Source organism: Molossus molossus, unplaced genomic scaffold, assembly GCF_014108415.1.
Source record: "Molossus molossus isolate mMolMol1 unplaced genomic scaffold, mMolMol1.p scaffold_m16_p_6, whole genome shotgun sequence".
NCBI lineage: Eukaryota > Metazoa > Chordata > Mammalia > Chiroptera > Molossidae > Molossus > Molossus molossus.
This window is the reverse complement of record NW_023425399.1, coordinates 23,483,808-23,626,817: the sequence shown is the minus strand read 5'-3', so window position 1 is coordinate 23,626,817 and position 143,010 is coordinate 23,483,808. Positions and strand designations below refer to the sequence as shown.

Genomic DNA, 143,010 nt, shown 5'->3' with positions numbered 1-143,010 from the left:
ACACATCAAAATTACAACTAAACTTCAGAACAACCGTCATTCAAAACCACCTGAAATCGAGCTGAATGGAAGTCCTATAACTATAAAATTAAAGAAGAAGCCACATGTAGGTGGGGCAGAGGCATGGACAGGCTGGTCCCACACCCATGTATGGCAGATCAAAATCCGGAGGATACCCCAGCTGGGAAGGTCCTCCCTGAGGAGCAAGGGATTCCTATTCCACACCAGGTTCCCAGCTCAGGGTTTCAGTACTAGGAAAAGAAGTCCCCATCACTTCTGGTTGTAAAAACCAGCAGGAACTGAGGCTGAGGGAAGCTGAGTCCTCTGGAGTCCCAGGCAGTCCATCTTAAAGGGCCGGAACATAGACTTACTTGGACTTTCTCCCTCTGAGCTATGAGGGGCAGCAGCTGGAAAGGCACCAGAGACATACATGGAAGAACTGAGCTGTTTGGCCTCGGGGCAACAGCTGGAGAGGCAGCTTTCTCTCGGACAGATGTGCTGGCGGAGACCTTTGTTCCTTTGGTGAGCCCTTTCCTGGGGTGGCAGATGGCTGCCATATCTGGGACTCCAGCAACCTGGATCACACTGTTTGCCCCACCCTGGTGATTCTCTGAGGCCCTGTCCCACCCAACCTTCTGGCCTACCCAAGCTGTTTCCAATGGCTGTACCATAGAATTGACCTGTCTTAATCCTTCTTCAGAGTTTCCTAAAATCTCTCAAACAAGCAGCATCTGGTCTCAGCAAGCCCCATACCTCTCATTAAGTGACCCCAGGCCTGGCACTAGAAGCAGCCAACTGTGGTTCACAGCTTGGCTTTGCCTAGGTACCTCCAAGCCCAGCACAAGAAGCAGCCATTGGCAGATCACTTTGTAGCTTATGCTGGGTGGACCCAGATAGAATACAGGCAGTGGATGACCTTGCCCCAGAGCCAGCACACCCAGTGGACACCTTCAGACCACATCAAAGCACCACCACCCAACCACCTCCACAAGTGACACACTCAATGAGTGGACTCAGTGGGTACCAGAACCCAGCTGAAGTAAGTCTTGCTCAGTGTGGTGGGCCCCTACACAGCTGATCCTCCAAGATAGTTAGAGGCCAGTGGTCAGTGGGCACAGCCAGTCCTTGCAGCTGATCAGCCTGAGTAAATCCCCATTGATATGCCAACAGCAATCAAGACTCAATTACAACAGAAAGGTGTACAATGCACGCTAGGGATGCATCTCGAGGGCCCAGCTGGGGTGATCAGAGAGGCTGTGCCACTGGACCCTGCAGAACACCTACTACAACAGGCCACCCTACGAAGCCTAGGAGACATAGCAACTCTACCTAACACATAGAAACAAACACAGGGAAGCAGCCAAAATGAGGAGACAAAGACATATGTCCCAAATGAAAGAAAAGAATAAAACTCCAGAAAAAGTACTACATGAAATGGAGATAAGCAATCAATCAGATGCAGAATTCAAAACACTGGTTATAAGGAAGCTCGAGGAACCTAGTGAGAACTTCAAGGAACTTAAGGAGAACTCCAAAAAACTTAGTGAGAACATCAACAACATAAAAAAGGAACAGTCAGAAATGAAGGATGCACTAACTGAAATAAAGAATAATTTACAGGGTAGGTGAAACCAAGAAACAAACCATTGATTTGGAATATAAAGAAGCAAAAAACACCCAATCAGAACAGCAAAACAAAAACAAAAAATTCCAAAAAATTGAGGATAGTGTAAGGAGCCTCTGGGACAACTTCAAACATACCAGCATTTGCATCATGGGGGTGCCTGAAGGAGAGGAGAGAGAACAAAAAATTGAAAACCTATTTGAAAAAATAATGACAGAAAAGTGTCCTAACTTGGTGAAGGAAACAGACATACAAGCCCAAGAAGCATATAGAGTCCCAAATAAAATGAACCCAAATAGGTCCACACCAAGACACATCATCCTCAAAATGCAAAAGGTTAAACACAAAGAGAGAATCTTAAAAGCAGTACGAGAAAAGCAGTTAACTACAACAGAGCTTCCATAAGCTGATTTCTCAAAAGCAGGCCAGAAGGAAGTGACAAGAAAAATTTCAAAGTGATGAAAAGCAAGGACCTATAACCAAGATTACTCTAACCTACAAACCTATCATTTAGAATCGATGAACATATAGAGTTCCCAGGCAAGAAAAAGCTAAAGGAGTTCATCACCACCAAACCAGTATTATATGAAATGTTAACGGGTCTTCTTGAAGAAGAAAAAGAATAAAAATATGAACAATAAAATGGCAATAAATACACTTCTATCAACAATTGAATCTACAAACAAAATGAATAAGTGAAATAGAAACACTCATAGATACAGAGAATTTTTTGTTGGTTGCCAGATGGGAGGGGGGTTAGGGAAATAGGTGTAAAAGGTGAAGAGATCAAGAAGTATCAATTGGTTGTCACAGGGAAGGGGGAGGAAGAGATAAACCAAACAATTATATGCATATATGTATAACCAATGGACACAAGCAATAGTGTGGGAAAGGTAGAAGGGGGGTGGGATTGGGGAGGAGGAGGTCAATGGGGAAAAAAAGGAGGGACATCTATAATACATTCAACAATAAAGATAAGTTAAATAAATAAAAACAGTAAAAAAAAAAAAAAAAGTGATGACTGTTTTTACTTGCCCTTTTGCAGCTCTGCCATCACCATGAGAAGAACATGCCCCAGTGGTCCAAAGACAATGAGACACATGTGGAGCTGAGCCATCCCAGATCTACAATGAGAACTGGAGTTGCCCCTGACACCCCAGCTTCAAACAGCAATCCAGCCAGACTCCAGTTTACCTGCTGACACATGAACAACAATAAAGGATTACTATTTTAAGCCACTGAGTTTTGGAGTGAAATGATGCATAATGGATTACTAATTGATAAAACCAGAGGGTAGATCAGGAAAAAGCCAAATGCTTTTTAGCACAATAATGGCAAAGCCTTTTATTCCAAAATGGGCCAAAACAAAAGCATACTAACAGGAGGAATATCTTCTTTCTGATATGGGAAAGGACCATTGTCTCCAAGAAAAATTAATGCTCTAGACCAGGATTCAGCTGGCTTTTTCTATAAACACCCAGAGAGTAAGCATTTTAGGGTTTGTAGGCCACACAGGTTCTGTCACAACTACTCAACTCTGCACCTGTAGTGTGAAAGCCCTGTAGACAGTAGGTAATTAAATAGATGTGGCTATGTTCCAATCAAACTTTCATAGACACTGAAATTTGAACTTCATATGTACACATGTCACTTTTGATTTTCTCCAACTATTTAAAAATATAAAAGTCATCTTTAGCTCCTGGGACATACAAAATCAGGCAGCAGGCTGAATCTAGACTGGCAAGCATTAGAAAGCTGAACAATACTAAATAATGTCAGGAAAATGGGAATAGAGAAATATTCATGTACTGCCGGTGGGGTGTGGATTAAAGGCAGAATGACTGTGATTCTCATAAAGGTTCAAGGTTCCTCACTTACTTGGAACCTACAAAGTGCTGAGAATTCTAGAATGTTCTTGGTAAGGAAGGAAACCATATTGCAATTAGGAAACAAACAATAAGAAAACATTTTCCCTGGCCGATTTGGTTCAGTAGTTAGAGCATTGGCCTGCAGACCAATGAGTCGCAGGTTTGATTCTGGTCAAGGACACATACCTCAGTTGCGGTTTGTCCCCAGTATGCAGGAGGCGACCAGTCATTGTATCTCTCTCACATTGATGTTTCTGTCTTTCTCCCTTTCCTCTTCCTCCCACTCTATCTGAAGAAAAATGGGAAGATATCCTCAGGTGAGAATGAAAGAAAGAAAGAAAGAAAGAAAGAAAGAAAGAAAGAAAGAAAGGAAGGAAGGAAGGAAGGAAGGAAGGAAGGAAGGAAGGAAGGAAGGAAGGAAGGAAGGAAGGAAGGAAGGAAGGAAGGGAGAGAGAGAGAGAGAGAGAGAGAGAGAGAGAGAGAGAGAGAGAGAGAGGGAGGGAGGGAGGGAGGAAAGAAGGAAAGAAGGAAAGAAGGAAAGAAGGAAAGAAGGAAAGAAAGAATTTCAGGTAAATTACCTCAAGAGATCCTAGCAATCTATTGTTATTTCTTAGCTTGTTTTAAATAAATATTCACTTTTGGACCTAATTTTGAACTTGTAATTTTGTGTTCTTCTTTAAAAGAATCTTTCCACTTCTAGGAATATATCCTAAGAATCCTGAAACACCAATCAGAAAGAATATATGTACCCCTATGTTCATAGCAGCACTATTTACAACTGCTAAAATCTAGAAACAGCCCAAGTGTCCATCAATAGATGAGTGGATAAAAAAGCTATGGTACATATATACAATAAAATACTATGCAGCTGTAAAAAGAAAGATCTCTTATCCTTTGAGACAACATGGAGAGGCCTCAAGAGTATTATGCTAAGTAAAATAAGCTAATCAGAGAAAGATGAATAGCACATGATCTCACTTATTTGTGGAATATAATGATCAGGGAGAGCTGATGAACAAAATAGACCTAGAGACATAGAAAGGAGTATAGTTCAGACTGACAAACCTCAAAGTAAGGGGACAGGGGGGATGGATGAGATGAATCAAAGAACTTAGATGCATGTATGCATAACCAATGGACAGACAACAACGCTGGAGGGTTAAGGGGAGTCAGATGGGGGGAAGGGTGTCTGAGGGGGGAAGGAGAAACATCTGTAACAAAAATAAATTAATAAAAATTTAAATAAATAAATATTGTAAATGTGTCAGGCCCCACAGTACCTGGGTCTTCCTTTGAAATAGAGGCAGCCATTCTAGAGAGGGATCTAATAACATTTAATTCAATTAAGGGTAAGCATTTGTTCTGACCCAGAGATTCCACTCCTGGGTACCATGTTCTAAAGAACTCCCCACACTTGTCCATATGGGAATATGCGCAAGGATATCTATTAAATTAAGGTTTGTAGTAGCAGGGAATTGAAGACAACCTGAATTTTATCACTGGGAGAGTTGAAAGGTAAAATGTGGTGGACACACACTGTGGAGTATTATGAAGCTATCATAAGCTAAAGAATTAGGTATATAAAAACAAATATGGATGGGTGTTTAAAACCAGTGCTGATTATAATGGTATCACCATCTTGGGAAACAGTTTGACAGTTTCTTAAAGTTAAGCATTCATCTACCATACAACCCAGCAATTCCATTCTTGGGTATTTATCCAAGATAAGTGAAGACATACATCCACACCAAAAAAAATGGTACATAAATTTTCATAGCAGCTTTATTCATCATAAGTGGAAACAACCTAGATGTCCGACAACTAGTAAACAAAAATATTGAAGGATATCCATACAAATAGAATATTACCAAGCAATAAAGAAGAATTAACTGCTGTTACACATAGTAGGGAAGAATCTAAAAGGCATTTGACGGGGTGAAAGAAGCCAGACCAAAAGAGAGTCCACTGAATAAGTTCATTTGTATGAAACTCTAGAACAGACAAATCCAATCTACAGTGACAAAAGACATATCAGCAGTTGCCTGGGGTTGGTGTTGATAGAATTATTCACCTTACTAACTATAGAGAAGAAGTTTCCCTGCAGACCCTGGAAAACTGTGAAGGACAGTGCTGTAAGAAAATCAGAGTCATAAAGATAAGCAGCCTCAGAGCCCCCAAAGGGTCCATTACTCAGAAAGAAGATAAAGACAAGTGGCCTTGAAGACCATCTGAAGACCAAACGGGCCCATCACTCAGAAAAAAAGATAAATCTTCAGAGCAGATCAAAGGCAGGACCTGTTTGAAAGGAGACAGGTCTTGGGGCTAATCTTTACAGCTGTCTCTGGTTTATGGGAACAATGATAGAAAGCATACCCTGGAAACACACATAATTGTTACACATAGTTGTTAAATTTTTTTCTTTTTTTCCTCTACCCTTTCACCTTATATAATAGCTGGCTTGAGAGAGGTGTTCAGGGCGATTTTTTCAAGGTATTATGTCTGTCACCCTATCTGATTGTTGGCCATCTGAATAATAAAATGCACCAGAGCGATTCAACCTCGTGTCTACTTATTTGACTCTGATAGTGATGGGCAGCAGGATGCTTTTGTGTCCGGTTTCAGTGGGAAGAGATGGGTACTGACTGAGATGGGGCACAACAGAACTTTTAGGATGATAAAAATGTTCTATAAATGGATGTCAAAACTTCTCAAAAGTCACACTTTAAAATGGGTGCATTTTATTTTATATAAATTATATCTCAATGAAGTTGACATCTTTAAAAACTAGTGCTGATTTTAAAAAGTAAGCAACAGAATGAAGTATAAAACATAAAACTTACATAAAATAAAAATATATACACATTAAAATATACAAGTTAAAACATTGAAAGAGTTGTCTATGTGGAACATGAATGGGAGTTGATTATAGAGATGAAAATGAATAAATTGGCAAAATAAAACAAGAAAAAGGCTTTGCATAAGACCAGTAAAGACTAATTTGCCATTTGGGTTTACAAAGTCCAGATGTCATTCACTTCTGAGGAAGAAAATTATTTCTAATTATAAGAGTGGGATAGTCCTGGCCAGTTTGGCTCAGCGGTTAGAGCATCAACCGGCAGACCAAAGAGTCACAGGTTCCATTCCAGTCAAGGGCATGTACCTCGGTTGCAGTTCAATCCCCAGCCCTGGTCAAGATCGTGCAGGAGACAACCAATCTATGTGTCTCTCTCACATCAATGTTTCTCTTTCTCTCTCTCCTCCCCTCTCTTCTACTCTATTTGAAAATCTGGTGAGCATTTTTTTAAAAAGAGCGGGGTACTGGTCTGAGAGTCTTGAAAAGCTGGACAGAGAGAATAGAGCAACTCACAGGGGCGCTATTCTTGCAGAAGCCTTAGTCTAGAAAGGACTCCTTTGCACATCCAAAGAACCCTTAGTGGCACCAAGGTTCTCCTACATTGCACTCCTATTCAGAGTTCTACTTCTCCTCCAGTATAGAACTCCATCATAGCTCTTTTTTTTTAAATTGTTCTAACACCTTTTATTTTGCCATATCTAACAAATGAGGAAAAAATTCACTTCAGTCAATGTTAACCCAGGGTCCACGTAACTGATGGGCACCGCTGTGATCTCCTCATTATAGTACCGCAGACGACTTGGTGAGTGAGTCCATCACACATGTCCTTTCTGCCTTTCCCTCGCCCTGTGTCCCCTTCAACAGGAATTCTGTCCCTCCTTTCTCCAAGTAAATGCTAAGAATATACCATCATATCTCTTTATGTGTGTTCCTGTGGATGCTAATTACCAGAATAAAGTGGCCTAATGAAGGAACAGCCTGATTCCATTATGTGCATTATTTAGCAGAATCCACAATGGTTTTAAATAGTAGAGGAGACTTCTTTCCATCTGGCACAAGCTACTGCAAGATAAAATGCCCCAACTTTTCTACCAGCTAAAATGGGCTTCCTCCACACCTGCATCTTTGGATGAACTTAAGATTTAGCATCTCCACTTCCTCACTTCTGCTTCTACTGATAGTCAATTATTTTGCCATGGCCTTTATTCAAAGATCTCTGAGAAAATAATCTAATTGACTACAAAGAATCTGATTCATTAGTTAATACAAGTAAGCCTTTGTAAAAGATCAGAAAACTATGGAACAATCTCCCTGACAGACACCTGCAAGTTTGAGCTTTTCTTTGTTGCCAACCATTAAATATACACTTGACGAGTGGGTAAATACCTGTCTTTAAGAACAGAAAAAGAGCAAAGGAAGTTATGGAAGCAGAGCAAGAAAAATCAGAAAGGAATCAAGAATTGAGGAAGGAATGTGTGCTTTTCAGACAAGATTACAGAATTGGAAAGGAAGCATCTGCAAGTAGTTCATTAGGAAGATAATCTGAGGATGTGGAAAGGTAGAAGGCGTTTGGTAGAAAGGATTCACAGTGATGAGTGGACTTTGTTGTGAAATGTCCAGGAGGTCAGAGTCCCGAAACTGAAAGTGTACTCAGGTAACCTGGACATGAGGCCAATCAAATGTGCTTAACCCCTTTAAATAGGCTCCTCAAGTGCTGTATCCTTTGCTTAACACCATTTGCCTCTCTTCCTGAGCCTGAAGTGGGTATTACTCCCATCTCTGGCCTAGTGACAGATAGGATGGTATCTGATATTCAGAAAATGCTACGTTCCCTGCCTGGCCATTGCTCTTGCTTTGAGTGAACCTTGTTGGAGTGAACCTTCTTATTGCTTCCAGTGGATTTATCCCATCTTGGCCAGTACTCTTCCAGTCCCTTCTCAGGTTTCTACCACCCACCTTGGTTATTCTCTGCCCTCAGCACTACAGCAGAGGAAAGGAAATACCCTGCATGTCACTTCTCTGTAGTCTTTGGAATTGGGGACATCAGAGCATGGTGGGGAAACTACTGGCCCAAATAAGCTTGAAGATTTTTCTGGCTTCTATTACATTCTAACTCTCTGGCTCCTGGTGCTACATGCAATTAACAATGGTGATAGATATGCTGAGGCTTTTTTCAAGTTATTTGAAATGATGTTTAACATTCTATCACCAAAGAACATAAGCTTTTAAGCCAAACAAGTCTGAATTAAAGTCATCACTTTGCTGCCTGGCCGGTGTGGCTCAATGGTTGAGCGTCGACCCATGCATCAAGAGGTCGCCGGTTCAATTCCCAGTCAGGGCACACGCCCGGGCTGTGGGCCCCATCCCCAGTGGAGGGCATGCAGGAGGTGACCAATCAATGTTCTCTCTCATCGATGTTGCTATCTCTCTCTCCCTCTCCCTTTCTCTCTCTCTAATATCAATAAAGAAAAATAAATAAATAAAATCATCACTTTGCCACTTATTAAACAAGTGACTCTGAACAAGTCAATGTCTCTGGACCTCAGTCTTTTCTTCTCTAATACAGAAACAATACTACTGACCTCGGAGATTTGCTGTGAAGATTAAATGAAGCCATACGTGTAAAGCACATAGACCAGTGCCTGCTTTAGTGGAAAACCCTGATGACTGGTAGCTACTGTTACTTACTATGAACTCTCACCTTCCTTGACTTTGGGGGCATTTGACTATTGACTTTCTTCCTCCCTGACCCTCCTTCCATGTCAACATAGTCAATATTCAATAAAAGAAACAAAGATAGTCAGTGATTCAGAGATGTCTCTGCTCAATGTGCTCCTTCAAATAAAGGTTGAAAATTTCAAAACTTTGGGTCTCTAGTCTGAAGCCCAGAGCACTTACCCAGAATCCAAGCTCAAAGACAGATCTCTTCTCTCAGTCTGGAGTGTGCACAATGTAACTGTTTGAGCTCTGGTGAGAGATGATAAAGAAGGTTCCCATCTTTGTGTTGGAACATGGAGCATGTTTCCAACCTTATCACTGTTCCTAGTTCTCCTTGTGCCTCCCCAGGATGTCTTCACTGGCTTCTTATCTCTACTGTTGCCTAAATTTTCCAGAAGCTGTTCTTTCCCTGAAACCTTCATTTCATGAACAAACCACTTCTCTGTCCTTGTTGATCATGTTTTTGTTTCTCCTGAAATGCCTTTCTCTAACCTCCCCTCCACTTCCAAAACCACCCAGGCCATTTTAAGTTTCCTGTGGACTGAGGAATAAGGTGCTGTTGAGGTGTTAGTAGAAGGACTGTCTAAAGCAGCGGTTCTTAACCTGTGGGTCACAACCCCTTTTGGGGTCAAATGACCCTTTTACTGGGGTCACCTAAGACCATCAGAAAACACATATTTCTGATGGCGATTCATAACAGTAGCAAAATTACAGTTATGAAGTAGCAATAAAAATAATTTTATGGTTGGGGGCACCACAACATGAGGAACTGTATTAAAGGGTCGTAGCATTAAGAAGGTTGAGAACCACTAGTAAAGGGTTTCAGTCCTTGAAATGCTTACAGCTTCCTTAAGGAAAGGAAAAGCAAGCATTTTTAAATAAACTTTATGTCCTTCCAAAAACACTCAAGAAACATTTGCTAAATAAATTCAATCTTGCCCTGGCCAGTTTGGCTCAGCTGTTGGAGCGTCGGCCCACAGACCAAAGAGTCACGGGTTCGATTCCAGTCAAGGGCATGTACCTTGGTTGTGGTTCAGTCCCCAGCCCTGGTCAGGGTCGTGTGGGAAGCAGCCAATTGATGTTTCTCTCTCCTCTCCACTCCTCCCCCCCATCTGAAGATAAATGGAAAAATATCTTCAGGTGAGGATTATAAAATAAATAAATAAATAAAATCTTAATTAAGTATCTACTAAGTGCAGGCACTCTATTGAGCACCAGAAATAAAGAGCATTAAAGGATATAGTCCCCTAATATTCGGTTATATTAGGATAAACCAAGTTATGATACAGTAACAAAGAAAGGAATCTTGGTGGATTATAAGAACAAAAGTTTATTCTTCACCCATGCTGCATAGTCATTGTAGGTTAGCTGGAGACAATGCTCCATATCTTCTCACTCTGGAACCCAGGCTGACTTAACAGCCAGTTGATTGTTGCTCATCACCATGGCAGAGGAAAAGAGAGCTCTGGAGGGTCTTGAACTAGCCGTTACATATGCCCTGAACTTGGAAGTAACGTGTAGCTCATAACTCACTGGCTACAACAGTGACTTGGCCCCATTCCACCAAAAGATGGCCAAGAAATATAATTCTGCCACAGGCCTAGACTGCAGAAAGCCAGAAATATCTGATGAATAGCATTAAGGACCTCCAAATAGATGAACACAGCAGTCGGGCAGAATAGCCAAGAATAAAACAATACAATAGCTTGTGATAAATCAAAATAAAAAACCATATTGCAGTAGAATGAAACATTGGGACAATCACCAAAGCCCAGGGTGGATCAGAGAAGGCTGCATGGAGGGCCTTCTCCGAACCTTCAAGGAAGATAGATTTCAGAGAAATGGTGAGGGGGGAGGGGGAGAGAGCGTATTCTAGTTGAGGGAGCAGTGTGAAAAAAGAAGTGGTGGCAGAAATGTTTGTAAGCCATTTGGAAACAATGAAAATACTGCATGGTTACAGCTGGGTGCCCATGCACCAGATAATGTGGGAGAATTGCATAGTGATGAGGTTTTCAAAGTCCTTTAATGCAAACCTAAGATATTTAAACTTGGTTCTCTGGTCAAAATCAGGAAATTAAGGGAGGTAGCTGTGACCCCTATGGCAATACCCACAGCAGCTGGGGATGGGTGCCCAGGCCCATGTAGGAGTCTGGTCAATGGTGATAATAAAATAATAGGATACATTGCAAAAAAATTATATTATCAGTTACACAAAGTAACAAAGATTGTCTCCTTGACCAAACTCTACTCAGGTTCCCCTGAACTCTTTTTCAACTGTGTCTCAAATGTTGGGCTTCTTTGTTTGTCTCTGAATCCCAATTTTAGCAAGAATTCTGGAAATTGAGTTAATCAATCATGCCTACATGATGAACCCTTCATTAAAATCTCTAACCTACAGAGTTCAGAGAGCTTCCAGGTTGATGAGCCAGAGAGTGGCATACTCCAACTCCATGAAGACAGAAATTCCTGCACTCCAGATCCTTCCATACCTTGCCCTATATATTGCTTACATCTGGCTGTTCATCTGTACCTTTATTGTATCCTTTATCATATAATAAACTGGTAACTGTAAGTAGGTATTTCTGTGAGCCATTCTAGCAAATTATCAAACCCAAATTAGAGATCATGGGAACCTCGATTTATAGCTGGTTGGTTAGAAGTACAGATAGCAACCTGGGATTTGTAATTGGTATCTGAAGTAGGTAGTCTTGTGGGTCTGAGTCCTTACCTTGTGGAGTCTAACTCCAGGTAGATAGCATCAGAACTGAATTGAATGGTAACACATCAACTGGTGTTGGAGACTTGGTCAGTGTGGGAGAAAACCTACACATTTGGTGACCAGAAGTGAAGTGGTATGAGTTATACAAAGAAGAAACAGAGTTTTTCTTTACAGTGTTGTTGTTATTAAGATGAGCATTATTCTCTTCAGCCTTAGCTGCCATTCCAAAGGTTGCCTTTTCTTTTTGTTGATCATTTCTTTTGCTGTGCAGAGGTTTTTTGTTTGAATGTAGTCCCACTTGTTAACTTTAAATTTTGTTGCTTGTGCTTTTGTTGTCATACCCATAAAATCAGTGCCAAGACCAATGTCAAGAACCTTTATTCTTTGGTTTTCTTCTAGAAGTTTCATGGGTTCAGATCTTACATTTAAGTCTTTAATCCATTTTGAGTTAATTTCTTTTATTTACCAGAAGACCCACTAGACAAATCAAAAAGCCATACCATCCTAAATGTGCCTGATCTTGTCCAAGTTTATTTTTGTGAGTGTTGAAAGGTAGTGGTCAGTTTCATTCTTCCGCATCTGAATATCTAGTTTTCCCAACACAGAAAACTTTTTCTCCATTGAGTATTCTTAGCTCCTTTGTCAATTAGTTAACCATTTTTGTGGGGGTTTATTTCTGGGCTATCAATTTTGTTCCACTGGTCTATGTGCCTGTTTTTATACCAGTACCATACTATTTTGATTACTGTAACTTTGTAATACTGTTTGAAATAAGAAAGTGTGATGCTTCCAGCTTTGTTCTTTCTTAGCATATTTGGGATCTTTTGTGGTTCCATATGAATTTTAGAATTATTTTTTCTATTTCTGTAAAAAATGTCACTGGAATCTTGATAGAATTACACTGATTCTATAGATGGCTTTGGATAGTGTGGACATTTTTACAATACTAATTCTCCTGATCCATGAATACAAGATATATTTCCATTTATTTGTGTCTGCTTCAACTTCTTTTATCACAAAGTCTGGTAGTTTTCAGTGTACAGATCTTTCACCTTCTTGGTTAAATTTATTTCTACATATTTTATTGCTTTATATCCTATTGTAAATTGGATTGTTTTTCTTTATTTCCTTTTCAGATCATTCATTCATCTTGCAGATAGCTGAGATTCTTGCTTAGGCTATGTTGCCATCAGAAATATAGTCCACCAAGGTCTGAACATTGATTGCTATAAACCCTGTGTCCCATCTCCATCTCTATCTGATCTCCTGTAGTGAATCCCAGTAGGTTCCCCCCAGTGATTCCTGTGACCATCCATCTCCTATCCCAGCAGATAACTAGACCTTTATTGTCTCAAGAGGCTAATACAAAAAGTCTCTGGATAAGGGGACAAGGGACAGGATGCCAATGAGAGCAGGGGTATTATATTGAATACAGGAGAGTTAAATGGAATTTTATAAACTTATTGTTAAGACCCAGCCTTCTTTCCAATCTCAGGTTTGAGAACAGCGACAAGCAGGATTGTGGAGAATTCTTTCCGGGGAAATCTAACCAATCTCAGAGGAAATACCTGAAGACACAGATACTGTGTGTCTTTGTCTCTTTGGGTTGCTGTAATAAACTACCATGGACTTGGGTGGCTTAAACAATAAACATTTATTTCTCACAGTTCTAGAGCCCAGATCAAGATCAAGGTACCAGCAGATTCAGTGTCTGGTGAGAGCCCACTTCCTGGTTCATCTCACTGTGTCTTCACTTTTTGGATGGGGCAAGAGAGTACTGTGGGGTGTTTCTTTAGAAGGACACTAATCCCCTTCATCAGGGCTCCACCCTCATGACCTAATCACTTCCCAAAAGCCCCACCTCCTAATACCTTGGGAATTGGTATTTCAATATACAAATCTGGGGGACACAAACATTCAGTCTAAAAGGCTTGTAGAGGATACTTCCCAGGAAAATCTGTCTAGTCCAAGAGAAAAAAACCTGAAGACACAGGCACTGTATATTCTCTGATAAAATAAAACAGTTAGTGGTGGCCCACTACAAAATATAAGCATATAACCAAGAACTACTAACCAGATAAGGAAAGCTTCTAACACTGAGAGAGAGAGAAAGAGAGACACAGAGAGAGAGAAATTGATAAAATTCTCAGAAAAATAAGAGAAGCTATTGAAACCATGGAACAAGATCAGGATGCGATTTTCAAAAAAGAAAAGAAGAGCCCTGGCCATTTTTTCTCAGTGGTTAGAGCATTGGCCTGTGGACTGAAGGATCACAGTTTTCATTCTGGTCAAGAGCATGTACCTGGGTTGAGGGTTCAATCCCCGACCCTGGTCAGGGTCATGCGAGAGGCAACCAATCGATGTGTCTCTCACATTGATGTTTTTCTCTGTCTCTCTCTCCCTTCTACTCTCTCTAAAATTCAATGAAATAAATATCCTTGGGTGAGGGGAAAGAAGAAGTAGGAGGAGGAGAAGGAGGAGGAGGAGAGAGGAGAAAGAGAGAAGAGGAAGAAAGGAGGAGGAGGAGAGGAAGAAATGAGAAACAATTTAAAGAATAAAAGTACAAAGATGAAATTTCTAGAAATTAGAATTAAATGACAGAGATAAAAATATAAGAAAAACAGAGGATCTGTCAGGGAACCCAACATTAGAAAAATAAGAATTCTAGAAATAGGGAATAGAAAAAACAAAGAACAGGATATTGTCAAAGAAATAAATCAAGAAAACAATGTCTTAGATTTGAGGACATGAGTTTCCAGATTGACAGGACCCATTAAGTGCTCAGTGAAATTTATTAAAATAATCCTATGAAAATTTAAGCTCAACATCTTATAAGCTTTCATAGAGAAAGAACAGGTCACATACAAAGAGACAAGATTCAGAGTGACTTTAGATTTCTCCACAGTGACAATAGATGTTGAAAGACAGTGAAACAATGACCTCAAAATTCTCAGAGAAAATTATTTACAATATGGAATGAGCAACCAAACTACTAACCTATAGTGAAATCAGTACATTGAGGTCAGACATTTTCAGAAAGCTACCAGGAGGTGCTCTGTAAAAATAAAGGAGTATATCAAGAAAGACCCAGGATTCAGAAAACAGGGCATTTATCCCAGTAGAAAATCAAAGAGAATCTCCCAGGTGATGTGAATGGAGATCCAGGACAGCAGCAAGTCACCAGGTGTAGAGACCAGTTCAGAGTGGAGTAGATCCAACTGTGCAAGAAGAGAGTTCTCCAAGAAGACAATATTGATGAAATACCTAATGGTTCTGAATATATTCAAAGAGATGAAACAACCCAATTCTCATCTTCCATAGTAGGAATGTAATGGGTAATATGTAAAACTAAAAAACAAAAATTAAGAAGTAACAATATGTTAGTATATTGTTTATAGATATGGAAGTAAAATCCAAAGAAATAACCAAAACACATGAAAATAGTTTTCTTTGGAAAGCAAAAAAAAATGGAGAAAGGAAAATGGGTGACTCCTATATTTTATTATACTCTCTTATTGAAAGTTGACTCTTAAAACCATGTGGATGTTTTGATGAAAATTTAAACTAAATATTAAAATAACATATCGAGAGAGAAACAGTGGAGTAAGAATTAGGCCTAGAGATAAACACAGTTTTCTGCTTCACTCTTCAGCTTCTATAACAATCCCAGAAAATAGGACCCCAGTGTAACACTGTCTACCCCTGGCTTTTGAGAGATTCAAATGAATACAATATGCATTTCTATTTATATTAGCAATGTTCCAGGAGACAAGGAGCTAACTGCAAGCTTATATGCAGGCCAACATTTAATCCCAGCACCTCCTCAGGTTAGTTATGTGACATTGGGTAAAATGACTCACCAGGCCAAGCTTCATCCATAAAATAAAAGTGATGACAATATCTACTTTTTAGGTTAGTTGAAAGGAATAGATGAGGTAATATATATATGTAGGTACAGTTTCCTCTCTTATAAATACTTCTTTACTCACACCTCTTCTGCTTGAGTTTAATTAGGTTTACTAAAAGACAAACACAGAAGTCAGCCAAAGGTGTTTTAATAATACTCAGGAACTTTCGAAGTCAGATTCAGGGCAGGGTTATCTTCATTGTTGTGCTCTTGGCCTTCAACCTTTAATGTGAACTATATGATAGGAACTTGGACTTCACACAGCACAGTTTACCTCTCAGGCAGAAAACATAGGCCTTCTCATTCTTCATGCATGCCTCACGGCAGGAGCCAAGATTATTCCAGCACTTTTCAGCGCTGCCTGATACAAAGAGAAAAAAAAAAAGAAGAGAGCCCAAATTAGTCCTCCGGGGAAATAAATCCTGGCTTGAGAAGACTAACAGCCCGGCCAAAAAGGAGACTACATAGGATGGAGGAGTCACCTCTAGATTTATAAGGTGGTGGTAGAGTCTTGCATCCTTTCTGGATATCCCATTTCAATTCCAGCCTTTACTGAATGTTGTCTCTCACAGGTTCTGTGGGTCATAATGGCTGGGAGCATGGACTGTTATGACCCATACAGCTAGATTTAAAATCTGTCTATACCACAAGCTAACTGGAAGACCTTGAGCAGATTATTATCCTTCTCAGAGCATTAGGTTCCTCTTTAAAAAAAAAAAAAAGAAGAAGAAGATATAGCTGATACCATTTTGGACTCAGCCCATTTACTTTACAGATGTCCTAAATAAAATTATGTTCCTGCACAACTTAGGTTTCTTGCATTCCTCCCTCCATGATCTAACATTTGGTGCCGAAACCCAGGAGGATTCAGCAGGTGAGGAGCAGGCAATGACCTGGCCATGGACACCTCGCATGTGCTACTTAAAGAGCAGTCTACCCTCCAAATCCCACCCAGGAGTTCTGGTGGCGGGTCAGCTGTGCCTCTCCCCGGCCCTGTGGGCCTTCCCCCGAGCCAGCCAGGGAGGATGCTGAACCAGGAGTCTCTCCCTTCCTGATCAACACCAGCCAATTCTCTGAGAACCATGTTCGGACCTTCATCAACCAATCCATTGGTGAGATGATGCTCCTTAAAAAAGAAGATATAGCACCTGTCTCAGAGAGTTGTATGGATTAAATGAAATGGTCTATAAAAATTATTAAATAAATTCAGATATGACATAACTGGACCTCAAAAAGAATTATAAAATTTAGAAACCATTCCATAAGTAAAGACTAAACTAGAAGGAACAAATGACCAAATAAATGCCAGAGATCATGGCTTAAAAGAAATAATATATGTACCCCCATGTTCATAGCAGCACTATTTACAATAGCTAAGATCTGGAAACAGCCCAAGTGTCCATCAATAGACGAATGGATAAAAAAAAAAGTTGTGGTACATATATACAATGGAGTACTACGCAGCTGTAAGAAAGAAAGATCTCTTATCCTTTGAGATGACATGGAGGGACCTGGAAAGTATTATCCTAAGCAAAACAAGCCAAGCATAAAAGGACAAATACCACATGATCTCACCTATTAGTGGAATATAATGAACATAACAGTCTGAGGAATAGGGTAGACCCAGAGACATGGAAGTAGGGTACAGACTGACAACCCTCAGAAGAAGGGGTAGTGGGGGGAGGGAAGAGGTAAACCACAGAACTTATATGCATGTGCGCATAACCAATGAACATAGACAACAAAGCCGGGGACTGGGTGGGGGGATGGGGAGGAAGATGTCAATGGGGTAAAAAATGAGAAACATGTGTAACAAAAATAAAATTTAAAAAAAAAGAAATACAAGGTGAAAAAGAGGATACTTTCATCAAAAAGAAAGGAAGAAATAGGTAAAAAGAAAGCAATAGAAAATTATAAATATTGATAATAAGCAAAAGTTTTAAATATTGATGATAAACAAATAACAAGAAGCATTAAAGAAGAGAACAAAATCAAGGCAACAATACTACAAACTGTGTTCACTAAATTTTCCCAAAATAGAAAAAGATTTGAAAACACATACTGAAAATGTATATAGCATACATAAGAATATTGACCCAAAGCAAGATATATTCTAGTAAAATTCCTGGACATAAAAAAAAAGAAAAGAAAAAACATGCTTTAGGCATTTAGGCCAAAAAACACAAAGTGATGTACAAGAAAAAAAAATTAAATTAGACTTTTTGACAACTGCTTTATGCCAGAAAAATAATGATGTCACATATTTAAGATACTCAAGGAAAGAAAAAGTAAGCAACAATGTTATATCTAGCAAAACTGACTTTCAAGTACAAAGAACAAAAACAAACCGTTATCAATGTATTGAAATTCAAGAAATGTTGTTCTCATGAGTCCTTTCTAAGGAATTTGCTGGGGAAAGAGCATTAGACAACCAAAGAGAGGAGCCTGACACAGGACCAGCAATGAATGTGAAATAGAAAGTTGCTTGTAGAACTAGAATTAAATGAAATGAGGGTTAAAAATGAGGGAGCAGAATATGTAATGGTTATATATTCTGACAATATAGAGACAATGCAATATGAAAATGGGAGAATATGGTGAGAGCATATGCATAAAATTTTTATTTTAGTTAGTCTGAGTAATCATGATTTTGTAGAAGTATTGGTATTATTATACTGAAGCTATTGTATATGTAATGAAGGATAAATCAAATGAGTAATTATGGAATATTCTAATTCTATTACGCTCTGTGACCTTGAAAACCAGGAATCTCAGTATGAGTAAAAAAAATACTGATATGATATAGAAAACAATTGATTCTGAATTTGAGTTCTTAATTTGAATTAGAAGTACACACGTATTTTGAGATAGATAGATAGATAGATAGATAGATAGATAGATAGATGACAGATAGATAGATAGATAGATGATACAGAATTTTTTCCAGTTTTGGTTACTGAAAAACACTAGAAACATTGACCAACCAATAGAAATGAATGTCCCTAGCACCCATATTGTAATCTTAAAATACCATTTCCTAGTAAAATAAAAGAAGCCAGGGCCTCTTGGAGATATGGCCCATTTCAGTGCTTGGGCAAGAAATTGCAAGATGAGCCTAAAAACATTCTGACATATCAGGAGCCTAATTGAAGATTCCCATTGGTCAAGAATAGGAAAATGTGTACTTCAGTAGGGGTAATTGCAAGACATTGGGCTCATGGCTTAGAACCATGAGTTTAAAATAATATCTAGAAAAAACTAATTGCTCAACTTCAGAGATTAACAGAAAACAAATTCATTCTCTTGAAAACTGATAAGCAAAAATAGAGTCAAACATTTAGCCTGTCTTTCCTCTCCAAATTCTCTAAACCCCAAGGTAACCAAGTAGAATATGAGAGAAAGCGTTTCTTTTATAAATAGTTCAGCTGATAAATGAATGCTCCTCCCAAAATATCTGCTAGCTAGCTATTTATTTATTTATTTATTTATTTATTTATTTATTTATTTATTTATTATGTTTTTATTGATTTTCAGAGAGAGAGGGAGAAATAGAAACATCAATGAGAGAGAAACATTGATCAGCTGCCTCCTGCACGCCCCCTACCAGGGATCTAGCCCACAACCCAGGCATGTACCCTGACCAGGAATCGAACCAGCGACCTCTCAGTGCATGAGTTGACGCACAAGCAATACCAGCCAGGCAGCTATTTCCTTTTCAAATTGCACCCCCATCTCTCCCTGATACTTGCTCTTCCTTTCCTGTTTACTCTGCTCACTGCACCTCCCCCCACCCCTTGCCTAAAATGTAAGCTCCAAGATGACACACGGTTTTGTTTGTTTGGTTGGTTGGTTGATTCACTGCTCTATCTCCATCACTTACCACAGTGCCGGGCACATGGAGTCCACTCAACAAAATTTATTGAATAAATGAATTATTTAACTAATCAATGACATATCCACTGTCCCCTAAATCCAACTGCCATCAATGGAAAGAGAAGGGAGGAGGTGAAAGGAAAAACACTAAAAAGCAAAATGAATTAATGTAAAAGACTATTTTAAACCAGAAAATATCAATGTAATTATCTCTCTAGTTTAGATACAGCCCCTGTGCCCTTTCCAACCTTTCCCACCGGTGGAATGAAAATTCTTGGAAAAGTCAAATGAGTTATAGAAAATAGAGAAGCATACAACTCAAGAAAAGAATCCAATTTAAAAATGGGCAGAAGACCTAAATAGACACCTCTCCAAATAGGACATAAAAATGGCCAAGAGACATATGAAAAAATGCTCAACATCTCTAATCATCAGAGAGATGCACATTAAAACAACAATGAGGTATCACCTCACACTTGCCAGAATGGCTGCCATCAACAAATCATCAAACAATAATGCTGCTGAAGGTGCGGAGAAAAGGGGACTCTCGTACACTGCTGGTGGGAATGTAGACTGGTGCAGCCACCATGGAAAACACTATGATGTTACCTCAAAAAATTAAAAATTGAACTGTCATTTGACCCAATGATCCCACTTCTAGGAATATACCCTAAGAAGCTTGAAACACCTATCAGAAAGAATATATGTACCCCTATATTCATTGCAGCACTATTTACAATAGCTAAGATCTGGAAACAACCCAAGTGTCCATCAGTAGATGAGTGGATTAAAAAGCTGTGGTACATGTACACAATGGAATACTATGCAGCTATAAGAAAGAATGATCTCTTATCCTTTGAGACCACATGGAGGGACCTGGATAGTATTATCCTAAGAGAAACAAGCCAATCAGAGAAAGACAAATATCACATGATCTCATGTATGGAATACAAGTGAAATATAATGCACAAAACAAGCTGATGAACACAATAGACCCAGAGACATAGAACTAGGGTATAGACTGAGAAACCTTAGAAGTGGGGGGTAGGGAGGAGGAAAGAGATAAACCACAGAACTTATTATATGCATGTACGTGTAACCATGGACATAGACAACAATACTGAGGGGAGGGGGGCAGGATCTGAAGGACAGTGTCGATGAGGGAAAAAGAAGAAACATCTGTAACAAAAATAAATTAATTTTAAAAATCTAAAAATAAAATAAAATCAAGAAAAAGAAAATAGAGAAGCTACATTTGTTGCACACCGAAAACTTCAGGATACTCAATGTTGATTCATCAAATTAACATGTTATTCCAAACTGAGAAATGAGTAAACTGAAACTCAGAGCAGCCAAATGGCTTATTGGGTGTCATAGAGTTAAAAAATAATAGAGCAGGTTCTAACCCAAGATTTGGAGGTCCTTCTCTCCTCTCCAGGTGGATGGTGTTTATGCCTGTGTCTACCATGAGCAGGCACAAGGTATGAGACCAGCGTTTCCCAGCAATCCATTCACATCCTGACCTGTGGAAAGGCTGGAGAGATGCCTGGGGGTGAGGGTGGGGCTTCTGTCTGAGTAGGACTGGTGCTAGCACCTAGGCCTGGGTAAGTTTGATGAGGGGCCTTCTCTACTAAAAACTATTCCATGGCTTTGTTTCAGGGACTGGTACAGACAGGTAACAGTAATTATGAGATTCTGTCTCCTTAAGGCAGCTCAGAAGAATACAAAATCCAAGTGATTCCAGGGACTATTGGCAGAAAGGGTCACTACTGCCTTCCCTCTTGCCTGTTTCCCCTGCCCACCCCCACTCCTTCTCACACACCAGACCTCCTGTCCCTGATTCTTGGCACTGACCAAAGAAATGGTGTCTGAGGGGGTGGCTGAGGGAAGAGGGTGTTGCAGTTGTTTCCTAAGACCTGGCGCCTGCTCCTGGCTAAGATGCTGTCTGGATGCCCAGTCCCTTCTTACGTGGGCTTAGAAAATAAAGAAGCTACATTTGTTACACACTGAAATTCCAGTGTGTGCATGTGGATTCCTCGACCTGATTTATTAATTCAAATTGATAAATGGGTAAATTGAAGCCAATTGAGCCAAGTCATTCTCTGGGGACATCACAAGCTAATAAATGGTGGGACAGGGTCTAACCCAGTACTTGAGGGCTCTTCCCTCTTCCCCAGATGAATGTGTTACACATTGCTGCCCATCACCCTGTCCTCCCAGCCCTGGAGTGCCGTGAGGGAGACACGCTCTCCACTCCCATCCCTGCCCAGGAGAAGTCTGAGTTACCTGGAATGGCCTGGGACAAGAGCACCAGCACAGCCAAAGTTAGCAAAAAAGGCTTCATGACTTCAGGTAGCCCAAGAAGTAGTCTCAGGTCTGGCGAGTAGACAAGCAAGTGGATGAGAATTCTAGACTCTTCTGCTCACTCTAACCAACGGGAACATGATCAACTGGGTCACTTACACGTGCCCTCGGCTGCCCACGGGTACAGTCTGCCCTGAAACAGCCTGCCTCCCCCACACTTCTCAGTCACTATCCCAATGCCCCAACATCCGCCCATCACACCCCTGACATGATCCATCTCCCTTCCTTCATTCTTTTATCCACCTTCATTCTTTTCGGGTCTGGCAGAGAGAAGTCATACCACAGCCAGAGGGATTTAAAACAAAAAAGATTATCAGCACTTGTTATAACTCAAAACCCTCCAAGACTCCATGTCACACATTGAAAAAAATGCACAATCTTTACTATGCCCTACAAAGCCCTACCTTATCTGCTTTTTTTTTAATCTTCACCCAAGGACTTTTTTGCATTTATCTTCAGATAGAGTGAGAGGGAGGGGGGGAGAGAGAGAGAGAGAAACATTGATGTGAGAGAGACACACCAAGTGGTTGCCACCCACATGACTCCAACCAGGGCCAGAGACAAACTGCAACCGAGATACATTCCCTTAGTGGGAACCGAACCCGGGACTCTTCGGTCTGCAGGCCGATGCTCTAACCGCTGAGCCAAACTGGCCAGGGCTGCTTTTAACGTAAGTTAGACAAACTCCTTTTTCAAATATAATTTTCCATTTTGAGAGCAGATGAGTAGGGGAAAAAAATCATTCAGACCTTGGGAAGATTGAGTCTATCTGATTATTTTCTCTCTAGGAGAAAAGTCCCCACTGCCTAAAATGCTTAATTTCAGGAAGGATTTTGTCATTGAGAGTGAAAGAGGGAAGAATTGAAAATATTCAGCTCCTTCTGCTAGCCATGCCACTCATTTGCTGTGTGACCTTCGGAGAGTCACTTTCCCTCTGTGGGCTTTAACCTCACGGATGAACAGATTGGAACAGATGGGCTATAGTATGCTATGGTTCTCTAGATGTTGAAAAGGTACAGAACATGGAGTGCTGAACATTTTTGCCACCAACACAGGCCAGGCTAATTGAGTTTACACCTAAGGATTCTCAAGGTTGCCTTCATCAGGCTCCAACTCTCTTTAGACATTGGGGTCAGGCTCCTCTTACCTTGCTACCAACACCCAATTTGCTATATGGCATTTGCAAACTACAGTCCCACCCCGGGCCTTCTCCTTGTGTAGACAATGTACAAAGATTTGCTCTGGTTATTATAAAGCCTTAATATTCTCTCCAGGATCCTTGAATGGGTCTCACCATACCAGGCTGTTTGGGGGTAGGGTCCTCAGGATACTAATGAGGAATCATAGAAGACCCTGTTCTTACTCCTTAAGATCCTATTTCCAGATAAGTGACATTCACCATTACTTGGGGTAAGGATTTGAATATATCTTTTGGGAGGAGATATAATCCATCCCACAACAGATGGTTGTTTTTTAAATTCCTATTAGGAGTGAAATTGAACATCTTTTCATATGTTTAAATACCTTTATTATTTTGTGTGTGAATCGTTTGTTTATATTTTTTGTCCATTGTTCTACAGGATTTCTTTGGTATTTCTTCTCCTTTGTCATATTTTTTTTGTTTTCTGTTTCTGGAATTCTTATTTTTCAGATGTTGGGCTTTCTGGACTGATTCTCTAATTTTTTTAATATTTTCTCTCCTATTTTCTATTTCTTTGTATTTTTACCTCTAGTTTCTGAGAAATTTTAACAAGTGTATCTTCCAACCCTTCTATGAATCTTTATTTTCTATTTTATACTATCTTTTTTTTAATTTCTAAGAGTTCTTATTTATCTCTTGACTTTCCTTTTTATAGCATCCTATTCTTGTTTCATGATTGTAGTAGCTTCTCTAGTTCCTCTGAGGATTTTAATGATATTCTTCTCCCTACATAATCCATTTCCTATATGTTGTTGGCTGGTCTGTTTTAAATGAGATATTTCTCTCTAATCACAGATTATATGATTAATGATCCTTAGCTATGTACTCCAATATAAGAGTGTACACTGCAAGCTTATTAGAAACTCCATGAGTGCTTTGTTCTATTTGGTTTTGGTCTCTATTTTTTATGAGCAACTTGGATGATAATATGTATTTGTTAATATTTATTTATTTTTATTTTTTTATTATTATTTTATTTTTGTTACAGATGTTTCTCCTTTTTTTTTTTTTTTTATCCTCACCCGAGGACATTTTTCCATTTTTTGTTCAGATAGAGTGGGAGGAGAGAGAGGGAGAGAGAGAGAGAAACATCGATGTGAAGGGACACATCGAGTGGCTGCCACCCACACGACCAACCAGGGCCGGGGACAAACTGCAACCGAGGTACGTGCCCTTAGCGGGAACCGAACCCAGGTCTCTCTGTACCGCAGGCCGACACTCCAACCGCTGAGCCAAACCGGCCAGGGTGATGTTTCTCCTTTTTATGCCCCTCTGACACCCTCCTCCTCATTCCCCCCACCCCGTCCCCGGCTTTGTTTTTCGTGTCCATTGGTTATGCATACATGCATATAAGTTCCGTGGTTTATCTCTTTCCTCTCCCCACCACCCCCTTTTCTGAGGGTTGTCAGTCTGTACCCTACTTCCATGTCTCTGGGTCTACCCTATTCCTCAGACTGTTATGTTCATTATATTCCACAAATAAGTGAGATCATGTGGTATTTGTCTTTTTCTGCTTGGCTTGTTTCTCTTAGGATAATATTTTCCAGGTCCCTCCATGTCGTCTCAAAGGATAAGAGATCTTTCTTTCTTACAGCTGCGTAGTACTCCATTGTATATATGTACCACAGCTTTTTTATCCATTCGTTTACTAATAGACAGACACTTGGGATGTTCCCAGATCTTAGCTATTGTAAATAGTGCTGCTATGAACTTTTGAATTGTATTTTTAGTCTCTATGTCATTTATTTCCACTCTGATCTTTACTCTTTCTTTCCTTCTACTTGGTCTGGGTTTTTCTTTTTGTTTACTTTCTAGTTCTTTATTTTTTTATTTTTTTATTTTTTTATCCTCACTCGAGGACATTTTTCCAATTTTTGTACAGATAGAGTGGGAGGGAGAGAGAGGGAGAGAGAGAGAGAGAGAAACATTGACGTGAAAGGGACACATCGAGTGGCTGCCACCCCCACGACCAACCAGGGCCGGGGACAAACTGCAACCGAAGTACGTGCCCTTAGCGGGAACCGAACCCTGGTCTCTCCGGACCGCAGGCCAACACTCTAACCGCTGAGCCAAACCAGCCAGGGCTACTTTCTAGTTCTTTAAGTTGTAGGGTTAGATAGTCAATTAGAAAGTTTTCCTGTTTCTTGAGGTAGGCCTGTATTGCTATGAACTTCCCTCTCAGGACTGCTTTCACTGGGTCCCATAGATTTTGTGTTGTTGTGTGTTCATTTTCATTGATTTCCGGGAAGTTTTAAATTTCTTCCTTGATCTCATTGGTAACCCATTCATTGTTTAATAACACGCTATTTTGCCTCCAAGTGTTTGAATGTTTTTGAGTGTTTTTATTGTAATTAATTTCTAGTTTCATGTCATTGTGATCTGAGAAGATGCTTGATATGATTTCAATCTTCTTGAACTTGTAGAGACTTAGTTTGTGTTCTAATATGTGGTCTATCTTTGAGAATGTCCTGTGTGCACTTGAGAAGAATGTGTATTCTGTGGTTTGGGGTTGTAATTCTCTGTAAATTTCTATTAAATCCATTTGATGTAGTGCATAATTTAGAGTCTCTGCTTCCTGTTAATTTTTTGTCTAACAGATCTATCCAGTGAAGTCAGCGGGATGTTGAAGTCCCCTGCTATGATTGTATTGCTATCAGTTTCTCCTTTGAAGTCCTCCAGAAGTTTTTTAATATATGCTGTTGCTCCTATATTGGGTGCATATATGTTTACCAAGGTTATAACTTCCTGTTGGATAGATCCTTTCAATATTATGTAGTGGCCTTCTTTGTCTCTTATTGTGGACTTCATTTTGAAATCTATTTTATTGAATATGAGTATAGCTACCCCAGCTCTTTATTCCTTTCTGTTTTCTTGGAAGATTTTTTTCCATTCCTTCACTTTTAAACTATGTGAGTCCCATTGTTTTTGCTTTTTAAAAGGCAACTGTCATCAAAACAACAATGAGGTATCACCCCACACCTGTCAGAATGGCCGCCATCAACACATCATCAAACAACAAGTGTTGGCGAGGGTGTGGAGAAAAGGGGACTCTAGTGCACTGCTGGTGGGAATGCAGACTGGTGCAGCCACTATGGAAAAAAATATGGTGTCACCTCAAAAAATTAAAAATTGATCTTCCATTTGACCCAGTGATCCCACTTCTAGGAATATGCCCTAAGAAGCATAAAACACCAATAAGAAAGAATATATATGTACCCCCATGTTTGTAGCAGCACTATTTACAATCGCTAAGATCTGGAAACAGCCCAAGTGTCCATCAGTAGACGAATGGATCAAAAAGCTGTGGTACATATACACAATGGAGTACTATGTAGCGGTAAGAAAGAAAGATCTCTTATCATTTGAGACTACATGGAGGGACCTGGAAAGTATCGTCCTAAGTGAAACAAGCCAAACAGAGAAAGACAAGTTTCATATGATCTCACTTATTTGTGGAATATAATGAACATAACAGTTTGAGGAATGGGGTAGTCCCAGAGACGCGGAAGCGGGGTACAGACTGACAATCCCCTAAAGAGGGCGGAGGGGGGGAGGGATGAACCACAGAATTTATATGCATGTATGCATGAACAGTGGACATGGACAACAATCTGGGGAAAGGGCAGGAAGGGAGGGGGAGAGGGGAATCAGTGGGGGAAAAAGGAGAAACATCTGTAACAAAAATTAATCAATTAAAAAAAAAAAAAAAAAGGCAACTGTCAGCATAACTGTTGCTTCCTGAGGGTTATCTGTCTTTTCTCTCTGACTGCTTAGTGTGTGTGTGTTTTCTACAATTTTAGTATGACATTTCTAAAGGTTGATTTCCTTTTCTTTAATCTGCTTGAGATTCATTGAGCTTCTTGAATCGGTGAATTTATGTACTTCATCAGTTCTAGAAACTCTTAGCTACTAACTCTCCGAAATAACCTTGGAACCATTCTCTCTCCTCTCCTTCTGGAAGTCTGATTAAATGTTATATTAAACATCACACACACACACACGGATAATTCTAATTGAAGTTTTGTAGATATGGTTCTTGTCAGTGGTGCCTTGTTCCTCTGTGTGCTTCATAATCTTTGAACACATGCTATTAATTGTCCTTGAATTTATTTGAGATTTATTGGAGGTCAAGACAATGTTGCCTTCTTTTAGAGAGCATTTTTATTAGCTTCTGTCAAATGCCTGGAGCATTCCCATTTGGGAACATTTTAAAATAAATTCTAACTCTGAGGCTTGGTATTTTTTTATTTTGCTTTGTTTTGTTTTACAATTCAGTTGATATTGTATTTGAGCTACAAAAACACTTGAAGAGCCCAGCTGGTATGGCTCAGTGGATTGAGCATTGTGCCATGCACCAAAAGGTTACCACTTCGATTCCCAGGCAAGACACATGCCTGGGTTGCAGGCTTGATCTCTAGTGGGGGGTGCGCAGAAGGCAGCTGATCAATGTTTCTATCTCTCTCTCCCACTCCCTTCCTCTATCTTTCTTTAAAAAAAAAAAAATCAATAACAAAAACACTTGAGGTACCTGCCCTTGCTGCCCACTGCATGGATTAAAGGTGCACACTTGCACCCCATTGTCTTGGTCCTTCGGTCTGGGTCTGTGGAGCACAGCAGTCATAATCAGCTACATCATGCTCTCCAATGACATCAAGATGCCCATCATGAGGCTGGGCACTTGGAAGTACCCTCCGGGCAAAGTGACAGGCTGTGAAGGTGGACATTAACCTTGGGTACTGCCACAATGACTGTGCCCACGTGTACTAGATTAAGAACAAGAAGGGGTGGCTATCCAGGAGAAGCTCAAGGAGCAGGTGGTGAAGCGTAAGGACCTCTTCATCATCAGCAAGCTGTGTTCCACGTACCATGAGAAAAATCTGGTTAAAGAAGCCCGCAAGAAGATACTCAGCGACCTGAAGCTGTACTACCTGGACCTCTACCTTATCCACTGGCCAATTAGTTTCAAGCCCGGGAACAAATTTTTCCCATTGGACAGGAAGGGCAACATGATTGCCTCTGGCATGGATATTTCGGACACGTGGAAGGCCCTGGAAGAGCTGGTGGGTGAAGGGCTGGTGAAAGCTTTTGGAATCTCCAACTCCAACCATCTCCAAATCGAGAGGATCTTAAACAAACCTGGCTTAAAACATAAGCTGGCAATTAACCAGATCAAGTGCTACCCATGCCTTAGGAGAAGTTAATCCAGTATTGCCAATCCAAAGGCATTATGGGGATGGCCTACAGCCCCCTCGGCTCTCCCAACAGGCCCTGGGCCAAGCTGAGGACCCTTCCTTACTGGAGGATCCCAGAAGCAAAGCCATAGCTGACAAGTACAAGAAAACCACAGCCTAGATTCTGATCCGGTTCCCCATACAGCGGAATTTGGTCATGATCCCCAAGTCTGTGAGCCCTGAATGCATCACTGAGAACTTCCAGGTCTTTGACTTTGAGCTGAGCAGTGAGGTTGTAACCACCTTACGCAGCTACAACAGGAATGAGAGAGTCTGTGCCTTGGTGAGCTGTTTCACCCACAGCAGTTATCCGTTCAAGGAAGAGTTTTGCAGCTGTGGGTGCCTGCTCTTCCCAGGCGCCCTGCCGCCATCCTTCCTGCCTCATTCCTCCTGTGTGCCGTGTGCGTGGCTGTGTCCCTCAGCAGCAGGGCAGCCACCTGCAGCAAGGCGTGGCCAGCCTGGAGTTGGGTCCGAAGAACAGTCTCAGTAGATTAGAGGTCTCTTCCAGTTTTCTTTGCTCTTGTCCAGTTTTCTTTACTTGTTGTCCAGCTCCTAGGGAAAGTATAACCTCGATACCCTTTTCTAACTAAGTTGAATCTACAAAGTGAAAATTGGTGCCACTAACAATTGGATTTTGGCTGCTCAGAACTGTAATCCTTTCAGCCAGACTTCTCCTTGCCTCAAATAAAAAGTACTTTTGTGAGCTTGAAACACACACACACACTTGAAGATTAGCTTGTAGTTACAACACCCTAATGACTTTTCTGTCTTGCTCTGCTTAACAACAAAACCATCTGAGTAGGGGTAGCCAGGCTTACTTATGGCTCACCCTTTTTCTCAGTGGATAGACTTTGTAGTCCCAGCTTAATGTGAGGACAGATTCTCTTGTTGAACTTTTCCCTGAGTGGGCTCTGGCCTTTGAATTCTCTTTCTCTCACCTCTAGACCATCAAAACACCAAGTCTGAAGATGTCCTCAGGGAAAAACCTAAGAGTTCAAAGATACCCCAGATAGCTGGTTCTTGGACCTCTGAGAAGGGGCACAGCCTGGTGCCCAGAGGCAGGACCCCATGGGTAAGGTCTAGTGCATGGTTAGTACTCAGACAGCAGGGGGCTGTGGCTGCCGGTACTTCTGAGAGGGTACAGCCAGGCTGCTGCTGGGACCTTCATCACTTATTATCATTCTCCTTCCAGTTTTAGCTCCCGTTACATCATATTTCTCATTTCCCACATCATCATGAACCTTTGTACAGATCTTCCTCTGCCTGGAACACCATTTTGGCTCATCTGCCTGGTGCTTTGGTAATTAGTCTTCAAAACACTGCTCAATATCACCTTCTCTGTGAAGTCTAACTCCCACCTCTCCACCCCCGGCTCTGGAGTCCATGCGCGTGGCGCCCCCTTGTGGTCCCTTCATTTAGAGCTGAATGGAAGGATGTGTGCAAGTCTTGAATAGAGGACCTTGTTTGTTGCTGGACCTCTCCTTGCTGACCTAATTGACGAAAGGAGGCGTTCCAGCTGAGGGCACGTGGCTGCACACTGTGGCTCAGGGGGTGCGGGGGCTGTACCTGAGGGCAGCTGAGGGCACGTGTGGGTGGCAGCTGTTCCGATTGGTCAAAGGAAGTGCAAGCCAGAGAGGCCCAGAGCTCTGCCGCATTAGCTTTGCCATCACGTCAGACTTGCAACTTCGCCTTGGGCCACTTCCAGCCATGAAGCTCCTTTGGCTGACTTTGATTGCACTGCTGCTCTTTTCCCAGCTCACTCCAGGTAGGTCACATTTCAGAGCAACGTAGAGAGGGCAGCATCACCAGCAGCAGGAGCCGGATATCAGGTACCAACTAGGACATCCAGAACTTCTGGCCAGCCACCCCATCACTGCTCCCCCAGCAAGCATGCCCAGGTGGCCTAGCGCCAGTGAGAAAGAATAGAGGGAGTGGGCGAGAGAAGCAGGAAGAGAGGATAGTAGTGACCCTTTCACAAAATAGTTCCCAGTGCGATCTAGGCCATGTAAAGGTCACAACCACCGTAACAGGTGGAAAAAAAACTCCTATTTACTATTGCTGTCTCTGTGCCAGACCCTGTGTTGGGAGCCAGGATCACGAAGATAAGTGACATGGCCTAGGGGAGATGATAAATAACATTGACAGCCCAGAGTGGCATGAGCTGTGATAGAGGGAGCCAGGAGGCGGGGGCTGCACATGGGGTGGAAGGGACCAGCCTGAGGGCCAGGGGAGTCCTCCCAGAGGGATACTCCATTGTCCTGAAAAGTGTGTGGAAGTTCAAAGAGGAAGGAAAAGAGGTGGAAATAGGAAGGGTGTCCCAGGCAGAAATCAGCTTATGTGGGGGTCCATGTGGGAGAGACCACGGTGCCTCAGGGAACTGGCACAGGTGGTGGTGTGGGTTAGGGGTGTGGCAAGGTAGAGCTGAAGATGGGCCTGGAATGCCAGTGCGGGAGCCATGGGAAGGCTTAGGCAGAGAAGGACCATCCTCAGACCTGCCCGTTCCACCAACTCCAGCTCGAGCTGGCAGGCCCCTCCTGCTCAACTGCCAGAAGCTTCTGCCCACCCCCAGGTTTTGGTCTAACCTTTCCAGGTGTCAGAATGTGTGAATTTTCCTCAAACGAGCTGACCTCAGCCCTTGCATCTGTCTGTGGAAAAATGCCTGCAAGCGCCCGCCAGGGGTGGAGAGGAAGCCCTGGGATCCGGGTTGGAAGTGCCCCAGCATTTTCCAACTCTGTGACCCCAGCAAGCAGCTTCGCTGCTCAGTTTCAATTTCCTCACTTCTCAAACCGTTGCAACGGGGTGTGCACAGCAATATCAGGTGGAGGGAACAACAATGAACACACTGACATTTTGGTGCGCAAAGAATGCGGCTTCTCTATTTTGTGTAACTCATCTGAATTTTCCCAGGAATTCCAACCTACTGGTGGGCAGTTGGGAGTGGGGGTGGAGCACAGGAGCTGTGCATATATACTCATCTTTTCTGGTTTAAAATGGTTAGCAAGTTCATTCTGTCTCTTTTGAATAAATATTCCGTCTTTCAGCATTTTCCCCTTCTTATGCTCTCCTTCTCCTTTCCAGCATAGCATCTGGGTTTAAGAGAAAGTAACTTGATATATCATAATTTCATTCACTAGTTCATTCAATAAACATGGTTGGATGGATTTCATGTTCCAGGCAATGTGACAGGAGCAGAAAACAGAGGAGTGAACAAATCAGAACCAAACAAGATGAGCAAAATCTCTGTCCTCTTGGAGCTTACATTCTATTGAGGGAGGCAGAAAAAAATTAAAATTAATGACACATATGGAATGATGACTATAGTGAGCAGAATTGACAGGAAAATGGGATAGCAAATACGAGGGAGTGGAGTTGCCATTTTAAAGGTGTGCTCATGGAATGGCTCATTGTGATCTGAGGGAGGATAAGGGGTGAGCCATGTGTATTTGCGAGGAAGAACATTCAAGCTGGGGGAATATCGGGTGTCAAGGTCCTGGGCCAGGAGCATGAGGAATTGAGATAGGGCCCTGTGCTGGACCTTTGTTGGCTTTTGGGATGATGTCCCTCATTGTGTGTGGTCAGTGAGTATCCTGCTGGCACTTGCTACTGGATCCCATGGCTGATGAAATCTCAGTCCTGTCCAGAGCCCCACTGACTCAGCCCTTTATCTCAGCTAAATCTTTCCACCTGGCCCTTAGGTGTAGGCTGCTCACACCCCTTCCCACTGCCTTATGCATAGAGGTCTACTCTTGGCAAGTCGCTGAGGCTCTTAGCTTCTCACTGGTTTTCCTACCTCTACCAGAGAAACAGGGAACTTAGGGACCTTCTGGATCTATTTTATGCCACAGGAGAGCAAAAGGAGATGCTCAGCCATTTCTAATCCTCTCCAGATGGCACCATGATGCACTATGTCCAGCCTATTAGCAGTCACTGGGCCATGTAAGAGACAAGGGGTAAATGCTGGCCCTTTGTCCAGCCCAATCTGTGTGTTTGTAGCCAAAGACTCTCTTGGCCTTGCCTTTCTCACATTAGTTATCTCTGTGTCCTAGAGCCACCAGCAGCCGACAGTGGGGAAGGGGTGGGAAGCCTTGGTTCCTAGCGTGCTGGTAGCCTGCCATCAGCCCGGCTGGCCAAGGTGGGGTGTGAGGTTCCAGAGGAGCTCTCAGGCCTGTACCTGCTGCCTTTGCTGTAAAAAGCGGATTTCAGTGCCCAGTTTCCCCTAGGGAGAGCATTTCCCTCCTACTTTCTGTTGGGTGTGATGGCGGTAACAGAGATTGAATGGAAGTTTCTTTAGCTGGACCCTCGGCCTTTGCCTCCTATGGCTTATGGTGAGGTGGTACTATCTGAATTTATCAGATTCGCCTAATCATATGGAAAGGAGCTCTTTGAGGTTGGAAATCCTGGCTGTTCTACCTACATTTGTTGTCTTAAAATTGTTGTCTTGTTATGAACTAAAACTACGCACCTCATTTAAGCTGACAACAACTTTGTCATTTTAACTGTTCTTTACAGTTTCCTTAAAATAAAGCCCAGAAACAGCCCGAATCTGCTTTTTGGCAACCAAAATTAAAGGGGAATGAAATATATGGTACTTCAATATTTTCAAACTATTAAAGTTAGGTTAATTGTGGGAATTCCAGACATATATGTGAAGCCCAAGAACCCAGAAAATATTAGGTTTGGGTGGGACATGTCACCAACTTCTCCTTATGCCTCCTCATAGCACTCAAGAGTTCATCCTTATACCGTTCATTACAACTCTAGTCAATCAAATAGGCTGAGCAGCTATTTCTTTAACGGCTATTTCTTCCCCACCAGGCTGGAAATTCTCTGAGGGCAGCGTCTATCTCTAACTTGTTTCTAGTTTATCTCCAATACAACTATATTCTCAATTTATACATGTGAATATTTCTGTAGGACAGACATCTAGAAAGAAATGTGCTAGGTAAATTCTGTGCCCAATTTTAAAATGTGTGAGTCATTGCTCAGTAGCCTCCAAAGAGGCCCAAAGTGCATGTTCATCTTGACACTCTTTAATTTAAAATTGGGATTTTATTGTTAAATGGTGGGGGTTTTGTTCTTTATCATTTTGTTGTTGTTGTTGTAAAATAAAACACAGAATTACAGATTATGAAAACCACATAAAACAAATGCACAGCTTAATGAATTGTTATAAAGTGCATAACCTTGTAACCACCATCCAGGTCAATAAATAGAACATTGACAGTCACCCAAAAAACCCCACCACAACTGTCTCCCTCCCCCAAATTAAGCAATGTCATGACTTTTATAGCAATCAGTTCTTTGCATTTCTTTATAGTTTCATTGCTCAGGATGCATCCCTAGACACCCTTTTTTTTGTCGTGTTCACTTTTAAAATCTGACATGCCTTAAAATTTTTTTAATTTAATGGTCACATCTCCATCCCTTTCTTGTCTTTAGAATTTATCTGGTTTTCTGGCATACCAAAATATTCCAGGCTCATCTTGTACAATTCCTGCCACAGATCATGAAAGCCGTTTCTTTAAGAAGCTCTGATATTTTTTAATAGGAAATGGTATTTCAGAACTATGATCTAGTTGCTAGAGATTCTCAATGCTACTAAATTGGCCCTTTCTTCATCTTTTCAGTAGGCAGAGATAGGAGGGAAAATCAACACATTTAAATGTATATAAAGCCTGGCTGGTGTGGCTCAGTGGTTGAGCGTCGACCCATGCACCAAGAGGTCGCTGGTTCTATTCCCAGTCAGGGCACATGCCCAGGTTGTGGGTCAAATCCCCAGTGGGGGGCATGCAGGAGGCAGCCAATAGATATTCTCTCTCATCGATGTTTCTACCTCCCTCTCCCTCTGCCTTCCTCTCTCTCTAAAAGAAATAAAAGAAAAAAAAATTAAAAGTAAATAAATAAAGGTATATAAAATACCTCATAAATTCATATTGATACTTTCTATTCCAAGTGAGGCCTACAGGATTTGCATGTAAAATATTCCATATTTCTTCTGTCTTTTCTTCCTTCCACATCAACATTCTCAGATACGCTGTGCACTTCTTCAGTGTTTTCAAGTCCTCCGTTATTGAAGGGACATCTTGAATTACAGTTTGAGTATTTTTTCTGATATCTTGCTCTACTTTTTTTCTCAAGGTCTCTTCTTGTCTCTATGTTGAATTTCCTTTGCCTATCTTCAGTATTTATCACTTTCTGTAGAATTTTTCTTATTATTTCTTTTTTGGTCAGTTTTACTGAGTTAAAAATTATATAAAATAAAATGCCCATATTTTAAGTATACAATATGAGTTTCAACAAATGTATACATTCATGTAACCACCGCCACAATCAGCATTAACACATTTCCATCACCCCAAAAAAGATCTCTCATGCCCTATTGCAACCAGTCACCTCCCCTGCCCCCAGCCTCCAGAAAACAGTGATCAACATTCTGTCACTTCAGTTTGGCCTTTTCTAGAATTAGGAAAGACAAACAAGGATGGGTTTTTAGCTACAGGAAATGCCGTTGCCTCCTATCAAGGAAAAGCATCAAGTCATTTACAGAAAAGACCGACAATAGTAAGTCCACGTTCCAATTCTTGAGATTAAGGGGGATAATGGTTCCTTTCCATGTCCCACCTTCACTGTTTTTCCAGGGTTATTAAACTGGCTGATGGGACAAATACTGGACCTAACCTCATGATTCCATTAAAACTTCTCCATCAATGTTATCTTGGAAGAGTTTTCAAGTTTTCTTTTCTGTAATGGGTCAGATTTTGCACCACGCTCCATTTCAGACAGTCCAGAAACTGTATCTGATTGAAGTAAACACCCCAATTTCTCTCAAATTTTTTTTTCAGAAACAGGTGTTTATCATTTCAGTTTGCTCAAGGTTCCAAAGACATTTTAAAAGATAATTAAAAAAAAAAAAAGTAAACTCCTGGCTCTCCTAACTATATAAAAATGAACATGTGTTAAAGATTTCATTTAATTCATAATGACAGTATGAGGCAGATTTTATAACTGGGTCAAAGCATAGATATAATATGGAGTAAAGGAGTGCTGGAAGGAATTTATAAAAAGATAAAAACGCATCCACCCCTGCCCCCTATGCTGAAAAGGAGAGTCTATGAACCTCTATGGAACAGAATATATTTGTGTAGGTGTAGAAAACAATTATTTTGCACTACTATCATTTGTCAACAGCTCACAGTTGTAAAATAACTCCCACGTTATCAAAATCAGAAAACTCTGAAGGTTGTGATCTATCTAGACCAGGGAGCATTGGCATTATTGGCAAGTGGTGACATTTGGGGCTGGACAGTGCTGTGTTGTGGCTGTCCTGTGCATGGCAGGATGTTTAGAGGAATCCTCACCCGCCACGCAGTAATTGCCACGGCACCACCACCACCAGTGGTGACAATTAAAAATGTCTCCAAACATTCCATTGCCAAATAGCCCCTGGGGAGCAAAATCACCCAGTCGAAAGCACTGCTCCAGACAACGCATAGTTTTCCATTGAGCACAAATTTTCCCCCATATTGGTCAAAAGATAATCTCAAAGAAAACTGATTCCTGATCACAAAATAAACCTGTTCTAAATCTGCAGCAGAAAGAAGGAAACAACTAAGACTAAATTACAAATTAACGAAATTGAGAGTGGTCATGGCACTGAACTATCTAAAGAAAATAGTTTAACTGAGACAAATAAAGGTTACAGGTTTTATTCAGCTGATGGACATCAGGGAGCACCTGAAAATCCAAGTCCAAGCAAGCTTAGAATTTTTAAAGAATAAAGAAGAGGAGGACAATGTCTTTGTATGGCTTAAGTAGCAGATTTCATCTTTAACTGCTGCAAAATTTGTAGTTAGAACAGTTGGGAAGTGTTCCAGATTTCTGCACCTTTTGGTTGAGCCCACCCCCAGCATCGTCAGAGAAGTTCTTTCTAAAGCTGTTTTGCAGTTTGTCAGTATTCTGGGACAAGAAAAGTATCAAAAACAATATGGATGGATATTGTGGCTGGAAGAAGGGAAAATGGGGAATTATTGTTTAATGGCTATAGAATTTCAGTCTTACAAGATGAGAAGGTAGGGATGGGTGGTGATGGTGGATGCAAAACAATGGGAATGTACTTAATGCCACTAAACTGAATGCTGGAAAGTGGTTAAGACAGTAAATTTTATGTTAAGTGTATTTTACCACAATTTTTTTAACTCTAATCAAAGCCTCTTGATGAGAGGCCTTGGCCAAAACAAAAGAAAAATAAAATTATGAAGAGAGTGATGAAATGTTAACCAAAAAAATAATTAAAAAACAATATAGATGAACCTTAAAAACATTATTCCATGAAGCCAGATACAACAGGCCACGTATTTTATTATATGATTCTATTGGAATAAAATATCCAGAGTAGCCCTGGCCGGTTTGGCTCAGCGGTTGGAGCGTCGGCCTGCCATACAGAGAAACCCGGGTTTGGTTCCCGCTAAGGGCACATACCTCGGTTGCAGTTTGTCCCCGGCCCTGGTTGGTCGTGCGGGTGGCAGCCACTCGATGTGTCCCTTCACATCGATGTTTCTCTCTCTCTCTCTTCCTTTCTCTCCCTCCCACTCTATCTGAACAAAAAAATGGAAAAATGTCCTCAGGTGAGGATAAAAAATATATATATATCCAGAGTAGGCAACTCTATAGAGAGGAGGGCATATTGGTATTTCCCCAGGGGCTGGGGGGAAGGGAAATAAGTATACATTGGTGCAGATTTCTGTTGGAAGTTCTGGAACTAGATGGTGACGATGTTTGTACAACATTGAGAATGTACTTAATGTACTGAACTGTACACTTTAAAATGCTTAAATTGTTGAATTTTATATCATTTGTTTTTTACCACATTTTTTCATTTGTTTGTTTTTGTTTTGTTTTTAATCTTTATTGTTGGATGTAAAATGTATTACAGATGTTCCACATTTTTCCCCCATTGACCCCCTCCTCCCCACTCCCGCCCCCCTTCCACCTTTTCCCACACTATTGTCTGTGTCCATTAGTTATGCATAGAAGTTCTTTGGTTTATTTCTTCCCACCCCCCCCCCAACCCCTTTCCCTTTGAGGTTTGTCAGTCTAGCAATGAATTTGTGCTTCTTAATCCCTTCACCTTTTTCACCCATTCCCCCAACCCCCCTCCCAACTGGCAACCAACAAAATGTTCTCTGTATCTATGAGAATGTTTCTGTTCTACCCGTTCATTTTGTTTGTAGATTCCATTGTTGATAGATATGTATTCATTGCCATTTTGTTTGTTCATACATTTTATCTTTTTCTTCAAAAAGACCCTTCATCATTTCATATAATAATGGTTTGGTAGTGATGAACTCCTTTAACTTTTTCTTGTCTGGGAAAGTTTTTATATGTCCATCGATTCTAAATGACAGCTTTGCAGGATAGAGTAATTTTGGTTGTAGGTTCTTGCTTTGCATCACTCTGAATATTTCTTGCCACTCCCTTCTGGCCTGCAAAGTTTCTTTTGAGAAATCAGCTGACAGCCTAATGGGAACTCCCTTGTAGGTAACTAGCTGCCTTTCTCTTGCTGCTTTTAAGATTCTCTCTTTGTCTTGAACCTTTTGCATTTTGATGATGATGTGTCTTGGTGTGGGCCTCTTGGGGTTCATCTTGTTTGGGACTCTCTGTGCTTCCTGGACTTGTATGTCTGTTTCCTTCACCAAGTTAGGAAAGTTTTCTGCCATTATTGTTTCAAACAGGTTTTCGATTTCTTGTTCTCTCTCTTCTCCTTCTGGCACCCCCAAGATGCGAATGTTGGCATGCTTGAAGTTGTCCCAGAGGCTCCTTACACTATCCTCATTTTTTTGGATTCTTTTTTCTTTTTGCTGTTCTGATTGGGCATTTTTTGCTTCCTTATATTCCAAATCGATGGTTTGCTCCTTGGATTTACGTACTCTATTATTGAAGCTGTGTAAATTATTCTTTATTTCAGTTAATGCCTCCTTCAATTCTAACTGTGTATCCATGATTTCTAACTGGTTCTTTTTTATGCTCTTGAGGCCCTCCCTAAGTTCACTGAGATTCTCACTAAGTTCATCGAGCATCCTTATAAGCAGTATTTTGAACTCAGTATCTGTTAGGTTGCTTCTCTCCATTTCGCTTAGTTCTTTTATTGGGGTTTTGTTCTGTTCTTTCATTTGGGACCTGTTTCTTTGTCTCCTCATTTTGGCTGCCTCCCTGTGTTTGTTTCAGTGTATTACTTAATGAGAGGTATGGGGCTTGCTGAGACCAGATGCTGCTCGTTTGAAAGAATTTAGGAAAAACCTGAAGCAGGATCCAAGACCGGCCAATCCTATGGTTAAGCAAGTGGCAACAGCTTGGGTGGGCTTGAAAGTTGGGTGGGGTGGGGCGGGGCCTCAGGGAGTCAATAGGGTGGGGCTACCAGTGTGAGCCAGGTTGCTGGAGTCCCAGATATGGCGGCTGTCTGCTGCCCCAGGGAAGGGCTCACCAAAGGAACAAAGGCCTCTTACAGCACGTTTGTCCCCAAGAAAGCCCCCTCTCCAGCCCTCGCTCCAGTGCCAAAAAGCTCAGTTCTTCCCTGTATGTCTCTGGCACCCGTGGAGCTGCCTCTCCTCCAAGTTAGAGGGAGAGAGTTCGATAAGTCCGTGCGCGGGGCCCTTTAGGGAGCTGCCTGGGGCTCCAGCCGCTTCAGCCTCCCTGAGCCTCAGTTCCCGCTGGTTTTTCCAGCCAGAAGTTATGGGGATTCTCTTCCTGGCACTGGAACCCTGAACGCCCTGCGGCTGCCACCCCACCCTTCGTGCCTCCGCCCCTCCTACCAGTCTGGATGTGGCTGCTGCTTTAATTTCGTAGTTGTAGGACTTCCATTCAGCTAGATTTCAGGAGGTTTTGAATGATGGTTGTTCTGTAGTTTAGTTGTAACTTTGATGTGGTTGTGGGAGGACGCGATACCGCATTTACCTACGCCGCCATCTTGACTGGAAGTCTTTACCCCATTTTTTTAAACGGAAGGAAAGAATACAAGAGAAAGGAGGCCAGGGTCAAAAGCAAGGGAAACTGAGGATCCTCTCTCACATCTGTTTTTTAGTCCTTTTTGTAAACCTTTCAAATCCAGAACCTACCTCTTCTTAGGACTAACATTATTTCCATTCTTCTTTCATTTTGTGTCAGGTGACACCCAAAAATGCTGGAATCTTCTTGGCAAATGCCGCCGCAAATGCTCCAAGAGGGAAAGGATCTACGTTTACTGCACAAATAATAAACTGTGCTGTGTGAAGCCCCAGTTCCAGCCACAACAAAACACATGGTCATTTTGAGTTCTCCGAAGCCTAAAGCCATAAAAATGAAGACGAGCTATTCTGAGTCGGACCCCCGAGGAGTCCTGAGTTCTGTCAATAAACACCTCTGGCTGATTCCTGCCTTCGCCTGTCTGTCTACACCCCCCCCACCCCCCCACCCCCTGCACAGTTCTCCAGAGGTCCCCTTTCACGTAGTCGGTGAAGTAAAAACTATTTTCATAATAACAAAAAACATTATTCATTTTTTTCAATCTCAACCATTCACAAGTGTGCAGTGGAATTTTCCGGACTCTACATGATATCATTGTTCTGACAGCTAATGAAAGGTGTGCTTATGTATTCTTATGTTTCTAGAATTTATTAAGGTAGAAGCCTTAAAATATGAGTGTGTTCACTTTTAGAGATTAATTCAGGTTGTTCTCAGTAATTCTACTGTGCTCTTACTAGCTATCTTTAGTTATATTATTAATCTCTGTAACCTCATTATTATCTAATAAATTATTACTTTGAAATTTTAAACTTTTCCTTATACCTATCTGACACACTATAAGAATTAAAAACATTTTGTTGTCTTGGTTTGCAGAGGTATATTAACAACCAGTACCAACTAACAGAAGGAAGGATATGTTCTCCCTGAGTGAAAAGAATTATTCTAGTCTCTACAGTTCTTCAAATACAATTTCTAGTACCCAATAAATTAAAAGACATGCACAGAAAAGGTAAATATTGTTAAACTAAAAATCAGTTACAGACTGAAGAAGCTTAGTGAACTCCAAGAATGATAGACACAAAGAAAATCAAATAGAAGCATAGCTTAATCAGGCTGCTAACAAAGAAAAGAAAAGGTATATCCCAATATCTGTGAATATTTCAAACAAAACATGTTCAAAAATTTTATGAAGAAAATTAGAAGCCCTTATTGAACGATAATATAGAAAGCCAAAATTAGTAGAGAGATATACCATGTTCGTGAATTAGATGACTCAAAATCTTAGAGATATCAATTCTATACCAATTGTTTCCTAGATTCACTGAAATTACAACAAAAATCTTTTTTTTTAATTTTCCCAGAATTTGATCAAAGTTGTGCACATATAAGCAAAAAAATTTTTTTTTTTTTTTGGTTTTTAGTATGTGCCCCTAGCAGGAACCGAACCCGGAACTCTCTGGTCCGCAGGTCAATGCTCCAACTGCTGAGCCAAACCAGCCAGGGCTAAGCAAATATTTTACACAGACATAGATGACAAAACTATTAATAAAGCACAAATTTAAGTTAATGGCTAACTCTAAGAATATAGAAATTAAAAGAAGTAATGCTGATGTATATTTTTTTATATGGATGATAGAAATAGAGATATTTTCTGTCGTATTGTTTTTATACTTTTATATTTTTTTTAATATTTTTGCCTTCTCAGTATACAAAACGTTTTTTTAAAAAGAGATAAAAGCTATGAACATTAAGTGCCTTAAGAACTGTGAGACCAGAAAAAATGAAAAAGCTCAATCAGTCAAAAAAGGCCTAGTAAAGAAGATACTTTAAAATCAATAAAATTATATGTCTTATACAGGATTTTTTTTTTCAAAATATGTAAATAACTCTCAAAACTCAATTAAAAAAAAAAAAAGCAAACAGCCCAGTAACAAAATGAGCAAAGAGTTACTTCATCAAAAAAGTTACATATATGGCAAATAAAAATTTATAAATATTAGAGAAATGCAGATTAAAATTACAATAAAATATTACTGCACACATATTAGAATGTCTAAAGTTAAAACAATTGACCATAACAATTGTTGACAAGGAACAAGTGTTGGCAACTGAAACTCTCATACACTGCTGGTGGGAATGTGAAATAGTACAACCATGTGGAAACAATTGTGCAGCTTCCTAAAGAGTTCAGTGTACCATATGTTCTAATTATAACTGCACTCTACAATATTTGCACGAGGATGAAAACATCTAACAATGCATTTCTCAGAATGTAGCTCCATCCTTAAGCAATGCTAAGCAACCTTATTGTGAAGTTAAGGGTTTGGGGTTTTTTTTTTTACCATGTCCTAGATCTACTGAACCATAATTCCTGTAAAACATATATCCATTTGTTCATTTAGTCAAATACAAATATTTATTGATCATCTGCTATTTGCCAGGCACCATGTTAGTCTCTAGTTAGACAATGTTAAATAGAACAAACATGGGCTTTGCCATTGCAGAGTCTACAAACTATGGAGGAAAAAGCATTAAACAATGAATAATTTTATAATCACATATGATGGAAAGGCTATGAAGAGTATAGTAATTGAGAACAAGGGTGGGAAGATTATGAGAGAGGTAGGCGTCCATGAGCTATCAGGGTAACCCTCTCTGAGGAGGTGGCATTTGACCTGGGATCTGCAGGATGAGAACTCATGTTTGCAAAGAGTTGAGGAGTTTGCAGAATATTCCAGGTAGAAGCACATGTATAGGTCTTTTTGAAGGAGGGTAGCTTGTTCCAGAGACAGAAAGAATGGCATGTGACTAATGCCTGGTGTGCAAAAGAAGAGAAATCCAAGATGAGATTTGCAAGGCAGACAGTGTAGCAGACCCCACAAAACTTTGATGTTTGGATTTAAACATTTAATACTTTATGTATTACAGTAGAGGACTGTCTGCCTTACCTCTAATTGCTTCTATTTACTCATAGCTTCTGCTTCCTCAAATTAAGCTCTTCTCTACCCTTCCTCCTACCACCCACTCTTCAACTTTGACTTTTACGAAGGCAATGTTTCAGCTTCAACTCCAATTATGAACTACTTTACTCTCTGTATTTCCCAATTCAAATCCTTGGAACAGAGAATCTGATTAATCCAGTTCAACATTTTGTACTAACCTGTCTCATGTGTAGGTTGCTGCCCAGCCTATGGAATTAGGTTGGTTTGGGGAAGTGCCCAACTCTTGTCCAATCAACTCTGTCTGAGGCATAGAGGAGAAGGGCTTCCTGGTCTGCATATACCTTTCATTTCAGCGAAAGCTATTCACAGGGCTAGAAGAGTATAAATTGAAGAGACATGTACAGTGTCCCATGTATTCACTTTTCTATGTATACTTGTAACGGACTTCTATAGGATAGAATATGTCTGCTCCTTGCCTCATGAAACCCTGAAACCTTATACTTAGAGGGAAATGAACATTAATAAAAATAAACTTTCTTGGTGGAATTCTGAGGATGGGGACAGCCCCTGTCTCCATCTCCTCATGAGGCCCCACCAATCTGTTGACATTCACTGGGTCCTACTGAACCCAATGCTTCCTTTCAATAATAAATATTTCACAATGCCCCCTTAATGTCCTAAAATACAATTCATAAATATAACCTATCTACTCACATAATTTAAAGAAAAATCTAAATAAGAGCTAACTATAATATAAAGGAGGAGAAAAGAAACTTTTATAATAATATGTATTTTGACATGTAAGTACACTTAAAGACCAAATGAAATCGTCAGATCTTGTACTTATACACAGCGTGAGTGTAACAGCTACAAACCCAGGCTTAAAAGGGTGCGCTGTGTGCTCACTTCAAATACTACCCAAAGTGTTTGTTGTCTGCATCCTGACTTTCCAAAATGGTGAACATCTTGGGCAAAATCCTAACCAGAACAAAGTATAATCATCTCTCGATTTACAGTTTCATTTCAGGAAAATTCAATGTGCAGCCAATACTTGCAAAACAGCCTTAGATTCTAGGCTCAGGATTATAAGTGGGTTTCTCACCTATAAATGTCTAGCAGGACATTTGAATTTTGTTTGGGAGACAGATCAATACTTCATTTTCCAGGGCATTCTCACACTTTGCATTGCCACCTAACATCCTAGTTCCCCAACCTACTAAATTCCAGTAGGGGCCCCATTAATTTTGACAATCAAAATATGACACCAGCAAATTTCCTAAACAAGCCCTAGAGGGCAGTATCTCTCCTCTGATGTAGCCATTAGCAGAGTCCTCTTCCCCCATTCTTTCTCTGAGACAAGGAAAGCTGCATCACAAGCGCAAGTAACTTACCCAAATTCAACTACATGTGCTCAGAAAAAGAGACAAATAAGGTTTTTAGATATTTTTTAAAACGTTTTTTCTCACTTTTTAAATCAACTTAGTTTTGCCTTTCTTAAACTTCGTATAAATGGAGTTGTTCAGTATGTACACCTTGTATTTGGCTTCTTTGGCTTAATACAATTTTTTTTTCAGTTTAGCAGTTCAAAAATGTCCCCCCTTTTTCCCCATTGACCTCTTCCTCTCCACTCCCACCCCCCTTCTGCTTTCCCCCAACTATTGTCTGTGTCATTTAGTTGTGCATATAGGCGTATAAGTTCTTTGGTTTATCTCTTCCCACCCTCCCCCCCCCCCCTTCCCTTTGAGGTTTGTTAGTCTGTTCCCTACTTCCATGTCTCTGGATCTATTTTGATCAACAGCTTATTTTTTTCATGATGCTCCATAAATAAGTGAGATCATGTGGTACTTGTCTTTCTCTGACTGGCTTCTTTCACTTAGCATAATTCTCTCTGGGACCCTCCATGTCATCTCAAAGGAAAGAGATCTTTCTTTCTTACAGCTGCATAGTATTCCATTGTGTAAATGTACCACAGCTTTTTTATCCATTCATCTACTGATGGAAACTTGGGTGGTTTCCATATCTTAACTATTATAAATAACACTGCTGTGAACATAGGGGTGCATATATTCTTTCTGATTGGTGTTTCAGGCTTCTTAGGATATATTCCTAGAAGTGGAATCACTGGGCCAAATGGCAATTCCATTTTTAATTTTTTGAGGAAACACCATATTAACATAATGTTTTTGAGATTGATTCATGTTGTGTGCATCTGTAAATTGTTAGTTACTGTTGTTTATTAAATAGGATTGTACCATATGCATGTAACTCAATTTATCCATTTACTTGTTGGACCTTTGAGTTGTGTCCAGTTATGAGATAATATATGTATAATATAAAGCTACTCTAAGCATTAATAGAGAAGTGTGTGTGTGTGTGTGTGTGTGTGTGTGTGTGTGTGTGTTTCTATTTAATTTTATAAATAACTCTGCAAATGTTTTTCCAAAGTGGTTGTCCACATTACATTCCCATCACAATGTATGTGCACTCCGGTTGCTCCATATCCTCACTGAGACTTGCTAAGGTCAGCCTTTTTTTGTTTTAATCATTCTGGTAGGTATGTGATTGTATCCCATTGTGGTTTTAATTTGCACTTCCCTGAAGACTAATGATTTTGAGAATCTTTTCATAGGCTTATTTGCTACTAATATACCTTATTTTGCAAAAAAAAATCTGTTTAAATATCTGTCCACTCTATTATTAAATTGACCTTTTCTTGCTTATTATAAGAGCTCTCTATACAGTCTGGAAATGAGTCCTTTGTCAGATATATAGATATATCTCCTTTGTCAGATATATATATATCTCCTTTGTCAGATATATATATATATATCTCCTTTGTCAGATATATAGATATATATATATATATAGATATATAGATATTGCAAATATGAGCAATAACAGTCCAAATAAGCCAAAGGAATCCCTCCTTGAGCCAGTGCCTGAGTGAGTGGAGATGAGAATTGTATCAGTTCCTGTTGCAGCAAAAGCACCTGGCAATGAAGGCATCACACTGTATCATGTGATTCCACTGTGGAGAGATATTTACTTTTCATAAAAATGGCCCCTAAATATAACCAATCAGTTCCTTTGCTTTAATGTGTTCCATTGACGGAAGAAGCTTGCATGTCAGTCTCCATAAAGGCACATTCCTGAGCAATTTTCAAGGGTAATTTGAGCCATATGTGATTATTGCCTGGCTCTCAAACATAAATATAGCCCTAGTACAATAAACGGTTCCTTTCAACACTCTCCCATCGAAAACCCAGGGGGGAAGGGAGTGAGGAGTCACCATATCTTACCCTGAACCTCCTACAACAGCCATTGTTGTAACCCCCTTGTTCTTTTCTTGTAAACCCAAAGGGATCCACCTGATCAGCAGAATGAGAAACTCTGCTAATCTCTACTCTAACAGAAGAATCTCAATGCATGTGAAAAATACATACATACGTATATAGATTTTATATATATATAATGTCTATAGAGATATATAATCTATCTATATAGATAGATACCTATATCCATATAGATATATTATACATACACACTAGTTTGTAAGTTTACAATATATAAATATACCTGAAATATATATACCTAAAAATATATATATACCTGAAATATATATATTTCAATTAAAAACTCATGTATAACTTTTGACTCCCCCCAAAATTAACTACTAACCTATTGTTGACCAGAATTCCTAACAACATAAACTGTTGATTAACACATTTTGAGTATGTTATATTATTATATACTGTATTCCTACAGTAAACTATAAAAAAAATGCTATTAATGAAATCATAAGGAAGAAAAAATACATTTACATATTTTTTTTTTTTATCCTCACCCGAGGATATTTTTCCATTTTTTGTACAGATAGAGTGGGAGGGAGAGAGAGAGAGAGAGAGAGAGAGAGAGAGAGAGAGAAACATCGACGTGAAGGGACACATCGAGTGGCTGCCACCCGCACGACCAACCAGGGCCGGGGACAAACTGCAACCGAAGTACGTGCCCTTAGCGGGAACCGAACCCGGGTCTCTCTGGACCGCAGGCCGACGCTCTAACCGCTGAGCCAAACTGGCCAGGGCTACATATTTTTTAATGTGCTCACCACCCCAAGTCAAGTCTCCTTCCATCACCACTCCTCCCACCAAAAATGCATAAACCGAATCCAATAACAAGGAAACATCAGACAAACTCAAACTGGGGGACAGTCCACAAATCACTGAACTGGACTCCTCACAAATGTTGATGTCACGAAAGACTGAAGAACGCTTTAAGAGTAAAAGAGATCAAAGAAATGTGACCACTGAATGTGAAGCTTGACCCAGAGGTTTTGTTTTGCTGTAGAGGACTTCTTTGGAACAGCTGGTAAAATCTGAAAAAGGTCTGAAGATTAGACAATATAATTTTATCATTGTTAATGTCCTAATTTTTATAATTACACTGTGGTTATATAAGAAAATGCCTTTGTTTTTTAGGAAAAACCTACTGAAGTATTTAGGTATGAAGGGATCATGTCTGTAATATATGTTACTATCATGTCAACATTTGAAAACACTGGGTGAAGGGTCTATGGGAATTCTTGTGTACTATTCTTACAGACTTTCTGAAAGTCTGAAATTACGTGAAGAAGGCTAGTGGCATGCCTCTTGCTCAGCAGAAGTGGTAGCAGTTGAAGCATTTCGTTTACTGAGCACTTACAAAGTGCCAGATGATCTCATCTGACCCCACAGCTACCCCATTGAGAGCTGTCATCGTGCCCATTTTGCAGAGAAGAATCCTGACAGACACGGGAAGTGACTTGCCCCATCACACGTCTTATGGCCTGTAAGTGGCAGAGCTGGAATCTGAACTTGAGTCCATCTAAATCCTCACTCCCAGAAATCATCATCATCTTCCCTGCAACAAGGTCACAAATTCCCTCAAACTACATCTGAAACTGTGTGAAGAAAACCTAAGAGAGGGGAGAGGTCAGAGTGCAGAGCTAAATTTAGTTCAATCCAGTTGAAAACTTGGACTAATTCAACAATTTAGATATTCTCTTGAGATTTCTTCAGAGAGACGTGGTCTCTGGTGTAATTGTTCTCTTTCAGATTCCTCCTCTAGTCCCCCTGCTCCTCTCAATATGAAGGCTGGGATCAGTGTGGGAAGATTCAATGTTGAGGAGCAGCTGGCATCTGCTGGGATCTGGGTGGCTTGGGCCTGTCACTGGCTTTCAGCTATGGCTGGTTGTTAGTGAACTGGTGTAGCCTCCTTTGGACTCATTGAGGCTTAGTGGAGGTGGCAGGCTAACGTCACTTCATGTCAGCTCTCTGTGGTTCTGTGGTCATCTTTGGGGTTCTTATCTTGTCCTGTTTCTAGGCTCCGGATGCCTTGACCACCCTGGCCCCACCAGGTTGGGTCCTAAAGCAGGCTCCCTGGCTTACAGTTCAACATCTACACCCCTGTTCAGGATCTAACGGAGGTTCAAAAGCAAGACTGATATGCAGGCGACAACTTTGTTGTTAAACTAATTGAGTGCTTTCCTCTGGGCTGGGAAAGAGCTGTGGCTCAAGCCCCTCGGGTCTCCCGTCCTCCACTCCAGCTGCTGCTGGCATATCCCCAGGTCATTCTCATAACAGAAACTAAAGGGTTAACTTGTAGGTCACCTTCAAGACTGCTCCAGCCTCAGGCTCAGCATCCTTTCTGAAGTATTTTGAACCTCACCACCCCTTACTAAGCCTGGTCATGCAGGGTCCATTCTCTTACTCCACATCTACCCCAGACTTTTCTGAAAAGTCTCAAAGGACAGTAGACAAGAGCCCCTCTGCCCTTGGAGTTCCTCTCAGTTCATCCCTCACACCTGCCTCTTTCTGGGCTCAATCCCAGGAGAACACTGAGGGTCTCTCAACTCCCTTCCTCCCAAGCTCAAGTCTATGATAGAGGCTAGAACAGCTCAATGCTTTCTTTCCCAGCCTTCCCTACATCAGGAGCAGCCATGTGACACGGTCTGGCCCTTGAAAAGTAAGCTGAGGGAGCTTCCAGGGCAAGTTTTTGCTTTCCTGATAAAAGTGAAGAACGAGCCCGTGCCAGCCAACCCTCCCCTCCCCCCTTCTTGCTTTAAACAATGACATGAGCCCTGGCCGGTTTGGCTCAGCAGTTAGAGCGTCAGCCTGCGGTCCTGAGAGACCTGGGTTCGGTTCCCGCTAAGGGCACGTACCTCGGTTGCAGTTTGTCCCCGGCACTGGTCGGTCATGAGGGTGGCAGCCACTCGATGTGAAAAGAACACATCGATGTTTCTCTCTCTCTCTCTCTGTTCCTCTCTCTCCCTCCCACTCTACCTGAACAAAAAAAAAAAATGGAAAAATGTCCTCGGGTGAGGATAAAAAAAAAAAAAACAATGACATGAGGCCTGAAGTTATGTAACGCAAGAGGACCCCAGAGATGCTTGTCCTGACATGGTTGCTACTTACCTCCAGATTCTTTTTTTTAAATCCCCACCCAAGGATTTGTTTTAGAGAGAGAGAAGAGCGAGAAACATCGATAGGTTGCCTCCCTACACACCCCAACTGGGGATCAAACCAGCAACCTAGGTATGTGCCCTGACTGGGAATGGAACCTGCAACCTTTTGGTGCATGGGATGATGCTCCAACCAACTGAGCCATCCTACCATGGCACCTCCTCCAGATTTTTTTACCTGAAAAAAATAAGTTCCTGAAAATTGAGTTTCCTGTTTTTTCAGCCAAATGTAATCCTGACACAGGGCAATTAGAACACATGTGTCTACCTACCTCATGGTTTCTCCCTGACTTGCTGTCCCCACAGTTCCTTGGGTCTAGAAGAAGCAGAGTTTTCCTCTATTTCTCCTCCCTGTTTATATGAAAACTTCTCTTTCATAAAATCCTTTTTTCCACTTGGGCAGGCTCTTAAAATGCTAAAACAGGAGATAAAGGAACATGGGAAAATCCTTCCACTCTCAGGAGTCTGCCTTTGAAGCCCAATGCACCATCTCATTGTGAACGCCAGAGATGTGGCTTTAACTCTATTGCTATTAGTTCTTATTATAGTTAATTCATTAGTATTATTAATTCTCATGATTATAATTAACTCCTATTATTAACTCTACCTTCTGTTTTGCATTCTTTCCATAATATCCTAATCTCCTGATATTATGATTATCCCCATTTTACGGATGAGGAGACAGGGGAGGCTGGCAGAAATTGAGCAATTTTTCTAGAGTTGGACAAAGCAAAAGTGATCAGGCAGGACTGGGATCATTTCCAATGGTCATTAATGCCCACTCTCCTCAGTCACTTCACTCCCTCCTCCAACCATCCCTCCATCTCCCCCACACCATGGACCTCCCCCTTCTCCCCTCCCCAGCCCTGGGAGAGGCAGGGATGGAGGGGTGGTGAGCAAACAGCAAGTGGTGACAACTAACAGCATGTATTTTATTGAAGAGCAAGTGTGCCAGTCCCAGAACCAGCTACACCTGCTCTGGCTTAAAGGGCACTGCAGGCTTGAATCCATAGGGGAGACAGCACAGAGAGGCATCTGGGCACAGTTGCATGTAGGTTTCTTGCCTTGTGCAGTAAGTCCGGCAGGCTCCTTGGCCATTCCAGCACCGTTTGAATTCACTTCTCCCTATGCAGAGGAACACCACAGGTCACAGAATAGTCAGGGGTCACAGGTCAATCCACTGTTAACAGGTTTAATCACAGATCAAGGGTGAGGCTGCAGGTCACAGGTTAAACAACTGACCATAGGTTAATCCTCTGGTCTTTTGTTGGAGCACAAGACACAGAGCAGCCCATGGGTTCCACCTGAGACAACTAGCTACAGATTTAACCACAGACCAAGGGTGAGACCACAGGTCACAGGTTAGACCACTGACCACAAGTTAGTCCACAGGGCCCAGGTTAGATCATAAGTTACTACTTTGCTTTCTGGTCATTTGTTAGATGACTGGTCACAGAGCAGCCCACAGGTCGTAAGTTAGGACACAGGACATGAGCTCTGACCACAGGTCAAGGTTAGACTAGAGGTAACAGGCTACACCACCAGAGACAACCAGCTGCAATTTAGACCACAAATCTCAGTTCAGGTTAGCCCACAGGTCACAAGTTAGACCACTGGTTATAAGTTAGAGACCAATTTCTCGTCCAAGTTAATCCACACCCCAGGTACACTCTAAGCACTTTTCATAACAACACTATATTATTATAGTTGGTGTTATTATAATCCCTGTTATACAGTTAAGGGAACTGAGGCACAGAAAGATTAATGACTTTTCCCAAGGTCACATAGCCATTTAAGGAGCTGAGCTGGGATTCAAACCCAGGCTATCTGGCTCCAGAGTCCACACTCAGAACCTTTATACTAACTGCCTCACACACTTACCTACCTGTTTAATATTAAAATTTAGCGAAGACATTTCCAACTATGAACCACAAAAAATTGTAAGGCTTTGGGGAACTAGGTCCTGTACCCCCTCCAAGAGTCTTTAGTCACAGCATGGGGGGGAGGCTTCTCCATTTATTCATTCAGCAAACATAAGGCACTGACAGCATAGTTGTGGTAAGTGCCTTGAAGGGAATGGTCAGGGTGCTGTGATTACCAATTAGGGCAGTCGTGGGAAAGTGAGGAGAGAAGAGGACCACTTAGGCCTGATTGTTACAGCAATATTTCTAGACATATGGCCCAGCAACTCAGGAGAACTGGGGCTGAAAGGGGGGAGGGGAGTACCTCTCCCTGGACTGTAAGGGATTCCACCGAATCTTTACATGATACCCATGGGTGTTATTCAGCCCTGTCAACCAGCCCATCCTTTCATCTTTCTAAGGTAGAGAATATTACGACACAGAGCTGATCTCAAAACCTCTATGAGGCAGAGTCCACACTCTGAAGAGTGTACGGTGTAATGATTAACGTGGTGTACACCGAGTTAATCTGGGTCTGAATTCCAGCTCTGCCATTTCCCAGCCGAGTGGCCTGGGCCCCGGGTTCCTCGTCTGTACAGCTGTCTTTCAGAGAGCAGTTAGAGGAGATTTAAACACTTTAGCACAGTGGTTGGCAGGTTGTAAATACTCAGTAAATGGCAAGTGAGTTTATCAGACTGACAGCTTAGAGGGTTGAAGCAACCAGGGCTCATTCTAGGCCAACCCTCTCATTTTCTGGATAAAGAAAGGCAGGGACTTGCCCAACTTTTCCGACATCATAAGTGATGAGTCTGGAACCAGAACCCAAGACCCTGACTTCCAAGCAAAGGTAGTTCCTACAATAACTACTCTTAACATATCATCACATTTCAACCTTCCAACAACCCTGAGATACAGAAGGTATTTTCTCCTACTTGATCTGCTATCCCTTCCTCAAATCTTTGAGTTCATCTCCCTCCACTTATTTTCTTGTGCTCCTCACTCCAGCCACATTGGCCTCCTCGCTGCTCCTGAAACATGTCTGTCTGTCTGTCTGTCTATCTATCTATCTATCTATCTATCTATCTATCATCTTTCTATCTATCTAGCACCCTCCTGCCTCCTTCATCTTTGCTGTTTCCTCTGCCTGGAATGATCGTCCTTATATAGTAAGACTTCGCTTAACATGGTCAATACATTCTGTGAGTTTAAACAAAATGTATGAAGAAGCCAATTTTACCACAGGCTAATTGATATATTCAAGACTTAAGTTCCTAGAGCATCTTATCATCCTTATAACCAAACGACATTAATCAGGAACCTGCTGCCTTCTCACTGTAGTCAGATCTTTGCTCAAATCTACCTTGTAAAAAATGATAACATAGCTGAGATTTACTTCAAAATAGTTCACTGGGGACAAGGGGCAAGTGAATAACAAAACAGAATTGGTTCACGTTGACCATTGTTGAGGTTGGGTAATGGATGCAGGGGAGTTTTCTATACCATATTTTTTCTTTAGGTATGAAATTTTTCTCAAATAAAAAGGTTCCTTTTAAAACTTACATCATTACATTATTCTCTATTTTTGCATGTTTACATTTTTCCATAATAAAAAGGTTTTTAAAACTCACCTTGTTCCTTATGTTATTCTACCTACTTTCATGTACATTTGAAATAAAAATTTAAATAAAAAACTTATCAGAGGCCTTTCAGCTCTTCCACCCCCCACCCCACCCCACCGTACCCCACCACACCACACCAACCCCTTGCCCTGCTTTTATTCTCCTTACACTATGACCATCTGAAATATTATACATCTATTTGCTCATTTTCTGTTTCCACTGACTAAAATGTCAACTCCATGAAAGCAAGGACCTCATTTTCTTTCACTACTGGATCCCCAACAATTGTGATCATGCCCCAGCACACAGTAAATATTTTTCAAATGAACATTTTTGGAGTGAATCCCATTTTAAAGAGTAGGAAACTAAGGTTCAGGCTGAGCTAGCAGCTCTCTAAGCTACTCAGAAAGCCAGTGATGGGACCAGAATTTAAACACTGGTCTAGGCCACCTCTGTCCTCCAGGAGCTGAGAGCCTATTCCTTGTTTCTATATACACACACACACACACACAGAGGTGATGTTACCTGGTGGCACATGACCCAGGACTAGGAGAGACACAATGAACAGAAGCAGCTGTGTCATGGCCACAGAGCTCCTGGGAGGCCACTGGGGAGAGAACGCAAGAGGAGAGGAGCCAGGCATGTCAAGCCCTGGGGTCTGGGGCCTAGCATTTATTGAGCTGCAGATCAAGGCAGGAGTGTGGGCAGCAGGAGACTTAAGTGGGAGTCTGGGGCCTTGTGGTCTCAGGGATGTAGCTGGATCTCAGCCAGCTACGTGGGGAACTGGTTGGACACACCCTCCGGACGTTGCTGAGGTCTGAAACTGGGGACAGCATTTCCTGAAACAGTGCCTGGGGTCAGAAACTGGACAGCTTCCCACCTGGGAGGGTGGGGAAAGCCGTGGCTTCAGAGAGAACTGCTTCAAAGCCAGCAACTCCCTCTAATCGCAGTAATACCTTGGACAAGTCACTTAGCCTCTCTGAGCCCCAGGCTGTCATCTAGGAAATGTGACAAGTCCCCCTTGCAAAGCTAAATACATGGAGGATTCCCTTCCTAATATCAAGGAGATGAAACCAAAACCCACTGACCTGTTGTTCAAACAGCATGTATTTAAGATTACAGAGGAAATGAGAAGAGTAATAGTACCCTCCAAACAGAGAGTAATGGTTACCCAGCTCATTTAGAAGATTAAGCAAAGTAATGCAAAGTATGGTCCCCAGACCAGCAAACAGCAGCAATAAATAGCTGGGGCTTATTAAAAATGAAAATTCTCAAGCTCTACCCAACCCTGCTGAATCAAAAGCTCAGGAGTGGGCCCCAGCAAGCTGTGGTTTAAGAAGCCTTCCCGCTGATTCTGACATACCACTAAAGTTTGAGGACCACTAACATCATGTATGTACAGGGATTAGAATAGTGTTTGGCACACAGGCATCTGAGTTGCATCTTGAAAGATGAGTAGAGGAAAGTATTCCAAGCAGAGAAACAGAATGTGCCTGAAAGTGGGGGGCATGGCCAGAGCAGGGACTTTGTTGGGAGGAGATTGGAAATTACCCTGCAGAGACAGTTTCTTTTTAAAACTCCCATCATCACATTATTCTGTATTTTTGCATGTTCACATTTTTCCACAATAAAAAGTTTTTTAAAAGCTCACCTTGTTCCTTATATTATTCTCTCACTTTCATGTACATTTGAAATTTAAAATTTTTTGAAAATTTATCAGCGACCTTTCAGTTCTCCCACCACCCTACATGCACCCACAACCCTGACCTCTTGCTCTGCTTTTATTTATTTATTTTAATTCCTCACTGGAGGATAATTTTCTATTTATCATCAGATAGAGTGGGAGGGGAAGAGAGAGAGAGACAGAGAGAAACATCAATGTGATAGAGCCACATCGACTGACTGATTGCCTCCCATACAACTCGACCAGAGCCAGGGACCAACCACAACCAAGGTACATGCCCTTGACTGGAATCCAACCTGCAACTCATTGGTCCACAGGCCAATGCTCTAACTGCTGAGCCAAATTGGCCAGGGCTTGCTCTGCTTTTATTCACAATGGGCCTTAAATGTTTCAGTCTTTTGTATTGTAGACAGCTGTAAGATTTGTAGAAAGGGTGTAACCTGTTTAGATTTCAGTTTAACTTTTCCCTTTATTTTATTTGTATTACATGTATTGGAGTGACATTGGTTAATACGATCATATAGGCTTCAAATGTACATGTCTATGATACATGACCTGTATATCGCACTGTGTCCACCACCCAAAGTCAAATCATCTTCCATCACCAAGTATTTGCAGATTTCAGCTTTAAATTAAGAAACTAAAATCCAAAGAACAGAAATGACTTGCCTAAAGACATTCAGCAGTTGAGTTCAGAGTTGGGACTTAAACGAACTTGCCTCACTCCCAGGCAATATATGACACTGCACCACTCAGTCCATCTTGTAGGTGGGGAAGGGAAGCTCAGAGGGCCAATCCACAGAGGAAGCCAGGCGTGAAGGGGTTCCGCTAGTCTGAGCTTGACACTTGGACTCCCTCAGCCATGACAATGAGCCCCACCCACAGCTACAACCGGTCTCCATGGGCCTTACAGACTTACCCGCTCCAGTTCCTCATGACCTACACAGAAGAACTCTCCTCAAGAGCTTGGATCCTGGCCCCACGAATGGCCAAACTCACCAGTGCCCTACAGCTGACTTCTCTTCTATAGCCAAGATCACAGTGTCTCTTTCCTCCTCCTACATGCCTGGGAAAATAAAAAAAATTTTTTTTAAAGCCATGGACTGTGACAGAAAGGAACAGTAGGCTGAGAGGCAGAGACCCAGAGCCTCAGGTGACGGTAAACCTTGGTTTGTTCATCCTTGTGTTGTATCGGGATTAAATGAGCTATTAACAACACCTAAGGCAAGAGAAACAAAGGAAAAAATGAACACAGGGGACTACATCAAACTAAAAACGTCTGCACAGCAAAGAAACAACCATCAAAATGGAAAGGGATCCCACTATATGGGAGACCGTAATCGCCAATGATGCATCAGATAAGGGGTTAATTTCCAAAATATGTAGAGTGCTCATACAACTCAACATAAGGAAGACAAAGAACCCAATTAAAAATGGGCAGAGGACCTAAATAGACACCTCTCCAAAAAGGACATACAAATGACCAAGAGACGTATGAAGAAATGCTCAACATCACTAATCATCAGAGAGATGTAAATTAAAACAACTATGAGGTATCACCTCACACTTGTCAGAATGACCGCCATCAACAAATCATCAAACAACATGTATTGGCGAGGGTGTGGAGAAAAGGGGACTCTAGTACACTGCTGGTGGGAATGCAGACTGGTGTAGCCACTGTAGAAAACACTACAATGTTACCTCAAAAAATTAAAAATTGAACTGCCATTTGACCCCGTGGTCCCACTTCTAGGAATATACCCCAAGAAGCCTGAAACACCAATCAGAAAGATTATATGTACCCCTATGTTCATAGCAGCACTATTTACAATAGCTAAGATCTGGAAACAATCCAAGTGTCCATCAGTAGATGAGTGTATAAAAAAATCTGTGGTACATGTACACAATGGAATACTATGCAGCTGTAAGAAAGAAAGATCTCTTATCCTTTGAGATGGCATGGAAGGATCTGGAGAGTATTATGCTAAGCGAAACAAGCCAAGAAGAAAGACAAATATCACATGATCTCACTTATTTGTGGAATATAATGAACTAAACAAACTGCTGAACAAAATTAACCGAGAGATATAGCGGTGAGGTACAGACTGACAAGTCTCAGAGGAGGGGGGTAGGGGGGAGAGATAAACGACAGAACTTACATGCATGTGTGCATGACCAATGAACATAGACAACAAAGCTGGGGATGGGGTGCGGGGGAAGGGGAAGAGGGTGTCAATGGGGGAAAAATGAGAAACATCTGTAACAAAAACAAATTAAATTTTTTTTAAAAAAAGAGTTACTAATCCAGGCAAAGTGTTCTGACCATACCAGACACAGCACAAATGCTCAATAAATATTCATCAAAGAATGGACATCCATTCTTCCAGGCACAGGACAGCTCTAGCAGCGCAATGAATGCTTAACCTAGAATTTGGTGAATGATATCAAAATAAATGTTCAGGCCCTGGCGGGTTTGGCTCAAGGTTAGAGCATTGGCCTGCGGTCCAGAGAGACCCAGGCTCAGTTCCCACTAAGGGCATGGACCTCGGTTGCAGTTTATCCCCGACCCTGGCTGGGTCGTGCGGGAGGCAGCCACTCAATGTGTCCCTTTCATGTCATGTTTTTCTCTCTCTCTCCCTCCCACTCTATCTGAACAAAAAATGAAAATATGTCCTCGGGTGAGGATTAAAGAAATAAATAAATATTCAGAACTCTTTAGTGCAGACTCCCTGGACTCCCCTCCTCCCTTCAAGTCACCTCCCAAAATTAATCCTTCACCCATTCACAGCAGTTTCTGGAAGTGGAGTCCACGAACTCTGCATCAGGATACTTGGACACTTGTTTTAAACAGATCCCCGAACCCTTCACAGGACTGCTGAATCCACCTCTCACGGAGGGTCCGACCTGGGATTCTGAACATTCAGCAAGCTCCCCAGGTGGTTTTGTAAGGACCAAGTTTGTTCGTGGGTGCGCCCCATTGCTAGAGTGGATAGATGTGCATGCACAGGAGATCCAGACCGCGGAATTCAAAGCCCCTTCCTCCCTCTCTCTGCCCCCCACCCCGACACTGCCACTCCCACCCTAGACAAAGGACATCAGGGGGCGGGTCAGCTGACCCCTGCGTGAAGTCATTTAGCAGCCAAGGCCTTGGGGCGGGGACCCCGGGGCAGCCCTGCTGGGGCGGGGCTGGACGGGGCGGGGTCGCGGCTCCTCCTCCGCTGGGGCGGCGGGGCGGGACCGGCCGGAGGGGCTGCGCGCGGTGGCGGTGGTACAGCCTGGAGCACCCGGCGGCTCAGGGCCGGGGACCCTGGACCCTGGACTCCTCCCCACGTCGAGGTAAAGGCCCGCGCAGCCCGCCGCCAACTTAGTCAAGTTGGAGCGGAGTTCGCCTGGCGCATGCATGGGGATTCTGCGACGCAGGCAGGGCGAGGGGGGCCTCGAGCTCGCATCCCAGGGGTGAGGGTCCTTCCAACTGGGGCACGGAGGGTTGCGTAGCCCCGGACAAGAAATCCGCCCGGATCAGGGAACTCACAACCAGGACCCCGGGCTGGGCAAGTTCGGACTCTGACTCCGGGAATGGCACACGCTCCCGGGGCCTCGTAGGTCGCCTCCCCGCCGCCTGCCAGGACCCTGTCCTGTCACCAAACCTAGCCCGGCTGCCTCGAAGCCCCCGCCCCCCAACAGCCACAGGAGGTAGTGCCAGCCGCTGCTGAATTTTTCACGTAGGAGGCGGGCCGGACACGCTGTTCCCATGGCACCAGGGCGCTCGGGTTACCGCGAAGGGAACCCCCAGACCCCGTGCCCTTACAGATTCCAACCCACCCCTTCCTGTTTCTTCATCAGCCCTCTTGAGGGGGCAGAGGAAGTGACCCCCCACCCCAGGGGCCCTTAACTTTCCACCATACCCCCAATCTCCCAACCGTGGGGAAGGGGAGTACGAGGTAATTCAGATGCCTTTTAAAACCGGGTTTCATGTTCTGAATGGGAGAGGCTGGTCTGTGTACACAAGTGTGTGCGTACTTGTGTGGACATCCCACATCGCTGCTGCCTGTCTGTGTGTCTGGGGGGAGTGGGTCATCCTGAAGGCACCGGAACGGGCCTCTGGGTGTGCATGCATGTGTGTGTTCATAGCTTACGCACTCACCCTCCCAGCCTGACCAGGTAGACCCTGGGCCTGAAGCCAGAAAGTCCCCACCCCAAGGAGCTGAGGCACTTCCTCCCCCCATTTGAACAAGAGGCCTCTGGAGCAAGCTATCTCAGCAACTCATCAGGACCCTACAGAAGAAGGGGCTCAAAGCACCTGGCTCACCGCCCATTCCCCCTTCTTGCTCACAGAAAGAAGAAAGGAAGGAAGGAAGGAAGGAGCAAAGTCCCCCTCCCAAGGATGACACTAAACTCCCAGCAAGAAGCAAAAACCCCCCTGCGTCGCCGAGCCAGCACTCCACTGCCCCTGTCCTCCCGGGGCCACCAGCCTGGCCTGTGCACAGCACCTTCCACTTCCACACAGCCCCAGCATCCACGGCTGGGCCAGTCAGCCTCCCTCAACCCTCCCACCCAGCAACCTTCCCCTGCCCCCAACAGTTGGTCCTCTGAATCCAGCGACTCTGAAGGCTCCTGGGAGGCCCTCTACCGCGTGGTACTGCTTGGAGATCCTGGCGTGGGGAAGACCAGCCTGGCCAGCCTCTTTGCAGGGAAGCAAGAGCGGGAGCTTCATGAACAGCTGGGAGGTAGGGACCCTGTGGGCTGGGCTGGAATGTGGCCAAAGGAGTGAAAGCCCTATCATGAGGGGCACAAGACTGCCAAGAACAGTTGTACAACTCAGGCACTGCTCAACTCAAAGAGGCATCATTCTCGTAGACTATGAAGTGAATATGCCCCCCTCCCCCAAGAGTTGTTAAGGGTACAGCCTGCACAACAGTCTGTGGAAAAGAAATTCCTTGAATAGTGGGAATTTTGCCAGTTTTGATGGGTGAGAGGTATGGGATTCAGTCTCAAGTGTAAAGAAATGGTAGGCTTCCACGCAGCTCAGCTTTCCCCCTGACTCGAATCATCCCAGCTCCATAGACAACAGCCCCTGGCTACCACGACCTGAAGCAAAACTAAGATCCTGCCCAAAATGGAGACTCTCAGATTCCAAGTTCTGGGTCCTGGGTTCCTCTATTCCCAAGAGATGCAGTGAGCTGAGAGTTCGTGGGGCCCTAGGATGATGGGGCACAGAGACAGGACAGGGGAAATGATGATGGGTTTTTGCAAGACTGGCTGAGAGGACATTGAGTGAATGGAGTGCGGAGTTGGTTTAAAGCAGAGAGGTGGGTACACTCTAGCCAGGCCCCTTCTCCAGGCTTGGCCTCTCTAAGAGTGAGAACCCATATGAGAGGTGTGCATATGTGCACCTGTAAGTGTGACGTATGGGGAGTCTGAGGCCCAGAGATGGTAACATGACTTGTGTGAAGTACACTAAGCCAGGGACAGAGCAGGACTGTCCCTGCACAACTTTAACTCCACCACTCTGCATTCATTCAATCAACCGAAAAAACAGAAGCTTTCTTAGTACCTATGGTGTGCCACGTACTATGCTGGCAGCTGGGGAGACCTGAGCTTTTACCTTTTACCTATCAGGAGAAACAGACATCACACACATGGGGTGAACACTTCAAGGAAAAGTAGAGGCGATGCACTAACCATAAAGAGGGGCTAGGGAAGCCCACACCTTCCTTAAGCTGACCCTTCCTCCCTGACATCCAGCTCTTCCCTCCATTACAGAAGATGTGTACGAGAGGACCCTCACAGTGGATGGAGAAGACACCACGCTGTTGGTGATGGACACCTGGGAGGCTGAGAAATTGGTATGGCACAGCAAGCAGGGTTTGGGGGCACGGACGCTGAGCCTAGTACAGATCGCTCCAAAACCCATAGCTCCTAAGCAGCCTTTCCAACCAAGACAGAACCTCATGACCTTCACCCCCTTTTCTCACTCCACTGGTCCCCTGTCCACAGCCATCCCAGGATGTGCTTCTTCCCCTGCAAGCCTTCCCATCTTATTTACACCCTCCTCCCACTCCACCCACCTAGTTGTGCAGAGGACGGAACACTGAATTTTACTCCAGTGTTGAACCCTGAGGTTGAACCCCCTTTCTTTTACTTACCAGCTGTGTGGCTTTGTGCAGTTGATTTACCTGGTCTGAGCTTCAGTTTTCTCACCTGATAAATAGGTCGATCATTCCTGCCTTCCTTACCAACTGTTTTTTGGTTTTGTTTTTTAAATTCTTATGCAATTTCAGAGTTGAACACAGTTTGGAGCATGAAAAAATGCTGAACATGGGTGAAGGATTGTAAATAATGACAATTCTTATTCATTGTAACTTGATAGTTAGTAGAAAAGGAAACCAAAGGGTGTCCTTCCCTAGCCCCTTCCTGGGCAGGAAGAGAGCACCAGGCAGGGACATGTCCCTATTATGTTTTTCTTGTCTTGTTTGAGTTTTCTTTTCTTCTTGCTGTACAAGTAATAAATCATCACTATAGAACTTTGAAGAAATATAACTAAGCAAAGAGAAGGATCTTAAAAACACCTGAGATTCCATCTCTCTAAGGAGTAGGTCCCTCCCCTAAAACAAAGGGAGGTCCTGGCCACAGGAGGATTTAGGAGGGCAGTGTTGAGTGATTGACAAAAACGGCTGATAACTCCGGTGACAGACCCAAAAGCTAGGGATGAAGGAGCTGAAGCGAATTCTTTTTAATAAGCATAAAAGAAAATCCAGGTCCAAATGAACATAATGATGATAATGATGCTTCTCTTAGCAGCAGATGACATTTATGAAGCATCTTCTTCCTAAGTGTCAGCCCTTGTGTTAAGCACTGGACATATACTATGACATTCAGTCAAGACAAAAACTATACAGTGATTGTTCTTCTGATTCCTATTCTGTGATGAGGAAACCGAAGCTCAGAGAGGTTAAGTAATGTGTCCAAAGTTTTCTTTCTTAATTTTTTTTTAATGAATTTTTATTTATTTTTTTGTTACAGATATTTTACCTTTTTACCCCATTGTCCAAAGTTTTCAGCAAATGAGATTCAAACCCAGATCTGTAAGAACCCAGATCCTTTACTTTTATACACTAGGATAGCCCCTTCATCCCCACCTGGGAGCATCACCTTCTGAACCTCCAGCTGAGGTTCCACTCCTTCACCCATTTGTTCCTTAACAAACTGGAGACCCAGCAGTTAATAAGGCAGACATGTTTTCTGACCCCATGAAGCTCACAGGCTGGTAAGGGAGGAGCTATTTTTTGGATGCAGTTGAGAAATCAATGGAGCACAGTCCTGGCCAGTTTGGCTTAGCGGTTAGAGTATTGGCCCATGGACCAATGAGTTGCAAGTTCGATTTCAGTCAAGGGCATGTGCCTTGGATGCAGTTAGTCCTGGCTCTGGTCGGGTCGTGCAGGAGGCAACCAGTTGATGTAGCTCCATCACATTGATGTTTCTCTCTGTCTCCTTCTCTCTCCCTCCCTCCCACTCTATCTGATGATAAATAGAAAAGTATCCTCAGGTGAGGAATAAAAACAAAAAAGAGCAATCAGCCTGGGAATCCCATTTGGGAGATGGAGGAGGAAGAGTACTGGACTAGAAGGCAGAAACTGGAATTCTGTGCCCAGGTGACTGTGTAGCCTTAAGAAAGTTTCCTCTTCTCTGGCCCTTGGTTTTCCTACAAGTAAAATAAGGAAACTGAACCAATTTCCCTGTCTGGTGACTGTGAAGGCAGTCCCCAAACAGGGTGCATGTAGTAGCAGCCTTGTTGGAATAAGCTTCCGTCCCTTCCAACCTTGGGCTAAATGGTTAGATGTCAGAGAGGCAGAATCTGACAGAACTGGGTGGACCTTTGGCTCATTCAGTAGTGCCCTAGCTTAGCTGACCATCACGGTCACCTGGAGAGTTTTAAAAATCAAAATCTCAGGTCTCACTCCGACCTAATAAAGAAGAACCTATATAAGTGGAATTCTGGAATCTACATTTTAATCACATCCCCAAGAGATTCTTACCCATCAATCCATGCAGCAACTGGCTTTTGTGATCCTAACCATATAGCAAATCCTCCATAAATATTTGCAATGAATGAATGAATGATAAAGACCCACCATCTCATTCTACAGATGAGGAAACAGACCCAGAGGGAGGGAGAAACTTATCCATAGTCAAAGTTGAGAACTCAGAATGAGCACCTACAACCATCTGACTCAACCCACAGTTATCTGGCCTGAGGATCAATATGGCTATTGAAAATTCACCCTCTTTGACAATGATGTTCACCATGGATCTGATGCTTTCCTAATCACTTATCTTATTTGGTTATCAGATAACTTTTCTGGCTTCTTTCCCCCTCACAAATAGTTCCTCCACCACACTCAGTATTTCCCACCCCTGGCTCACTCCCTTCTCTCCTGCTCCACTTGCTCATCCTCTCAAAACCCACTCACAGGTCCACTGTGAAGCCTCCCACATTCTGCCAGGTTGAAGTCTTCTGCCCCCCAACCCCGTGGTTTCTCCAACCACTTGCATATGGGTACTTATCATAGTGCACTATAATCTCCATTTCCACAGCCTCCCTTCCAGACCATGAGCTTTTGGAAGGCAAGAACCATGTCTTATTAAACACTTACAAAGTTGTTACCCTGGTGGTCCAGTCTTAGTGCTGTCCCTGACAACATATCACCATCCGAAATGGAGTATCAGAATCACTCCAGTTCTTTCCTTTCCCTGGTCAAACAACTTGCAAGGCCTCCAATTTCTAAAATGGCCCATGCCACTCCCACCTTCTTTCCTTACATCCCACAGTTGCTCCTTCATCTCTGTCTTTAAACCATCCTGAAAATGCCTTCCCTTGAAGTCAGCCTCCGTCCTCACTTCTCTCCCTTTTTTCTCTTTTGAGAAGACTGCAGACCAAAAGAACTGTGTAATATGACTGAGCCCATTAAACTGGCAAAGCCAGAACAGCTGAACAGCAAACCCTCTTTGGCAGGAAGAGGAACCAACGATTTTATTTTTCGTCTTGTCTCCAGTGCCCAGCCTACAGAAGGAACCAATGAATGAAAGAATGTAGTGAGGTAGTGTCATTAGCCCAGTTTTTCAAACAGAGAAACAGGCTCAGAGAGGATCAGGGTGTCACTACTTTGAGAGGAGAAGAGGGAATTGTGGTAGAATTTGTCCCTCAAGTCTGTGCAAAGTATAAACTTTAGCCCATCCCACCCATTAGACCATCCAGCCCCTTTCTCAGCCAGGGCTTAGGTATCTTCTCAGACTGGGCCTGGGGTTCCTCCCCTACAGGATGAAAGCTGGAGCCAGGAGTCATGCCTGAAGGTGGGCAGTGCCTACGTCATTGTGTACTCCATCGCAGACAGAGGCAGCTTCGAGAGTGCCTCTGAGCTCCGAATTCAACTGCGGCGCACACATCAGGCGGACCATGTGCCCATCATCCTGGTGGGCAACAAGGCAGATCTGGCACGCTGCCGAGAAGTCTCCGTGGAAGGTGAGCCCTCTGGTCCACCCTCCTTCTCCAATTTCTTTTCAGCCCCATTGTCACTGTTTCTCCTCTAGTGCTCTTCATCTCAGTGACTGCCTGCCCTCCGACCCTTCTGCATCTACTTGCCTATGCCTCAAAGCTAGGAACCATTCCTGTCTTCTCTCTCACGCTCCCAAACCAGTCCCAAATCCTGTCAGGTCCACCTCCCTTAACTCCACATTTTCTTCACCCCTTTCCCATAGCTTCTGCCCCATCCTGCCATCTCCACTTCAGCCTGGGCCAGCCCCTGCCCTACTTCACATCCCCACTCAGTCAGTTCTCCTCAACAGCTGCCAGCGTTTCCCAGAACCAGATCTGACCTTGTCACTTCTTGGCTTCAAAATTCCCCTTTGGTTCCCCCATGCCCTTAGTCAGAGACACTGGCCTGACAGGCCTAGTCCTACAGCCTTTCCAAGGGCTTACATCTGAGACCTGAAAAAGCCGATTATTGGCTGCAAAATAGAGTGAGAAAATTATAAATTCAAAATTCAGAAAGCTTTAATTGTCTACAAAACATGATATTGTTTCATCCAGCAACTGCAAACCAAAACATTTAAAATTATATATAAATTGTATTTAAAGTGGGATGGGGAATATTTTATTTTATTTTATTTTATTTTATTTTATTTTATTTTATTTTTTTTATCCTCACCCGAGGATATTTTTCCATCTTTTGTACAGATAGAGTGGGAGGGAGAGAGAGGAAGGGAGAGAGAGAGAGAAACATCGACGTGAAGGGACACATCGAGCGGCTGCCACCCGCATGACCAACCAGGGCCGGGGACAAACTGCAACCGAAGTACGTGCCCTTAGCGGGAACCAAACCCGGGTCTCTCCGGACCGCAGGCTGACGCTCTAACCACTGAGCCAAACTGGCCAGGGCGGGATGGGGAATATTTTAATACGTTTGACACTTCAAGTGGGACTCATAAAGATCTTAAAATGGCCCTACTTACAGGAAACAATCTAAAAATTCTGGTATCTGAGAACCAGAAAGTGGAACCAATTCCACAGGGTCACCAGCCACTGAGGACTAGAACCCAGATTCCTGCCTCCCAGCCCAGTAGCATCCTGGAGATGGAAGACCATGTGCTTTGTGAGCAGACATCCCCAAATTCTGCAACATAATCCCAGGAGATTCTGTTAAAATGAAGGTTTCCAGACCACACCCCAAACCTACTGAATCAGAATCTGTCCCCAGATAATTCTGATGCACAGATTGGACCATTTACCTGGCATTCAAGCCCTTTTCCTACCTAATCCCAGCCGCCCTGTCTTCTCAGCCTCATTCTGCCACCAGGATCAGTCACTAGCCTGTGAACTAAGTCCTCAAAGCCAGATCTGATTTATTCTGAGTCCCCTGGCACCCCGCACACTGTTTGGGGAATGGAAACATGGCTTCCTGTTGAGACTGAACACGCCCCTTCCTACCTTTATCTCCTCCTCCACCCGCCCTCCTGACCCCGCCCCCCAGAGGGACGCGCCTGCGCTGTAGTGTTCGACTGCAAGTTTATCGAGACTTCCGCCGCGCTGCAGCACAACGTGGCCGAACTCTTCGAGGGTGTGGTGCGACAGCTGCGCTTGCGCCGCCCCGACAGCACCGCCCGGGAATCCCCCGCGCCCCGACGGCGGGCAAGCTTCGGCCAGCGAGCTCGTCGATTCCTGGCACGCCTGACAGCCCGCAGCGCCCGGCGCCGGGCACTCAAGGCCCGCTCCAAGTCCTGCCACAACCTGGCCGTGCTCTGAGGCCGCCCGCCTCCCACGGGTGGTGGGACACTGGGGTGCACTGTGCTCCACCGACACCACCGAGGGGCAAAGGCGCAGTGACCTGGAGTGCGCGTCGTGGTCCTTACAGAGCATCTCCTGGAGCCACAGCTTCAGGGACCCCTCCACCCCTGGGAAGCCATGTACAGACTATGGGGTGGAAGCCCAAGCTGGGCACAAAATAGGTTTTTATACGCGGTTTGTATCTTTTTTGTAAAACTTTTCTTTATTCTTGTGCTCTGGCCAACCCTCAGAAACACCATCCCCTCCCCTTATCCCCACCCCCTCAAAAAAAAAAAAAGACCAGAAGGATGTCCTGTCTGAATGACCAGACTTCTTTGGGTTCATCCGGTGTCTTCACCTCCTACTCTCCCATCTACACTGGCTACAGACTGGGTTAACCTGCTGACCTGTGTCAGGGTCAGTCAATAAAATCATTGGAACAATTGTGTGTTCAGGCCTTCTCCCAACCACTGGGTACGGCCCCTGCCTCTAGTCTTTGAGGGACACCCAGTGGAACACAACCCTTATTTTCTCATTAGCCCATTTTTTAGATGATAGATTCATAAAATATTATCTGGAAAGAATTTTAGTGCTCATCCTGGCAATAAAACAGCTGGTGTTTGGTGGGAGTTGACTGTGTACTAAGCTGTCACAACTATTCATTTCACAACCCCTATTTAATAACTAGAAAACTGAGGCACAGGACAGTGAAGGCTCCTGCTCAAGATCTTATGGCTGCTACAAGTGGAAGTTGCCAGGATTCCCATCCAGACTTGTCAGACTAGTCTGCACCCAACTTATCCACAGTCCTCTTGGAAAATGTGACAAAAAGCTATAGAGTCCTGGGGAAATGGACTTTCAAACACTATTTTGCATACAATTTAAAGAGGGGGAGTAGACTCAATGAAAATCGATTCATTTATCTCCAGGATGGAGATAAATTCATCCAACTCATTCATTTTTCTGAATGTAGGAACTGAAGCCCAGAGAGGGTATGTGGACACCCCAGAGTCACCCAGCCAGTGAGGGTGAGGATTAGACCCCAGGGCCCAGCCTCCTCCTATGTCTGTGCAGAAAGTAGGAGGTAGTGAGGCATCCAGGCTTGCTGGGGATGGGGCCTTCGGGTCAGGTCAGGAGTTTCCAGCCTAAGGTGAAGGGGTGTCACTAATTTGAGAGAAGAACAAGATGTAAACAGTTCAGACCATGGTGTCCCTGATGCCTGACACCACTGCCCCCAAACAGCTGCCTTTCCAGATGCCTCAGCCCCCCATGTGGGCCCTGTCCTTGCCACCAGGAACAGGGTGCCAAGGAAGAGTAAAGCACAGGCAAACCATAGCCTCCAGCTGTGATCATCCCCCTCACCCCAACCGTCTTGCCAGCCAGGCACTGATGGCACTATTTCCCTGTTCCAGCTCCAGCCTGGGGGAGGGCAGGGGAGGAGGGTCTTCCCCCACCCCAAGCTGTCCTCCTCTGTGGTCGGGGGGGAGGGGCTATAGTTGTGGAAAGTTGGCAGAGGCAGCCGGCAGCAGCCGGGAGAGTGGAAAAAATGATATCAAACCCGGAAAAATGCAGGCCGGATGGAGGGCCTGAGTCGGCCCTGGGAGGTGAGAAGGAGGGAGAGAAGAAGGGAGGGAGAGAGGGGGGCCCCACAGGCTGAGAAAGGAAGAGGGGCCAGGGAGAGAGCACAGGAGCTATTTCTGAGAAAAGTTAGGACTATTTTATCATTTCTTTCTTCATCCACAAATATTTATCAAGGGCCTACTAAGTGCAGGGCACAGTGCCAGGCTCTGGGGAGATAGTGGTGAATAGAATGAGGAGGACGCTGCCCTTGGAACTGACAGTCTGGGGGGAAGCAGACTGGAAAACAAGTAAGCGAATAAAATAATTACAAATGTAAAAGGAGCTAAAAATCAGGGTGGTCATGGAGGGCTCTGAAGACAATCCAATCCACTCAATTCACAGATGGGGAAACTGAGGGCCAGAGAGGAAGAGGGCTTACCTGAGGCTCCTCAGAATGTGAAAGAAATCATTGAGACCAGGATTGGGTGGGGGTTGGGGAGTGCAGACCAAGGTTTGGGGGGAAGAGTATGCAGACAAACAGCAGGACAGCACCAGAGTTGAAGTCATGAGCCCTGAACCAGAGGGTCTGTGTTCAAACTCTGCTCCCCTCTACCTCTGTGTGCCTTAGTTTCTCCATTTGTAAAATAGGATTCATGACAATTCCCTCCCTCAAGGTTGATGTGAGAATTTAGTGACTTACAATGTGTAAAGTACTTAAAACCGTTCCTACATCTAGGAAGATTCCATAAATGTTGATTCCTGCTAGTAGCATATAGTAAGGCCTTGGGGAAACCAGGGTTTGTTAAGGGTTAGGTATTCTGAGACTGAAGACTTGCTCGAAGTCTTTGCCCTACTATGACGCTGGAGAACTTGAGGAAAATGTCTTCCCCTCTTGGGCTTCAGTTTCCTGATCTGTAAAATAAAGGGATTGAATCTGGACTTGTATCGTGTATTCATGCACTCAAGTTTACTGTCTGCCTGTCCCATAGGAATGAAAGCTCTCTGAGGGCAGGGCCCTCAGTACTGCTCTCTCCTGAGCACCTACAACAATGCCTGGTTCGTGATAGGTAATCAGTGAATATTTGTTGAATGGGTTAATTAGCCAGTCTGTAATATGGCCCTTCCAATCCTGACCTCTTTATTCTAGGAGTCTATGAATAAGGCATGGCTGGGAAAGCATGTGAGAAAACCACAATATTCCTCCCAGGGACCCACAGCCAATGACAGTTTAGAAAGTTCTTTCTCACCCATAAAAACAAACCAAAAAAAAAAAGCTAACTTTGTTTTAGCTCTTTCTGTGTGCACGGCCCCATGCTAAATGCTTGCTACACATTTTCTCATCTCGTCACCACAACCATCTACTTAATAGGTAACACTTAACCGATGAGCACATTGAGGCTAAAAGAACCCAAAAAATGTGTCCAAGACCACACAGCAGGAAAGGGTAGTCAGGATTCACTCTCAGATCGGGTAGAAACTGCTGTCTTCGTTGTGCAATTGAGGACACTGAGGCCCAGAGAAAGGAGAATTGCCCAAGGTCATGTAATAATAACAGCAAACAGTTACATCACTCTTACTATATATCAGGTGCCATGCTAAGCACTTTTCATATACTTATCCTCAAAACTGGTCAGTATTATCACCGTGCCAGTTTTCAGATGGAGAGACTATACCATAGAGAGGATCAATACCCTGCCAAGATTGCACTTAGCAAATAGCAGAGCCAAGATTTGAACCAGAGAAATCTAGTCCCATGGTGTTTAGGGCTCGTCTCTATTTCGCTGGCGGTACAGCAAGTCTGGAGCAGCCTGGTAAAAAAGGGAGGTGTCCTTTGCCCAGCACCCTGCTGCCTGGACTGGGGGCAGGGTGGAAAACAAAAGCACATTGAGAGTATCCTCAGCTGACAGCTGGGACTTTCCACCTTGAAGGGAGGGTAGTGTTATGGAAAAAATGATAAAGCTTTGGAAAGATGAACGTCTCCCAGGGGCCCCAAGTTTCCTCAGTCCCCCCCTTGCTGTGGGGGTGTGCCACAAACTGTGCCGGCCTGATCCAGATGAGATGAAGGCCACCTGGATCCTGACACACCCCAGCCGGGCTGCTCCAATACGGAGGATCACTGGCCTTGATGGAAAGTTCCAATTTCTCAGCCAGAGACATGAAGCTTCCACTGGGGGACCCCCCAAGGAATCCAGTTCAGGCCGGGACTCCCTGTCCTTGGATGGTGGGAAATTTACATCTCATGGGGCAGCTTAATCCTTCCTTCATTCAGCACACTTTGACAAGGGAAAGGAAGGAGGGTAGAGAGGGTCAACGCTGGCTGTTTATAAAGATTATGAATCTCTCAGCTCTGCCATGAGCACGTGACCTCAGGCAAATGAAAATACACAGAGTGAAGGGGTTAAGGTAGAATTCTCTCTGTGATGGTCTCTGTCTCAAGAATATTTGAATACTCTAGTTCAACAGCTTAAAAAAATATACAAGTTCAGTTTCAATTTCAGCAGTGTTCCCTTCTGTTCAGTTCAGGGTTCAGTTAAAAATAATACTAATGATGGAATGGGAGCTCTGGGTTCAGCAGCGTGTGCAGTTTTCCCCAGTTCCATCTGGTTCAAGTTCAAGGCTGGAAGAGGTGGCTGTTCCAGTTACTGTGCTGCCAGACAAACCACCCCAAAGCTCAGTGGCATAAAAACAATCCTTTTATTATACTTATATATATTTTGTGAGTCAGGAATTTGGGCAGGGCCAACTGCGTACAGCTTCTCTCTGGGGCCTCAGCTGGGAAACTCAGAGACTGGAGTGACTGGAATTATCTCACAGGTCTGGTGTCATCACATGCCTGGAGGTTGATACTGGCAGTAAGCTGGAATGTCACCTAAATGTGGCTCCTCCAGGTGGCCCAGTGTATTTGTTTCCTATGGCTGCTGTAATAAATTATCATAAATTTAGTGGCTTAAAGCAGCACAAATTTCTCATTGTACAGTTCTGTAGAATTGAAATCCAACATGGGTCTCACTGGACTAAAATCAAGGTGTCAGCAGGCTTGCATTCCTTTCTGAAGGCTCTAGAGAAGAATCTATTTCCTTGCCTTTCCCAGCTTCCAGAGGCCACCCACTTTCCTTGGCTCATGACCTCTTCGTCCATCTTCAAAGTTCACAGTATCAGGCCAAGTCCTCCTCATGCTGCCATTTCTCTGGTTCTCCCTCTCCTGCCTCCTCCTTCCTCCCTTGTGATTACATTGAGCCCACCCTGATAACTCAGGATAACTCCCTATTTTAAAGGCAATGTATTAGTAACCTTAATTCCATTTCTGAACACAATCCCTGTTTGACATGAGCATGTCACATTCACGGGTTCCAGGGATTATAGCACACGGACATTTTGCAGAGCTGCTATTCTGCCTACCATGGCAGGATAGAGTGAAGGATGGAGAACGTCGTGGCTGGGTCTCCTCTCTCTCCCCACACATACACTCTATCTTGTTCTACTGAATAAATAGAGAGGGCCCTACATTAAAGGTAGAGCCTCTAGTGGAATGTCTGGAGCTCTGAGATGCTATCTCCAGTCTGACCTTACTTCTCTTCCTCAAGTCCATGCTTCTCCTCAAGAACACCAGCTTCTTCAAAATTCCGGTGGGCAAATCTCCATCTGCCTCTCAGAAAACCCTGCTCCCTACCCGCAGATGTAAGTCTTGCATCCGAATGATCTCCCTCCCCCAGCAGTACATCTTCAGGAGTCTGAGGTGTCGGGGCTAGATTACGACTCCAAGTGCCCCAGCAGGATAGTCAAGAGTGCTCTTAGTTCTAGTCTTATAGAATAGTCCAGAATGAATGTGACACTCCAAATCCAGTTCTCTTCAAGGTTTGCCCACCTGTGTGAATGAGATTAGTGATCTTTTTACATGGCCAGTTGTCCAGAAAGTAATTGTTGAATATTACACACAAATGCACATATGCGTTCATTCTAAAACCTAAACCAGGGGACACTAACTCAAATGCTCACAGTATCAGACAGGTAATACAGATTAGCGAAGTAGACTGGGTGAAGGATATTAGGAAGCATCAAGATCTGTGGCAAATTGTAAGTACCTGTCCTACCCAGCAGGGAGCAACAGAATGAAGCTGCCTATTACTGCTGTTAGAATATGAACCCAGTGTTGCCAGATATTTCTTCTTTCTCCAAAAAAGCCAGCAAGCCAGATACTTACATGAAGCATTTTGGTTCTTTTTTAATCCTCACCCAAGGATATTTTTACATGTATCTTCAGACAGAGTGGAAGGCGGGAGAGAGAGAGAGAGAGAGAGAGAGAGAGTGAGAGAGAGAGAGAGAGAGAGAGAGAGAGAGAGAGAGAGAAACATCGATGTGAGAGAGACAAATCGATTGGTTGCCACCCGCACAACCCGGGGCTTGGGGACGAACCATAACTGAGGTGTGTGCCCTTGGCCGAATAAAACCAGGACTCTGGTCCGCAGGCCGACATTCTAACCCTGAGCCAAACTGCCCAGGGCAAGCATCTCAATTCTTAAATCATTATTGCTAATTCCAATTTTTAAAAACCCTGGACAGGAGAAACAAAATATGTCCACCTGCCAAATTCTGACCAGAGGCTGACAGTTTGTAACCTCTGATCTAAACACAGATAGTGATAGAGAAAAGCATTCTCAGTCACCCCCCAGTCTGCAAGGTCACCCCTCACCATACTATAAAGAACAGCTTGTTCCCTTTGTTCAACTCCTTCCAGTCCCCTTTCAAGAGTGCCCTTCAGGCCATTGGGATACCAAAGGTGCCCATGCCCAGTGGTATTTTTTTAATTGCACTTTGAATTACAGAAATAATCATTTTAATTATAAGATTATGTCAAAACAATGGAAAATATATGGTAAAAAGTAAAGATGCATTTGTTCGTTAAGCTGCTCTCAGCTACACAGGATAGAACTCCTTATAAGGATATTTTCTAACAAGAGTCCAGAAGTAGGCCATTTTAAGGTTGATTCATCAGCCTGAAAATGCCAGGATATTGAGTGTGCATCTGTATAATTCTCTAGGCTTTTCCTTCATGGTTGCAATATAGATGCAACAACTCCAAACATCACATCCTCACACCAGTATCCCAAGTAAGAATGGAAGGGGAAAGATCAGAAAGAAGTTTTTTCTTTATCAAGGAGGAAACTATTCTCCCAGCCGTTTCCCTTCATATCTCACTGGCCAGAATGAGTCTCGTGGCCATTTCTAGCTGCAAGAGAGACTGAGAAAGCAACTATCTGGCAAAAATGAATGAGATTGCCACATCTGGCTGGGGCCAATTATGATTCATCCCCTACTACTCTAACAAGATGGCTTTTTTCTTAAATTTTTATTGACTTTTAGAGAGAGGGAAAGAAACATTGATGAGAGAGAAACATTGATCAGCTGCCTCCTGCATGCTCCCCACTGGGGATCAAGCCCGCAACCTAGGCATGTGCCCTGACTAGGAATCGAACCAGCGACCTCTTGGTGCATGGGTTGACACTCAACCACTGAACCACACCAGCCAGGCAACAAGATGGCTTTTGTGAGCAACAGAGAAGTGGGTAGGTGACTTTGGTATTTGTCACAGAACTCTTTCCATTCCCGTTCTCTCCCCAATCCAACTCCTCTCCCTGGAGTTACCCATCATTAACATGCTCTCGGATGTATCCTTCCAGATGTTTTTGCCCACTTACACTGTAGCAGACATTTGGCTATTTTTCTTTCCTTGTTTTACTGTTTTTCTCTTTTTCATGGGTCAAGAATAAAGCTGATTGCTCTAAGCCAGAGATTGGCTTAAAGATGGACCTACAACCCAGCTATGATCAATGAGGCGTGAGGGAAGTTGGCTGAAGGGTTCTAGAAAGTTTCTTTGCTCTCACAAAACTATTGAGACACAAACAAAAAAGAGCTGCAGCAGGAAGGAACAGTCACTTTTCTTCTACTAGTCATTGAAATGTATGAATGTGATGCCTGAAACTATAGCCAACTTCTTGAAATTATGACAGAATCTAGTTAGAGGATAGCGAAGTAAAAAGATGAGTAGTACCTAAGTCACTGATGATGAAGTCAAGCCTCAGACTCAACCATTCCTGAGGCTGCCCCACCTCTGAACTTATTGTTATTGGGGATTTCTGTACCAAAGTCAAAATCATCTATCTTACATATAAGGGTTTATTTGCACCCCCCCCCAAAAAAAAATGGGATCACAGTTATATGCATTGGCACTGAGTTTAGTTGCAAAGGATGAAACTCAGAATAACAGTGATCAAAACAAGATAGAAGCATATTTCTCTCTCACGGAAAAGAAGTCCTGAATCAGGCAGTCCAAGGCTGGCATGGCATTCCCCAGTGCAGAACCCTGGCTCCTTCTGTCTTTTGGGTCCACCGTCTTCCACCCAATATGCTGCTCAAGATACAGCCATCACGTCCACAGTCCAGCCAGCAGGAAGTGTCAAGGAGCCTAAAAAAGACACCGCCTCTCAGAAGATGTACACGTTACTGCTGCTTACATCTTATTAGTCACATCCACACAACTGCAAAGGTGTCTACTTTATTCTAAATAGCCATGTACCAACTCAAAATCAGTGAGTCCATGTTCAAGGACAGATAGAACAGACATTGAGTCCATGTTCAAGGACAGATAGAACAGCAAGTAAAATATGTCTGCTTTTTTCACTTACTTTATCCTGACTTTCTATCCAGGCCAGTACATGCAAATTTACCTTGTTATTTTGAGATTTATTTTATTCTCTTTTTAGATCTTTTGAGACTTTTCTTCTTTTTTAATATACACATTTAACTCTATATTAGGAAAAAAGCTATATAATTTATATAAAGCTATAAATTTCCCTCTAAGCACTGCCCTAGATGCATCCCACAAATTTTGGTGTGTTGTGTCTTTATTATAATTCAGTTTAAAATACTTTTTCATTTCCCCTGTGATTTCTTCTTCCCATAGGTTACTCAGACATATATTGTCTAATTTCCAAATATTTGAGGTGAGGGTTCTATATGTCCTTTTGTTATTGATTTCTAATTTAATTCTATTGCAAATTTGAGACTTTTTGTATAGTTCAACATATATGCTCTATCATGATCCATGTTCCATGGGCACTTGAAAATAATATGCATTCTGCCATTGTTGGTTGCAGTGTTCTAAAAATGTTAATTAAGTCAAGGTGATTGATAATGTTGTTCAAGTTTTCCATATACTAAATGACTTTATGCCTACTTGTCTTATCAGTTGCTGAGAAGGGAGTGTTGAAATCCCCAATTATAATTGTGATGTGTCTATTTCTCTTTTCAGTCTGTTCATTTTTTTTTCTTTTCCTTGTTCTTTTTCATTGCTGCAAAGTATTCTTCAGTATGGATATACATATATCACCCATTGAAGGACATTTAGGTTACTATAAATGGTTTGCTCTTACAGTGAAATAATGAATATTCTTGCACATATAGGAGAAATTACCAAATTTAAAATTACGAGGTTGCTCTGGCCGGTCTGGCTCAGCAGTTAAAGCATTGGCCTGCGGACCAGAGAGTCCCGAGTTCGGCTCCCGCTAAGGGCACATACCTCGATTGCAGTTCGTCCCTGGCCCCAGTTGTGGTCATGTGGGTGGCAACCAGTCAATGTGCCTACATCGATGTTTTTCTCTCTCTCTTCTCCCCTCTCTCCTTCCTGCTCTATCTGAAGATAAATGCAAAAGAGTCCTTGGGTGAGGATAAAAAAAAAAAATTACGAGGTCACAGGGCATGTACATTATACATTTTGACAGACACTGACAAATTGCCCCCCAAAAGGACTGTTTTTGTTTATAGGCACACCAACAATGCCCAATTCTCCACACCATGACCCACATTAGATATTACTAGTTGCAAATTATTATTTATAAGATATATACATATTTGATCACTCAAATGACCAAAATATATTTTTCAGACATATTTGGTCATCATCCACACAGTTCCTGGCTCACAGCTCCCAAAATCTTTGAAATTTCCTGAGTGATAAAGCAACGGGAGCATCTTTTGATATAATACTGATCTCTTGTCCTGATTTACTTAGTCACTTCAGAGCCATAAAGGTGAAATGGCTGTCTTGTTATTCATAACAAGCCCCCTCTCCACTACAACTGGACTTATGTTAGCGAAAGTGATTTTTGGAAAGCACCAAAGGATAGGGTCTGGCTGATAGAGAACCAACCATGAATAGAGGAATGGGACAGAAGAGAGGCATTGGTGAATCAATCACCAATAGCTAATGAGTTAATCAATCATGCCAATGTAATGAAGCCTCCCTAAAAACCCAAAAAGGGGAATCAGAACACTTCCATGAGCCAGTGTACAGGGCCCCAAGCTTGGCGAGAACAGAAGCTCCTTTGTTTGGGACCTCACCCTATGCATCTCTTCATCTGGCTGTTGATTTGTATTCTTTAATATCCTTTGTAATAAATCAACTATTTAGTTAGTAAAGGGTTTTCCTGAGCTCTGTGAGCCATTCTAGCATATTAATCGAACCCAAAGAGAGGGTCATGAGAACTTCTGATTTATAGCCAGTTGGCCAGAAGTCAGGTAACAACCTGGACTTGCATCCTGAGTTGGAGGGGGTCATTGGAACCTCCTGTTGTAGCTCAGGATCAGTCAGAAGCACAAGTAACAACTGCAGCTTGCAGTTGGAGTCTGACTTGGAGGGCAGTCTTGTGAGACTGAGCCCTTTACCTGTGGAGGCTGATGCTATCTCCAGGTAGATAGTCTGAGAATTGCTTGTTAGTGTGGGGACACACACACAGGAACTGGGTTCAGGACACCAAAAGACCAGTCTTTTCTCATTTGATATTCTCTTGGGAACAGGATGAGAGAGTGTTGGGAAAGAAAGTATCTCATTGCTTACTTTGCATTTCCCTTATTCTAACAAAGTTGAGCAATATTCCTCTCAATGACTGTGCCCCTTAGCTGCCCAAAACCCCAGGGAAACTTTGAAATTACAGCTTCTAAGGGCTGGATTAAATTCTTAGCCTAAACTATTCTACTCTTCATTATCTGCCTGGAGTAGAGGGTTGTGTTTTTCTTCCAGTTACCAGAGCCTCAGTTAGAACCGGAAGTCTGGAATCAGCCAAACCTGAGTTGGAATCCCACTGGTTCAGCCATTTGACAGCTGTGTGACCGAGGGCAAGTTACTTAGTTTTGCTGAATCTTTGGACCCTCAGCTTCACAAAATGAATGACAAACATTTTGCACAGCTGTTAGATGGATTAGAAAGCAATGTGCGGCCCAGCTGGTGTGGCTCAGTGGTTGAGTGTTGACCCATGCACCAAGAGGTTGCCGGTTCGATTCCCGGTCAGAGCACAGGCCCAGGTTGTGGGCCAAATCCCCAGTTGGGGGCATGCTGGAGGCAGCCAATCGATGTTCTCTCTCATCGATGTTTCTATGTCTTTCTCCCTCTCCCTTCCTTTCTCTCTAAAAATCAATAAAGGGGGTGGGGGGGAAGAAAGCAGGTATGTGAAGCATCTAGCATAGCATCTGGCACCCAGTAGACACTAATAACAAATTTTTTTAATAGGTCTTCATTGAGCACTTACCATGTGCACAGCCCTGAGTTAAGCCCTTTTCTCAAATTATTTCATTAATCCTCACAACAGCAAGAGAAAACATCATCTTACCAATGAGGAAAACTGAATCTCTAAGATGTCAAGTATCATGTCCAAAGTCACATAGCTAAGCTAAGGATTAAATAAAAAATGTCTGACTCCTCAGCCTATTTCCCAGGGTAGCTAGCTCATTTCATCAATTAAGAAACTGAGACCCAGGGAGATAAAATTACATGTAAAATTAAATAATGAGTGAGCAACAACCAATTGACCAAATATTTTCCCCTCTGGGTCTGGGTGACCCTCTGGAGAAGAGACTGCAGGAGTGGAGGCAGGGACAGCCACCCAGCAAAGGAGTCAAGAGCATGGAAAATGTCTCTTTCAGCCAATTTTCCTGAGGAACCCTGGCTGAGGCTCAGGGCTGGGAATGGAAAGTGTGCAGGGAGGAGGCGGCAGCCGCATCCATCCGGAGAAGCTGTTTGCAAAGTCCTGCTGCAAGGGGTAAGGGGGGAGGGAGCTGGGCCTGGAGATGGGGGGAGAGGAGTCGATCTGGGAGGCTGAGGATCTGGCATCTGCCCAAGGCCTGGTCTCCTGGGAGAGGAGGAATAGGCGTCCCCAAGCTTCCTGCTTCTTCCTTGGGCTCTCCTGCTCTGGCAGCTCCTGCTGTGCCCTGCCCACTTGTCTGGGTATCAGCCATCCTGGAACTAAGACGCTGGCAAATCTGACTCTCTGGGGACTGTGCACAGCTGGCTCAGGGCGGTGCAGTGGCCAGGAAGAAGGATTGATCCTACACTCAGAGATCTTGACCAGGGCTGGAATTGAGAGCCATCAGTGGCTGGATCGCTATGATATCAGTGCTCAGATAAGCTCCCTTCACTACTCAGAGTGCCTGTAATTCCACCACTATACATACAAACAAGGCTGGTGTTCAGCCAGTAAGCAATGGTATGGCCATACCAGTCATCAAAATATTTAGATACATTCTTAGTAGTTGCTATAATCCCTGTCCCAAGTACCCTCCAAGCCTAATGGCCACTGTAGGCCTTCCCTCTGGGACCACCTAGACCTCCTCACTTAACTAAAAGGTTAACACCTGCCATAGCAGGGTAGTCTAGACCCTGTGGATAGATCTGTGAGTGACAAGTCATAGCGGTTGTAAATATTTTCCTATTACTCTTGGAAACAACCCTTTGGCTTAAAACTTTGCCTTTTGTTTAAAGGCAAATTGGTAGAAATTTAGAGGTGAAAGAGCCTTGTGTAACCTCTTCATTTTCCAGATGAAGAAACTAAGGCCTAGAGAAAAGCAGAGACTTGTCCAAAGTCACGATGCCTGTCAGTATAAGAAAAGACATTAGAACACAGATCCTTGACCCCTGACACTTCCCTTGGGTGTCAACTTATCTGGCCCCAGAAACACTGAACTTTAGTGGATGATGGAAGGAGGTGACGAGGAGGAACCTGTCTCAGTGCAGAACTGATAGCCAATCATTTGGCTCTTGTACCTTGTAATTGTAGTCATGGCAACAATCACCTTGGTCACTAGCTCCACAGAGATAGTTGTCATGGCAACCACCACTGGGGGGGGGGGGGCCAACTTCCTGACACCGAGAGCCTTAAGATAAACCCAGAAACAAGTCTGTTCCATAGCACTGACCCAGATCAGAGCTCCCAGTGGGAAAGAGACTTGCCCGGCACTACTCAGCGAGTTGGTGGTGAAGCCAAGCTTCCTGAGTCCCCAGCCCAAGGCTGTCACAGCTGCTCCACCCTTTCCATGGCTGACACCCCTGCTCCCACTCTTCTGCCTGCCTTGGTGCTTCCCACATTCCTCCAGCCCTCCGTCAGGATCTCCTTCCCACGGCATCTCAGCCTTGGCCGCCTGTCAGCCAGTTCATCCTCCTGGGAACTGGCTGACATGAACTGAACGCAGGGCTCGTTGCAGGGTTTTCATCATCAGCGGGGGCTCCCTGAAGACCCAGAAGGCTCCAACACCCTTTTCCTCCAAAGGAAATCATCTTCAGTGGTGGGATTTCAAGTACTGTCAGCTCAGGATGGAGGGGCTCTTTTGGGCGATCGGGCCCTGTTCTCTGTGTAATGTCTAACGGAGTAGCCACCCACTGTGGAAAGGACTCTGGGCTAGGAGGCCAGTGGCCTGGATTCTGGCCCCACTAAGTCTGATCAAAAGTGTTTTGTTGCCCGGCTGGTGTGGCTCAGTCATTGAGCATCGACCCATGTACCAGGAGGTTGCCGGTTCGATTCCTGGTCAGGGCACATGCCCAGGTTGTGAGCCAAATCCCCAGTGGGGGGCGTGCAGGAGGCAGCCAGTTGATGTTCTCTCTCATCAATGTTTTTGTCTCTCCCTCTTCCTTCCTCTTTCTCTAAAATCAATAAACTAAAAATATATATATATTTTTAAAGTGTTTTGTTTTTTTTAATCCTCACCCGAGGATATGTTTTTCATTGACTCAAGAGAGAGGAAGAGAGAGAGAGATGGATGTGAAAGAGAAACATCGATTGGTTGTCTCAGGCATGTGCCCCAACTGGGGATCAAATCCAAAACCTGGGTATGTGCCCTGACCAGGATTTAAACCCGCAAACTTTTGGTGTACAGGACAATGCTTCAACCAACTGAACCATACCTGTCAAGGCAGAAGTTATGCTTTTATCAAGTCCCTTCTCCTTCCTGGGACTTGGTATCCCCACCACAGAGATGGGGATGAGAACACTCTTCTACAGCCACCTCCTCGCCACCATCATCAAAAGGCTGCAATCTAGTTCAGTATTTACAAACAAGGGATGGCCATGGTTTAAAGAACTGGCCTAACTTTCTGGTATCTCCTTTTAAAATAATGGAACCTCAGGATTGGAAGGATGTTCCCACAGAAGAAAAAGCTTGAGCAAAAACAGGGAGACTGAGAAGAATCTAGGAACCCATGAGTGGTCAGGGCATTGAAGTATAGGGTGTAAAAAATAAACTCAAAATGGATAAAAGACTTAAACGTGACCCGTGAATCCATAAAAATTCTAGAAGAAAATGTAGGCAACAAAATTTCGGACATGATACAGAGCAGAATTTTCACTGATACATCACCTTAGGCAACAGAAATAAAGGAGAAAATGAACACATGGGACTACATCAAACTAAAAAGCTTCTGCACAGCAAAAGAAACAATCATCAAAATGAAAAGGCAACCCACTGTATGGGAGAACATCATTGCCAATGATGTATCAGATAAGGGGTTAATATCCAATATATAGAGAGTGCTCATACAACTCAACAAAAGGAAGACAAAGAACCCAATTAAAAAATGGGCAGAGGAGCTGAATAGACACCTCTCCAAACAAGACATACAAATGGCCAAAAGACATATGAAGAAATGCTCAACATCACTAATCATCAGAGAGATGCAAATTAAAACAACAATGAGGTATCACCTCACACCTGTCAGAATGGCCGCCATCAACAAATCATCAAACAACAAGTGTTGGCGAGGGTGTGGAGAAAAGGGGACTCTAATACACTGCTGGTGTGAATGCAGACTGGTGCAGCCGCTATGGAAAACAATATGGTGCTACCTCAAAAAATTAAAAATTGAACTTCCATTTGGCCCAGTGATCCCACTGCTGGGAATATACCCTAAGAAGCCTGAAACACCAATCAGGAAGAATATATGTATCCCCATGTTCATAGCAGCACTATTTACAATCGCTAAGATCTGGAAACAGCCCAAGTGTCCACCAGTAGACGAATGGATAAAAAAACTGTGGTACATATACACAATGGAGTACTATGCAGCGGTAAGAAAGAAAGATCTCTTATCCTTTGAGACGACATGGAGGGACCTGGAAAGTATTATCCTAAGTGAAAGAAGCCAAACAGAAAAAGACAAATACCACATGATCTCACTTATATACGGAATATAATGAACATAACAGCCTGAGGAATACAGTAGACCCAGAAACATGGAAGTAGGGCACAGACTGACATCCCTCAGAAGAGGGGATGGGGGACGGTGGGGGGGTGGGAAGAGATAAACCACAACTTATATGCATGTATGCATGACCAATGGACATGGACAACTAAGCCGGGGACGGGGCGGATGTGGGGTGGGGTGGGGGTTGCCAATGGGGTAAAAAGGTAAAATATCTGTAACAAAAAAATAAATAAAAATTCATAAAAAAAAAAAAAGTATAGGGTGTAATACTGGGGAGAAAGAGAAAGTAGGTTGGAAGGAGAGGATCAATCACCAGTCCCAGGGGTGAGGACATTGCCCTGTGGGCCTCGGGGACTCACTGAAGGCTCTAAGACTCCTATCTGGGCCTGACTCATATAATTTTAATACTGCGACATACCACTGTGCAGGATGAGGGACAGCCCTATGGCAAGAAAATATGATGCATACCAGGAAATCATTCACTCATCCAGTCATTCAATGAATATTTATTAGATACAACCCAAGCTGTATGACCTTGGACAAATTATTTAGCCTCTCTGTATCTCAGATTCCTCATGTGTACAATGAGGAAGAAGAGATGCCTGCCCATAGACAGGGTGGTGTGAGGGTCAGATGAGTTCATTAATATATGTAAATGTTACGTACGGTGCATGGGATTAAGTACTCCATGAATGTGTGCTGTAATTATCATGAGCATCTACTACGTGCCTGAAGCTCTCCAGACAGTACATGTACAGTGTGAACGTTGGGGGAAAATGTCCATTGTTCCACCCTCAATGGGCTCACAGTCTAATAGGAGAGAAAAACCTAAAAAAGACAACTTCAAAAAAAAAAAAAAAAGGAATTAAGCCCTGGCCAGTGTGGCTCAGTGCTTGGAGTATCAGCCCACACACCAAAGGGTCTTGGGTTTGATTCCCAGTCAAGGGCATGTACCTGGGCTGCAGGTTTGGTCCCCGGCTCCAGTTGGGGCACTTGTGGGAAGCAACCAATCAATGTGTGTCTCTCTCACATTGATGTTTCTCTCTCTCTCTTTTCCCCTTCCTCCTTCCCTTCCACTCTCTAAAAATCAATGGAAAAAATCCTCAGGTGAGGATTAACAACAACAACAAAACAGAAATAATAAAAATATGTAATTACAAATTGTTGCATTAAATGTAAATCTTAACTCCTTAGCTCAGGTATGCAAAAAGCATTCATTTTCTTTTTTATTTTCTCAGAAACCAAACTAAATTTTACTCCTATCCTCCATCCTTCTGAACTGGAGAAAAATGCAATCCTCATCCTCACTGGAATTTACTCTCTGCCAGGGGACAAGGAGGGTAACCAAGGACTCTCCCTAGCACTGAACAGTGGGAGGTCTCTAACTACAGTGTGCAAGCCCATAACTGCCCCTGAAATCCAGTAACTCCCACTTCCAAGCCCAGAGCGGGGCCTGGGAGTCTTGCTGGAAGCTAAGACCACTGAGCCTGGGGCCAGCCTCCACAGGTACACCATCCATCCATCCATCTCCACAGAGTCTGGCCACCGCTTAGGGCACAGCAAAGAAAGAGACAGGAAGATCCCCCCAATCCCAGACTCCTCTGACCTTCCTTCCCTTCAAAATTTCCAAGAGCTCCTTTTTCTCCCCTTGTCCTCCCCTCAGAAGCAATGAGCACCCCTTCTACACCGAGGGTTGGCACGCTCAGAGTCTCCAAACCCAAGCAGTTAACAAAAAAGTGTGAGACTTGGTGACCGGAGAGCACAGCTCAGCTCACCAAAATCTATCAGGCAGTGTTGTCTAGTGGTTGGAAGCCCACATTTTAGAGCTACGCTGCCTGGGTTTAAATTCTGGTGCTGCTCTTTGCTGTCTGTGAGCTCTTAGGCAAGTCACTTAACCACTCTGTGCCCATTTCCTTAACCATGAAAAAGAATAATATGTGTGCTTATCTATATGACTTCACATGAGAAAGCACTTCGCAGTGCCTGACATTAGTAGATCATCTTCAATGGTAAATATTAGCAAATATTAGCACCCATCACATGAAAATACAGGGCTGAGATTGCCCAATCCTCTAAATATTCAAGAAAAGCCGAATAGTCAACTGCCTCTTTTTTTTTAGAGAGTGGAAGGGAGGGAGGGGGAGAGAGAGAGAGAGAGAAACATGGATGTTGAGAGGGACACATTGACTGGTTGCCTCCCGCACAGCCCTGGTCAGGGCCGGGAAAACCTGCAACCCAGGCATATGCCCTTGACTGGAATCGAACCCGAGACCCTTCAGTCCGCAGGCCGATACTCTAACACTGAACCAAACCAGCCAGGGCTTGCTTTTTTTTTTTTTTTTAACTTTGGCAACTGAGTGAAAACAGTTGTTAAACTTTGGTGAAGGTCATACAGAACACATCTGTGAGCAGGATCGGGCCCATAAAACTGGTGGTTTGCAGTATCTGCTCTGCTGAAACTTATCGAAAATAGAAGCCAGAAAGGAAAGAGTCTTGGAGGCAGCCTTTGCTTTGAATCCTATGATCAAACCTCCCCTAGGTAATAGATACAGAAAGGGGAGGAGAAAATAGAGAAAAAAATGTAAATGAATATATCAAATTATCCTAGTATATAGCACATTGCATATTGAAGAGCTATGTGCTATGAGGATTTTTTTAAAGTAACAGATAAAGAATAGGAGCCCTGGCCTGTGTAGCTCAATCGGTTGAGCATCACCCTGTGCAATGAAAGGCTGCCAGTTCAACTCCTGGTCAGGGCACATGCCCAGGTTGTGGGTTCAATCCCAAGTTGGAGTCCTTGCAGAAGGCAGCCGATAAATGTTTCTCTTTCATTAATGTTTCTCTCTCTCTCTTTCTCTCTCTCTCTCTCTCTCCCCCACCCCTTAGAATAAATAAAAACATTTTTCAAAAAAGAAAGAATAGGAAAGGTGGCATTTAAGATGAGACTTAACAGCCCTGGCCAGTTTGGCTCAGCGGTTAGACTGTCAGCCTGCGGTCCACAGAGACCTGGGTTCGGTTCCCGCTGAGGGCATGTACCTTGGCTGCAGTTTGTCCCTGGCCTTGGTTGGGTTGTGTGGGTGGCGGCCACTCGATGTGTCCCTTTCATATCGATGTTTCTCTCTCTTCCTCTCTCTCCTTCCCGCTCTGAATGAAAAATGGAAAAATGTCCTCGGGTGAGGATAAAAAAAAAAAAAACAATTAAGATGAGACTTAACAAAAAAATAAATCAGAGAGAGAGAAGACTGGTCAGGGAGAAACAGCCTATGCAAAAGGCCTGAGGCAGAAAAAATCTTGATGCAAAAGAAGACCATGGCGAAGATCATAAAATTATTTTGAGGGCAATGTGGAGCCACTGAAAAATTTCAAGCAAAGAGGTATGATTTGGAGCTGACTTCAGGATATGAATTAGGAAGCTGTTGAAATAGCCGACAAGACGACGTGGCCTGGATTGACCAGCGTCCTTGGACATAGCCCCAGGTTTCTGTCTTGATTGGCCTCTATATCAAAGGCTGGATTTAAGCCTCAGAGCAGATCTGATGCTTTTCCATAAGCCACGCAGTAGCCTTTCCATTGCCAGCGTCTCTGGGCCCATTTTAGGCTTACCACCAGGTCTGTCTGTTCGCCGGTCTAGGCTGCCCTCTGCTGGCAGAAAAGGGCCCTCCTCCCCAGAGCAAGGGGAAGAGCTGCCTCTCAAAGAACACAATTCCGGATTGAAAGCGAGAGAAGGATGCCTGGCTCCCACCAATCTTCCCCATCTCAGTTAGTGGCATCTCCATCACCCAGTAGCTCAGTTGAGAAACCCAGTTCCTCCTCCTCCCTGACTCCCCATCAGGGAGTCCTGCTCATTCTATTTTCTAAATAAAATTCTAAATTAGAAATGTCCTACATATATGTTAATCCCTTCCCCACTGGCACCACCCTAACAAAGCCACCACCATCTCTTCTTTGCTCTGTTTGCTCATTTTTGCTCTTATCCTGGCCAATCCAATTCCCACTCAGCAGGCAGAGTGCTCATGACATCTTCTGATTTCACAATCCTTTCTCCTCCATTTATAAGTCCTCATACCAACCAGCGTTGGACCAAACATGCACACAGACCCGCCCACCCAGGGCACTCTGCAGGTGTGGAAAACTACAAAGATGCAGGAGAACAGGGGAGCTCACATCAGAGCCTCACAAACAAGGCCTTTGGCCCCCCCACCCCTCTCTCCATGTGGTGTCCCAGTCTCACACTATCTCACTGGCTCCTCTCCTTCCTCTATCTTCCTTCATTTTTGTCTGTCTCATTCTCCCTCTCCTACAAATTTCTGTTCACTTCTAATGCAAAGAATATCGGCCATTTTTGTTTTTTTGGCACCTGCCATCCAGAGCTCATGTTCCCCTCAAGCAGATTGTCAAGGTATCTTCATATGTATGTGTGTGTACATACATACAGAATATGTATATTTTATTATATTATATTGTGCGTATATATATATATATATATATATATACAGTTTCCTCCCTAGGAAAAAAATACCAGTGACAAGAGAGTAACGTTTTCATCCTTGAGTACATTGTGATGCTAACATTCTATGACTCTAACATCCCGTCATTCCAACATCCTATGGATTGGCCCAAGTTTACCAAAATCCTCACTAACCCCAGACTCAAACCACGTAATGGAAGCCTCATGCACCCAGAGGCCTTGTGACAGCAGAGATGGACACCCTGGCCACACGGAGCCAATGAGGCTCATGAACACAGGAGCCTCGGGGTTCCTGAGGCAAATCATGACACATTAACTCAGTTCTTGAAGGCTGCTGTTTGTAGCCCACAGGCTTCCTGTGAAAGAGAGTAAAGTCAGTGTGCCAAGAAAAGCACAGGGTATGCAGAAAGAGGATCCTGGCAGTACAGATGCCATGGTTTGGGAGGTAACTGAGGCCCAGCTCTGCCTCCGCCTGTCCTTTGCAGGAATTTGGTTGTTCACCTCTCCTTGGAGTTCAAGAGCCTATACATTTCCGCCTTTGTGCTTTGAGCTGGGCTTGCAAACCAAAGAACCCTGCCTCACTGTCAGAATGGCACTTGCCATTCCTTTTGCAAATTCAGCCTGTCCCCAACCCAACAAAGAACGAAGGGGACTCTGAAATGACAACTTTGTTTTTAAGTCTTCAAAGATGTTTTGTTTTCTTTTTCGAATGTCAGGAGCAGACGGGTGCGTCCGTCTTACTCATCCCTTCTCGGACTGGCGTCCCGGTTTTCCTCGAGGCCCCTGTTTTATTTTACTTATGTACATATATTTTGGTTTTAATTACCATTCCCACGTTCATTCCTATCCCTCTACAGGAAACCATTCTAGTGTACTTGATATGTATTCTTTATTTTTTTTATTCTTATTGATATTTTAGAGAGAGAGGAAGGGAGAGGGAGAGAGAGGTAGAAACATCGATGAGAGAGAACCTCAATTGGCCACCTCCTGCATGCCTCCCACTGGGGATCGGGCCCACAACCTGGGCATGTGCCCTGACCAGGAATCAAACTGGTGACCTCTTGGTGCATGGGTCGATGCTCAACAACTGAGCCACACTAGCCGGGCTTGATATGTACTCTTTAAAACATAAATATTCTTGTTAGCTTTGCAATGTTATTATGTGACATGTACTTTTGTTTTTAAATCTTCACCTGAGGATGTTTTTATTGATTTGAGAGAGAGAGGAAGGGAAAAAGAGAGATAGAAAGAAACATGGATCAGCTACTTCCCATATGCACTCAAACTGGGAATCAAACCTGCAGCCCAGGTATGTGCCCTGACCAGGAATTAAACCCACAAACTTTTGGTGTACAGGACAACACTCCAACCAACTTAGCCACCCAGCCAGGGCCTGACATATACTCTTAATTTATATGAATCACATCGCACATTTTTCTTAATGCTCAGCCCTATGTTTTAAAGATCTGTACATGTTGATGAGGGTTAGGGGAACTGTGAGGAATGAAGTTAGTGCCCCCCCCCCCATACCCTTTACCAGACATAGTGGCCTGACCCTCAGCTATCGTGAGTGGTGGCTGAAAGCCACTCACAGCTGACACCTTGTCTGGAGAATTGCCCTCGGTCAAACAGAAGCCAGCTAGCCAGGGACATCACCCCATCACCCCTCCTCTACCCTGGCCAATGTCTGACAGATCCAGGGCACAAGAGGCCTAGCCTCAGGAGGGAAACAACTCCGTGCTGCAGCGTGTACCCCAGGGCTCCCTTTGGGCCAGGCTGAAGCGAGTCTCTGGCTGAGACCCCCCCCCTCATCACTTAGCGTTTTACTTCCTTAGCCTTTTCCTCCCTCATTCATTTCCTCCTAAGTACCCTTTCCCCCAAAATCACTTAAACACAAATCCCTATCTCAGGCTCTGCTTCTAGGGAACCTCACCTTTGATGGTGACCGTATTTTATCCAAACTGATACACTTTTTAAAAATATATTGTTATTGATATTTTTAGAGAGAGAAGGAAGGGAGAGAGAAACATAGATATGGTAGAGATACATCGATCGGCTGCCTCCTGCACATCCCCTACTGGGGATCGAGCGGGCAACCCAAGCATGTGCCCTCTCAGTCCACGGGACCACGCTCAATCCAATGAGCCACACCAGCCACGAAAACTGGTATACTGTTAAGAGTGCAAGGGGTTCTATTAATAATTAATAATTAAGCCAGGACAAAGGGCAGAAACCATGGCCATCCAGCCCAAACCAGGACATGCACTAACTGAGCATCCACTTGGCTTGTTGCTTCCTGCTGCTGCCTAGTATCCCATAGTATACATCCAGCACAGCTTGTCTGCTGTTCCCCAGTGACACACACCAAGGTTTGCTCTAACTTCCTGCTAACAAACAACAACAAAACCTGCAGGGGAATCTTCGGACATGTTCCCTAGTAGACCTGTTCAAGAATTTCTCTAGAACTGTGGAGCTAAAGACAATTCACATGAGCTGCTTTGGCCTCCAAACAAAATTTCCCAAATGAGGACTCCAGCCCTAAAGCAAGGAGGTATGAGGGCACAGTATTTCTTCCTGTTCCAGTTGCCTCTCATATGCACCCCAGCCAAGGATCAAACTCAAAACCTAGAATCAAATCTACAACCTTTTGGTGTACGATATGATGATCCAACCAACTGAGCCACCAGGCCAGGGTAGCACCAAAATTTTCTGAGTCCTGGCTAGTTGTCTTGTAGAATGTGCCACAATCCTGATTTTTCTGATGTTTCCTCATGAGTAGATGCAGATTAAGCAGATTAAGTATAATCTGTTTGGCAAGATTATACAGGTGATATGTCCCCCACATCACATTGCATCTTGCCATTTTGTTCCATTCTATCTGATGATGCTAAGTTTGATTATTTTGATAGGGGAGTACCCACCAGATCACTCCATTGTAAAGGAAACTTCTTCCTTTTAGTAAAACTATGAGAGGAAGATTGTTAAGGAACAGGATATTCATACAGTCTTAAAGTGTTACCCCACAGATTACTTAGTAATTATAAAAGGAAGAACTATTTAAGCATGTAATAGAGTGTGCCAAGTGTCTGTGAAAAAAATTGGAAATCAATTCACAGTGACTAAATACAATAATAAGTAAAAAGGGGGAGGGAGAGGACTTTATATTTCTTTGGAAGAAATATTTGGTAATTTAACTACCCCAGGCTCTAAACAACCTCCATTTCTTTTTTTTTTTTTTTTAGATTGAAAGAGAGAGAGAGATAGAAACATCAATGTGAGAAACATTGATCAGCTGCCTCCTGCATGACCGTACTGGGGATCCAGCCCGAAACCCAGGCATGTACCCTGACACAGAGAATCAAACCCAGACCTCTTAGTCCATAGGATAATATTCAATCCACTGAGCCACACCAGCTGGGCAACCTCCATTCTTGACATCAGTTCAAATGTCCTCTGGAAAAGGAGCCTTATACAGAAGGCTTTGGTAGATAAAGCCTTGTGCTCCCACCCTCAGACTATCTCATCCCTATCTCTGGAGAATAATACCAAGACAGGTAGACCTCAAGCCAGAAATGCAACCCTTGATAGGAGCTTTCTGAACTTAGGTCAACCCCTTAGTTCCCTGGGTCATATTCACAATCTCCCACTTTGGAGTGTAAAGGGAGATGGCCAGATCTGCCCTAGGCCAAACTAAATCAAGAGCTCAGCCTAGCACGAAGCAGTGGTGTCTCTGATTTCTGATTGTATGCTCTCAGATGAGGAGGCTCAGAGCCATGAGGTCCGGTTGCTGGGTAAATCCGATGGCCTGAATTATTGATGGGTGAATTCATCAGGCACACTGCCTTCACCCATTCACTAAGTTATGCCCAGCTTATTGGAAAACAAAGCCTGAAACTGTACACCATCTGCCCAGAACTAAGCTACTCTAGTCCAAACTCCTTAGCCTTCTGTGTAGCTAGAATGTTGGGAAGAACAGAGTCTTTGGAGTCTTACCAACTTTAGATCAAGTTTCTCCTCTCCCAATGCTAACTGTGTGACCTGGGCTGGCTAGTTTACCTCTGTGAGGCTTAGTTTCATCATCTATAAAATTGGACCAATCATCCCTTACCAGTGTTATTGGGATCAAAGGAAACACACATAAAGTTATTAGTACAGTGCATGGAATACACTAGGCAAAAAAAACTCTACTATTCAAACTTTTATAATTTGACTTCTTGCCTTTGTCTCCCCTTGTCATGAACCCCATGTTCCAGCCCCACCTCACCACCTGCTAAGTTTGAACCAACCCATGTGATTTTGCACCATCTGTGCCTTTTATCAATTTATTGCCTCTCAGCTCTAAATCCACTTTTTGCCAGTTCTGTGATAATGAGGTTGAGCTTTGTAAAGATTTCTCCTTTGCCAGATGACATAAGTTAAGCCTTGTCAGTAGAGTATATTAGAGGGACACCAGAGGAGAATGGATCTTTCCTTCCTGGTTCCAGATGGCTCATTCTTGGTTTCCTGGAAAGCATGGTTTCTTCTCCACTGCTTGGCTCAAAGTCTCTCCAGTGCTAAATGCCTACAGGGTGCAGCTTTCTCCAGTTTGTCTGACACACACTTTCTCCAGCTCTTAACTAGGGCAGTAGTAACATAGCCAGGATCCCAGACAGCATGGGCCTGCACCCAAGTCCAGGTCACTCCTACTCATACCATCTCCTCATTTCTGGACACACATCCACTGGGAGCTCCACAGGCCTGCTCATCTTCGGAGACAGCCACCTGAACAGTCCTGTAGAACTGGCTGGAACCACCCTGGCTCAAGCCATATATGGAAGTGTACTAGGTTCTCAGAAAGGCCCCTCTAAAGTACTTATCTCCATTAACATGCTATGTAACATATAACTATACAGTAGCATCCTATATAGATTTTATATTTTATTTTGTTCATTGTATTTATTGTCTTCCCAACACCCCGCCCCCATTCCACCAAACTAAAAACTCAAACTTAACAAGAGTAGGGACATACTTTTGCCTGTATTGTTCCTCCTCTGTGTCAGAGCCTAGGACAGTGCCTGGCATATAATGGGAGATTCAAATATTTAAGATGTGAGGGAACGATGGAATATCGGGTGAATGCATGTATGAGCAAACAAATGCTTAGTTATGAGGATTAGGATCTGTGGGACAGCCTGGTCGACTGAGGAAGTCGACTGGGACTGAAAACAGGATCCTCGGGTCTCCCCTGGGATGGATGCCCACCACAGTGGTCCAGTGGTCCTTTCCTGACCTTTCCTGGCAAGTTGCTTAGCAACTAGTCGCCCGGTCCTCCGCCTCCGCTAGAGGGCGCGCGGGCGGGGAGACGTGAACGCGCAAGCGTGCGCGGCCCGGGCCGGCGAGGAAGGTACGTCACTTCCTGTTTCTTTAGGGGAACGTGGCTTTCCCTGCAGTGGCCGTCTTTCCTTCTACTATTCTGCTGCAACGGCCGAAACTGGAGTCGGAGCCGGAGCGCAGCCTCGCTATGGACACGGCCCTCAGCGATCCTCAGAACGGCAGCGCCGAGGCTGCCAGCCCAGCCAACGTCACGGCGCGGCCGCCTTCCACGCCCGAGGGCATCGCGCTGGCCTACGGCAGCCTCCTGCTCATGGCGCTACTGCCCATCTTCTTCGGCGCCCTGCGCTCCGTGCGCTGCGCCCGCGGCAAGGTAGGGGCAGCGGCCAAACCGGGTGCTTTCCACCTCCCACCCGGGGAACGGCTGACGTGGACTCGTCCTCGCCCGCCCTAGAAGGGGCAGACACCTCCTCTCCCTGACACCTACTCTTCCGAGCCTTGATCACCACCGCTTCCCCACCCCAGGCCCACAACCCGCGGCTGGCTTTAGGTGCCGCAACATCTGGGCACCAACCCGCTACCCGGCTCCTGACACCTTCCTCGAATAGGGATGGTTTCTAACGCTGTCAGCCGACCCTCACACTGTGATTCCGGTACTAATTGTTCTGAGCCAACTGGACCCAGCCAGACCAACCCAGCCTCTGCTCTGGCTGTTCATCCCGTCAGAGACAGTCACCCCATCCCAAGCTCTGGAGTAACCCCAATCTGTACCTCTGGGGCACTGGTCCTGAGAACTGAATGGTACATTCTTGTGTCATCCCTCTGTTAGGAACCCTGCCTCACGCCGACCCAGGGCAAATTCTAGCATCCAGGCCCATCCCTGGACGCTGACTAACTGGAATCTGGCCTGTAGTGTGCTCTCCAGAACCCCCAGATCAGGCCTTTGTCCCTGCCTCAAAAAAAATTAACCTGGAAGTATAGACCCAGCTCACCCTACAGTTTTTTACATCACTTGCTGGAACCTCAGTATCTGGCACCTTGGTGCCTCGCTTTGTAACCAGACATAGACACCTCATTTTACTGGTTTCTTCTCCCTGACAACCAGCCAACCTTGTTCTACCTGAGGCCAGACCCTGTTTTAATCCCTAACCCTGATCCCACCCCAGGCCATGACCCTACCTCAAAGTAGCCTTTCTCTCTATGCACCCAAGACTGTCCCTCCACCAAATTGGGCCTGTGTGCCAGTAACTGAGCTGCTATTGGCTTGTCGGGTTAGACTAGGCCAGACCCCATCCCTGGCCTTCCTCAACATCTGTCCCTTTGGATACCAAAGAGAAGCCAGCACCTTCTACCTCTCCACTTCCTCTTTCCACCCTCACCCTTCTTCCCTATATGAAGTCCTCTCTGGCCCATTGTACGCAGTGGCTTCTCACTTCCTGGCACCCAATCCCCTCCTCCACATCCTCCTGATCTACAGCTCCCTGCTACTTCTCCCCACCCAAACCTGAAGGTGAACCTCAGCGGAAGCTGTCTTACCCAAAGAGGGCAGGCCCACAAAGCAACTGCCACTTTTGAAACTGCTCAAACTCGCATTCTCGAAACACCCAACTTGAACAGTGGCTGAGGCCTGCCACCTTCCTTCCCCAGGATCAGAGACCAACTGCTGGTTCTTTCTGGACAGACACAGAGGGGAATAGGAAAGGCTTAGGTGGCCCCATTTACCTTTTTGTTCTGCCTCTTCTAAGCAGAGTTCAGGTGGCTTTCAGACTCCCTACCATACCTTTCAGGCAGACACTTGATGCAGGGAGAAGTTCTGAAATAGACCAGGAGAAAGGAGGTGAGGGGCAGCATGTGTAAGCTGGGTGGTTTATCTGAGGGGCTCCCAAAACTATCTGAGTAACTCTTGGTACCTTCTCTGCATATGGATCACTAATCTCTTCAGAAAACACCTTCCAGGCAACAAAGTTTCCTGAATCTCCACTATTGTCTAGACTGTGTGGAGTTGCTAGAGATGAGTGGATCAGAGCCCTGTCACCAGGGAGTTGAGGTGTCTGGATGAGGGAGGAATAACTAGGTCTGTGATTGTAATACAGGTCGGATTTAGGGAGAAAGCTCTAAGCACACCTGGGACAGGGCAGGACAGTTTTATGCTGAAGGTGGGCTTGAGCCTTAATATAGAAGACACTCTAGGAATGGAAACCAGGTAAACAGGTGCGAGGCCATTTAGAAGATGTTGTGGCTGGAGCAGAGGATTTGGATAGAAGAGAGCTTTAGATCCATTGTCACTTCTAAATACCTCCCCTCAGCATCTCCTACAGGACAGCAGGGGTTGGAAGACTATGCCTGAGGTTGCAAATGGCCTGATCCTTACTTAGTAGCCTCCCATCACTAGGCTATTCTAAAGTTTACAAAGCCTCCACCCTCTCTGATTCTCCCAGCAACCAAGTGTGGCAGGCAGAGCCAGTTTTATCATCTGCATTGTACTGAGAAAGAAACGGAGAGTCAAAGAAATGACTTCTCACGATCACTATACCAAACTAGTGACAGAACCAGGTGCCTCTGTTCCTAGTCTGGGGCATTCCCCTGTGGGTGCCCCTGCCTAAATGATAGACAAGTGGCATTTTGACCTAGGGAAGAGACAGGCCAAATGACTTCCTTGTTCTACCCTGAGTCATACTTCCCACCAGTGTTAAACCCCAAAGCCATCGGAGAGAGGGCATATGAGGACAGAATTCTCCCTGGAGCTAACTTGTCCATAACAGGCAGGGCAAATTGTGAAATCATGGAGAGAAGAAAGTGGAGCATCCCGGAGTATGTTAGGAAGAAGTAGGCATAGGAGGAGTAATCTCAGAGGGTGCCCATCCCTATCAGAGACCCGTGTTCCCAGAAAGGAGCAGATCCCAGGCCCAGCAATGGCTGCACAGCAGATTGCTTTAAAGGTGCTTGGCCTGTGACTCAGAGGAGCCCCTCAGCCAACTGGACTGGATTCCTGCTCTGTGCCAGACCCTGGGCTGGGTATCAGGGTTGCCAGGACAAAGAAGGCCAAGAGCTGTCACCAAGGAGAAACAGATGTGTGACCAGCCAACTAAACTGAATGCTGATGTACCTCCTACAGTTGGCAGCAGTTGTCTTTGTATGGATGGGTGAGAGTTCAGCAGGCACAACAGGAAGAGAGGGGGGCCTGGGGCCACAAGGGAGGCTGGAGTAGTGTAATGTGAGCCCAGTACAGGGGCTTGGAAAGGGTGACAAGATGCTCAGGGAGCCTAGAGGCTTTCTGAGGTACTGAATCCTGAAGGCAATGCAATAGTTAATCTTCATAGTTACAAAGTTACTACACACTTGCACTTAAGGGCAAGAAATCAAGTAATGCAGAAGTATAAAGGAAAAGCCTCCTTAGTACCACTTCTTGGAAGTAACTCGGTTTGCTCTTTGGTGTGTAACCTTCCAGAATTTTTTCTGTGTTTATATAAACATATGTATGTGCCCATGTGTATATCCATATGTAAATTTATCTTTATAAAAAATCTGAGGCCTTATAGGGCCTAATGCTTTGCAACTGGATTTTTTTTCCCCCTCTAACAATGTCTTAATCGTTTTCCTGTGTCAGTACATGTGGGTTTACCACATTTTTCTATGGCAGGGAGGGTGGGTAATGCATGTCCATGGTATAGGATTCCGGAAGAACAGAGGGGTGTGCAGTGAATCTTCCTCCCACCCCAGTGGCCCAAGTTTTTTCTCCAGAGGCAGACCTTGTTACCAGTTTCTTGGATAACCGTCCAAGAGATTCTGTGCCTTTACAAATAAATAAGCTTTTCTCACTTTTCCTATATGACTGTTATATTTTGTTATATATACACTCTTTTTGCACCTTTTTTTCATTGAATATATATTGGTGACAAATAGGTCATTACCTATGGCGTGGTCGTGTTCTTCTCTGATAGCTGTCCTCTGGTGTCCCCCCTGTACTTCAAAAGTGACTGGACCAGCAGCATCTCAAGTGGGCCCAGCAGTAGTCTGTTTTCACAAGCCCTCCTGGTGATTCTGATGTGTGCTTCAGTGTGAGAACCCTGACTTAGAGTCCTCCGCTGGTCATTGAGGGAGCCAGTCCTTCGCTGTGACAAGCCATGCTGAAATTAATCTTGTACGGTTATTTCATATTTGTCTGTGTATCTGTAGGATAAAGTCCTTGAAATTGATTTGCTGGGTCAAAGGCAATGTGAGTGTTTTAACTTTACCAAATTATCCACCATAGGGGTTGTATCAATTTACACTCCTACCAGCAGTGACCTCGATTCCTGTGTAATGGCTGCTTAGTAGTCCATTCTCCGGAGGTTTTTGAGCAGGTATGTGATACAATCAGGTCTAAACTTCCAAAAGCACTCCTGGCAGGGCGGTGATGGGCAGGAGGGAGAAAGGAAAGAGGCTGGTGAGGTGGTTGGGGGCAGAGGATTGGGGTGAGGGATTAGTTCAGGAAGTGCTCAGGGAGTAGAATTATGGCCAGGTGAGTGAGTGGACATGGTAGTAAGGAGGGGAAACCCTGGGATCTCCAGCTGGGGTGACAGAGTAACAGAATGGTCCATGAATTCCAGAGCATTTCTGAAGCGTGGCCTGGAAGCAGTATTCCCAGAGCTCGAGCTGAACCAAAGGCTTGAAGCTGGGCATCTGCCTTCCCTCGCTGCTTTTGCTTCCGCCCTGATAACAACATCCAGAGTGTCACTGGAAGCTAAATTTATTTCTGCTATTTGTGTCAGCTCCCCCTACTCTCTGCTTAGGTTTCATGTGTCAGGAGCTATTGCATTTGCATAGGAGCATCTGGTTTAAAAAAGTCCAAATTTCTGAATTAGGAGAGAATCCTAACAACATTTAGTATTTTTGTGACTAAGAAGATTACCTGTTCTGTTGCCAGGAGTCTGTTCCTCAGAAAGGTCTCAGGCCCCCTGAGCATATTACCACAACTTTCCGGCAGAAATTTCCAGATAGGAAAGGTAGAGGGCGCCTAGGGAATAGTCAAGAGTTTGGGCTCTGGAACCAGGCAGCCTCTGAATCCTGGCTCTGCCGCTTGTCAGCTGTGTGACCTTAAAGCGAGTTATTTCACCTGAGCCTCAGTTTCCTCATCTGTAAAATGGAGCTACTAAAAGTACCTGCTTCGTAGGGTTTTTGTGAGGATGAAAGCATGTAAAGTGCCCAGAACAGTGCTTGGCCCCTAGAAAGTTCTCAGTAAATGTTATCCTTATTACTGTTACTGTCCGTCGGATTTCAGGTCCTCCATTCTGACTCAACATTACGGCATGGGATATTTATAACAGTCACCCACGGAGGAGACCTGATTCCTTTGTATGGTGAAGCATCTGTTCAACCTTGGTTTGTCATCAAATAATATTAAGCCTCTTCCCACCCAGGATACTGGGCTGAAATGAAAGGAATATGTGGAAATGAGCCCTAACATTGATTGGTAGGTGAAGCCAGAGTCCCCTGTATACTTTCACACTTGTGTGCTTGGCCTTCAAGTTCTTGCTTAAGTGGCATCTGCTCCGACCACTTCTGACACCCCCCTACTTCAATGCAGAAGTAGTATTCTGTTAGCTTTCTCATGGTTCCCTTGTATGTGATGATACAAATCATTTCTACAGCTTGAGCAATGTGCTCAAGGCACAGCACTAAAAACTTCCAGTGCAAAAATCATAGACTCCTGACAACTCATATTACAGCTGAGGAAGCTGAGGCTCTCAGAGAGAATAAGTCCTAAGGTCCCACAGCTGGGAGGCAGAGCGGGAGGCACACTGGACTTTCTGACATCAGAGCTCTCCCACAACCATTTGGCACTCGAGCCGTGTAGCACACCAGTTACATGTCTTGTTGTGTCACGTGTCACAGTGTGTTGTGATATTCTGTTTACTCTCACAGTCTTGGCCTGCCTGCGAACTCTTTGAGGTCAGGAGCTAGTTTTTGTTTGTTGTGTGTGTGTGTGTGTGCTCACATTACTGCTACACAGGAAACAAAGAATTTGTGGAGGTACACAGAGGGGTGAGGAACTTGCCCAAGCTCCCCAGCACGCTCCTGCCGAAAGCAGAAACCAATAAGCTGGGAGAGAAGAGGGAAGGAAGATGACGCTGCCTCTCAGTGTCAGTGTTGCTCACCTACCCCGCCGCCACTTCCCAGCAAAGCTGCCAGAGAGTGACTCACCCAGAGCTGCTTCTGGGAGCTCCAGAGGGGAGCTTCTACCTTCCAGGCCTGGGCCTCTCAGCCATGCCTATGTGGGGGTTTGATGAAGGGGCCTCCCTGATAAGATAGCTCCTCATACAGTCACAGCACTTTACAGTTTACCAGGCTCTTTCACATCCCATGTCTCATTTGGTGTAAGCTCCTTGGCCCTTTTAGAGGTAAGTAAAACTAGAGATTGTCTTCTGTTTGACAGATGAGTAAATGATTTGTCTCAGTCTCCCAGCAAGCCATTAAGAGAGCAGTGAATACCTTGGCTATACTTTATATGCACCATTTTGCACATGTGTGAATTATAGCTGTAGGAAAAATTCCCAGAAGTGGAATTGCTTGGTCAAAGGGGGTGTACATCTGTGCTTTTGACAGTGATTGCCAGCGTGTGCTCTACTGTAAGACCAGTGTGCCCTCCTGTCAGCAGCGTGGGCCAGCCCCTACTTTCCCCATGCCTCCCAACTCAGTGTATCATCAAATGTGTGAATTTTTGCCATTCTAATGATGAAAAACGGAATCTCATTGGACTGTAATTTGAGCTTCTCTTATTAAGAGTGAGGATGAACATTTTTCCTGTAATTAAGAGCCATTTGTAGTGCCTGTTCTGTGAATCTTCTCTTTATATCTTGAGCATGTGTAGGTTATGATTTGACATACCTGCCAAGTTGCCCTCCCCAAAAGGCTGGATGAGTTTGTATGCAAACGGGTGGCATGTAAGCTTCCCAGTTCCCCACCCCTCCATCTCCTAGTGATCATCATGGGCTTCCTGCTCTATGCCCCCATCTCCTCCCCCTTCTGCAACCTTCCACTGTGGTGCACGAGGGCCTCCCTGGGCCAAATTCTACCTTCCAGTCAGCTTGCCCCTTCGCTTGTTTTGTCCTATTGATTTTTAAGAGGCAACTGTGAACCAAAAATATTGAGACTTTGCAGCTGATCATGATCCTTTCTCTTAGGGATGCTGGTGCCTTATTCACAGGATGGACATGATGGTGGACTCTCTGGCTTTTGTGGATAGAACTTCCCTTTGGCATGAGTAGAAGTCTAGTCTAATCTGGTGTAGCTGGGGCTTTCAGTAGCTATAATACAAAACAGAATTAGACCTAAAATGCACTGAAAGTTGCAGTTGTGAAGTGGGCTTTTCCCAATGGGGAAATCTGGAAAAGCTTCTTGGCAGTGACATTTGCTGGGTCCTTGAGGACTGAGGATTTTGCCCAGCAGAGGGCATGAAGAACATCATGATCCTGAAAGCTTTTCACTCTGCGTTTTTAATGTACTACTATAGATGGATCTACATTAGAACATCTGTTAGTATGAATTCTATAAAGCCATTTGATTCCTATGTTGCATTATCACTCCATTTCCAATTTTCTATATTCATAATGAAATTAGTTTGATTGCACTGTTGTTTTTCATGTAAATATTCATCCGCTGTCAGCTCTTTACCCAGATCACATTCTTGCCAACTATAACATCTACCATTGTGAATTTAGTTGTGGCTCTCACTCCTGCCAGATTCGGTTTTCCCAAATTTCTTAAGTTTCAAGTGTTGTCAAGATTGGCTTCTCACTTCTGGTGTCTTCCCACGTGTGGTCCAGCCATTGTCAGTTTTGTTTGTTGTTGGTTTATTTCCACTCAGTATTCACTTCGTACTGGATAAAAGATTAATCATATTTACCTCTTAGCTAATCCATAAGAAAATTGGAAGTAGTCTTCATGAGTTCTAGGACAACTCTGTTAGCACCAATTTCCAGGGTTTGGGGTTTTTGTTGTTGTTGTTTTGTTTTTTCATTTACTACATATCGTGACTGCCTCTGCCGTAGCCTTCTCCCCAGATGTGCCACACATTCACGAGGTCCTCCCTGGACTTTCCCTGTCAGGGTCCAGAGTTCCTCAGTGGCAAAATAGTGGGATCAGAGCATCTTGCCCTCGGTTGGTTGGGCAGCACCCCTGGCAGAGGGAACAGCATTAACAAAGCCTTGAATTAAGAAAACACGGGACCCCTGAGGCACCTAATTGAACAGGGTGATGGGGGTGGAGAGGAGGAAAGAGATGAATGAGCTATTGGGGCATCAAATTCTCACCAGTGTCCAGCCCTTGGAGGCCAGAACCACACCCCTGCTCAGTAGGCACCTTTCTTCTCCTCTAGAATGCCTCGGACATGCCCGAGACGATCACCAGCCGGGACGCCGCCCGCTTCCCCATCATCGCCAGCTGCACGCTCTTGGGGCTCTACCTCTTTTTCAAAGTAAGTTTTTGCAACCTGTTGTGTCATTTGGTTTCAGTAACTTTATTTTCTTTTCTTTTTTCCCATCACAGGAGACATGCATGTTCACTTATAAAAAATAAAGAGCAGGAAAAAATTCATAATAATTCACCCCTAGACCCACTTCCAGAGACAACTGCTATTGGTGTTTGAGACTGTCCCACCAGCCTTGACTTATTTTTGTGGAACTTTTTGTTTTGTTTGCATAATACCAGTTTAGTTTCATGGTACTATTTATGTTGGGGTGGGCTGTAGCTTGTGTTTCGGACATACCGCTACCATACTAATTGCTTTTTTTTTTTTTTTTTTTTTTTTTTTTAATTTATCGAGGTTTATTTTCCCAATAAAAGTTACACAGGCTCAGTGTTGAAAACCTGGAAAACACAGAAAAGTAAAAAGGGGAAAACAGCAGTCATCCAAAACCCCACTTCCAGAGACAGTCACAGATTCCCTGTTGAGGTGTGTCCTTCCACTGTTTCTCCCCGTGCATGGTTTTGCCGTAGCTGTGACCATGTGGTGTACTCAGTCTTGTAGCTGCTTTGTTCACTTCCCATCAATAACATCATAAGCATTTTCTCATGTTACTGCAAGCTCTCCTCAGACTTTTTTTTAAATATAATGTGTCTTGTTTTCTAATTATAAAAGTAGTATATGCAGAAAACTTACAGAGCCCAGCCGGTGTGGCTCAGTGGTTGAGCGTCGACCCATGGACCAAGAAGTTGCCAGTTTGAATCCCAGTCAGGGCTCATGCCTGGGTTTCAGGCTCGATCCCCAGTAGGGGGCGTGCAGGAGGCAGTCAATATTTCTCTCTGTCTCCCCCCACCTTCCTTCCTCTCTCTCTAAAAAATCAATAAAACATGCCCTGGCCAGTTTGACTCAGTGGTTAGAGCATCAACCCGCAGACCAAAGAGTCTGGGTTCAATTCTGGTCAAGGGTACGTACCTTGGTTGTGGTTCAGTCCCCAGCCCTGGTTGGGGTTGTGTGGGAAGCAACCAACTGATGTCTCTCTCTCACATTGATGTTTCTCTCTCTTTCTCTATCTCCCTCCCACTCTATCTGAAAATAAATGGAAAAATATCCTAAGGTAAGTATTTAAAAAAAAAATCAATGAAACATTTAAAAAAAGAAAACTTAAAGAAGAGGGGGATATTAAGAGACAGAAAAATACACAGAAGTAATTTCTTTTGACATTTTAGCCTGTCTCTTTTCAGGCTTCTGATAAGCATGTTTTTAACATAATTATAATAATCATTATAATAGTAGTGTGAGGTCTTTTTTTTTTCTTTATTGATTTTTAGAGAGAGAGGAAGGGAGAGGGAGAGAGATAGAGATATCGATGAGAGAGAACATTGACTGGCCGCCTCCTGCACGCCCCCCACTGTGGATCGGGCCCACAACCTGGGCATGTGTCCTGACCAGGAATTGAACCGACGACCTCTTTGTGCATGGGCCAATACTCAACCACTGAGCCACACCGGCCGGGCCTCGAGGACAACCATTAATTTACATTTTAAAAATACCATGTGCATAGTTAAATTTTTTTTTTTAAATCTAAGAGAAGGTACAAATGAGCCATAATCCTCTCCTCAGTTTGGTTTCTTATGAATCTTTAATGTATAGATCTACATTTATGTGTAGATCTACATTTATGTATAGATCTACATTTATGTTAAAATTTAAAAATAACTACATGTCTGAAACATGATTTTTATCATGGAGATATTTTTGTATGAAGACAGTAAAATCGACCTCATTCTTTTTAGCAGCTGCTTGTGGTTCTGTTTTACGGATGTGTCCTGAGGCGTATTTAGTACGGAGGCATCACGGCAGTGCTGCCGGAAACATCTTTGTGCACACATCTTGGTACATATTTACAAGTGTATCTGCAGTGAGATTATCAAGTCAAATAGCATCTCTATGTATAATTTGGACAGATAGTGCCACATCAACCCAAAGAGGTTATACCAGTTTACATCCACTGTGACAGTCACAAGTGTGCTGGCTTCCATGTCGCCTCACCTGCACTGGGTGGCATCCACATTCTTTGTTTTTACCAGCCTGCGAATGAGTCAAAAGTGTAATGACTAATGCCTGTTTCCTGGTCCATCACTCCTTCATTGTTGGATCAGAACTTGGTTTCAGACTATCCCCCCCAGGCACATACACCATGGTTGACTTGCATCATCCCTCTCACTTTAAACAGAAAATTATTCTGCTTTTTATTCTTATCAGTAAATAAGAGTGAATCAGGTAACATTAAGTATTCATCGGTTGTTGTTTTTCCCCGGACCTCAGGTGAAGAGTTGAATTTCTCAAATGCTTGGTTCATAGAATACTGCCATCAATCCAAGCAGCCCCCCTTTTTCTGTTTCCCCTGTGTACTCCTGAAACCCACCTCCATTTCCTGCCTCCACCCTCTCTGCCAGAGGCACCCGCTCTGATGGTTTGATCTGTGTCCTTAGATGTGTGTCTCCTTGTAAAATATATGGTATTGGTGCATCTGTGTGTATTGAGTGAGGGTCTAGTTCCCATAAACAGGATTTTGCAAGACATCTCCCTCTGTTTCCTTTTGCTTTCCCCTGTACTTGTGAGATCTCTCTGTGGCTCTGTGTACATTTAGCCCATTGCCCCTGCCTTTGCTTTTAGCAGCTGTTTCTCAAGTCTCTGCTGTACTAAGTGCCAGGAATACACATCCAGGCCCTTGCCTCAAGACCACCTAACATTTTTAATATTTAGGATTCCTTCCTTAGACTAGGTTCCCCAGAAAGGAATTTCTGGCAGCAGAGGGGGTGCACATTTTTATTTAGGGCACTGGATGCCTGTTGCTTGGCCTGTCTCCTTCTGGCAGGTAAGCCCCAGCCTGCCTCGTGCCAGAGGACACAGCCTACCTCTTCCCCCTGTCTCCAGAATGTCCACGTTGACGTTCTGGAAAGGCAGCTGCCTGGACAGCACAGCCACCAGATTCCTCCCGAGCTCAGCCTGACAGCTGGTTGGTTACTCGGCCCCTTCCATCCTGTCCTCCTGAGTGGGGCACTAGAGTTTGTAACATTTCTCAAAATCATAAAATTTACTTTATCCCATCTCATCTAAAACTGATTGCTTTGAGTCAGCTCATGAAAATTAAACTTTCTAGTAGCCAGGGCACAAAGGAAGTGAGACTTGCTGCACAATTCCTAGTCCACACAGTCAGGCCAGCCAAGCTGAACGGTGCAGCCGAGAGAGTTTTCCCAAGGGCCCCCATTGAAGGACCCTATGTGAAAGGTTCACCACATCATCGTAAGTAAAACACAGGCCACATGCCTGTGCTCATAGGTCTTTTTCTCATAGCAGTGTAGGCCACTGATTTGCTCATCCATTCACTCATCCTATAAACACTTACTGAGTGCCTGCTACCCATCAGGCCCTGTACTGGGTGCTGGGGACACCAGGGTGAGAAAAACAGCCAACCATTCCCTGCAGGAGTTTCTTGTTAAGTGGTGGGGACAGACGCTCATTAAATGATCACATAGGTAAAGGGGAAGTTTTAGTCCTGAGAAGTGCTGTGAAAGCTAGGTCTATAGCACCCGGGAAGCACAGAAGAACCATCCTGGCGGGAACCCCTGCTCCTGCCCAGACCCTCCATATTAGACATCAGCACCTCCATCCACATGGCTCCTCGGCCAGAAACCCCAGATCCATCCTGCTCCCCGCTCCTTCTTAGTCCTCACAGCCAGCCCTCTGCACACCCCATATCTGCAGTTCCAGAGCAGGTCTGCAGGCCGACCACTGCTCATCACTTCCCTCCACCCCTGCCCCAGGCACCGTCCTCCCTGCATGGGTTATGCAGTGCCCTCCTCACTGGGCTCTGCTTCCACTCTGAAACTGTAGCCTGTCTTCCACACAGCAGCAGAGGGAGCCTCCCAGGCCATTGCATCACAGCCCTCCAGTTCCAGCCTGTCCCACTCAGATGAATCTGAAGCCTTTTCATGCCACTGCAGGGTCTGTCTCCCAGCTTCCCAGTCTCATCTCCTGACACCCTCCCCTTGCTCTCAGCTCCAGACTCGGGCCCTCACTGTTTCTGCACACATAAGCATACCCACCTCGGGACCTTTGTACTCACCCTTCACTCTGCCTCAGATGCTCTTCCCCCAAATATCCTCACAGCTGCTCCCTTTGTTAAGGGTTCTGTTCTGAATGAAATGAGTGTTGTCCTGTTGTGGGGAGGCTTTCCCTGGCCACCTGTCTAAATAGGAGCTCTCCCCACTTCTCTCTCCATCTACTTGCCCTGCTAGCTTTTCTTCTTGGCACCTGTCACCACCTGACAATATATTGCATATTTGTTTCTTTGGAGATTCTGTTTCCCTCGCTGGCACATGAAGTCTGTGAGTGCAGGGACTCTTCTGCCTTACTCCTTGCTGAATTCCCAGTGGTTAGCACGACGGCCTGCATGTAGTAGGCAGTAAGGAAGGTCCTTGCCATGTCAAGGAAAGCTGCTGAACTGAGAGCAGGAGACTGATGAGTAGCGTTGGCCCAGGTGAAGCGGAGAGCATCCAGGCAGCACGTACAGTGAGACAGGCGTGGCGTGAGCTGCAGCAGAGAGATCTGCAGTGGTCTCCATGAGGGCCTGAGAGGCCGAGGTGAGGACGGACCTTGAGCTGTGAGAGTCGAGGGAAGTTGCTGCAGTGAGGCTTTCTGCAGGGAGCGATGGGAACAGAGGGGCAGATTTCAGCAGTCCAGAACAACCCTGTTTGAGAGAGCCCGGTGTCCCTGTGACCCACACGACAGCACATTGTGGCTTCCCAGTTAGAGACCCTCATAATAACAAATTCAGGAGACGTTCCCAGAGTCTAAAATTAACAACGCGACAGTTGGCTTTGGAGCACTGTGAGAGAGAATGTTTCTCCGTTTCACCGAACAATATAAGACCAAGAAGCAGCTGTCAGGGCTGGCCGTCCTAACCTCAACCATCACTGTGGGAGGAGTTGTCCAGAGGAGTGTGATGCGGAGGGTGGGGCAGGATGCAGGTGACTTGTAACCAGTGTGCTCAGGGCCTTGGAGAAGGAAACTGAAGAGTATGTTCTTAGGTCCAGATGGCTCTCTTGGGACTCTGAACCTCAGATTCCCCTCCCCCACAATCCCATGCAGGACTCTGGACATAACTGTAGTATTGCCTGTCTCCAGGTAATGGAGCCACCAAAGCGAAAACCCACAGGCTCTTTTGGGAGGTGCATCTGGTGGTGCATCTCTTTCTTCCCCATGGCCACAGAACCAGAAGGCCCCAGTGCTGTCAGAAATCCTCCCTGACACTGTTCTCCAGCTCCAGAGGGATGAGACCAACCTCCAGAAGAGAAGCGGGGACTCTGGTTTCCTCCCAGCTGACAACCCTGACTTTCTGTTTCTCTTTGTATTTCTGCCTCAGATATTCTCCCAGGAGTACATCAACCTCTTGCTGTCCATGTATTTCTTCGTGCTGGGAATCCTGGCCCTGTCCCACACCATCAGGTCAGAAGGCATCTCTGCAGCCTCTGAAGCAGCTTTTTCAGGAGCCAGTACAGGGTCCCAGATGAGAACATGGCCTTTGGCATCATTCAGAGCCAGGTTTGAATCCTGGCTGTAAGACCCAGGGGGATCATTCTCCTGTGCCACACCCTGGGTGACCTAGGACAAGAACCATAATCTCTGGGCCACAGTTTCTTTACAAAGAGTGATAAGAGTGTCCCCCAGTTGCTGGAAAAGTAACATTTGTGAATGGTAATGTCATGTTACTTGTCGTAGTACTGAGCTGAGTAATACCAGTGCCCCCTGCCAGGTGTTAGAGCTGCTGTGCCAGGCACTATGCAAGGTGCCTCACACGTGATCTTATTGCATGAGAGAGGGCAGTGTAGTGAGAAGTTAGGAGTGCAGGCTCTGGAATTTGACTACCTGACCTTGAACCCAGACTCTGCCACTTAATAGCCCTGTGACTTTGGGCAAGTTCCTTAATCTCTCTGGCCTCAATTTCCTCGCCTGAATGTGGAGGAAAAGACTATGCCTTTCCTCATGGGTCACATGGAAAGCTTTTAGCACAGTACCTGGCACTTAATGTACTCAATAACTGCTAAATCTTATTATTATCATTGTGTTAATGTGCCAGATAATCTTATAAGGTTAGCTTTTGCTTTTAATCCTGTGTTGCATTTGGAAACTGATGCTCAGAGGGGTCAACACACTTGCTAAGATTACACAGCTGATAAGCAGCAAAGCCAAGATTCAAACCTAGGTCTGTATGGCCCCAGAGCCCATGCTTTTCCCACTGTCACCTGCTCAGATTGCCACATGCTTGTGTCAGTCAGTGGGGGTGAAGGACGTAGACCCGTGATCCTCACGTAGGGCTGCTGTTGACATTGTGGACGTGCCAGTTCTCTGTGCATTGTAAACATTTGGCATCCCTAGCCCCCTTACCAAGTGGGAGTTGTGCCTCCTGCCCAACTACAGAAGCATCCCCATCTGGTTCCATCTGGCCCCTCGAAGTGCTACAGTCTCAGGCCGAGAACCACTGATAGAGACGGTGAGGCAGCCAGCACACCACGGAGAGTTCCCAAAAGGAGGCAACACAACTTGAACTCAGCTTGGAAGGGTGGGAAACCTGGAAGAGGTGTGAAGGAGGGAGAGGCCAAGCCAGGAGCTGGAAGGTCTGTGCATGGTGAGGGGCCAATCAGAATCTTCCCAGAACAGTCAGAGAGAAATCGAGAAAGAAAGAGTAGGATCTGCGCACAAAAGCATTGAAAGCCAAGGTGAGTTTGGCCTCATTCCTCCAGACACTCTGGCAGAACAGTGTGTTAGTCAGGAGCGTGAGCTCGAGAGGCAGATGGCCCTGGAACCAAGGTCTGGCTCTGCCGGCTCCATAATTTATGTAAGCTACTTGAGCTCTCTGAGCACCAACTTTTTCACCCATAAGATGGAGATCCTCCAAGTAGGGCGTGGGACAGGTCTCCGCACGTTACAAGTTTGTAACGTGCCAGAGTACAGTGCCAAGCTCACCTTGAGTGAGCTGCTGGCCCGAGGCTACAGTGGAACTTGAACTCTGGTCTTTTGATTGAGTTCAGTGTTGTTCAACTATACCTACCTTCACCCACAAAATCTTGGTCTAGCCACCTTGGGAGAATTCCAGGCCAGCACCTCTGTGATTTAGCCCTAGCAAGATGGTGGCAGACCTACTCGCCCTTCCTCAGAGACAGACCTCTCCCTTCCCAATGGACCCACAATGGGGTGGGGTCCAGGAAGTCACTTCCAGGAACTGGGACCCATCCTTTCCCATCCTGATTAGGATTTTCCCCCACCCCCCACTCCAGTTCTCACCCATCCCACCCCTCCCCACAGCCCAACCACCATCACAGTGAGAGAACTCAGTATATTTTGAAAGCCACTGGTAGGCCATTGATTATTTTACTTTTACAACTATGAGAGCTCCATCCAGCTGCCCAAGCAGAATGTTTTGAACCTGTGTCATTTTGACACCAAAGACATGTTTTCCCTTTAGAACAATAACAAAAACATTGTCCCAGATTTGTCATGATTAGCTAAGAAACAGTTGTCCATCTGCCTTTTAACAAATTAGTCATTTTTACTGATAGAAATTATCAACAGAAAATAGAACCAGCAGCAGCTAAAACTGTACATGGTAAAATCTGTGACTAAAAATTATCAGAAGAATCATTTTCTTGATAAAATTTACAGCACAAAATTTGACCTGGGTCGATTAGAACTTATAAAAACAATGGAGCCCTGGCTGGGTGAGTCAGTCGGTTGGAACATTCTGATGTGCCAGGGTTGCAGGTTCGATCCCCGGTTGGGACACATACAGAAGTCAACCTCTGAATGTATGGATGGGCGGAACATGGTAGGACCAAAGTAAGGTTTTGAACTCAGATCTGTTCAGTATTCTTTCCAGTTCTGGGAAAGGGAAGAGAGAACTTAAAGAGGGGGTTGGCCGGCCACCTCCCAAAGTGGGTCTGAGGTCCCCTGAGGATTGGCAGAGGGGCCTGCTGAAAGGCTGTAAGACCCGAGCCCCGAGCCTCATCAGCCCCAAGGCTTGTGAGATTCCTTCTATCTCCACCATCACTTCCTGGCCCACCTCAGGCCTGTTTGGGAAGAAACCGCAGGTTAGGGTTTGGGGGAAGGCAGGGCATGCAGCCTGCCTTTACCTTGCACAACCACTGAGACTCGAGCCCGTGCCAGAATCCTGTCTGCCAAGGAAAGGATTATTTTTATCACCTGTGAACTCACACCCCACCCAGCTGACCTTTAGAGGGAAAAAGGGCCCAGAGAGCCAAAATGTGCCACTCTGGGAAGAGAAGGCCATTCACAGGTTTCTGTGACCTATGCCTTCCAGCCCCAGGGGAGAGGGCAACAGGATGTGGTTTCCCAGCAGGAAGCAGTGACCTTTAGCTTTGACGCGAGCCGTTGAGGGCCAGGAAGAAAATCTGCCTGGTACAAAAGTCTGCATTCGGAGGCATTTAAGCAAGCTTCTGCCAGCAGCCTCCCAGCACCAGGCCTCGTATGGGTAGGGTGAAGGTGAAGAGACAAGACCCCTGCCCTTAAGTTCAGACTCACACCAGACAGGTTGCTTAACTCTTGCCCTGTGTTACCCAGCAGCCCCTCTTTTCTTGGGATAACAACATCAGTGTAAAGACTTCCTACTTGAGGTTGAAACTGCAGTTAAGCTTGTAGGGCTCCAAGCATTCATTTAATCCTTTTAAGACTATGAAGGAAACCATTGCACAGAACAGTTAAGTAACTTCCCCAAGGTCACACAGCTAATAAGTGGCAGAGCCCGGAGTTGGACACAGGAAGTCTGCCTCCAGAGTCCCTGTTCTTAATCACTTCACTCTACTGATTGAGAAGCCAAGTATCAAGCTTCTAAGGAAGAGGCCAGACTGGAGTGAAGGGCTTAATTTCTAGGCCTTCTCTGTGCCTCTGCACACACACTGGCTTCAGACTTTCCCAAAAGTGATTCAGCAGACTGAGCTGAAAGTAACTTCCAGTCTCACTCATCCCAGCTTCCTCCTCCCACCTCCGCAGAGCCTGCTAGGGAAGCCAGCTCCCGATTGCATCCTTGGGCCTGCCACGTCTCATCATGCCACAGCCTTGCAGAATGGGAGGGATTGCCTATTTGACAAGTGGGGAAACTGAGCCCAGAGATCCTTCTTAACTCCACATCTTCTTTAAGTCCCAGGCTCTTAGGAAGAGGGCTCCCTTCCCCTGCCTTTACCACTGTGCCCTGGCTACTTCTTGGCCTGCCTCCATTTGCCTGTCATTGGGAACACCGTTCTGGATTTGCCCACCTCATTAGTCATGTCGATCTATCTGGCATTGGCCGATGCTTTCGAGCTCAGGCTCTGGACAAGCTCCAGTGATGAGGAATGCTCACTTCTTACGTCCCTGCTATGGATCCACTGCTGGACTAGCTTCTCCTCTGCCCTCTCTCCGGTCTCCACAGCAACACCTGAGACAGGTGGTAGTATCCCCCACTCAGCTGAGGGGATGAGCCACCAAAGTGGCTCACCCAGGGCCACACAGCTGGTGAGGGTAGATTAGGCTTCAGGGCTGGGCCACGCAAGCTTGTAGCCACTCCAGGCTGGGCCAAGAGGCCTGATATGCTAATCTTGCTCTGTAGGTGATCCAGAAAAGAAAGTCTCTGTTCCCTGCCTGGCCAGGAAGCAGAGTATGCTGGGTAACAAGAGAAGAGGCCAAACCCATCCTGGAGTTAATGTGAGGGTATTTCTGCCCTAGGGGCTGTGTGATTCATCTGGCTGATCAAGTCCAACAAGTTTGGGTTTTTGTTTGTTTGTTTTTTAATCCTCACCTGAGGATATTTTTCCATTGATTTTTAGATAGAGTGGAAAGGAGAGAGGGGGAGGGAGAGGGAGAGAGGGAGAGAGAGAGAGAAACATCGATGTGATAGAGACACATCAGTTGGTCCAATGAGTTTGTAAAAATCTCAGGCCTCACAAGTCAAGGGAGTGAGGTGACCATCAAGTCATCTAACTTAGCAGGTTGGGAAAGGAGTCCAGGAATATGCATTCATGAGGAGAGACTGCAGACAGTTCATGGACCAGGCTTTGGAATCCATTGCTCTCCTAAAAACTGTGTTTTATGTGAAAGTCTGCCTCTTTGTGTTTCTTGGGTGATAACCGAGAGGCAGTATGGAAGCACTAGAGTCCAGGGCCCAAGGTTTGCGTCTCAGCCCAGATGCTGACTCTCTGGGTGACCCTGGGCAGTCACTTGCCCTCTGAGGGCCTCTGTTTCCATATGTGTAAAGTGGGCACAGGACACCTGCCTCTCAGGACAGCTGTGAGGCTGCTGGAGATCACAGCTGGGAATGGGGGCTTTGTGGGGTTGTTGGGGCTGTGGATGCCTAGGGGCTCTGTTTGCCAATCTGCTTTGTCTTTTCTTCTAGCCCCTTCATGAGTAAGTTTTTTCCAGCCAACTTCCCAAATCGACAGTACCAGCTGCTCTTCACGCAGGGCTCTGGGGAAAACAAAGAAGGTCAGTGCTGCCCACTTTCCCCTGCCTCGGGTGTCTTCCTCCTCCACTCCCCTTTGTCTCTCCAATGTTGGGGCGTTAGGTAGAACAAGTGATGGAGAAGGTGGACTCGGGGCACACTGTCTGGGCTCACATCCCAGCTCTGCCACTGCCTGCAGGGGGGACTCCGGGTGAGCGCCTTTACCTCTCTGAGCATTGGGTGTTTTTGTTGGGGTTTTTTTCCTTCTGTAAAATAAAAGTGATGATCTGGTAGCTCCCTCATAGGCTTGTTGTTAGGACACGAGTGGGTGCTGAGTAGAAAGCATTCAGCACACTGCCTGTGTGTCGTACACTCAGTAAAAGTCATAGCCATAGCTGTGTTTATCATGCTGTTTTTAGTACGATTCTTTCCCACCTTAGATTTGAAAGGGAGGTTCCCTGGGTTTTTAAAATGTGAAAACTACAGGGAATTGGGGAAAGCCTGGATTAGTTAAGAAAATAGGTTCAGCCCTGGCCGGTTTGGCTCAGCGGTTGGAGCGTCGGCCTGCGGTACAGAGAGACCCGGGTTCGGTTCCCGCTAAGGGCACATACCTTGGTTGCAGTTTGTCCCCGGCCCTGGTTGGTCGTGCGGGTGGCAGCCACTTGATGTGTCCCTTCACATCGATGTTTCTCTCTCTCTCCCTCCCGCTCTATCTGAACAAAAAATGGAAAAATGTCCTCGGGTGAGGATTAAAAAACAAAACAAAACAAAAAAAAAAAAAAGAAAATAGGTTCAAATGTTGTAACAGGATTATCAGTGGCTTTACCAAATGGAAGGTGTTTCTCATGTGAAAGTCTGAGCTTGAGAATGTCACACGGTCTTATTGGGGCCCAGCACATTCTGCCTTGTCCCTGTCCCTAAGGAGCAGCAATTTTATGTATTTATTTATTTGTTTATTTTTCTTTATTGATTCCAGAGAGAAGGAGGGAGAGAGAGAAACATTGATGAGAGAGAACATCGATTGGCCGCCTCCTGCATGCCCCCCACTGGGGATTAGGCCCACAACCTGGGCATGTGCCCTGACCAGGAATCGAACCAGTGACCTCTTGGTGCATGGATCGACGCTCAACCACTGAGCCATTCCTGGAGGAGGGAGCAGCGATTTTATGTGATTCTCTTTTGCAACTCTAGTGCATCTCTACCCAATAAATGATTGTTGGATTTTATTTTTTTTAAGGCTAAGTTTACACCATGGAGTCTTCAGGGTCCCAGGCTCCACCTATCTCTTGCTCTGCCCCACGCAGTGGCCCTTGGGTCTGGGATGGTGCCCCGGCACTCCACTGTCTCACCAGACAGAAGGAGAGACAGCTCTATCACAGTCCCATTTAGCAGCAGGGGAAGCTGGAAACTGTGGCCATGAGCTAGTTTGCCTCATGTCCAGATAAAAAAGCAAGGTGCTGTTACACAGAGGAAAGAACGGAAATTCGGGCCAACCAGCAGTCTGCTTACACCCCGGAACTGAAAGAATTGGCTGCTCTGTGGTCCTGGGCAAGCTCCACCTCTCTCTGGGCTCCCTTCTTAGGAAACTTGGAAGTGATGGAGACTGGCCTCTACCACACGGCTCCCCACAGGAGCTGACGCAGGGACTGCCCCCTGCTTCTTCTCCAAGCTACCATCTCTTACCTTCCTCCTCTGCTCGTGACATGGGGCCACCAGCAACCTTCTTGATTCTTTTGGTGGCAAAACAGAAAGATTCCCGAAAGAGCTGGGACCTTGCTAAAGATCTGGGCTCAGTGGCAGCTGGCACTGATTGAATCCCTACTGTGTGCCAGCATTGTGCTGGCACTGATTGAATCCCTACTGTGTGCCGGCATTGTGCTGGCGCTGATTGAATGCCTACTGTGTGCCGGCATTGTGCTGGCGCTGATTGAATGCCTACTGTGTGCCGGCATTGTGCTGGTGCTGCCTAAGGACCATGTCACTTGCTCCCCACAGCAGCCTATCAGGGAGGTGATGTGATCCTCATTTTACAGATAAGGAAACTGAAGCTCAGAGAGGGAACTGTCTCCCCCAGGGTCATCCACCTACAAGTGTAGGACCCATGCTTCCAGCCACTTCCCACTGACCCCGCACCAGGCCTGGCCTGTGTTCTCTCTGAGCCTCCATTCCCTCCTCCAGGAAAATGGAGAGGCTGGGGGTGGCTCCCTTGAGCACTCTCAGCCTGTGAGCCTCTGTCAGTGCCCACAGCCATGCCCTCCTCCGTCCAGGGGCTGACAGGTGGGAGGGGCAGCCCCGCCCCGGGGAGTGGACTTACCTGGCCTCTCTGCCCAGAAATCATCAATTATGAGTTTGACACCAAGGACCTGGTGTGCCTGGGCCTGAGCAGCATCGTTGGCGTCTGGTACCTGCTGAGGAAGGTGAGTAGCCAGAGCCTGAAATGAGGTTCGTGGGGGGCAGGGGAAGCACAGCAAGTTGATCTCACTCCCACCTCCCCCAGCACTGGATTGCCAACAACCTCTTCGGCCTGGCCTTCTCCCTGAACGGGGTAGAGCTTCTGCACCTGAACAACGTCAGCACCGGCTGCATCCTGCTGGGCGGCCTCTTCATCTACGACGTCTTCTGGGTGAGTCTCTTCCTACACCCTTTCTCTGGCCCGGGCAGCCATCATCTGACAGAGGGCAGCAGCCGTGGCCTGGGAGTCAAGGTCCCAGAGAAGGTCCTCTCTGGGCTCCATTGCCCTCATCCAGGAAACGGAAGGGAGAGCAGGCCTTCTGATGCCTGGAACCCACCCTGTACCTGTTGCCTTCAGCCACCCTCATCTTGTCCTCATGGTGGCCCTGGCAGGGGTAGTGAATGCTGATTAATGAGCCCGGCACGGGCACTGAGCTGTGAAGACAGAGGCTGCTGCTGACTGCACGCTCTGGCTGTGCACAGCCCTGGGCTGGGGGACCTGCCACACTCATGCCAAGATCGTGGTCAGCCTGACGCAAGTCCCCTTTCTCTAACCTCAGGCAGCCTCTTCTCCTTTTGAAGGGATGATACTGGAGGGGCATCTCTTGGAAGGGGCAGAACCCTGGACAAACATAGGATGCCTGGCCGGGGCCCTCAGAGCCCTTTTCTGACTCCTTGATGTACCCCTTTTTGTTGCCTGGAACCAGGAGCCCCATAAAATGTCCATATGACCAGTGTTGGTAGCCACCTGCTCTCGACTCACCTGTGCTCGGAGCCCCTCCTGCTCCCTGCCCTCTCCCGGCAGATCTCAGCCTCCACCCCTTCCACACTCCTCTCTTCTCCTTCTAGGTATTTGGTACCAACGTGATGGTGACAGTGGCCAGGTCCTTTGAGGCACCAATAAAATGTAAGCAACCACCCGCACGTGGGGAGCCCCCTGCCCCCACCCCTGTGGCCCTTCCTCTTGTTATCCCTGTTTGGTCACACGTGTTCCTTAGCTCTTCCCTGTTCACCTGGTCCTCCTTCAAGCTCTGCTGTGTCTCCAGCCTGCTTTCCTTGTCCTCACTGGTACATCTGGTGGTGTTCACACCCAGCCACCCTCTGCCCAAGTCCTGGCCTCTAAGACACTTGGTCACAGTGCAGTGTGCTATGGGGTGAGCTGGAATGGGAGCAAGCATAGCGGGGGTATCTCACCACCTGCGGCAGGTCATGCAGGGCTCGCTAGAAGAGACCTGAAGCTCCCTCCTGGGGTCCCTTCAGCGCCCAGCTATTAGGCACCATCTGTCCCACATAACTCACACTGCCCTGGTTGTTCTTCAGTCTATCCATTGTTTATAAATAGTAAAAAACCAGCTACAAGCATCTTTAAACAACGGGGAAATGTTGTTATTGCACACGATAGCAAGCCCAGTGGTAGAGAGTCTCAGGTTGGTTCATGACCCTCCATGGAGTCGCCAAGAGCCCAGGTAACTTCATTTCTCCCACCCCGGCATTCTCAGCATGCCCGCCTGTCCCATATGCTCATCCCTTCGTGGTTCCAAGGTGGCTGCCAGTTCCCAGTGTCGAGTCCTCACAGCCACATCCAAAGGCAGAAAGGGGAACTCTGGCTCTCTCACCAAAGAGGGACGTTTTTCCTCACATCCCCCCTGTAGCCTCCCTCATATTTCACTGGCCAGAATTGGGTCACAGGCCCAAATCCAAACCAGCCATCAGCAAGGGAGGTGGGAGAAAGCATGATTAGCTTAGAGTTTAAGCCTTAGACTACTTAAAAGTCACCTCCTGGGGTCAGAAGACCCAAATTAGAGGCTGCCCCACACAGGCATGAGAGCAGGGACGAAGGGGGGCCGCTTGGGGGAGGCACGAGCAGTGGTGGGCTCCGTGCGAAGCTGGTCCACAGCAGTCGGCGTGGAGTTGGCCTTGGAGAGTCATTAATAGCTGTCTTTCTCACAGCCTCATTCTCCACCCCTACAGATGGGGCTTCTCCATGAGCTGGAGAGGGGCCCCTGGCACATTCGGCTCCTAAAGGCCATGGTCGCAGCTCAGTGACTCCAGAGGAAAGCAAGTTTCTCCTAGCTTTGGCTTAAGTAAATGTCTGGGGCCTGCCCTGGCTCATAAGGCGGGCATTCCCACCGGGGAGATGGAGGATCAGCATGGACAGGCCTGAGTCACTGCTCTCCCCAGTGCCTGGAGGCACAGTATTTGAATTAGCAACCTCCCAGAACCAAATGCGTCAGGTGAGGACAGTCCCCAGAGCGAGAGACCAGATGCTAGGCAAGCCAGAACAACAGGAATTCCCCACGTGCTTTGATGGGTGAACCCAGCCAAAGAGTCAGGAAAAGCTTCCCTGAGTCATGAAGGATGAATACACATTTACCAAACATGCAGGGGCAGTGTGGGCCTTTGCAGGTAGGATGAGTCCAGCTTCAGCAAAGGGCTGGAGACGAAACTGCATGGAGGGCCCTAGAAGCAGAGACTCGGGGAGGGAGTGTGACTGAGTTTAGGGGAGCAGCAGGAAAGAGGCCAGATTTGGGGTAGCCAAGGATAGCATGCCAGTGAAAGGCTCCAAACGGGGAACGACACCGTCGTATTCGGTTTCTGAGGCTTAGAATCTGGTTTCTGGCTAGCAGAGAAGGCCGGTTCCCCCGCTGCCAGTAGAGCTCAGAGGCACAGTGGTAGAGGCACATATGCCGAAGTCAGGCTGCCTGGACTTGAATCCCAGATCTGACACTTGCTGGCGATGCAGCCTTAGGAAAGAGACTTCTCTCTGGGCCCTGGTTTCCACGTCTGCCAAGACTGAGAGTGTTGAATGAGGAGATCTGTAAATCGTTGTGACTGTGCAGTCAAAGCAGGAAGAAGTCAGCAGGGAGGGAAGGGCATCTATACGTTTATTAGGGAAGCACAAGCTTACCCACAACCCCCAGCGTGCCTCTGCCTGCGGACCATTGGCCAGAGCTGGGTCATGACCACCCTCAGCAGCAAGGGAAATTGGGAATTCAGGGACCAGGGTTGTCCTGATTGTCTTAGCCTTACAGCACATTTGATCCATCCCCTGGAAAGGCTGCCCACACAAAATCAGGACTGGGTTAGTGAAGAAGGCATGAGGTAGCAGTTAACAATTTGCCAAGCATCTCATTTGCACCTCAACACTATGGGCTCAGCTCTGTTGTCATACCCATTTCACAGGTGAGAACACTAAGGTTCAGAGCGGTTAAGCAACCTGTGCAAAGTCACACATCAGAGCCAGGATTCCGACCCCGAAGCCCACGCCTAACTGCGCTTCTGCTCTCAAGGCCCAGAGGATGAAATCTAGTTACAGACACCTCTAGCCATAACTGGACACAGACAGAGGCATTTCCTCTATCTGTATGTATCCAAGCAAGCCCACCAGCGGGATTTCTGAGTGAGAGGCTTTAAGCAACCTCAGCAGATACAGAAAGGGCCTATTGCCTAGGCTCCCCCTGCTTTAGAACAAAAACCCTTGCCTGCCATACCCTGTATTAGTGAGACGGAAAACCTATCAGATGTCAGCACTGTGCAGGCTCTTTCATCCCTTTTGTCTGCTTGGCTGTAGGGTCCATCCTTAACCAAAGTGTGCCGTTGCTATATAGCTCCATAATGGCAGTAAGCCTTTGTTTGACCTAGATGATCCTAGGGCCTTCCCTGCTCTAACCCGCTGTAGTTTCAGATGGAAACATTGCCCTCCAGCCTGTCAGCATCCTCTTGCCTCGTCTCCATCCCCCCACCCAGAAATGCAGGAGTGTGAGTTTCCTACCACAGAGGTGGGGGCCAGGTGTCAGAGTGAGCTAGGCTGTCAGCAACCCCTCACCTCCCTGCCTCCCCCTGCAGTGGTGTTTCCCCAGGATCTGCTGGAGAAGGGCCTCGAAGCAGACAACTTTGCCATGCTGGGACTCGGCGATATCGTCATTCCAGGTGACCGGGCTGGAGTGGGCTAGTCATCCCTGGATCAAGGAGGAATACTGTGAAACAGGCAGCCTTACCCAGGCGGGAGGGGGAGGAGAAAGAGGATTCCACATCCCCGCCCCTGACTCAGCCCAGGGTTTGGTGAAGGAATCCACCTCAACTCACATGAGAGCGCACCAGTCATGTGCCAGGCCCCGGGCTGGCCACTGGAGGAACAGCAGTGAGCAAGGGTGTCCACAGAGTTTCTGGCCTGGTGAACACACTACTCAAGAACAAAAATAGGTGTACGACAGACTGAAATACACTAAAAAAAAAAACATGTTTCATGACAGTCTTGAAAGAACCTGACCCCTCTCACACACCCTCGCCAATGTTTACAGATGCGCTGGAACTGCCAGAGCCCCTTTGGTCCCCCTCTCCCAGAGCTGGAGGGCTCCAGGGAGAACAGGGGGCACCGTGGTGTGGGCTCCTGTGTCTGCACTCGGCTGAGAGATGGGTGCACACCCTGCTTGTCTGCACGAGCTGGCCCTGGGACCTGTTATCTGCATGTCGGTGCTGCCCGTGCACTTGTGAATGGGCACAGGTGCCCATGTCTGCAGGCCAATCGTGGGCACACATCTCTGGGGAAGACTTCCTTGCCTTGCCCTGGGGCACCAGCAGCCTAAACAACCAGTCAAGAGATGAAGGGCAAAGCTGAGCAGCCCCTCTCAGGGCAGTGACAGGGGCTGAGGTCTGGACGTGCATGTCTACAGATCTGAGCCTGGTGAAGGACAGTGAACAGCCAAAGGGCATACTTGTCCCCCCAGTCCGCAGAGTTAGAAGTTCCCCGGTGCTTGCTTAAAAGAAGAAAAGTTTGCAACAAATTAAAAGCCAATTTATTTTCCACTGCAGGAAGTAATAGCGATGCTAGTGACCCAGGATGGTACAGGCACTTCTGTTGTAATACTTACATTTTGTGATACATTTGGCGGTGAAACAGGCTTTCTCTGTCATGCCGGTGAGGAAACTGAGACTCAGAAGTGAGGGGACTTCCTGACTTCACACACTAGTAAGCAACAGCGCCCGGACTGAGTGCAAGTCTGTCTGCACAAATAGGGCCCTGTCACTGCTCCTAAACAGCCTTGACAACAGTAAGACCACCGCAGCTGCCACTTGTCAAGCACTGTGCTCAGTGCTTTTTATGTGTTGCCTTTGCTACTCACAGCAGCCTGGTGAAGCAGGGGTGTTTCCATTTTACAAATGAAGAAACTGAGTTCAAAGAGACTTGCCTATAGCATTGGGAGTGTAAGGGGGTGTGGGCTTGAACCCAGGTGTTTCCATAAGGAGCAGTGCTGTGAGGCAGGGAGACACACCCTCAGGAAGAGGCAGCTCCATTAGACAGAAGAAACTAAGTCCCGTAAAGCATTTAGTCAGTGCAGCACGACAGGCACCCACCCAACTTCCCCAGTGCCCTTGGTTACAGCCTGGGCTGGAGGCCTGCCCGGGAGGGGCGTCTCTGTGTTTCTGTATGTGCCTACACACATCAAAGTCTTTCAGCAGTCACACCAAACAGAAGTTGACTGCGCCCTCGCAGAGCCCTGGTGACATTGACCGGGTTGCTGTCTTGTGAAGACCAGATGCCTTAGGGACAGTGAAAGCTCTTGGCAGAGCTCTGACCCCTGATCAGTTGGAGAACAGTTGCAGAATTCAGCCACCAGGGGGCACTGAGTTCCTCACTTTGTTTCCAGAAAGGCAGCATTTGTTTCTGCACCCACCAACTCCCTACTCACAGCCCAGTGAGGACTAACTCGTTTCCCTTTTCAAAATTAAGCATTTGTTGCTATTCAGGGCTTCTGATCAGCAAAGAATGTTTTTGTTCCTGAGAGCTTGCTCTCAACTAAATGAGATTTAACCCTTGCCCTGTCTGAGCCCAAAGACTAGCCAGAGAGACAGACACAGACTGGTGTGGTGTGTGTGCAACATACAGAGGCTGGAGCGTGTGTCTTGGGGACTCTTAGGCTTCAGCATGTCTGGGCTGGGTTTTGAAGTGTGAATAGGAGTACAGTGAATGGACAGCCAGAGCTAACCATCCTCTCCTGCATTCCCACAGAACCTCCTCATGTTCTGCTTACTCCTGCTCTTTCTGCAGCCACCACAGGGGTCTTTTTCACAGTATGTTTAGTTTCCTGCTTAGAACTCTTCCAGAATAGAGACCCAGCTCCTCCTCCTGCCCTGTGGACCCTGCATGGCTGGTCTGTCCCCTGCATCTCCTGTTCTGGGCTACAACCTTGCTGGCTCTCCTTGCCCCCTGCCACATCCTCTGAGCCTTCTTTCCTCAGGATCTTTGCACATGCTGTTCCCTTTCCCTGGCAAGGGTCAGCAGCCAGCCCTCCTTCCCCTCAGCCTGGGTCTCAACCCAATACACCTTGCCATGATGATACACCTTCCCATGACGCAGGAAACATCTTCTCACAGTGGTACCCTCACGCTGACTTCGGTTCTGTTTGAGTGACATGTGTACCCCTTCCCCCCTTGGCTGAGCTCTGTGAAAACAAGGTTTTGCTTACCCCTAGGTTGCCTGTGGTGCCTGGTACTAGCAGCCCTTGACACACGTTTGGGTAGATGGAGCCAGTGTGACAGTACGGTGTGCTTGGAGGGGCCAGATCAATGTGGTCCCAGGCCAAAGCAAAACCCTGGGACCTTCTCATGGTTCTAGGTGGCGTGATGGTAGGGAGACAGGGTTTCTGCTGGCAGCTGGCAGTGTTGCCCCCCCCCCCCTTGGCCTCAGTGATTGCTCCACCACTGGGAACACCAGGTTGGGGAACCAGTTGTGTGTTAGTTCTTCCCTGGCCCAGTCGGGCTACATCTCCAAAGGTGCTGGCTTCCCGCCACTGTCTAACCCTGGCTTTCTCCCCCCAGGAATCTTCATTGCCTTGCTGCTGCGTTTTGATATCAGGTAAGCTGCTTAGGAACCCCAGCTCTCAGGCCCATGAGTGAGGGGCCTTCCCCTAGCAGGGGCTCTGCAAGGGCCTTCAGGAGCCCAGAGGAGGTACCTCAGGGGACCAGAACCTCCACCCCCACAGCAGCCAGAGCAATTCTGATTTTATCTGCATTTTGCGGTTCTAAGTGTTAAAAGAGTCTGTGACTAAAAAAAAAGATAAGAATCACAGGCCAGAGGATTTAAACCCAGAGGGATTAAAACCATAGTACTTTCTCCCTCTATGACCTTGGCAAGTGACCTGACCTTTTCAAGGTAAGATTTTTCATCATTACATTAGTGGTGAATAAGAGTTCCTTCCTCAGGGTTAGCATGCAGGTCTGGAGAATGCGGAGCACAGGCTGACCTCGGTAGCTCCCAGGAAAATCCAGCTGCAGTCATTGTCATTATCGTTTTTATCAGCCTGGGGGCAGGTCACCATGGCCCAGCTGCTTTAGCTGTTCCCCGCCCTCTCCTTACTTAGACTTTTTTCAGTCCATTGTAGAAAGTGAGCACAAGGGGGAGAGGAAGGGGCCAGCTTGGGTCACCAGTTAAAACACAGGAAAGGTCGCCCTTGAGTTAATAATGCACCTGGGCAGCTGGGCCTGCTGCCAGCAGGTGGCATTCAGTCACCCCAGTGGAGGGCTTGCTGTGTGTGCCCTTAATTTTGAGGTGGTTTATGAACTTTTCTTCATTTCCTCATGCCCAATAATTGCAAAAGCAATAATTGTGTTGACAGTGGTAATGAGAAACTCAGTACCAGCATCATTGAAATCCAGTTTGCATGTGAAACTTAACCTTTCTCCATCGCACACGTCTGGGCTGTTTGTGTGCCACTCTGCGCCTCATGAACACACAGACTTACAGACAGCCTTTGGAAGGGGCCTGGCCAGTTTGTAAGCTGCGGCACATCTGTGCCAGCCAGCTCTACTCTTGGCTATTCAGAGGTGACACAGAGGAACCCACAAGAGTCCCCAGACTGTTTGTTGGAGACACGTGTTCAGCTATCAGCATCCTCAGAAGCAGAATCTCTTGCAGAATAAGCAAGCCCTTTAGAGCTGGTTCCAGAATTTGTGCAACACTCCCAAAGGGGAGTCAGCTGCACCCCAGGCTTCATAACAAAGTGGTTCTCAATGTACTTGCAGCTCAAGGCTTAGAAGCAGCCAGGGCAAGGAGAGAGGGGCTCAGAAGTACTCGTTCATTTCACAGATAATGTTGCTAGGCATTGCCCAGGTGTTGGGGACACCCAGAGGCCATGAGCTGGCCTGTGAAGGAAAGTCATGTAATGGCAGTGCTGGGCTGCGTGTCACTCAGCTGTTCTGGGGCCGATCTTGGATAAATCACCTCCAGGAAGTCACTGGCATTTTATCCTTGTAGTCAGCATCTAGTCATTATACACAACAGATTACTACATTGTGTGTGCACTGCACCTAAAAGTAATAACTTAGCTGTACAGTTTCTCTAAAAGCACGGTCCACCTGTATCCGATCCCCTGGGTTTTTCAAAATGCAGGTTCCTGGACCTTGCCCCAGACCTGTTAGATCAGACTCCCTGGGAATTGAGCCTAGAACTCCATAGATTTTTCTTGTTGTTGTTGTTTAACGTTTTTATTGGTTTTTAGAGAGAGAGAAAGGGAGAGGAAGAAAGCATCAATTAGAGGGAAACATCGATCGCCGCCTCCTGCATGCCCCTACTGGGGATCGAGCCTGCAGCCTAGGCTGTGCCCTGACCTGGAATCGAACCAGTGACCTCTTGCTTCGTGGGTCCAAGCTCAACCACTGAGCCACACCAGCTGGGCGAACTCTGTAGTGTTTTGAAAGCTTTCTGGGTGATTTTTGTGCTAGCTGGAATCTTAAGCCACTATTTGAGGTTATAGCATTTGATACTCACAACCACTGGGGAGATTGTGATTTCCCCATTTTGCAGATGAGTAAATTGAGGCTGAAAGAAGGAAAGTGACTTGTCCAAAGACACATAGGTGGGGCAGGTCCAGAATGTGTGCCCACCTGTGGGCTCTCCCAGCCCAGAGCTCTCAGCCAGCCCACAGCCTCCAGGGTCTTCCCAGCTCCCCTCAGAAGGATGCCTGCATCTAACCGGCCCTCTTTCTCCCCATCCCTTCCCGAAGCTTGAAGAAGAATACCCACACCTACTTCTACACCAGCTTCGCGGCCTACATCTTCGGCCTGGGCCTCACCATCTTCATCATGCACATCTTTAAGCATGCCCAGGTGAGTGGGCCGCCCTCGGTGTGTCGGAGACGCTTCCCTGCGGCAACAGGCGTCACAGGGTGTGGTTGTCACCTACAGAGGTAGGCAGTCCCCAGTGGTGTCAGAGCAAGCATGTCTGATTCTCTCGGCCTTTCACTCGTGGTTGTTGCAAGATGACTGCCTCTGCTTTGGGCAGCACACACATTAATGGCAAGAAGGGCAAACCCCTTCCCAGAACCGTCTTACCAGATTTTTGCCCACATCTCATGGCCCCAGCTTGCAGGGAGTCTAAGAAAGAGTGGAAGTGACTTCCCAGCCTCAGTGGAGGGAAGAAGGGTGGGCTCAGAAGAATGGGGTTGGGGTGGAGGGTGGGTGTGTCAGCCCATTGCCCACCCTGCCAGACGAGATAAGACATTAGGGTCCCCTCCCCCACCCCCCAGCTGGCCAGGCTCTGCCTCCTGTCCCACCGAGATGGTACTGAATTGCCACAGAGTGAACCAGGGTGGGGTGGGGCTGGAGCCACTGTCGGTGTGACCTGAAGACGGGAAGACAGAGGACAAAGCAGGCAGACAGAATTCCTCTTCCCTGGAAAAAAGAGCACTTCTGTGAGCCAGGCTCTGCTCAGTACTTAAAGGGGGTCATTGTGAACAGGTGAGGGAACTGGAGTTCAGGTGCCAGATGGCAAGTATGGGGTGGAGCCGAGATTCAAGCCTGTGTCACAGGGAAACAAGCCAGACTCTGAAGCCCGACTTGGAGAGGCAGTGTGCAAAGGAGGCTAAGGGAAGCCAGACCCTGCCATATGCTAGTTGTGGGACTCTGGGCAGGATGCTGAACTTATGCTTGATTTTTCTCATGGATGGATAAAAACAGAAAATGAGGGTAAACAATAGTAGCCACCTTGGAATTGCTTGAGGATGAAATGAGTTAATATAAGTAAAATGCTCAGAATCATGCATGGCCCAAGCAGTATTATTCAGTCATTGTTGCTGTTCCCCAGCCCCAGGGCACCAGCCATAGAGGAGCCACCTTCAAATTAATCACAGGAGCTGTTTGTTGACCAGTTACTCTGTGCCAGTCACTGTGCTAAACCTTTTTGCTTTCACTTGTTTAGTCTGTATAGTATTTACATATCTACACTGTGTATGGGGTGGATCCCAGTATAATTTTTCAGAAGTACCAAGGTCCTCTACCCCGTAGGGGAGCCATCTCTCCTTCTCTTCTGCTCTAAACAGCCTCGGGTCTGTGCAAGCTGAGAGTGACCTACACCTGGCAAGGACGTTGCAGAGAATGATTGAACCTGGATTGGGAAAGGAGCTCAGACAACTCCAACTCTCAGCCATTCCAAGCCCAGAGCCATTTCCCCATCGGCCACCAGGTGGCAGGCTTGCCTTCTGCCTTGGCTAGATCCCACAGAGATTCCATTGGGAGCTCTCACACAGCTGTGCAAAAGCAGGAGAGGTGGGGGACACTGTGGCCCAGACAGAAAAGGAGACTTTCCAGGGTTACACAGCAAGTCAAGCTGGGCCCCAGCTGGAACCCTGGACTTTTGTCCCCTAGGCCCAGGCCTGTACTACTCCCCAGCAGCAGCCCAGCCATTCTCCCTAGTCGTCCATGTGGGCATCTCCCTGAACATAGGGGCAAGGGGAGCCTGTTCAGTGAGGTCTCACTCTCTCTTCAAGTCACAGGCAGTCCCAATAGCAGCAGTTCCCTAGGTAGGGTTGTCCTCTGCATATGCAGTCGTCAACCCACTGAGCCTCTATCGAAAAGCCACTCTAAGCCAGGGGTCTAGAAGCCTTCTAGAAAGGCCCTGAGAGACGATCAGGTAACCTCATTGTACAGAGGGGGTTGGGGGAGTGGTTTAGCTGTGGTCACACAGCAAAGCCAAGGTGTAGTGAAAAACCGGGAGTCCAAACCCCCTGCTCACCTCCCCAAGTTGTACATCCCAGCCTCTCTTTTAGCACTGACTTTCTTTGGAGAGGTTCCCTGGTGCCCTGAGAGGAAAAACCAGTAGGCTCATGTCCTCCTGATAATTACGAACTCACTACCTCCCAAAGGAGCCCCTCTCGTTGGCTCTGAGTACTGCTTTGACTGCCTCTCACAGGTTCCGCTGCAGTCCTTTGTCATTGTGGTTTCTGTTACTCTTGGCCCAAAGCCTACTTCATAGCAGAGACCTGATGCCATGGGAGAAGCTCAGCTGCCCAGGTTCAAATCCAAGCTCAACCACTTACAGACACCTTGTGTTACCTTGGGCAAGTCATCACCCCGTTTGAACCTCGGTAGCATCGTCTATAAACTCAGATCCTAGCCTAGTCGGTTTGGCTCAGCAGTTAGAGCGTCGGCCTGCGGTCCAGAGAGACCCGGGTTCAGTTCCCGCTAAGGGCACATACCTTGGTTGCAGTTTGTCTCAGGCCCTGATTGGTCGTGCGGGTAGCAGCCACTCGATGTGTCCCTTTCACATCGGTTTCTCTCTCTCCCTCTCTCTCTCCCCCCCCCTCCCTCCTTCCCTTGCTCTCCCTCTCACCCTCGCACTCCCTCCCACTCTATCTGAACAAAAAATGGAAAAATGTCCTCAGGTGAGGATTTTTTTTAAAAAAACCTCAGATTCTAGTATTTACAGTGTTATTAGATTCAGGGGTAATGTAATGTGAAGTGGGTAGTTCACAGCCCGCTCATGGTGGTTGCCAAAAAATGATCTGAAGGTCAGACTCAAGGGATTGTGGAGCCCTGTTTCCTGCCAGGGATGATGTCTCCTCACCCAGTCATCTTCAAGACACCCTTTTAACTCTGCGAGCACCCAGGAAGACACCATTTGCTTAGTATTTGCCAGGCCCTCTTCTGAGTGCCAGGAATCCAGCTGTGAACAAGACAGCTGTGACGCCAGTCTGTAATGGCGTAGGGCGTTCTGTTCAAATTGTCAGAGAATGCTGTGAAGAATTTCAGGGGCCCTGGCCATGCAAGTGAAGGCTTCCCCGTGGAAGTATGGCCGAGCTGAGCTCTGAAGGAGAGGTCGAGGCAAAGGGGAACTTCATCAGGCAGAGGTCCTGAGGCCGAAGGTGACAATGAGGACTGAAATGAGGCCAGTGTGACCAGAGTAGGGCAGGTCAGGAGGAGGCTTCATGGGGGCCTCAGGCTGCTGGGAGCATAGAGGGCCACGGAGAGTTGAACAGTAGAGTGACATCCGGCTTCCCGAGGCTGCAAGGAAAAGAATGGCTTTAGAGTCTAGTATGCCCAAGATTTAATACCCAGTTTGCCTTTCAGACCTCTGAGGCCTGGGCTGTCCCCTCCTCCCAAAGCACCAGCCTTCTGTGCACAAGGAGGATACTCACAGGGGATGTGGAGATGGACTGAAGCACCCCCTGGGAGGCCTGAGCTCAGTGTGCACAGTAGGTGCTCCATGAACAAGGGCCCTTAGGATAACTGCCATCCTCCAAACCCAGGTTTGCCTGGCCTCAGCACAGGCTGTGGGCCCAGACCACCAGGGTGGGAATCCTGGCTGAGCCAGTGATCAGCTGGGTGTCCTCAGTACCAGCCACAGCAGGTGCTCCACCCGCAGCCGTTATGTCATCATCATCATATTATTGTAGCAGCATCTCCTGGAACATTTGTTAAAAATGCAAACTTCTTAGGCCTTGGCCAATGTGGCTCATTAGATTGGGGCATTGCCCCATGCATCGAAGGGTCGCAGGTTCAATTCCTGGTCAGGGCACGTACCCAGATTGTGGGTTCAATTCGCAGTCAGGGTACATATGGGAGGCAACTGATCAATGTTTCTCACATCCTTGTTTCTGTCTCTCATCCTCTTCCTTCATTTCTGTCTAAAACCAATAAAAATATATCCTCAGGTGAGGTTTTGGGTGGGTGGGTTTGTTTGTTTGTTTGTTTGTTTGTTTGTTTGTTTGTTTGTTTTTTAAAGCAAACTTCCAGCCCAGACCTAGAGAAGGAGGGTCTCTAGAAATAGGACTGGCCCAGGAGGTACAAGTTTGAACCTAATGTCCTAGCTGATAGGATGCTGCCAGCCAGACTCTTGGGCATCCTTAAAGCCCTGCATACTTGAGTTTCTTTAGGTTTCTTGCCTTCTTTTCCAGGGAGGAACAGCCCTGGTCTGGGAGTCAGGAGCCCCAGATTCAGGCCCAGCCACTGACTCGCTCTGTGAACCTGGGCAGTAGCTGTCCCTGTCATGCCCTGGAAAGGGTGGAATGATGGGCATGGCCCCTAGCAGGTTTCCTGCCCAGCATTGCCTCACTACCCTGTGTCCTCTTACAGCCTGCCCTCTTGTACCTGGTCCCCGCCTGCATCGGCTTTCCCGTCCTGGTGGCACTGGCCAAGGGAGAAGTGACGGAGATGTTCAGGTAAGAGGGGGCAGGGAGCAGACGTTTGCATGGCACAGGTACACCTGCAGACAGCCAGTGGAGCTGTTTGTACACGTCTCCAGGGGAGCATTTTTCCCACTACCAGCCCCACCCTTTGCCCTTTCCACTAGCAGGTGGGTGCCTGGCCTGTGGGCACTAGCAAGAACCTTTCTGTGGGCCAGGAGCCATGGGAGGGCAAAGCCATGGGCCTCTCCAGCCAGCTCCCACAGCCAAAGGCCAGCTGGTCTTGAAAAAGGACTGGCTGGTGTAGAATTCCTCCCCCATCCTTCTGCCAGGGCTGCCTAATTGTCAGGAGTCCTGAGTCCCCATTGACTGTGCCACCTTGTGACTCCAGGCTTGTCCTTCCCCTCCCCTGGCCTCAGTTTTCACTTGGGAATAATAAGAGGGCTCTAGTGTGGCAGAAAACGCCCCAGATTAGAAATCAAGTGTCAGTCCCTGTTCAGCCATCTCTGGCTGTAACACACTAGCTGGTTTCTCTCTATCTCGGTAGCAACATACCCCTTCCCCATGGCCATATGCACACTAGCCACTCCCCAAGGCCTGCGTGACTCCAGCAGGTGTCTGCTCCCCAGCACCACTGACCCCGCCTGCCAGGGACCCAGAAATAGCTGCCAGCTTCGATTGAAGCTGCCCACTCAGGCCTTCCACCCAGCTCCACCTGTCTGGCCTCCAAGTTGTCCCTCGAGCACCCGCCAGGGCCTTCTGTGCACCTGGCTGCCTCCAAGGGAACCTGTGACTCACCCCTCCCCCGTACCTGCCCTGCCTAGAAGCCCCAGGCTCCCAGCCTGCCTGCCCCTATCTCTTGGCCTGGTAAAATCTATGGACTCTGAGACAAGGCATCGGGTGAAATAGGGGACAGGTCTGGGGGCGCTTTGGGGGCAGAGGTGGGACCTGATCTCTGAGCTCAACACCTGCCCTCAAACTGGCTCTCATCCAATGTCAACCCCACCTCACCCCATGGGGTAACCTCTCCAGGCCAGTACTATTGTGCTCTCAAGCTCTGAACACTCCCAGCTGGAACAGAGGGTACCCCTTTCACCTGTTAGTGCTTGGTTTCCCTAAATGTTCAGCCATAAGGGCATGCTGCCTCCCTTTCCGCCCCCACCCCTCAGGAGATAAAAAAGCAGCCCTGGCCAGCTTGGCTCAGCGGTTGGAGTATTGGCCTGCGGACCATAGAGTCCCAGGTTCAGGTCCCGCTAGGGGCACGTACCAAAAAAAAAAAAAAAAAGCAGGTGGTCTCTCTCTTCTCTTTCTGTCCACCTCTCTCCCAATTCTCCACTTTATCCTTTGTTTTACTTTTCCCTTTACTGGTGCCCCCCTCCTTTTAAATTAATTAATTTATTTATTTATTTTTAAATAGGTAGCACATGTATGTGGTTCAGAATTCCCTAACTGAGAGGGACAACACTCTCAGCATCCCAACCACCCCACCGAGGCCGGCTCTGTCCCAGTGTGTCTACATTCAGTCATCCTTGTACCTAAGAGCAAATATATGGGTACATATTCTTGCCCAGATGGTGGCATCCTCGGAGCATTTTGCATCTTGGTTTTTCACACAACAGCACATCTGAGAGATGTTTCCAGCAGCCGCAGACGTCTAGCGCCAGCTGCCCAGTGTCCCCTTATATCAGTACATCTTTCCGTTTTCACTCTCCAAGTAATACCAGCTCCTTTCCAGAGAGGCCGAAAGTGCAGAGAGAGACCAAAATAAGACAGTTCCGCTCGCTGCTCCTGGAAGAGAAGTCTCTATCCTCCTTTAGTCTCTTCTTCGCCATCTCTTTTTTCTGTCTGTCTGTCTGTCTGTCTCTCACACAGCTACGAATCCTCAGCGGAAATCCTGCCTCATACTCCGAGGCTCACCCACTTCCCCACGGTCTCGGGCTCCCCAGCCAGCCTGGCTGACTCCATGCAGCAGAAGCTAGCTGGCCCTCGCCGCCGGCGCCCGCAGAATCCCAGCGCCATGTAATGCCCAGCGGGTGCCCACCTGCCCGCTTTCCCCCACTGCCCCGGGGCCCAAGGTAGGGCAGACACCCCAGCCCCAGTGAACTGGGTAGGGAACATTGCCAGGGGCAAGCGACAGGAAACTGCTCCTCCACAACCATAAGGCAGACCCTGCACCCCGCCATGAGGCCAGGAAGCGGGGCAGCTCGAACCTCAATGTCCTCACCAGTAATGCGGCACCCTCATGAAAGTGGATGTCAATAGCCCTGTAGTAGTACTGTTACTACTCATTGTACATAGATACTCTTGGGCAAGTCACTTTCTCCTTTCAAAGCCTCTCTTTCTTCATCTGTAAGTGGGCACATTCCTGCCTCATGGGTCTGATCTGGTGAGGAAATGTGGGCATTGTCCTTGGCATGAACTCAGTTGCTTAATAAGTGGAGCCCATAGTAAGAGGTAAGCCAGCGTATCCGCCTTCAATAGTGGCACCTTGCCACTTGCCAGCAGAACAACCCCCTGCCTGCTCAAACCCCGGGGCCGAGCCCTGACTTCTGCCATGTGGCCTAAGAGTCAGCCATCTCCCATAGCCTCAACCTGGCTGCCCTTTAGTTTCCTCACTGTCTCCAGTGGGAGGTTCAAGAAACTTCAACTTGGTCCACACAAGCCAAAGCCCAACCTTGCCTCCATTTGCCACTGACCTTGCCGCCTCTCGGCACTATTGGGCACTGGGAAAGCAGTGCCATCTGTCACAGTAGAGCCAGGCCAAGCACTAGGAAAGGCTGGGCAGTGGATAGGGGCTGACGTTCCTCGTGAGCCGAGGAGTTTGCCTGGGATGGGATGGCGGGGCCCAAGGATTCTCCTCTTCCCCTCGTCTAAATGTGTTATTTTTATTGTTTTGGCTTTTTGTCAGTTATGAGGAGTCAAATCCTAAGGATCCAGCAGCCGTGACAGAATCCAAAGAGGGAACAGAGACCTCAGCATCAAAGGGGCTGGAGAAGAAGGAGAAATGATGTGGCTGGTGCCTGCCCTCATGAGGGCCGCCAGGCAGGCAGGGAAGGACCAGCACAGGCTTGCACAGGCAGAGGGTGCCGGAGGCCTGGCAACTCCGGGGAGGGGCGGGGCAGCAGGATCCTGCAGTGACACCTCTGTGGCCTGGTTCCCTCTTCCCCTTCTCTGGCCTTCTTCTGCCCCTCCCTGTCACCTGCAGGCAAAGGAAGCCCCCAGCTTCCCCTACTGCCCCAGGTGCCAGGTGGAAAAAATGGATCTGATTTTTAGATTTTTGTATTGTGGACTGACTTTGCCTCACATTAAAAATGCATCCTGTTGCCCAGGCAGACCTCTGAGCTCCTAGAGGGGTTCTCTGCACCCAGCATCTTACATTGGATCTACTAGCTCTCACCCTCCCACCCAGAAACCTTTCTGTAAGCCCCTTCTTGGGGATGGATTGTCACAATCTGAGGAGAAGCCCTGACTTCTGGGCCCTTCCTTCCTGAATGCCCACCCAGTGCCTGGCCAGTCTGCCAATTCAGCACCCCAAGGATGCCCTCTGGCCAGCAGAGGGAGCCCACGAGCCCTCTCCCACTAGCCATCCAGTTGTCCTGGCCACTGTCCTCACACACTAGGGGGCAGCAAACATGTTGGACAGGTGCTGGCTGTGCCACCTCTCCACCCACCCATGAAGGGAGGCAAAGAGGTTGGTGCCAAAAGACTGACTTCACTCGGCAAAGGGACCAGTATCTGAAAAGGCAGAGAAATGGGCAGGGCCTCATGGTCCCCAGGGAATGGTTTAGATTTTATCCCCAGGTTGGCAGGAACCAGCTTCCCTGGTCCCAATGTCGACAAGGCTTCAGCTGGAGAGCACCTGGACTCTGTCGCCGTCGAGATCAAGGCCCCATCATTGTCATTCTTGGGGCTCTTCCTCAAAATGACTACTGCAAGGCCAGAAAGATCCTGAATCTAGGAGCACCTCTCCCCACAGCAATGCTGGTCACAGCACAAGGGCCAAAGCCACTGGAGAAGCAGGTTGGGAGGGATTGGGCCCAGTGCTTGGGAGGCCGTCCAGGCCCGAGAGCTGGAGCTCGAAGGGCCAGGGTTTCTATGACATTTGCAGAACACAGCAGCCCTTGCCTGCCGGAGGAGCCCAGTGCACTAGGTGAGGTGTCGGGTCACTGGGTGGAGAAACTGAGATGGGAGGGGGTGTCCACTGGCCTGAGACTCAGTCCTCCAGCTCCCAGCCCAGGGCACTCCCTTGACCAAGCTTCGGGTTCAAAGGCTGAAAATAACTGACTTCCAGACAGTTTGGAGGTGCCTAAAGGACAAGGATGAGCAGAGAATCAGAAGTATTTGTAATAACCTCACTAGGTATTGAGCTGTTACATGTACCAAGCACCTCAATACAGGATTTCACTTAATTCTCACAGTCAGGCCCAGGTGATATGAACCCTGTCATGCAAGTGAGAGAGTTGAAGCATCTTGCCCACAGATACGGACTTGTCCTCAAGCAATCTGACTTCCAGAGTTCCTAAGGACTGTGCAACTCCTCTCCACCTCTTGGGCCTAGGATTCTATGGAAAGGAACACAAGTCTAGGACATCGCAAAGGCTTCTAGCCAGGAGGGTCCCTTTCAGGGGCTTCTCCATCTCTTCCGACTCCAGCCGCCTCCGGAGGGAAGGCCGTGTGGTCCTGGAACAAGGCCCCTCTGAGGGCAGCAGATGGGGCAGGCAGCCCAGGCACACAGTGCGGTTGGCTGTGCGGCCCAGGGCCCACAAAGGCCTCATTGAGTCACCACCGGCCCCCGGCGGAGGCTGAGGTGGCAGTGGCGCCGGGCGCCCGCCACCTAATGACCGTCCTGGCCGGGCCAGATGTTCCACAGACCTCGGCAGCGGCCATCCAGGGCCCGCCCGGCCAGCCGGCACCGCAGAGGCCACTCTAATTCCAATTAACCAGCTTCAGCTGAGCAAACAGCGGGCAGCGGTGGCCCAGCCCGGGCGGTAGGCCCGGCCCGCAGAGCCTCCGAGTCTAGACTCCAGATGTGAACTGCCACCGCCAGAGTCCCATGGAAAAATGGCAACAGGCCGGCACGGATTGGGCCTGCAGGCCGCACGCTGGAGACGCAGGGGTGGGTGGCTGGGCGGGGCCCTGGATGGGCCTGGTTCCAGCCTCACCCCAGGGTGGGTGTGGATTCTTGAAAAATTGCTCCAAAACCCCCAACTTCTGCCCCTAGCTTTTTAGGTGCCCCTCTCTGTGTCTTAGTCTCCTTAACTACAGTAGGTGGGAGGGGACAGCAAGGAGAAGGCCAGCAGTACTGAGAGCCCCTAGTGCACAGGCTATTTCATTTGTATTCACCGTGTGTCTAGCATTATGCTATGCATTTCAGAAATATTTTATTATAACAATTCTGTGAGATAGGTACCATCATTTTTACAGATAAAGGAAACTGAAGCAGAGACATTAAGTTCCCAGAGGGAATTTGAACCTAGGGTGCCTGGCTTCCAAGACCATGATGTTCACCAGAGGTGCTGTTTGACATGCCAGGATACTGGATTCCGAGTTCCATTTCTTGGGGGTGCACACTGGAAAAGAAAATGAGAGTCTGACTGAGCAGGGCTGGCTGCCATGATGGGACCGGAACGGGCCTGCCCACTCTGTACTGTTTCCTCAACTGTGAAATGGATAAGAACCTTTCTTCCAGGCAACGCTCCAACTTGGGGGGTGTAAAGCCTTGAGATGTCCTTCCAGGCCTCGGGACCAGGTATGAGCTGGGCACAGCAGGGAACACAGGACCCGCCAGGACTGGGGCTGAGTTGTGCTGGGGAGACAGACTTGAAATGGATTAATAAATGGATAATGTCAAGACCTAAGGCAGAAAAGCTGCCTCCAGCTCCCACAGTTCTGGCTGGGGTCCCTGAGGGGCAAGGCCAGAGCCCCCGGAAGATCCAGGAGGTCAGAGTCCAGCTGTCCTTGCACAAGTGAGAAAACTGAATACCCCCAAAAGAGGCCAAGACTTGACCGGGGTCTCATAAGGCGCGGGTACCAGAGGCGGGCGGGGCCTTGCACTCCCTGCCGCCCCGCTCTCCCAGAGCTCGGGTTCCCTCCTTGATTCCCGGCTGGGCCGTGGGAGGCGGAGGCTGAGGAGCGGCAGGAGGCGGCTGCATCCTGCCCGGGTGCGGCAGGAAGGGCCGAGCGGGAAGGAAGGCACACCCCCTCCCCCGCCGCGGCCACACCTGGGCTCTGCAGGCGGGCAGGGGGGCCCGGCCGGCGCCTGGCTCCAGCGAGTCTGGGCCGCCTCCCCGCGCCGCCCCGCGGGGGCCGCCAGATGGGCCGGCCGCCCGCCCAGCGATGCAGGCAGGAAACGCCGCCCCGGCTGCCTGGAACGCGGCGGGGCGGGGCCAGGTTGGACACGCCCGCCGAAAGGGGAGGGGCCACGAGGCCGCTCGCAGAGCCTTGGTAGCCAGTGTGAGACTTTGGGTCTGGCTCTGCCACCTGCCAGCTGGCTTTCCTTGAGCAAGTCACGTTCCTTCTCTGTGCCCCAGTTCCCCTACCAGTAAAACAGGGCTGGCTGATTAGCACCCTGTGATATCAGGGCGGTTTTCCCCTTCTGTTTCTTGGTTTTCTTACCCGGAAAATGTGTCCCGCGATGAGCCCTCGCCAGCACCCAGCCGAGTGCCCAAAAGATGAGGGCACTCAGTATCGGTTGAATGTGCTGAATGTCCCAGGTTTGAGACAGTCCTGAGGACCTGGCACATAGTAGGCACTTAATAAATGGACACGCTCACATTATCTTGGGTCTACTGCTTACCAATGTGTGACTTTGGGCAAGTGGCTTCTCGTCTCTGAGCCTCAATTTCCTCTTATGCCTGAGGGGCGGCTGTGAGGACAGTGAAATGTCCATGGAGAGCACATATGGTAGGTCCTCGATAGGTGACATTTATGGAAGAATCTACAAGATGTGTAAAAGAGTAACTTTAAGGGCAAGGAAGATACAAAAAAAAAACTGGGTGTTTGGGGAGGAAATTTTTGCTGTATATGTAATCTTATCAAAATGTTGAGCCAGGTGAACTTTTTTTCTTATCCTCACCCGAGGACATTTTTGCATTTATCTTCAGATAGAGTGGGAGGAAAGGAGAGAGAGAGAGAGAGAAAAACATCGATGTGAGAGAGACACATGGACTGGCTGCCACCCACAGGACCCCAACTGGGGCGGGGACAAACTGCAACGGAAGTACGTGCTCTTAGTGGAACCAAACCCGGGCCTCTGGTCTGAGGACCGACGCTCTAACCGCTGAGCCAAACCGGCCGGGGCTTTAAAAACAAATACAATTGAAAATTAAAATAAATCCAGCCCTAGCAAAAAGAAATATTTTATTTCCATCTGGCAAAGGAACCATCTAAAACTCATAGGGTCTGAAACCTGCTCAGGGTCACAAAGAGCGAGGAAATGGCAAAGATGAGATCTGAATGCAAATTTGCTGGATTCCAAATTAAATATAAAGAGGAGTGAGAAGAGGAAATTCACTTCTCTCATTTACTCTTCATCATTGCATCCAGGAGAGGACCCCAGTCTGAGTAGAGGGAAAAGTCCAGCAGAATGAAGAAGAGTAAGAGATGAGGAAAGGTGAGCAAACCCCACAAGGCCAAGCAAGGAACTTAGGTTTTATCCTGGAGGCAGTGGGGAGCCAAGGAAGGATTCTGAGCAGGGGACTGGCATAGTCCTTTCTAAGCATTAGAAATGAAGACGAGCCCTGGCTAGTGTGGCTCAGTTGGTTGAACATCACCCTGTGCACAAAAAGGTCACTGTTTCGATTTCCAGTTAGGGCACATACCCAGGTTTCAGGTTCAGTCCCCGATCAGAGTGCCCTCCAGAAAGCAACCAATCAATATTTCTCTCTCTCTCTCTTTCTCTCTCACTCTCTCTCTTTCTCCCCCTCCCTCCCTCCCTCTCTTCTCTAAAATCAATAAAAATTTATTTTAAAAAAGCAACAAGTGGAGAAGACCAAGATGCCAAGGACGGGTCTCCAGACCACTGATGGTAATGCTCTGAGTGATAAAAGGGCAAGGGCCATGGGGGTGGATGGACAAGAGAGACTGAGGACTCAAAGCTGGCCAGAGTGGGTCCAGATGTCCCTCAGCAGCACGGCAGAGCCACAAACCCAAGTGCCCCAAATCTCCCTACCAATTTCCTCTTTTTTGGAGGTTGTTTAACCCATACACTGACAGCCTTAAAAATGAAGCCTAAATTCCCAGAATCTTTGAGCTGAAGGGAACCAGGGAGATGAGAGTGCTGGGGCAGAAAACTGAGAACTACATTTCCTCCTCCCAGGACGTTGTTCTCAGGGCCAAGTACCCGTGATTCTGTTTGCACATGCTTGTGCCCCCACGCAAGTGCAATCTGCCTCATGCAACATACCAACTTCAGTGTGCATGACGTACATTGGTGCACATGTAGACCTATGTGTATGTGAACCTGCACATATGCCAGCCTAAGGGACTCATGCACACCCATCCCTGCAAGTACACTGGAAGTGTCCAGCAGCCACCATTATTGAGCATTTACTATGTGCCAAGCACCAGTTCAAGTGTTTACATGCAGTACATCCTCAACACTCACATCACTCTCCATGTGGAGTCTCCTTTATCCAGAGGAAGGAATAAAAACAGAGAAGGGACCTGTCCACACAGCAATCAAGAGCTTTCCCAAGCTCTGGGCTCACATGACACCACCACCCCCTTGTCATTTTTCATGTCATGAAATAGTCATTTATAAAAACTTTATTATTATTATTGTTGTTGTTGTTGTTGTTAATCCTCACCTGAGGATATTTTTCCATTGATTTTTAGATGCAGTGGAAGGGAAGGAGAGAGAGCAAGAGAAACATCTATGTGAGAGAGACACATTGATTGGTTGCCTCTCACACAAATCAACACTCTAACCACTGAGGCAAACTGGCAGCCTAGGTCTGTGCCCTAACTGGGAATCAAACCCACAACCTTTTGGTGCATGGGACAATGTTCCAACCACCTGAGCCACCTTGCCAGGGCTATAAAAATGTTTTATTACCCAGAAACTACATCAGTGCCTTGTAGAAAATTAGAATATGTGTTTAAAAAAAAAAAAGGGAGGAATAAAACAGCATGTTCCTGCCACCCAGAGATTACTGCTGCTAACAATTGTACACAGACTTTAATTTTTTCTACTCCGATCACATATTTTTTAATGCACATCACATCTACGGTGCATATTATTTTGATATCGATTTGCTTTCACAGTCAACAATCTTCTGCTTCCCATTTTAATCAGTTGTCATCTAGTGTCATACCCAGACAGCAGCCAACCTCTTGGTCATTTTAAAGTGCACCAGGTGAGGCAAACAGGCACTCTGCACGTGAAGGCAGACCTCTGCTTGGAGGCAGATGAGGCCCTCAGGGGTCTGTGATGGGCTGCTCCTCCCTCACCTCTGCCCTCCCTCCTCAAAGCTATGAATGGCTGAACCCTGTGCCTGCCTGGTGCCAGCCCTGGGGGAGTAAGGAGAAGACCCAGATAAGGCTGAGACCACTGGTGCTGCACCCCCCCATGCCCCACTTTGCTGCTAAGAGCTAGCTGACCACCTGTAATCAGACCTCAGGGGTCCAGCTGTGGCCCTGAATGGGGGGAGGGGAGCTGATGGCACATGGACACACGTGTCACAGATGGTAGGTAGGAGAGAGTAAAGAAAATTCAGGGGGCCGAGGCTGGAAAGTTCACTGCCAAGGTGTGGAGTTGCTGGGAGGGGCCCAGCCCCTTTCTGCTTGACCCGGGTTCTTTCTCTTGAGGCTGTCTGTGTGGTTATGAGTTTGTGTGTGAGCGAGTGTATTCTTGTGAGAATGTGTAAGTGTGTGGGTAAGTGTGAGGGTGTTGAAATCTGACATGGGAATATGTTGTCGATGCATTTCTCCCTGGCTGTGTTTGCGAACGTGTGCTTAGGTGTCTGGCTCTCTCTTGGCATGTTAGGAGTGTGTGTTTGTGAGATCATTTGTGTGTGTGGCTGCGCTGGTGTGTGTGAGAGAGAGACTTGTGTGACTGTGGAGTGTTTGGGTTTGGAAAGGCTTTGCTTCTACGAGATTAGGGAATGTGTGCTGTTCAGCTCTCCTTCTGCCCACGTGTGTGTGAGTCTGTGTGTCCCAGGTCTTGTTCTGTGGTCCGTGCTCCCCTCGGTCTGGGTCACTCCCCAGTCTCTGTGTCTCCTCGGCCTCTTTGTGTCTTCTACTCTCTGGCTTCATGGAGAAATTCCAGATACAGTACACACTCCAGAGTTAGAGAAACAGGGTTTGAAGTTATGACTCTGCCATTCTCTTGCTGTGTAGCCTTAGCCAACTAACTCCAAGCCTTAGTTTTCTCATCTGTAAAGTGGGGGTACCGTTACTGGTTATTGTTGTTATTCTGATCACTCTTATTCTCTCTCCCGTCTGCCTCCTTTGTAAACACTGGCCAGTCCTCTCTCCTCCAGCGAAATTGATGACACCTTTGTGTTTTAATTCTAAAACCTGTTTCTCCCAACTTGCTCAGAAACTTCGACAACTATTTGCTAATCACCCTCGATGTACCTGGGACGTATTTTACATGAATGAAAAGGCCATTCAGTAACCGGCCTGGGAAAAGCCCCACGGAGCTGCCAATGTGTGCGCATGCTGGGAAAAGCTCGGACTCAACTGTTAGGGCCCAAACGTTCAGAGCAATCGGTGGGAAAGTTGCAACGGAGAGGGGAAAGAAAGGTTTTTTCTTCCTTTAAAAAATCTTTTTGTTTTCGATCTGTGTCTCTTTTGAGCCCCACAGGATGGAGATGGACTAAAATAAGAAATTAAACAAGAGGGAAAATCCCATTATCTGTTTTTTTTAATGGGTCCCTCAGGATTCTACAGGGACCCCCACCCCAGCCGTTGTGTGGTCCAGGCCTGAGAAAGCCAATCGCCCCCCTCCGGCCCCTGCAGCCCACGCCCACCCACCACCCAGCCCCAGCAGCAGTTTCCCAGGATTCACATGGTAATGAAGGCATCCATCTTCTCCCAGACACACACTGGGCCCTCCGACCCTCCCAGGCCAGCGCACAATGGCCCCCAGAGCCTTGGCCCCACCACCTGTTGGATTTTCCCAGGGAAGGGAGGGAGGGTGGAAGAGAAGAGCCCCTTCCTCCCAGCCTCAGCCCCACGTGCACTCTGTATTGGGAGTCAGACAGAGCACCCTCGTCCTGAACTCCCCGACCATCCCCAGCAGTCTGCACCCTCAGTTTCCTCATCTGCAAAATGCAGTTGATGGCCCCTGAGTCCCAGTGTGGCTGGGAGAATTCCAGAGGGAATGATGGTAAGTGACAAGCTCAAGAAACTTCAGACTGCAGACACCTGCAGGGTGAGGTCAATGATACACTCAGTAATCACCACTGTTCTATGCAGGACCGGATAGGGTGGAGCATGTTGCGACATTGTCACAGGGCTTCCCCACCACACCCTGTGGGTGGCACTGCTAAGATCCCATTTGCAGAAGGAGATACTGAGGCCCAAAGCTCCTACTGTATGCTGGGCCACGTGCCCTGCTTGATTTCAAATTTTTCCTGCACACCGAATTTTTTTCCTATTGGTTTATATTCTCCAGGACCCAAATGCTCAGGAAAGGCACTGCACCTTGCTCACATCCAGCCCCCATCTTAAATATTCACACAGAGGTTTTCTCTATGCATTTATGGGTATAGGGATAAAATGAAAGATTACTTAAATGTCGTTTAGAGCTGATCTATATTTCCAACCGCTCTGTAATGAATATGTGTTGTCACTTTACACAGCTTTCATATGAGGAATATGAGTTTATGAAAAAGAAAATTCTACTGGTACATACAGCATAAAGGGGAGGGTCCACCTTCAATCTGAATCCCCCACATGATTCCACACCCCACCCCAAGAGGTAACCTCCACCACACTTGCTGCAGTCTCTGGGCATTTAATGAGTATGTTTTAATTTTAATTTTTTTTTTTTTTTTTGCATTCATCTTCAGATCGAGTGGGAGGGAGAAAGGAGGGGGAAGAGAGAGAGAAACATTGATGTGAGAGAGACACACCGAGTGGTTGCCACCCCAACCAGGGTCGGGGACAAACTGCAACCAAGGTACATGCCCTCAGTGGGAACTGAACCCAGGACTCTCCGGTCCGCAGGCCGACGCTCTAACCACTGAGCGAAACTGGCCAGGCCAAGTATATTTTAATTTTTGTTGTTAATCCTCACCCAAGGATATTTTTCCATTAATTTTTAGAGTGGAAGGGGGCAGGGGAGGAAGAGAAACATCGATGTGAGGACACATCAATTGGTTGCCTCCCGCACTACCTCAACGGGGGCCAGGGATCCAACCTGCAACCCAGGTACGTGCCCTTGACCAGGAATCGAACCCCAGACCCTTCAGTTCTCAGACCAGACCGACACTCTAACAGCTGAGCCAAACTGGCCAGGACTAACAAGTATGTTTTAGAGATACCTTGAAAACATGCTACGTGAAATTATGAAGCCAATAACAAAAGACCATATTTTGTACGATTCCGTTAATATGAAATGTCCAGAACAGGGAAATTTATAGAGACAGAAAGTTGATAGATTAGTTGCTGCCAAGGGCTCAGACTTAGGGGGAAATTGGACATAACTACTAATAGGAATGAGATTTCTTGTTTGGGTGATGAAAATGTTCTAAAACTAATTGTGGTGATGATTTCACAACTCATTGTTTGGGTGAATAGTATGATATTTAAATGGGTGGGTTGTATAATATATTAATTCTATCTCAATATGATAATATATATCTATATCTCAATATAATAATAATCTCAAAGCTGTTTTATAGAAAAACAAAAAAAGTAAATTCTAGAACCACTCTTGTCTCTGAGTTTCCAGCCAAGCGACAGGGTGTTCACTACTTCCGAACCCGAGTCTCACTTCCAGGTGGCAATGACTGTGAGCAATTCTCAGGCCCAGTCATGGGTCAAGTGACTTTCACCCACTCCTTAAATCACACGGTCTCAGGGTGGGGGAAAGCCCCAGCAACATAGCACTCTCCCTTAAACTGTTATGGGTCCTGACCTCTCCCCTTTTCATTTCAATTCAATTTCATTTTTGAATCAGTAAGACATGCTCATGGAACAAAATTTTAAATGTACATTTTTCTTTCTCCCCTCAGAGGCAGCCACGGTGATCAGTGTCCTATTTAGATACAAGCAAATATATATTTGATCTTTTTTCTTTTCATGAGAGAGAACCATCGATCAGTTGCCTCCTGCACGCTCCTTACTGGGAATCAAGCCTGAAACCCAGGCATGTGCCCTGACCAGGAATCAAACCGGGACCTCTCAGTCCTTGGGAGGACACTCAATCCACTGAGCCACAACGGCTGGGTTGTTTCTTCTGTTTTAAACATAAGTGATGGCAGTCTATGTACACCACTCTGCAACTTGTTTGATTTTTTTTCCCACTTAACAATGTACCTTGGAGACCTTCGCAGATCAGGATAATAGGGAGCAAATTCCTCGTTCTCTTTTATGGCTGCATGTATTCTGTTATATGGAGAAAACAGCCTTCGTTCAACCAGTCCTCGACTGGTGGACATACAGGCTTTTCCAACTGGCTGGTCTTCCTGGATAGACATCATTTCATACATTTGGGAGTATCTTTAGTATAAATTCCTGAAAGTGGAAGAGCCATCTCATGATTTCCCAGGGTCATGTGGTTTATTTAGTGTATTTAGCCATTCTCCTTCTGATGAACATTTGGGTTGTTTCTAATTGGTTGCTCTAATGAACAAGGCTGCAAAGAACACATTCTATATTCTTCCCAGACCCCTTTGGCAATGTGTTGGAAGCTGTTGATCCATCCCCCCTGCTCCAAAAATGCATCAAATTTGCCTAATTTTGAAACCCACCCAGGAGCCTCCAAGTTAAGAAACTCAGGAAGATAAGGGGTTGGATTGAGGGCATATGGATCACAGAGGCCACAGGGAGGACTTTGGCTTTTCCTCTGGGTGAGACAGGAACCTTGGGAGGGTTTTGAGTGGAGGAGAATCCTTGCACTGAATCTTAACAACCTGACCCAAAGGCTGCAAGGTCATTACCCCCACTGAATGTGAGAGAGGGCCCTGCCATCTCAGGCCTTGCGTTTCTCCATTTGTGGAGCAGTTCATTTAGATCAGTATCTTTGCCAATCCTAGCTCTGCCACATACTTGCTGTGACATCTCTGAATCACGCATCATTTGGGCCTTCCATGGTCAATGTTCCTCAGTCGGGGGTGCAACCAGAGCACCTTCTCCTTTCTGCACAGGGTGGCTGTGAGGGTGAAATAACGATTTGAAGCCCTGCTAAATGCCTAATAAATGTCAGCAATGCCGCAGCATCGTTGTTACTGTGATGGTGGAGGTGGTGGTGACAGTGGTGATGCAAACGGGGGTGTATGCTGACACCTCCACACGCAGGGCTCCCCCATAATATAGGAGTGCAGGGAGGTGTTCACATGGGGTACGGGGGTCTCCAGCGGATTCTTGAGATGTCTCTGTGATATTTCACAGCAAGAATGGTGGGGTTGTTGGGGTATGGGTGGAGGAAAGGCGAGAGATGAAATGCTTCCACCAGAGACACCCTTAGACCCTGTCCCCAGCTCCCGGCTTCTCCGTTGCCCGTGGCGGTGGCCACAACAGCCGCACCTTGCTCGCGACCGGCCCCAAGCAGCCACCGGGGGAGGGCGGTGGCGGGAAAGCAAGCCGGTTTTTCCCAGGCTCCCCCCACCCAGCGAACATCTGGCCGCGAACATCTGCCCGTAGCCTTTGTCGCCGGGCCCCAGGCCGGCCTCGCACCCATCTGCCGCCGCCCGCGGCCTCCGCCCCATCTGTGCGCCGCTCCCCCGGGGCGGTTCCCGGCGCCCCCGCCCCCGCCCGCTGGGCTCGGTTCCCACGGGTCGAGCGCGGGAAGCTGGGGCCGCCCATCTGTCCGGCGCAGCGGGTCCAGCCGCCGGGCGTCCCCAAGGGGAGGAACACTGTGCCCAGGAATGCCTTTCAGATGGGTGCGCGCCCCGAACAAAGCCCGGGGTGCGGGGCCTCTCCCCACGCGGCTGGGCCCAAAGTCAGAGCCCGGGCTGCCCTGGCAAAGGGTGGCCGGCGCTCCTCCCGCTGCTCCCCAGGGCACATGGGCAGCCTGCCCGCCGCCCCAGCCCCACCTCGGCCTCCAACGTCGGTCCCCGCGGTTCCCTTGCGCACCCCTCCATCTCCGGCCCGCAGACCTTTAACTGCCCTCGCCCTTCTGCTTGGAAATGCCCCTTTCTCGTTGCTAACCTAATTTTTTATTTTGTGACGTGTGAAAATGATCGAAAAATACAGTGTTTTGTGTTCCTAATACCATATCCCCACCACCCAGAGCTAGCAACCATGGGCCGTCTGCTGTAGTTTGCTCCTCTCCCAACCTTTCTCCGAAGAAAACTACATACAATGCTCACCTTCTTGTCTCAGCGTCCCGCCCTTTGCTCCAAGATCAGTTGCTACCTCCTGCACCCCCCAACTACCATCATGACTTGGGAATGTTTTTTTCCAGCCCATGTTTTCTTACTCGTTTACTGCACATAGATGTGTTAGCATTGTTTGTGTTTTCAAACCTACACTTTAAAAAAAAAGGTTTTCTTCATTTTTCCTAGTTTTGCATATGTTCAGGTCTAGTTCATTCCTGATAACTGCTGTATACTATTCCCCTGCCATTTAATTTCCCTGTTCTGTTGTTGGACAAGTAGGTGGTTTTCAATTTGTTGCTGCCGTAGACACAGCTACAGCGTTCTTACCCTGGTCTTGTGTACAGGACTTTCAGGGATTATCTGTGGGAGTGAATTGCTGGGTCATAGGGTGTTCCAACATTCACTTTTACTCAATATTGCCACACTGAACTTCCAAGTGATCATACCAGTTTGCACACTCACCAACAGTGGACGAGAGTTGTTTTCCCACATCCTCACCACATTTTATATTTTCAGACTTTGAAGTGTTTTCTTTGATGTGGCAATTGAGTCTTGCGTACATTCCAGATGTGCAATGCTGAGCCTCAGGAGCATCTACCTCACCCTTCCCCACTGTTCTATCATCTCAGCTGGGATATCGCCTCCTCCTGCAGGAAGGCCTCCCTAACCTCCCTTAGCTGACCAGGGGTCACTCCCAGGCCACGCCTCTCACAGTTCCTGGTGCTTCTCAACCACATCCCTGGGAATTTGGGAAGTGACTGTCTCCCCATCAGACTGTGAACTCCTCAGGCAGGGACCTTGTTTGCAGAGCCATTGAGCATGCTGTGGGGAACACAAAGGTGCTACAGAGCATGCTCCTAGAAAGCACATTTCATCTACTCAGGATAAGGGGCTTCTCTCTCTACTTCCTAAAAAGTGCCCAGTTGGGATGACAGTAGCCCACATAGTGAAGCACCTGAGGCTCCAGGGACTAACCACGTGGCCGGTGGTGTTTATTCCCATTTGGTTACTCCTGACTGATAATGACTCCTGGATGCATGAACGGGCCTCTGTTCTGTCACTGCTGTGTTTAGCACTAAGTAGGAGTACACTAATTATTTATGGAATGAATGGTTGGCACCTGATGATTCCAAAGTTCTGTAATTTAGTGGTGGAGCATACATCTGATTACATAACAGGAGTTACCTCTAGGAGAGATGGAATAGTCACCATAAGAATAGTAATAATTAGTGTCTATTGAATACTGACTTTGCTGGGCACTGTTCTATGTTTTTTATGTGACTTAACTCGTTTAATCCTCATAGAGATGGGAATTCATACCATCCTCCACTTTCACAGATGGGGAAATTGAGGCACAAAGAGATGAGTGACTAACACTCCCACAGCTCATGAACAGTGGACCAGATGAGAACCCAGGGCTCTCGGGCTCTCTGAGAGACCTCAATCTCCTGTCTTCTAGGAAAGAGGTCCCTTTCTTCATTGACTGTTTCTGAGTTGTCAACTTCCTTTAACCAGATCAGCTCTGCTTTTGCATCAGCAAAAAATATAAGGCTTTTTAAAAGACTTAAGAGATTCTCATGAGTCATAGTATTTGAGGAGTACAGCCACACCTGTGACCTGAGGCAAGGGTGCAGCGAGAGGTGCCACCCCCTTGTGACAGAGTACTTAGGATTGGGGTGAGCAGAGAGGGTGGGGACTGCTTTGTGCTCCTGGGCAGGGAGCTGGGCAGGCCCTGAGAGAAGAACCCTCAGCTGGTTCCCCTTTCCAGGCCCCAGGGCATAAAGGGGAGCCAGGTGTAAGGGAGGCAGGTGAGTCAAGGGAGGGCTAGACTGGGCACAGGCAGGAGGCAGGAGGGGGCGGGGGGACTTAGGGGCCTCCTGCCCACCCTCCAGTGGGCATCCTCCAGTGGATACATGGAGAAACCATGGAAGCTCCCTCAGGAGTCCTTTTGCCCAGTCTCCCTCATTTCGTGTCATGGGCCTTGCAGCATGGGGGGTGGTCTCTGTCGGGCCCTGCAGAGGGCCTTGATTTGGGGTACTTCTGGCTGATGGCATCAGCCTTTGGGGCAGCCAGAGTCAGACCAGCTCCTACACCTCTGCCCTGGGCAGGGCTCAGGCCTGCATTTCTGGGCATGACTTCCTAGGGTCTGGATGTGTGCGCTTGAGTAATTGTGGGTCCTTGGGGCTTATGCAGGATTCTGAATTCTGTTTATGTTGTGGGGTGGTTTCTATGTATAAAAAGACTTTGAGAGGTGGCAGGGGGCAGTACGGGGTCTTAGAGCTGGTGAAGGCGGGTGTTGGTTGCATAGGGGTAACTGGTTTGTATTTGTTTTCTCTAAGGATGTGGGCATGTATTGTCCACATCTTGGTATGAGCCTCACTGATATGGGTGTAAGTGTATGTTATGTTTGGTAAATGTGTGTTGCAGTGTAGGGTGTGTGTGTCTGTATCCCCCAGTGTGGTTCTGTTAGGAGAGACAATTAGGTGGTGTTGTTTTTTTAATATTTTGCCTTTATTGATTTTAGAGAGAGAGGAAGAGAGAGAGAGATAGAAAC

The 143,010-nt window shown here is 46.1% G+C and overlaps 4 protein-coding genes and 1 pseudogene across 14 annotated transcripts; 4 read left to right on the top strand and 1 right to left on the bottom strand.

Moving 5' to 3' along the window:
* The first annotated feature begins 21,029 nt into the window (after nt 1-21,029).
* Nucleotides 21,030-28,849, top strand: LOC118618472 (annotated as a pseudogene).
* Nucleotides 28,850-30,066: 1,217 nt separating this feature from the next.
* On the top strand, nt 30,067-39,665 carry DEFB123 (defensin beta 123). The gene is made up of 2 exons (XM_036244039.1): nt 30,067-30,124; nt 39,520-39,665. Exons 1-2 carry the CDS (start codon nt 30,067-30,069, stop codon nt 39,663-39,665), a joined length of 204 nt encoding a protein of 67 aa, XP_036099932.1.
* Nucleotides 39,666-49,716: 10,051 nt separating this feature from the next.
* DEFB124 (defensin beta 124) lies at nt 49,717-108,230 on the bottom strand. Of its 7 annotated transcripts, none has more exons than XR_004957006.1 (4): nt 107,958-108,229; nt 91,905-91,995; nt 54,922-55,068; nt 49,819-49,923 (listed from the first exon to the last, which is right to left on the bottom strand). XR_004957006.1 is itself a non-coding variant. In XM_036244037.1 (2 exons), the coding sequence occupies exons 1-2, from the start codon at nt 52,899-52,901 to the stop codon at nt 49,766-49,768; spliced, it is 216 nt and encodes a 71-aa protein (XP_036099930.1). In that variant the 3' UTR covers nt 49,717-49,765. The 7 variants fall into 7 exon arrangements, 1 of the variants encoding a protein (XP_036099930.1); XR_004957010.1 differs by lacking the exon at nt 107,958-108,229 and adding an exon at nt 94,094-94,284; XR_004957007.1 differs by having other exon boundaries at nt 49,829-49,923; nt 55,002-55,068; nt 107,958-108,228.
* On the top strand, nt 57,282-65,558 carry REM1 (RRAD and GEM like GTPase 1). The gene is made up of 5 exons (XM_036244036.1): nt 57,282-57,338; nt 58,338-58,729; nt 59,766-59,848; nt 63,321-63,522; nt 65,030-65,558. Exons 2-5 carry the CDS (start codon nt 58,387-58,389, stop codon nt 65,299-65,301), a joined length of 900 nt encoding a protein of 299 aa, XP_036099929.1. The 5' UTR covers nt 57,282-57,338; nt 58,338-58,386; the 3' UTR covers nt 65,302-65,558.
* Nucleotides 90,263-129,631, top strand: HM13 (histocompatibility minor 13). 5 transcript variants are annotated; one of them, XM_036244034.1, is made up of 14 exons: nt 93,999-94,525; nt 95,443-95,634; nt 98,539-98,637; nt 98,986-99,114; nt 104,054-104,136; nt 109,073-109,161; nt 111,449-111,534; nt 111,615-111,740; nt 112,418-112,475; nt 115,415-115,498; nt 118,388-118,424; nt 120,571-120,673; nt 124,916-125,001; nt 127,874-129,626. In XM_036244034.1, the coding sequence occupies exons 3-14, from the start codon at nt 98,551-98,553 to the stop codon at nt 127,971-127,973; spliced, it is 1,068 nt and encodes a 355-aa protein (XP_036099927.1). In that variant the 5' UTR covers nt 93,999-94,525; nt 95,443-95,634; nt 98,539-98,550; the 3' UTR covers nt 127,974-129,626. The 5 variants fall into 5 exon arrangements, with proteins under 5 accessions (XP_036099926.1, XP_036099928.1, XP_036099924.1 ...); XM_036244035.1 differs by lacking the exons at nt 93,999-94,525; nt 95,443-95,634; nt 98,986-99,114 and adding exons at nt 90,282-90,555; nt 126,838-126,984 and having other exon boundaries at nt 127,874-129,631; XM_036244031.1 differs by lacking the exons at nt 93,999-94,525; nt 95,443-95,634 and adding an exon at nt 90,283-90,555 and having other exon boundaries at nt 127,874-129,628.
* Nucleotides 129,632-143,010: the final 13,379 nt, after the last annotated feature.

Bases quoted from the DNA above. Each gene is read 5' to 3' on its own strand.
- DEFB123 (XM_036244039.1), top strand. From the start codon at position 30,067: ATGAAGCTCCTTTGGCTGACTTTGATTGCACTGCTGCTCTTTTCCCAG. The intron at 30,125-39,519 runs GTAGGTCACATT...ATTTTGTGTCAG, and splicing joins CTTTTCCCAGCTCACTCCAG to GTGACACCCAAAAATGCTGG.
- DEFB124 (XM_036244037.1), bottom strand. From the start codon at position 52,901: ATGACACAGCTGCTTCTGTTCATTGTGTCTCTCCTAGTCCTGGGTCAT. The intron at 49,924-52,843 runs GTAACATCACCT...TCCTCTGCATAG, and splicing joins CCTGGGTCATGTGCCACCAG to GGAGAAGTGAATTCAAACGG.
- REM1 (XM_036244036.1), top strand. From the start codon at position 58,387: ATGACACTAAACTCCCAGCAAGAAGCAAAAACCCCCCTGCGTCGCCGA. The intron at 59,849-63,320 runs GTATGGCACAGC...CCTCCCCTACAG, and splicing joins CCTGGGAGGCTGAGAAATTG to GATGAAAGCTGGAGCCAGGA. The intron at 63,523-65,029 runs GTGAGCCCTCTG...CCCGCCCCCCAG, and splicing joins CCGAGAAGTCTCCGTGGAAG to AGGGACGCGCCTGCGCTGTA.
- HM13 (XM_036244035.1), top strand. From the start codon at position 90,373: ATGGACACGGCCCTCAGCGATCCTCAGAACGGCAGCGCCGAGGCTGCC. The intron at 112,476-115,414 runs GTAAGCAACCAC...CTCCCCCTGCAG, and splicing joins CTTTGAGGCACCAATAAAAT to TGGTGTTTCCCCAGGATCTG. The intron at 115,499-118,387 runs GTGACCGGGCTG...TTCTCCCCCCAG, and splicing joins CGGCGATATCGTCATTCCAG to GAATCTTCATTGCCTTGCTG.